Consider the following 144,179-nt stretch of genomic DNA (forward strand, 5'->3'; position numbering starts at 1 on the left):
AATGTTAGGCTACGGCCAGGTGGGCGGTAGACAAGGTGGGCATTTGGTATTTGAGACTACAATGGAGGAAATATGGGGTTCAAACAAGTTTCTCAGCAATAAGAATGTTTTAGATCGCTGAAAGCTAGATTTTTGGATTGGAGCAGTTTTATTTCCAAAATAAGTGGCGTCCCAGAAGAATGCAATTAGCATGTTCTAGATTCTAAGACACGATAGAAAGATAATGAGTATGATCACATTAGAGTAGGGATTTCTCTTGTGGCAGTACAGTGTAGCAGCATGTATCAATGAGATCCCATTTTTGAAATATTGCAAAGTAGGGTGCTAGGATCTATCGGAAATATTTATATTGTCTTACACATTTTAGATGTTTTGCCAGATACTTTAAAATATTGGGCCTCATTACAAGTTGGACGGTATTTCAGTGGTAAATCTTCCAGAAATACCATCAAATAGAGTGACCTTTATGGACACTTGGTCCAGCGGATTTACTGCAGGATTACAAGTGGTGGTAGACATTGTAAGTGCCCATTTTTTGGAGTCCAAAGGACTCCATGGGGATTTTGGAGAAATTACTGCTGTTGGTAACTCTGCCAATTTTGCCATTTTTTACTTACTTCCTAACTTGTAGTATGGTGACGCAGTAATGTGGCAGTAATGCAGTGGTAACAGAGTTACCTCTGCATTACCACCATGTTTTCTTGCACCACTGTACTCGTTAGAGGCCGTTGTGTTGTCTGAGAAAAGGGGACTATATTTCTGGTGTATAGGAAGTATAACTAGGGAAATGAAATGGCTGGTATGCATTTTGGACTACAATTACAAAGGAAAAATTAACAGCTTGTATGTTTAGTGCTTAAATTGTTTCTCACACCGATTTTAAAAGTCCTTTTGGTTTCAGTGGCACACAAGACAGAGATCTTTATTTTGAGGGCCCGTTGGGCAACTCTGCCCCCAAATTGACAGTCTGCCTGAACATGGGAAGGAAGGTCGAGGTGATACCCCATGTTGCTAGATATAATACGTCTGAGTCTAAACCAATTGCTTCACAAGAAATATGCGTTGGTTAAGGGGGAACATTGAAAAATGACTGACCTGCTCCTAACATTAAGGAGATATCATTTACTTGCTGGAATACTAGCGGACATAGGTCCTTCATTTCCCATCATCAGGGAATTGAGATCATTGAGTCGAGTGACATATTCTTACTACAAGAGACCTGGCTGATGGACAATCTCTTCATCGATGGGTACACTATTATTTCTGCTCATGCTGTAGGTGGAAAACAAGGGTGTCATTTGGGGTGGGATAAGTATTGGTGCAAAGATGTGGATCTGCATCCTTTCATGCTAGAGGTAGCCTCCAAATCAGTCTTAGCGGCCATTGTCGGCCTGAGGTCATCACATTTTTTAACATTGATTGTAAATGTATATTCTGCTTCAGCTACAGAGGGAGATATTGAGGACATTAATAGTGTGCAAAATGTACTTAATAACTGGTATGAAAAACATCTTGCTGGGAGGGTTATTGTAGCCAGTGATATGAATGCTCCCCGATTGATTGAGGAATGTGACCTTGTTAACGAGGAACAAGATGGCGATCCCCCGTCCACTGTCAAGGATAGGGGTGGTGCCTGGGCCAGATTATTCTTCGAAAATGATTTGTTCTGTCTTAATAGGACTATGCAGGGCGGTGGCACAAGACATCAAACCTGGACAAACAGCGCAAGTTGGTCTTGTCTTGACTATGTTTTTATTGACAGAGGGACACAAGTGGTATTTAAAAACTTCAAGATCACTACCACGACACTAACTGACCATTCGGTCATGACATGAACCACTACGCTGCCCAATCCATATAAGGTCAATAAAATAAATTGCCTGGTTAATGGAAATCTTACAGGAAATCACATTTCTTGGAATGACAAGAGCATTATTAAAGTCAACAATTTCATATATAATCATAAGGCATCCACAGTCAACTGGCTCAGTATTAATAACTGGGACCTGACACTATTTATGAACTGGCTCAATGCATAAATTCAGATATTTACAAAATTGTGTAAGTCTTTTTAACAACACGAACATGTCTTTGATCCTGAGATCCAAGCAGAAAAAAATAAACTCTGTGAGCTCCAAAGAGTGATTGATAAAAATAACAGCATCTCTGGGTTGGATAAAAAGCAGCTGAAGACTGTGATGAAAACGAAGCATAAAAATTGTGTGAAAAATCATAAAGCATCACTCAAATCGACCAACTGGCTTGCCCTCTACAAACTCATTAGAACGTGGGATGACAAAAAGTTTTGGGGAATGGCTCGAAGATTTTTAAACAACTCCACTATGATTCAACTATGCCCGATTGGCGAGTCAGTATGGCAAGTGACCGTTCGGAACATGTTCTATGATGCATCAGCCCAGGATAAGACCCATTTTGAGTATGTACCCTGCCTTAAATTCAATGAGGATTTTGGGTGGTAAAATATCTTATTATTAATTATTAAATCGTTAAAAAAACTCATGTGCGCCTGGTCTTGATTCACTGGCAAGCATTGTATATAAGTAAGACCTGCAATTCTCAGCTCATATCCTGGAACAATTGTTCAGTAAAATCTTAGATTAGGGCATAGTCTCCCAGCCATCGAAAGGGGCCATTTTAATACCAGTCTTTAAAAAGGGCTCTCGAGCTGACCCTTATAATTATAATCTCCTGGCTATGCATGATGCAAGACAGAAGATCTTTGCTAGTATTTTATTGAGGAAGGCGACCAAATGGTCCATTGAAGCAGGGTGCCTTTCTCCCTGTCAATCCGGATTTAGAAGAGGCTTTAAGACTTTGTATAACATTTGCAATCTTCAAAATCTCATTTCTGAGAGCAATAAAAAAAAGCGCAATGAAAAATGATATATATGTTTCATTGATTATTGTAGAGCATTCGACATGGTCCCTCGCCAGAAACGTTGGGATAAGTAAGACGGTTGGTTCATGAATGGTACTCTGCTGTTTTTATCTCTCTTTTGTTTTCCGAGAATAGCGTTGCAATTCGTCTGAACTATGAGCGGGTGACAACCACAGACATTCAAACGAATGTAGGTGTGAGAAAAGGTTTTGCACTTGCACCCTTTTGTACAATTTGTATGTGAGTGACATGGGAGAGGCATTCTCAACCGCGCAAAGCTTCCCACCTAAGCTTGGCCTCAGAAAGATACAATGGCTCAGCTACGCTGATGATGCAATTTTATTGAACAAAACGGCCATTGGTCTCTAACGCTCCATTTCTGCCATTGAAAAGTATTCACAGACAAACATCTTAAACATAAATGTCAGAAAAATTCAAATAATGACATAGGTAACCAATATAAATCAGTTAATTACAAATGGTGCCTGTATGGAACTCTCCTCAAAGTGGTGGATAAATATATTTATTTGGGTTTCCACTTATGTAAATCACCCTCTAGCGATTATTATTGTAATATTGTGACCTGTAAGGTGATGAAAAAATGCCTTGTCTATAAAAAGATCATGCACATAAAGGGCAGAAACAACCTTTTATAGTAAAAATATTATACCCGCTATACTTTATAGTATGGCCATTCTCCTGGAAAATATGATTGCATGGCTTGACAAACTTGAGGGTAAAATATTCTGATCAATTTTAGAAGTCCCCCAACCATTTCCGGTGCAAGCTCTCAGATGCGTCACCATCTGCCTAGCGGCAGAATCCTCAGATTCCCTTTATTATTACCTGGCCCGGTTAGATGGCATAGGTTGTAATAACACATTCCTACAAGGGCTGAGGCAATCTGCAATAGGACATATGGCACTGATGAACCTACCACCAGATGAAATGAGGGACCATCCTAATTGGTTAACAGTATTAAAAAAGAGAACCAAACGCCTAGCTGGCAGCATTCATTTGGATTCAATGGCAGCTAAATCAATGTATGTGGAATACTGTACACAAGCATTCAGGGGGCCCCATGCCAACAGCTACTTGGTTAAGTATTGCTCAATTCTGATTCGTAAATGTATTACTTACCTCCGATTTAATATATCACCCACGCTGGAACATACGAGAAGGTGGAAAAAGATCCCCCATAAAAATAAATTGTGTTGTATGTGTGGAAGTGAAATTGAGACTGCCTGTCATGTATTAACTCAGTGCACAAAGATGTCTAATTACTATGATAAGGGCTATGCCCAGTTTCTTGCAAACCAGGAACAGAGAGAAGGAGATCAATTATGGAGTACCATTATGGGTGGAGAATCTGTTGTAATCATGGCCGCTGTGTTTTATATTTGGAAATGTATTAATAACCATATCACTGACCTTTCCTGAGCCCTGTGTTCTTATGTAATCTTGGTATTCATAATAAATGACATTTTTAAAGATTTTAGTATGAATGTAGGCAAGTATTTAGCAATTAATTTTAACCAGAGCTTATTTCTTGTAATGATTTTGTATCTCGTATACTGTATCCTTCTTAACATATGCCTTTTAGATTGTTCTTAAAATGCCTATTAATAAATGTTTTTAAGGTTCATTTTAACCAATTATGCACAATAAAAAATAATTTAAAAAACACTGCACCCATCAAAAAACACATATAATTTGGAAGTCAATAAAAACAGAGACTTTTTAGGTTTCTTGGTACTTATTCTATTTGTAATATGTATCATTGCTATAGTTACACATCCACACATGTCCTTGTAAATAAGGTCCCAGCTGAAATAAAACATTAGATTAATATTGTAGTCTAATTTATGTTTTCCATTTTCAATTACATTTTAATGCTGGTTGTCCTGTTTTTTTTAATCTCTTCAAACCAATGTTATTTTTAAAGGAACCAACTCCCAGCTCTCATTGCTCAAAATCTCCGCCGCCTGCAGGTCACGCAATGCGTAAAGCTAACTAGGTCTCTAGTGATGGCACAATTGTACAATTTCAGTGTGATATACTCTGGCCTCCCAAAACACATGACAACCAACACAGAGTGCAAAATCCGGCAACCAAACTGGTCCTCGTCTTTCAAAAAGAGAACACTTCAACCCACTTTAAAATCTCTTCTCTGGCTTCTTGTGGCCTTGAGGATCAGCTTTGTTGTCCTAGAATCCACAATTTCAACCTCTAATATCCATACAAACCTTGTGTTGTACCTCATTAGCACCCACAAATGGGGAGGTGGTGGCCTCCCAGCCATTCAGGAAGCTTGGAATGGTGTCTTTACCTCATTGAAAAGACCCTGCTTTGAGCCTTCTTGGAAGCAGAAGCCCACCCTCTTCTCCACCAGGAATTAAGGTAACCATGCCCCTTGCCCTGTGCTCCTCATCTCCTCCTTCACCCCATCCCTGGACCCCAATTTCAACATCCCTCACCACGCCCACCCCACCCCACATACCTTGCACGCCCTTGCCCCTTGCTGTCACTAGGAACACTCAATGTTCCTAGCGCAACTCCATCACAGCAATGGCCGACGTGGAAAAGGATATGGGACTACATGTAGTTCCCTTCTTTCTAATCCATCATGGACATCTTTGTTTTTAGTTTTTTTAATTTGAGAAATGGCAATCGTGTGGTTTCTCCACTTAAAAAAACAAATATTTGCATCCCGGTTAGCATGCCAGAATGCTAATAGCAAGAAACTCCACCGGGCGGTGGGGGCTTTACTGGACAGGCCATTCATGCTCTAAGATTAAAGCCCTCATTTTGCTCAGGCTTCAAACTGGCCCGGGCATTACCTGGCCAGATAAAGGACCAGCCCATCTGGGTTGTTGCTCAATTAAGCCCTATTGGTGCCTTCCGTTTACCTATCTTATCTGTGTATGCTTCCAAACTTAGAATACAGCCTCTCACTAAGGCGATCATCCCAGTGCATAGAAAATACTCAAATCAATAAATATTTTGAACCAGTAAAATGTAATTCTATTGTTTTGTTGTCCTTGCTCCTACTTTGGCACTATAGGCACCCAGAGCCCACGAAAAATAACACACATATGAATCTGACAGCAATTTTAGTGCCAAGTGCAGGTCACCACTCTTGAGTTTACCAGACATTCACGAGGTATCGGTCGGACAGATTTAAGATTTATTTGTTCGCTCTTTGTTTACATATTTGGTTTCACACAACTACTGAGGATAGCACGATCTTTTATTATCAATGAAACATTTTTGGTGGTTTTGCAAAAGGGTATTTTATTCATTTTTATTCCATCTGATTACACAAAAGCTTCTGCCAGATCATCTTCCAGAGCTCGCAGGTGGCTTCTGGGTAATTCAGTTGGCCGATGATTCTTCATGAATAGCAAGTATATTATTGACCTCTTCTGTAAGCATGCCCTGTCTAATGAGGGATCATAGTCAAATCTGCAATTTGGGTTTCCACGGTTCTCCAGGGCACATTGGGGCAGGTGGTTCTGGAAGATCTGGCAGCGAATCACTGGGGAGAATCGGAAGGAGCCCTTCAACCGGTGTAGCTGCAGGGACAATGGGAATAACAGGAACTGGCCCTGGTCTGACTTGCCCGTCTGTAGAAGCTTCTACGGGGCGATGCACAGATGGCAAAACAGGCGGCTTGTTGCTGACAGCTTCCAACGTGGGTTTGGGTACAGGGAGCATTACAGCGGGCGTGGAATGAACAGGCGTTGGGGTCTGACGCTCGTGGGATTCTTCAGAAGAGTCCTGGTGGCCATCTTGCTTGCATTTCTTGTCCTTCCTCTTTGATTTTCCATGTTGGTGATCACATTTATCTCCATGTTTCGGACGGTGACCATGACCATGGCTGTGACCGTGACCATGACCGGGACCATGCCCACGTCCTTCACCATGCCGTTTTCCCTGTCCAGTAGAACCTCCATCTGTATGTTCAACTATGGAAAGGCTCCTAAAGGGGCTGAGCCCTGGAAAACTTAAAAGCTGAAAGAAAAAAAAAGAACACATTAGCACATTGATCTTACACACAAACTTCTCTGGCATATCTAATATCATAATTAGAGAATTATTAACATGAGGAACAATGTGCCTTCATGGCATTTTCTCAACAAAACCGCTTCCTTTTTAATGCGAGCATTAGAAATTTTAACCCTTTCCTTGAATACATATGCATACGACTCGGGAGCACTTGGCAGTGAACCCTGTGCCCCCCTGCACACAAATAAATGGGACCCCTGTGCAAAGTGTTCTTTTGTCCAGGCATTCTGGGACTCTGAGGGAGTAAGACACTCAAACATTTAAAGAAGTAGTCCCAAACATGAGGGATTTAAATAACAAACCACGTTGCTTCATGCTGAACTTGTATACTATATTTCACACCCTATCTAACAATTAGGACCTTATTACAAGTACGGTGGTGAGGGAAACAACAATGATTGTGCTGCCTTACTACAACTTTGGTCTTCAGTCGGAATAAAAACCTCCAGCAAAACCCATCAAAAATCAGCAAATCGGCAGAATTACTGCCAGTGGTAATTCTGCCAAAATCCCCATGGAGTCATGTGTACTCCGTAAATGGAGATTAACAACACCTACCATCACTTGTAATCCGGCGGTAATTCCTCCGCACCGAGCAGCAGTAACGGTAATTCTGTTTAGTGGTATTCTGACGGATTTACCACCGAGATACCTCCAAACTGGTAATGAGGCCCTTAGCGCCATATGTGCTGTGTCAAATGTACCACACTGCTGCTGCACGCCCAAAGAGTCAAGAAATTGGCTCATGAGTATTCGCTGAGTCAGTCTTTTGTCTATAGGCATGGGAGAGTTGCAGAACGAGAATGGTAGTGATCGACATTATGCCTCAGATCCCATAAAAATACTGAAGACCCCTTTAGGTTTTACCCATTAGTTTGAGCAGAAGTCCTTTCATCAGGACTTTCTATTTTGCTGACCTGAAATGCCAGTTCATTTTTCCTTTTGAAATGAGGAAATATGCTTGGCGAACCCAACATCTGAGTCGGGGAGAAACAGTGAAACATTTCAAAGGAACGATGGCCCTCATTACGATACCGGCGCTAAACCATGGCACTATTAGCACCATGGTTGGTGCTGGTATCGTAACGTGTCCGCCATGGTGAAATGGGGAAATACTACCCCATTCCAAGGTTGGCAGGGCGGTATTTCCCCATGGCCCTTCCACATTCACATTTTTGCCCCATAGGGCATAATGGGAATGGCGAAGGCGCTAAGTACGGTACCGCAAATTGCGGTACCATACTTACCGCAAAGGTCCCTTTGCGGGTCCCTACTTTAACGGCTGGTCAAGACCAGCCGTTAAGGTCGGGTCCCGCAAAGGGACCTCGTAATTAGGCGCTAATGGGTTAACGGCACTGCAGCCTTTTTCGGTGCCGTTAACCCATTAGCGCCAGGGTCGTAATGAGGCCCTATTTAATGAAAATCCTCTGTCATGTGACTTTGAAAAGATGTGTTATTTTAATATGATGGTATACTATGCCAAATCACCATCACAGTAGTGTTAGAGCAGCTGGGATTATCCTTGGAGTGGGGTGTGGTTCCCACCCCAGCTGTATGTGGACCTCAGTCTGCTGGAAGAAAGCAAGTGTGCGACTGGAAGAAAAGATGGTGAGCAAGTGAGAAATAGGTGCTGCGAAAATACTTATGAAGGGATGTGCTAGGGGGAGAATGCTTTGTGAATGGTGCATGTCAGTACTGTTAGGTGCACCTTGATTCTGCAAAAGGGAGGAGGGCGACATGTCCTAAAGTGTTGTGATATTTGACTTGTGTTTCCAAGGCCGATTTATTGAACAAAAGGTTGATACACAATGTTATGTTGGCTGCATAAGGGACTAGAGAGCATCTCAGGCAACCTTCAAACTTTGGTGGCTTATTGGCCCGGCATCAATATATGTTGTACTCACTGTCAAGCCTGAGCCAATTTTGGTCAAGTCAAGGATAGACTGTGGTTAAAGGTGAATGTTGTTGGTAACAGAAGGTAAGGGAATGGAGTGGTCAAACTGGTACAGGAAAACTAAAAAGGCCTTGCACCTTCATGTCAAAAGGGTACATCTTAAGAGTTTATCCCATGTCATATCCTTCTAGACTTCATTTTATTTCATGGTGAGACAAGATGGTGCCTTACTTGGAAGAAGGCTATCAAAGTGGAGTGATGTTTTGCCTTCTATAATGACAAAATGTAACTTGAGCTCCTTATGACATATGTGATCATAATAGTATGTGAAAGGCGGAGGTGGATGTGTGGCCAAACAGAGTAGACAAAGAGAGAACGGCCAGATGTCTGTCCTTCTGCATGCAGTGACAGACTGGCGCCCTTCTCACATTTGATGTTTATGCTTTGACTATGGCCGCAAGGCCATGATATGCATTGCACGGTGCGTATAGGCCTCAGTTAGGCCACGTCATAGGGCAGAGCAGCAGGGAGTTAAGCATTGAACTGAGTCAAAAGATCCCTTTACAGAAAACTCAGCTGCTTAAAGTGGTCCTCTTCTTGTCCCTTGAGCCATGCGTTGTGATGTTTTGTTTTGCTGTGTGACTTAATATATTTATTTAATTTTGTATTAAATTCAATTGAATTTATAAAGCATCTAAGCATTGAATAATAATTACAAAAGTGAAAACAATCAAATGCATGAATACGGTAAGAGCAATCAGCATGGTGCAAAAAAAGTAACGGTTCATAATGGAGAGAAGATATGTCGCTAAGAAAAGAAAAAAGAAGCTTGAATGAGGGCAGAACAAAGAGAGTAGGGAAGAGATTTCCAAACTGTAGGAGCAAGAGACAAAGAGCAAAAACAGGAGCGGACACAGCACAGAAAGGGGTGGTGGGGTGAGTGCCAGCTAATAAGAAAAGAGAAGATGACTGATTGGGCAAGTAGAGTGAAAGAAGAGAAGAAACATAAGGGAGAGCAAAACAACGAATATATTTAAAAACATTACAGGTAACGAATGTGCAGATGGAAAGGAGAAAGACCCAAACAAGAAAGGCTATGGAAGGTGAAATAATAAAAGGGCAGAAGCCGAAAGCAAATAGCAAATTTGTAAATTAATTTCAGAGAGAAAGAGTATATGTTGGAAGGCTAAGAAGGAACAATAGTCAAGTCGAGAAAAGATTGAGGTAAAGATAAGACACCTAGAAGCTTTGAAATAAAGAAAAGGACCAATCTTGCAGAGAGTGTAAGGTTGACAATGGCAGAAATGAGTAAGAGAAGTAATGGGAGAGCAGAAGCAGAGGGAGGGATCAAAAATGAGACCAAGATTAGGAGCAGCAGATGAGAAAGTAAGGCGGGCTCTACATAGAAGGAGGAGACGGACAGCCGTGTGTGGAAGGAGCAGGTAAGTAGAGGAGAACAGTATTAGATGATTTATGGTGGAGTGAATGGGCAAGCTTCTGGCACTTAATAGTGGAAAGACATTCAGAAATAGAAGTATGATGTTGGCTAGTAAAAGAAGAAAAGACAAAGATTTGACAATCCTCAACATGAGAGTGACAGTTTAAGTCAGAAAAAGTATAATTGAATAAAGAGGAAAAGAAAAGAGAGAAAATAAAAGCCTTCCAAGGAAAGGACTGAGCCTTGGGGAACACCAAAGACTAGAAGAAGAGTGTTGGAACAAACTCTTGCCTAGGACAGAGAGCGAAGGCAAACTTAAAGACCAGAGGACCACCCAGAGCAGGGGTCTGCAACCTTTGCTCTCCAGATGTTTTAGACTATGCCTCCCATCAGCCTTAGACAGCAAGGTCGATGGTGAGAAATCATGGCCGTCACATGCATGGTAGGAACTATAATCCACATAAATTGACAAGGACCATCACTGGGCCTGCCTAACAAGTGGCAGCAGAAGCTGGTAAGGAATAATCAGACATTTAGCAAAGCCCTTCATGGTGGTGCATGTGCACAGGTACAGGATGACAAGGACGTCCACAAGAAAGCTCCAGCGGTGTTAGTGGTGGCTCTAGGAGCAAGAAACAGACAGATGCGGGATGAAGGCAGTTCTAAACCAGATGAAAAGTCAGAGGGCACACCGGGCCATGCTCCTCTAAGCTATAATACAAGGGGGACAAAGTTAAATGGAAGAAAAGGGTACACACTGAGACTCCAGAAATCCAATGATGGCAACAGTGGCCTATGAGTAAAAAAAAACATGATGGAAAAAGATGCAGTGGTGAAAGGAAGCAACAAACGCAGACTAGGTCGCAAGAGGAAAAACGGGTCATAGATGACTATCACTGTCTGGGTTCCCAATATAGAATGCCAAGCCGGATACGCAACCGGTACCCCAGTCGTGTGAGGGTGCAGGTTGAAAATGAGGTGGGCAGAAGGCTACACTTCTGACAGAGACCTATAGCCCACTTCCTTCATGTGAACAATATACACTGCCGATGTGACTTCTTTCTATGTGTAGTAAATGTAGCCCTGGTGTGCTTCCCAAACTGCCAAATCAAATCCCTGTCCACATGGCGTGGTGGAAGTGGACAGACTACTAAAAACACAAAAGGTACACCGTGCCATGCTGTGCGCTGCTATGGGGAACCGGGTCATTGTAGGGCAGAAAGGGAGTAAACATGAGACTGCAGGAAATACCAGAAGGCCAGAGGAAGAGTCGGAAGAACTCATAGTACAATACCCGGCGGGTGCAGAGTCTGGCAATCGGATAGGATATGTAGGGTGGTGGAGTAGTGGGTGGCAAGGCACATGCAAGAGTCCAACTCATGCTCAAATGAACTGCTTCAGGAAGCCTCAGTGTCTTAGATCACAAATGTAGCAGCTCGCCATCATCAGCATCCAGATGGAGTACCTAATCATGCCAACTCCAGGTCACCAGGTAATGTCCAGCCGGGAATGGAATAGCGCATCCTCGGCACGCAGCAGCACACAATGTCAGCAGTGCAGAAGCGCAATTAGTTTAATCAATAGGGCACAGGTGGTACATGGGCACAAAGGTATGGGGGGGTCTGGCGGACACCACAAGGCAGCGAGATTAGAAGCAAGCCGCACTGAATTTCTGCATGCATTCATGTGAAATTAGGCATGTACACCCGTTGTCGCTCCTGTCTCCGCAACAACAAGTTTGAAGTACTTTCCTAATGTCTCTGGACAATCACCGGACGTGGATGTTGCAATGCTCATGTGTGAATAATCGAGTAATTCTATAGCCAAGTAAAGATTTCCTTTGATCAAACCTAGAATTTGGTAGCACTGATAAAAACCAAAGAATGACCAAGAAGTTAAGGGCAGAAACAGAGCTGAAGTAACTTGTAAGTCAACTTATACTATAAATGAGGACATTTCTAAAAAGGAATAGAACATAATGGAAATGTGAATGGTTATGTGTGGAGTATCCCTGAGATGAAACCGGACATTAGGATTGGAATGGGTATGGATTGGGCACATGCACCCTCCTAGATCCAATGTGTAGAAAAGGCAAAGACTGGCCGTCAATTGACAGTCAGTGTCAGAGTCTGTTGGGAAGGGGCTACCAAAGGACTTATGCTGAATGGTACCTGCATGTTTATTCTAAACAATAGTTGTGTATACCCGAAATATAATCTTGAGTGTGATATCGGATCCTGCCCTACTCCTATGACTAAACAGCATTTGCCATGTATGCACTTCCTTTGTAACCATAATGCCATCACACAGCATGAATGATTTCACCCACATAAAGATGGCATCGTCCCTACTGTCTGTGCATCTCTGAGAGGGTACACCACAAGACAAGGAGTGCATCAGTATAAATAACCAAAAACAAATGAATGGCAGACTTAGTATTAGCATGAGGAGCATGAGGAGCAAGCATCAAACCACCAATGACAGACGGTGTGCAGGACCACTGTGGGCACCTACAGAGGCAGGATTCTAGATAATCCACAGACCTCTGACCTGGCCTTCTCACAAGTAAACATGTCTCTTTAACTTCAGGGTCCATCAGAGGTTCAGTCAGGCTGTGCTGCAGAGCCTTTGCCCAGGGAGTAGCTTGTCTTGGATACATCCTCTTTATTTCCATATGCTCTTGAATCCTATTGAGGATGAGGACACTTATCATGCACCCTATGCAAGAGGAGAACTTGTTCAACAAATTCTTTCAACACCTAAAACGGGATCGGAAGCCTGCGGATCTCCATACGTTTTGGACTACGACTCTCCACCATTGCCTATGCTGGCTAAGGCTGATGGATGATGTATGTCTACTCATCTGGGGAGCCAAAGTGTGCAGACCCCTGACCCAGAATCTCTTCCTTTGAAAATGATCAGACCTGGACTCGCTCAGCAATAATACCTCTGCCCTTCGGGTCACACACTTCATGAATCTACATGGCCGACTAACTCTCGGCTGGATCAGTGGTTTATCTTCCTAGGAGAAAACCCTGTTACTGATAGTGTGCTGGGTGAAGTCGAGGTTATTTTAAGTCATTGGCGATACTCGGTTGATGGTGGCAAGCCCTGGAACTTGATAAACTTGAAGATCGGCTTACAAGAATGCTGCTTCTGAAAAGGCAATCCATCGAAGGAATAATCCAAATGGAAGCTATTTGGCATAACTTTTAGTACTATATCAGCATAGACCCTTCAGGTTTGCAGTGTTCTTTGGTGCTGGAAAAGACAAACAGGTGTTTCTGATGGACTACGAGCTATTTGCGTTTAATTGTGCTCGCTTACCTTTTTTGTTATAAGTCCCTTTGGTTTTCTGTTTATATTTGCCTTTCTTTGTTTTAGCCTTTGCACTCTTAAGCAATTATCTTCATTGCGTAGTGTTTTATATTCCATTTTGCCCCAAAAAAATGCTTTGGTGCGTAAATCTGCACTTCTGTCACAAATTGGAGCGATCTTCTAATGTAGGCAATTGAGTGCAATGGCGCTAAGCAGTGAAGGGGTAGTTAGCGTTCTAGTAGGCTGCAGAGCAAGGCATAGTGAAGGAAACGTTTCATAAAAATGAAGTTTGAAAGTTTAGGAAATGTGAGACTAAACAATGTTGTGCTCTCCAAACCTTTCTCATTTTCTTGATCCTGCTTTGATAAAGATAACACCAACCATTGGTTTTATCTTTGGCAAGGCAATAGTTTCTGAACGCACAACAAAGGATACACAGAATACAAAATGGTCACATTCTAATTGCAAATTACCAAAACAGAGGGACGGTATTTTTAGACCCAAACCACTGAAAACACCTGCCTATACTCCACCCAATCAGAATCCATCCAAAATGGTTCTGCTAATCTTGATTATTATATTCATCGATATTTCGTATGGAAATGAAAATGTTCCCCAATTGAAATGTGCACATTACCTGCATAAAAGGAAGAGTGCAGTTCACTTGTACAGGATCCACTTGATTTTCCCAGGATGCAATGCGAGTTGACGCGCTGCACCGTTTCCTCTCCTAAAAAAGGGAAAAAACATATTTTTACACACCTTCTTTTACATGAATGTAACATGCCTCCTTCACTCCTGAAGGATAGGAGGACACAAGAAATATGTCTATACTGGACAGAACTATAACACGGTTTGTGCAGCAATTTAAGAAATGTTTGTCAATGGTGATTCTGGTAAATGCTGCTAGGTGCTTAAGGTGTGTTTTGATAAACTGAGGTCAAGAGGGGGCAGTATTGTTGTACTCTGAGGACCGCAATCAAAACACAACAAATCAAAGGTAACTTATAATTTGCTATTTGGCTCGTTTTACGTAGGTCCACCACTTTCCCAAGTAGCTCTAACAAAAACCAAGATGGTGTTGGAAAAATTAGGTCATATCTTGAATAGTTGAACATCATTTATAAAAAGTTAAATAATTACAGAAATGAGTGAGAAAAACACCCACACAGTAAATTGCTGGAAAATTAAGGCTGGATTTTTGATCTGAATTACGTAAAAGAAAGATTTTTTTCCGGTTTGTTTCGGCACCTTTTTGCCCCCCCCACATTTATTTATTTATTTATTGGATATTTGTAAGGCGCCTATACAATGAATGGTGTTTCAAGGCACCATGTGTGACACTGCTCTTGTAATGTCTTGTGAATGAACTTCATGTTAAAATATCCGCACAGCTCTTTTTTAGCAAACATTTACCAGTTACCCTGAATCTAGCAATGCATGAAGACCACTCTTGGTGTCATTGCCACAAGCTACACACTGGGCCTCATTATAACGTTGGCGGTTACGGTATGAATGGTGCTGGTGGGCTGTGCGGCACCCGCGAGTAGAACTCGTGATTGCACCGGCACCGTTATCAACAGTGCCGGTGCATCCATGCTCCCCACCCCCATTCTGCGATATGCAGCAGAATGGGGTTCGGGAGCCCGGCAATACCGCCACCTGCGAATGGGCAATTAGTGGCCCATTCAACTTGTAATGGGCCGGTTATTGCCCAATCGTGGGTGGCGGTGCCAGTAGCGAGCATGGCGGTAGCTGTGCCTGCCATAAAGGCACGGCTAGCACCATGCTTGTAATGAGGCCAAATGTCTGATACTCTGTCTAAGGGTCATACAAGTGCCCCACATGCTGTCACGAGACGATTCGTACTATTTCCAGCCGAAGTTCATTTCACATTCAGTACATTGATAAGAATGTAGGGCCACGTGTTCTGTCTAATTAATATTGAAAACCATAAATGTAATAACAAGCTTTCTAGTAACTTGTAAAGTATTAACTTTAACAAGTAAGCAATAAGCAATACAGAGGTGATATGGAAGTCATCAGCGATGTGTAATTTTCAATAGTTTAGAGTCAGTATTCATTTGGAAAGTCCTGTCTGGTTAATCAGTGTTTTTTGGCTGTTCACTGGCAAACACTGCCCCCCTGAGCTTGACACGGATGTAATTCTTGATGATTTCTTGTATAGTCTCTTGCTGCCTGAGTGCTGGGATCACCGCATGGGTTGTGTTTTCCCCAGGCGAGTAACTCCACCTGGTTGGGTTGCACTTGGTGTTAGTTTCTATCATTATAAGGCAGTATACCATGGCTGTACCCCAGGGGTGCACCTACAGGACAACATTTGAAAACTCCAGTGGTGAGGAACCTGCGGCTGAGCACTGCTCTTCTGCACAGTGTGTATACGGAATGGTTAGCGCTATATATAGCCATAGATAAAGAGCCGGGATTTCCAGAGGCTATGAAATCAGAGACCACTTCTGGCCAATCTGGCTGGGATGCCAGTTAGTCTGAGTGAATTCACTTACTAGACGTGTCTTCAGTAAAAACCTGCAAGAACTGTATGTGGAAACCAGGAATGATTAGGTATGTTGGAACGGGTTCATTGAGGGTTTGAAAACCTTTTGCCAACCCCTGTTTTAGAGACACCTGCACTGTATCTCACCCTCCCAGACCAGCATGACCTCTTAGCATCTCAGAAGCACGGTAGTATGCTGCGCCAAATCCATGCTGGCACCGGCACCAAAAGCACCTGGATGCAATAGGATCCGGCAGGACCTGTGTAATGGAGACAAAATCACTACCCTATTAAGCTGAAGCTTTGCCAGCTGGGATTCAACTGTACCCAGAGAGTCTCTACCATGAGATAACAGCTTCTTTTTCACTACTTTTTGTCCATACTTATCATCTACCTTCAATGTTTTGCCATTGAGTCCCAGTTCTTCAGGCAAGGATGTAAACATTTGGGGCAGACACACACAGATCCATGTGGTAGTTGAAAAACAAGACTGCCTACCTGACAGTTCATGCCCATCTTAAAATTCTTAAAATGGGTCAGCATCAGAACCCTCTCGGCCCCTCCAATGAGCCTGTCATTGCCATAAACCCAGACACTCCTGCTAGCCTAGCACTTACACAATGGCCTATGAGCTTTCAGGGTTAATAGTTTAACATTTACGAGTCCTAATGAGAGCCTAGGACCACGGTGACCCCTGTGTGTAATCCTCCTCTTGGCTGAAAAGGTACTTTAGAAATCTAAATATCAAGTGACTTTGTGTTTCCAACAAACAACGCTAATTTTAAATGTACATTTTGTGAACTAATGATACCTTCCCTCTATAAACTATACTCCGACCTGAATAGAAATGCATTTAATGCGATTTTTATTCTGTATCTTCATCTGTCCAATTCCACTCCTGATAGGTTGGCCTAGATTTCCCGACCCCTCCTAGCAATAGGCGCATTTTACGGATCCTATTTGCCTAATTCAGGGACAGTGTCCAGCCTCTGCCTGGAGACAACTATTGGACAAATACATAACTTAATTGTATCTTGGAGCTGTGATGCACAATTGGTACATGTCTAAACCAGACTTTCATGACCGCCTGGAGCAGCCCAAAGTTATCGTCCCATTAAGCTCACATTTCTAATTTGGGTCTGGATTGCCCCAACATGTGTGACTGCACACAAAAACGTTGCGGATGTCAGTCAATCAGATTTGACTGATGTTGCTCACAGACCACGTTTTAGAGCTCAAACAACTTCACTGCCTAAGGACATTTTCAAAATTACACCTATAAGTCACTGGGGTCTGTTGGGCATGCAGCCCCCACCAAACTCTCCACCACTGATTATGCACAGAATGGTTTTAAGGTTGAGAGACCGTGGTCCTCATTATGAAACTGCCGGGCCAGAAATAAGGGTGCCATTAGTAACTGTGCTGATGCTTCCATCTCCCCACTCCCATGGTGTCCTATGGGGCTCATGGCAATGCGGAACAACATTTTCTGCCGCCTGATATTCCAGGCCCCCGGGACTTATAATGTCTTGGTGGCACTGCGATATCAGGCGGCGGAAAGAGTGTTTCAGTTCAGAGGCAACCCGCCGGTGCTACTAGCGGGTTACCGCCGGACTCATAATGAGGCCCAATGACAGGAGGATGACGGCCTATATTACACATTTCTTTTATCCCAGATTGCATCAGCTCTTATCACGAATGTGACTGTATAAACAACATATATTTGTTCAGTTAGGTCTAGTCATAAAAGTGACATGTCAGTGATATTTTTTAGTTTACAAGGGATCATTATAGGGTGGGGGGCTTTGAAGCCATAAAGGGGAAATGTCGGGATAATTGTATGAACAGAGAGATTGCTCAATCTACAGGCTGACTTTATCCAGTACAATGAAATGATCACGGAATCCTTCCTTGTTCTGTGGCTAAAGTTTCCACAGCCCAAAACAAAAGCAATGGGAGAGCCACAAGGTCGGATTTTTCAAATATAAAGTGTCAGATTGTGTTTGGTCATGTGGGCCCTCTAAAAAAAAATCATACCCCCCATCACTTGCAAAGGACACCTATTGGCTTTACCAGTGCTTACTATAATGGTGGCCATGATGGATTGGGCACATAGTAAAGGTTTATATATAAGGCACAATCCATCATGGCTGCATTTCTTATACATATGAACAGTGGCAGCCATAAACATCATCAATAATATTAATGATTAGAACAAAAAGAACACAATAACACACATAGTGGAACGTAGCAGAAAACACAATAATGTGCCAAGTAGCAAGGGAAAAAAACACACTCATTAAAATCAACATTCAACAACTCTCCCCCCATCTTAAAAAGTCCCACTTGCTTCTACAAAATGACTGACAAAATAAGAGAGCTTTCACTGTGATGGACTCATTCTTCATGACAGAGATGCTGATTGAAGCCAGTGCCTCTCTAATGTGTGTCTGTAAGAGGTCTGGTAGACACCTAATACTCTTCATAGAAATAGCTAAAAATAGAAGGCAATTCATATCCAAAACGTTTTATTTCAAGAAAGTGTCGGAAAGTCATGAAACTCTCCCCATTTGTACACATGCAGTAGTGTTACAACTTTGGTGTAACATCTGCTCAAAAATCCCTATTCCTATCAGTGGAGTAAATTTGTTTAAAATGTTGCGGGGGACATGACATCAGAAGGAAAGGGACCCCTGCTATATGAGGGGGACAAAATCGTGTGTCACGAAATGTTAGGGGGACAAACAGCCATGCCTCCCCTTAACATTTCGCCCAGGATTCCCTGATAGATCCTCGGCCTCCGATCAGAATGATCCCATATCGATAACTAACTATAAATATGCATGCATTTCCCAATGTTTCATGTTAGGTTTCCAAAAGCATTTAGCTTGCATTTAACATTTAATAAATACAAGTGCTCAGCTAATTTGTTTTTCTGATTACGTACAGAGTTTTTGTCTCCATGGCAGCCATCATGCAGGAGTTCATTGGTCTCTTTTGAGCAATTTGTTGACTTTATTGAGAAAACCACAGCATATTTCATCCCAGAAACCACCTGGAAAGTGAAAATAATATAATTTATGCAAAAATAGGTTATTGTTGAGAGAAGTTTATTCAGCTTTGCTGAATGAGTAATTCAAATACATATATAAAACATGTGCTGTGAAACTGAAAAAAAGGCATATCAGGATGTTGAAAGTAGATAGCTTACAATCTGTGTAAGATGAACTGTAACCATGGAATCGCAAACAGGCACGCCAAATTCACAGACAATGCAAAATTATTTTCACAGTTAAACATTTTAGGCCTCAAATACACAAGTTATTCGTTGTGTAGCTGAACAAGAGATTCATTGACATTCAATACCGTATGTCGGTTTTATTCCTGGGCTTCCAAAGCATAGGTAGGGCTGATATCAAGCATTAAAGTTAGTAGGTCAGGTGTTAAGGACTGTAAATGTCTTGAAGGATGACATTAACCAAGTGAGTGCTTTTAGCAAGGACAAACAAAAACGTTTTGGGAACCAGAAAATAATATTTGTAATTGTAAAGAGAACAATTGTGTGTTTTTTTAATGGAATTTGCCACAAGTTGGGTCATAGAAGCTTAGAGCTGATATCTTGTTATTTTATTGGGTTCTCTATTTATTGGGTGCCCTTTGGCACTCCGGCAGACCTGAAAGTGGGGGTGCTGGATTGGGCTAGTGTGGAATGAAGAACAATGCAAGATATATATATATATTCTGTTGCTGTGATGCAGGCAGTTTTTTTAATTGTATTTTTTTTATTGTGAACTGGTTTCAAAATTAAACCTTACATAACATTTCAAAAGTTACAAGGAAATGCATAGATGCAATAATAAATTCCACATAGAAAATATTGAACAGTTATACCAATACATTATATTTCTGAAAGTATTTCATTTATTTGGACAAATCCATAAAATGGTTTCAATTAATTTCTATCAAATTCAAAGAGTGCAATTCAAAATCTGTAAAGTGCTATTAAAAGTGCAATGCTACCTCCTTCCATCATAATCGACCAGAGTGACTCACTCGCCTGTGAAGTTTTAGGTCAATACAGAGTTAGGCGTTTTAGCATTTCAGGACAGTCAGTACTTGCACATAACCTACACGACCTGGAATTTTTGGACTGACACACTCAAGGGTCGGTGATAAATTGAGCTTAAATCTAATATAGATGGTACGGCCCATATTATAAGAAAACACATAATTGTACTTAGATAAACTGTCACTTGTCCTCGCAAATTTTGGATACTCAATTAGGACTTATAATTACTTAAAAGGGTGATTGTGGCCATCTAGTCAAAGGCATAAAGCTTTTTCTTTACCTTGCTCGGGATTTCAATTACAATCTTTCAGACTCAATCAAAAGTATTAATTAAGTCATACTTAAACTTAATTAATTAAGTGATGGAATAGTAAATGCCAAAAGAGCTGTTTTAAGATTAACAAACAGTGACGTCTGTGGGGGATCCAGAATCTTCAGGTAAATGCTCTATGTCTTCCACAGTACAACTGTGACAACAGAAATGTGGCCTACCTCATGTCTTATAGCACAACAACTTAAAATTCAACCTAGGCAAAACGGAAATCATTATTACATTCAAGAACCAAGCAAGCAACCAGTACATCCTATGGCCCTCAGAACTGGAACAGCACCCACAGCATCTAAAGTTGTCAAAAACCTTGGAATCCTAATGGACAATGAGCTAATTCTAGAACCACAAGTAAACGCGAAAATCAAGAAATGCTTCTTCCATCTACACACAATCAAAAACATTCTACCATTCCTCTCCTTCACACACAAAACTTTGCCCATCATATCCCTCATCATTTCCAGGATAGACTATGCCAACCGCTTATACCTGGAATTGCTGGATCATTTACTGAAGAAACTACAACGTAGACAGAACGTAGCTGACAGACTTCTCCTCAAACCCTCACCAAGGGACCACATCACTCCAGCGCTAAAGGTTCTACATTGGCTCCCAGTCAAAATATGTATCACTTTCAAAACAATGTGCATAACACACAGAGCAATTCACAGCCTAGGAGCGGAATTCATACAAAAGAAAATCACCATCTACCAGCCGATTAGAACACTCATAGCCAGTGACGAAATCCACCTAGAACCCCAACCATACATGAGGAAAAAGCTTGGTAGATCAGCATTCCCTTGCCTAGCAGTAAAACTTTAGAACTACCTCCCCAGAGAAATACGAGCCTTGAAGGGCCATCGAAAATTCAGAAAACAATCTAAAAACCTGGCTCTTCTACTCAGAATGGAATGAAAACTAATAAACAACACCCATGTCCCATGAAATAAACGAACACCTGAAAAGGACTGGGGAGTAGACCAGACCAGAGTGAAGTGTATGGAAGTAGAGAGGCCTCTCAATGGGAGGGAGACCCAGGAGTACCCGTTTCTCACAGAGGGTCAAACCAGGAAAAGTCGACTGAATTGGAACTGAGTAAAAAGGGAAGAGAGAGGTGTCCCAAACTGGGAACTGGTGTACCACTGGGAAAAGGGAGCACAGGGTCGCGTGGAGCACATTTGGCCGCGGGGGTGGTGGTTGCTGCACAACGGGGTGTGCTAGGGGGAAGGAATGTGGGCGGCAATTGGTCTGAACACTGGGGGTGAGGAGGGTGCTGCTACTGAGGGCCCACAGCTCTGCACACAACATAGGTGTGGTAATTGTAGCACACCAGAACTTATGACAGGGGAAGAGATGTGTGCCACAGGCAGTCAAAAGGGAGAGGGTAGGTTAGGGTACTGCCACTAACTAACCCTATTAAAAAAACTCATCCTTCTGCATGCACCTCTCAAACTCAGAACTGAACACAACCATACCCTTACAGCACAAAAAACCGCACACACTTCACTACACCACAACAACAAAACAAATCACACATAGCCTCGCACAACAGCACATGGAGGCTACCAACCGAAAAACGCACCTACGCTCAGGGAACGGTGTAAACCGAACTGAGGCTGCCAGCAGCACATCACAGCTCTCTTGCTCTTTTCTCCCACTCAGTCTTACTAACCTATCCCCACCGCCTGCTTTACAGATCCGCCAGAGCACAAAGAAACAACGCAAGTGGCAACATTGCGTAGTACAGGAACCTTTATCATAACATAACAATCCAACAAAGAAAGGGGTAGTCCCAAAACTCTCTTCCAGATTATGCCGTCAATGGAATTGAGATACACACCCAAACCTGTCAAAAAGATCTCAAACCATAAGTGATTGTCAAAACGATTATGGCCATATAGAACTTCAAGATAGGGATTAGAGATCATATACAGTCTTTTGCAGACCCGACTAAATTGAGCATTGAGACGCTGTAGCCTGCCTCTCACATCCTGTTTAGTCCTGCATGTAGAATTGTTACAAGAGATATTAAAACCAAGGTTACAAATGTTATGAACTCTCCAGGTTGGCACATCCAACCCTCCAGTTCATTAGTTTTGGTTTCCACTTTGTTGAGAAAACAATAATTTGGAATTTATTGCCATTTATAGCCAAATTATTATTCACTACATAGTTTGTAGATTTGGATAATGTCCTCTGTAAACCCAGAGGTGTGAGATCAAAGAAAATCAAATTGTCAGCAAAGACTAACCAATGTAGCCTCACATTTCCCAGTCTCACTGGATGAGCGTCCAAAGACTCCCATAAGTCACCCACATCTGCAATGTATACCTTAAAAGGAAGGGAGCAAGGACACAGCCTTGCCTCAGCCCTATGAACGTCTCAATTGGTCTAGAAAATACACCATCCTCTGTATGCCTAATCTTAACGTACGTGTTTTGGTGCAAGAAAGATAGACAATTTACCAAAACATCAGGAAGCCCTTTGCTCAATAATTAGTGGCACAATCTCTGACGATTAGCCTGATGGAAGCACAGGACATGTCCGTAGACACCATATGCACAGATCCCTCAGAACCCTTGCGAATGGAAGCCTGAATATGGCCCAATATTGACCCATTTAAAGTTGTTCCCAGCGACTTACGAAATCCTACTTGGCACTTGCACAGCATATTTAATGTATCTACCCATTCTTCAAGTTCTTTCAAAAGCAAAGAAGTAAAAACTTTACTCATGGCATCTAGTATAGCTATCGGGTGATAATTAGCTAGTATAGAGTGATCAGATGCGCATTATGATAGCCAAGTTCCAAGGCGGGGGAGGGGGGCAACACATTGGTTCTAATAATTTCACCAAATAGATGTATTTAATTTATTTATTGGATATGTATATGGCACTTATGCAGCAAGACAGTGTTTTAAAGACCCACAAGGCAAAAGGGGAGGGACCAAGGGACCAAATAAACATTGAAAATGTACAATTAATAAATAGAAACAGAAAGTGGCCCTACTAGGCCTTGTGACATGCATAACGTGCAAGTGCAGTGAAAAGAAAAAGGGGGGGTGGGGTAAGTGCTACTAGGATCCCCCATGGGGGGGAGTGCCAGAGGTGCCTGTTGGGGAGGCAACAGGTAAGTGCATGAGCAGAGACGTTCCAAGCGAAGGGGAGAGGTCTACCACCCAACAGGTAAGTGCAGGGCAGAGGCAAACTATCTCACAGGTGGGTGTGGGCCCAGAGGGCAGTGTAGGAGGAGGGATGCTGGTGCTGATTGGGAAGAAGGCCAGGATCCTATTGGACTTTTGAGGGACCAGGCCGCCAATCTCAGCGACAGAGGGAATGGTTAGCTCGGGAGGGGGAGAGGGAAGGAGGAGGAGAAGTCAAAGGTCTTGAGTTGTTTGTGAAACTTGAGGTGGTATGGTTCAAGACAGAGAGAGAGAGGGAGAATGTTCCTTAGGAGGGAGCTAGCTGAGGAGGATCTGCCTCCAGCTCTCTGCTTGAAGAAAACTTTGACCAGCAGAGAGTTGGAGCAAGAAGATCGGAGGGATCTTGAATTTGATCCTTACAGCAACAGGGAGCCAGTGGAGGGGTTTTAGAACTAGAGAGATATGGTCCCTGGGCTTGAGGCCAAGGATAAGACTTGCAGCCCTATTCTGGATTAGTTGAAGAAGACAGAGTTAGGGAAGAGGCAGGTTGAGGTAGAGGCTGTTACAGTAATCCAGCCTGGGGAGGACCAGAGCTCTAGAGACATTGAGTTTCTGGGGGAAGGTGAGGAAAGAGGGAGAATGCCTCTAAGGAGGCAAAGTTGAAAGTGGGCCTTCATGACAAGGTCCACGATGTAAGGAATAATGGAGAGAAAGGAGACAGAGAAAACCCCAAGTTTTCTAGCTTCTGTGGTAGGAGAGGGAGGAGAGCCCATAGAGGGCGGCCAGAGTGCAGCAGGGAAACAGGGAACAGGTGTCCCGATATGAAGAATCTCTGGCATTAAGACAGAGATCATTGGAGGTGCACCAAGACCGAATAGCAGACAGACAGTCAGGAATGATAGAGGAGGTAGAAGAGGAGGAAGAGGGGTTCTTGAAGAATAGTTGTGTGTCATCTGTATAACAATGGAAATGAGGAGTGAGGGCAGATATCAGGTGTGCAATAGATGTAAGGTAAATGTTGAAAAGCCAAGGTGAGAGGATGGAGCCTTGGGGAACACATGTGGAGAGAGTTGTCGTGGAGGAGAAGGAGCCAATGAGCACCTGGGAAGAATGATCATTAAGGAGGTCAAACAATCCAGTGCCCGGTCTGAGATACCGAGGGTGTCATGAGGCCGCTTTGTGAGAAAAGAATGGTTGACCGTGTCAAAGGCCAAAGAGAGGTCAAGGAGAACGAGAACAGCAGGAGAGTTAGTATAAAGAGATGCATGCAGTTCTTCACAGGTGTTCAGGAGAGCAGTTTCCGTGCCTCTAGATGTTCGGAATCCAGATTGATGGTCATGTAAACAACCAGCGAGATAAGTGTGTTGGGTCAGTGTGTGGAAGACCAACTTCTCCAGGATTTTCCAAATGGAAGGGTGTAGTACATATAGGAGATACTTGGCTAGACATCTTGAATATGTTAGAGAGACGATATTGCCTCTGGAGTAGGCGACAGGCCAGTTTGTCAGAGGATGAGCCCAAGGTCTGCCACTTCTGTTCAGCACTTCGAAGTTGAGTTTCAGAGAGGCTAGATTAGAGTCATACCAGTTGTTACGCTTGGAGGTAGGTTTCAGGTGGATCCTCATGACAGGGGAAAGAATGTGAAGAATTTTAGTGATAGCAAGATGAATATTGGCAAGGGCAGAGCGAGTGAGAGAGTCAAGAGGGAGGAAAGGAGGAAGGATGAAGCTGGATGCAAACACAGCAGCTGACACTTGTTTCATCAGTCGGATGACTGCGAAGGAGGCTGGCAGTGCTGCTGGTGATCAGCAGGGATGAAGGCATCAAGCTCCTCGAGCGCCTAGCCTACTCTCAACTCTCAGCTTTTGTCTCCTCTCACTCCCTCCTCCCCATCTCTCAGTCTGGTTTCCGCCCTAAACACTCACTGAGACTTCTCTCACTTATGTACTCAATTCTCTCCTCACTGCTCACTATGCTAAGCAATCCTCAATTCTCATCCTCCTTGACCTCTCTGCAGCCTTTGATACCCTAGATCACCCCTTACTTCTTAGCACTCTGTCCTCCTTCGGCTTCAAAGGCTCTGTCCTCTCCTTGCTCTCCTCTAATCTCTCCAACTGATCCTTTACTGTCTCCTAGGGTGGCCGCACCTCCTCCAACTTCCCCCTGAACTATGGTATTCCCCAGGGATCTGTACTTGGACCTTTTCTTTTCTCTCTCTATACCTCCCTTCTCGCCTCTGTCATCTCTTCTGTTGGCATCTCCCACCACTTCTACGCTGATGACACCCAACTCTTTCTCTCCTTCTCTGCCTTCATGCCTGACCTCCACCACACTCTCTCTTCCTGCCTAACGGACATAAAAAACTGGATGTCATTCCATTTTCTTTTCCTCAATACTGACAAGACTGAAGTGCTTTTCTTCCCTCCTAAAACTCTCTCCCCTTGCCCCCCTCCTTTCATCCACTTTCCCCCTTCCAATCTCCTCATCTTCACCCATGCCCGCAATCTTGGCCTCCATATTGACTCCTCTCTCTCCTTCTCCAACCACATCTCTCTAACCTCTCATGCCTGTCGGCACCACCTCTTCAACATCCGCAATATCCGCTCCTCTCTCACCCTCCACGCTTCTAAACTCCTAATCTCCTCCCTTATTTTCTCCTGCCTCTTCTATTGCTCCTCTCTTCTCTTTGGGCTCCCTGTCTCTCACCTGACTCCCCTAAAATCCATCTACCACTCCTCTATCCGTGCTCTATGTCTTCTTGGCCCTCACAACTCTATTTCTACCTCACTCTCTGAACTCGGCTGGCTTCCCTTCTTCTCACAATTGAAATTTCAATTCCTCTGTCTTGTCTACAAATCTCTCGATGACCTCGCCCCCCCCTATCTTTCCTCCCTCCTCTCATTCTACTCTCCCTCTCGCTCTCTCCACTCAGCTGATCTCTACCTTCTCACTGTACCCCCAGCCCCTTGTGCCTCCTCACGCTTCTGCTCCTTCCAACTCTTGGCCCCCTTCCACTGGAACCCCCTACCTCTCTCTAGCCGCTCCACCCCTACATACTCATCCTTCCACTCCTCCCTGAAAGCCCTTCTTCTCCACTGCCCCCCTGACTCTCCTTCCCTACCTCTTTCCCCTTCAAACCCCCTGCCCCCCTTCCCTTCCCCCTCCCTCCTTCTCCCTCCTCCCGCTGACCTCAAATTGGATACTGAAACAACCACGGGTGTAGGAGGTCACCTGGGGGCCCCCCGCCTCCCCTTCCCCTCACTCCTTCACCCTTCCTCCCACTCAGCAGACCTCAAATCAGACATTGAAACCCCCTTCACCTACCTCCTCTGCCCTCCCCAACCCCCCTCTTCCCCTCCTTTTGAGTAAATTGTTTCATGTTTGTAAATATGGTTCTTTCTTTATTGTACCTTGTTGTTACACTGTAAAGCACTTTGGAGTAAAGCGCTATATAAACTCAATAAACATAAACATCAAGAGTGTGTCTGGCAGAATGGGTAGGGCCGGAAGGGAAAATAGTGAAGGAGAGAAAGGTACAGAGATCACAGAAGAGTTTAGAGACAGGAGTAGTGGAGTCATGGTGGATGTTGAAGTCACCAAGGAGGAGGAGTTTGGCAGTAGCAGTCATAAGAGAGGAGGTAAAGTCAGCCCATTCAGAGAGGAAGACAGACACAAGGCCAGGGGGTCTGTAGATAGTGGCAAGGGTGAGAGAGAGAGAGAGTCAGAGAGAAACCAAGTTTGCAGACAAGACTTTCAAAGGAAGAATAGGTCTGGGTGAGTATGAGCGAGGTAGGGACCCACTTAGGGAAGATCAGGGCTACTCCACCACTAGATTGATTGGGCTGAGGCTTGGAGAGGATCTTGTAGCCGTCAGTGAGGAAGAAGAGAAAAGCAGTGACACAGCTGGCACTTAACCACGTCTCAATGAGAGCAAGGACGTTGAGATCAAAGTCTTCAAGAAGGAGGCAGATATCAGAAGAATGTTTGACAGCAGATCGAGCATTCAGAGTGGCTAAGTGTAGCAGATCACCACCTTTAAAGATTTTCTGACGAGGGTTACAGGGGGGTGGTACACCAATCGGAGGTGGTGAAGGAGGTGCAGAGAGAGATGAAGGAGGAGTAGCAGAAGAAGGTAGGAAGTTGATGAGGGCTGGCAGGCACCAGCGGAAGAGAAAAAGTTTGGGTTGAGGACCCTGGGCCATGACAGTGACATTGTAATGGACGTTAATGATGCACCTAGAGGATGAAAAGTGTGCCAAGAGTATTTCCCATCTAGTGCTGCCATTAATGAGTGAAGAGGAAAAAGGGGAGAGAGTAGAGATCAGATGAGAGGTCCATAGGTCTGTAGAAGGGACTGAGAAGAGGATACCAGTTAGAGTCTGTCTGGAAGTAGCACTAGCATAGGTCTACCTATTGCTGACACCTATGTTAGGGCTACTACAGGAAAGAAGCCAAGACATTTTAAACTGGTTTCCTCCTGACTTTGTGAGAGAGGATGGATAGAAGATAGAAAAATAGTTAGTATAGATGGGGGAGATGGAGAGTGCCATTGAGGTGGATCAAAGAGGGACATATGGAGAGGCTTCACAATGCACAAGCAAATTCACCAGGCGGCCTAGCAGTCAGTTGAGGCAGGAGGCTGCACAGATGTAATGCACACCTAAATTCAAATTATTCGAAAAGCACAACAATGCAGCACAGAATGGAGGATTTACAGATGTAAAGCACACCTACATTCGAATTATTCCAAAAGCACAACAATGCAGCACAAAATGGAGGATGTACAGATGCAAAGCACACTTAAATTTAAATGTTAACAAGGCATTAAGAAACAGAAAAGCATCCAGAAAAGAAACATATTTCAGATGTCACAGAAATTAAAATTGACAGTTAAGCTAGAGGGGAATAGGAGGCATGAAACAACCAAGCAGTCATTGGTAGAGGGTCTAAGGGAGGTGTGGGGGCCAGACCAAAGTGATCCAGGTTGCTTATGGGTGCATTGCTAAAGCAGACATTTTCATGGTTGGAGCATGTAGAGTTCATTGACAGTTTAATGTTCTTTTATAGGAGCATTGCCTGGAGGCAGCATGATGTAGTAGCGGCTTGGAGAGGGGTGCCATCCAGCACGGACATGGCCAGACAGGAGCCTTAGTGTGGGCCTTGGAGGGGGCTGATGTTCGCTTTCCACCCCCCGTGATTGGGCAATGATGAATGGCAGCGGCCATCTTTGTTGATCAGAGCCCGCCCCAAAACAAATGGGCCAATTTTGTTTTGTGGGTGTAACACGGCCAGCGAGTCGATTTTGCTTTATGGCGCTGACACTTTTAATATTAGGCAGAACAGGCAATTTGCAATAGTGAAGAGTGCTTGCCGCACAGAATCAGTACAGAAGCGCTTGCAGGCACACAATGCCCATCAGGCATTACCTTGTCAATGCAGATAAGAGCGTGCTGATGAGCAGAGCCACTGTTGTTTCCTAACGCTGACGACAAGCTGAATGGAGAGAGAGGCGGGCCAGGGGTCTAGTGTGGGCCTTGAAGGGGGCCGGCGTTCGCCTGCCAGCTCCCATGATTGGGCAATGATGAATAGAATGATGGGCAATTGATGTGGCTGATGGGGAGGTAGGGCAGGCACTCCTATGCTTACCTCAGGCAGCAGCCATGTTTGTTGATCAGAGCTCACCCAAACACAAATGGCCCAACTGAGTTTTGCGGGTATAACATGACCAGTGAGTAGATTTCGGCAATGTGGCACTGCCGCTTTTCATACTGGGCAGACCAGGCAATTTGCAATAGTGAAGAGCACTCGCCACACAGAATCAATGCGGAAGCACTTGCAGGTACACAATGCCCACCAAGGGCTTATCTCGCGAATGCAGATAAGAGCGCTGCTCCTGCATCCTCGTGCTGATGAGGAGACTTGCTGTTGTTTCCTAATGGCTGGCGGCAAGCGGAATGGAGAGAGAGGCGGGCCATGGACCTAGTGTGGGCCTTGGAGGGGGCCGGCGTTTGCCTGACAGCTCCATTGATTGGGCAATGATGAATGGAATGATGGCCAATCAATGAGGTCGATGAGGAGGTAGGGCAGGCACTCCTGTGCTTGCCTCAGGTGGCAGCCATTTTTGTTGATCCAAGCTCACCCAAAAACAAATGGCTCAACTGAGTTTTGCAGGTATAAGGAGGAGAGCCACTGTTGTTTCCTAATTGCTACCGGCAAGCGGAATGGGATTTTAGAACACACGATGACAAAGGATTTTAGACCACAATTCAGGGGCAGTCTTTAATGGTATAGGTGTCAACAAATCCAGACCTGCAGCCCTGGATGGCTTAATATCACAAATGATGTCCTTAATAGCCTGGACATCCAGAGTATTGTATAGAAGTAATTCAGAGGCAACATTTGGTATTGCAGTAACAGTTGAATTGGATTATTTTGCATACATCTCCTCATAGTAGGTCATCCATTTATTCTCATCTATAACAGAGGCATCCACTGGGAATCTTTCTCTAAAATTGAATTAGTCCATTTCCAAAATCTAGTGCAGTTTAAACTCCCAAGATAACATAAGGTGTTTTGACTGCCATTGGTAATTAACTTTCTTTGCAATGATAAAAGATGCTGGGGCAAGACATTCACCAACCAAATGCCTAATTTGGGCACGCTTCTCTCTTTTGACTTTGGCTATCCTTATGTCAAATGTATGAGAGTAAATTCTAGCAGCATAAAAGATGTTTTTGCCAGATAACTGTTGCAAACACCTGGTAACCGTTTCATTGACAGATTCTACCCCAAATAATCCCAAAAAATTATCAAAACAATTTACATTATTTAAATCATTCAATAGTTGGGTAAATGATTTCAAAAGACGTTGGTTCCAGTTGACACTGCAGCCCCTCTTATTAGTTTCATTTAGTGCCAAAGGATAAGAAACCTCCAGTAACTCAACCTGCATGTTGACATCAAATGCTATCATGAACATGGCCACTAAAACTCCCATTGTCAATAGATATGTGTGAACAGGTTCCCAATAAATTTCCCAAAATGAAAATAGGGTCTATCCAGAAAAAATCAATCCCTGTAGTCCAGGTAAAAACATTATCATTTGATTCAAGACCAATCGAAAACTAAAATGGACAAGTTCTCCCAACCTACCCTTGTCTAATCCATGAGAAAATCTGGAACTAGAAAATTCATCACTCGTTAACAGATTATCCGCACAAGTGGAATTGAAGTTGCCACATACAATAATGTTATGAGGAGGCCCATCTCCCAACCAAGAACCCATTAAAGCATCAATTGTATCATGGATGTCATGGATGTCATCACTTTTTTATTTCTGAGGGTTCCAGTATAGATCTACAGGTCTATTAGCAACACGTCTTCGGGACTACACTCAAATTCCAGCACTAGGGCTAATAATCCTTCATTGTATGTTTGAATTAAGTAGGGCTGTGCTTTTATATTAATAGCCACGGCTATGGCCAGACCACCTGAGGGACAACCATAAACACCTCTTTTAGCATCTATTGTAAACATATGATAACATATGATAACGTCCAGGATAAGTGGAGTTAACACCATGGTCTCCTGGAATAGCAATATATCAAATGCTAAAAAATAGACTCTTGTTTTGTTGCATTAACAATGTTCGTGAAACCACAGTTATTCCATGACAAAAATCTCAACTATTTTTTACTAAAGATAGCTCTTGGGTCCTCTAAGGATGGTATGTTTGCTAATTTCTTCTGCTAACCAGGACCAACCTTGCTGTAAATTAGCCATGCCACCTGGAAAATTACAAATATTAGAAGCTTCATTTCTCAACTCAGTTCATCGAGTACCAATCTGCTGAAGATTTCGGGTTTGGTGCTTATCGTTTGAAAGAAAAGACGAGTTATGGACTGGATCTCTCAGCCTGTGCAGACCGAAACCCATTGACTTATGAGCATCAATTTGATCCCAAACTACACATGCTACGAGGTGTGAGTAAAAGTGGTCCACCAATCTATCGTCACCGTAATCTGGTATTTCAATGATGTAAATGTCTCCAGAATGAAGAAGACCAAGAGCTGGATTTTGAAAATATATGAAGCAATTTAGATTGATGGAAGTAAACAGTTCCATTTATCTCCAAAATGTTCTCAAAACCTATGAGACTTTCATTGTAATGTAGTTGGTCTTGCACTTCACATGATGATGCGGGAATAGAGTGTAAAGGTATGACCCTCTCCCCTAAAACCGATTTAGCCAAGTTTTCTGAGCCAACGGACTGGGTAGCTGTTAATATATCACAATGTTCGTCAGGTCGAGACCTAACAATATTGTCCCATGGTTCTACTCCATAGTCCTTAAGAGCAACCAAGTCATTGTTCTCCTGAGGAATTAGACATTTGGTCATCATCCATTTAGCAGTTTTTGTATTGGACTTTTTTTCTTTTTTTTTTAGAGGCTTCGTTGTGGCAGTGGATTCCCCTACCATGTCTTCCACCTCTTTATTCATTTGTGTGTTGAGATCTATTATTGCTTTGTCAACAGGCAGTGAACAAAGACATTTTGTCAAAGATTTCCTTTTATTTCAATTTCCATTTGTTTTTATGTCTTTTTTGTTAGCTGTTTATTTTTCCCTTTATTCTGTTTTCTCTGACCAGCAGATATTATATCAGAGTCAGAGGAAAGTAAGATCTTTTTGTTGACTTCATTACAAGGAAAGTTCTTGGAGCCTCTAGAACAACAAAACAAATTTGGAGAAGCACTTTATCTTGGATTGGATGAATAAATAGGTAATAATGCACTCAGATAGTCGTCCAAAGGAGCAACCGGGATTGTTGTATCGAACGTCAAGCCCTCCATCACAGGATCTTTGGCCGACCTTTGGCAATTGCTTCTCTTCACAGAAATTAATGTATCCATGATAGTCATGAGTAAAGAAGTATTTTGATGACCTGAGTCTTTAATATTTTCATATACTCTAATGATTGATTCAAGGACCGAATTCAAGGACCAGATGGAAGTAGGACCTAAAGTTTCACTATGGCCCTCATTACGAGTCTGCCAGTCACCCGCTGGTGCTACCGGCGGGTGACCGGCAGACTCGCCTTACCGTTTCTGCTGCCTGAGATCCCAGTGCTAGCAGGATATTACAGACGGTGGAGGAACAGTAAGTTCCCATTCCCGTGGAGTCCCTTAGGACTCCACGGGAATGGGAATCCTGAAGCAGCGACACCGTTAGTAACGGTGCTGGTGCTTCAGTGAAAAATCTGCTGGTAGGGTCCAGATCATAGTCTATGTTTGGATGCAAAAATCTTATATGCAAAACAAATTTTAGATGTGTGTTTGTATGTTTGTCCGGCTATACAAATCCACACTGTTGAACCCACTGCTACCAAATTTTGCATGGATTCCTCATTTGTCTGGCGCAAGATTGTAGTCTATGTTTGGATGCAAAAAATTCATTCCATAGGCACCCTTATTTACTGATGCTCACCCCAATTCACTACAGTAGGTACTAGAAGGAAGCAACATTTGGAAAAGTGTCTGAAGCAAAATGTTCAATGTGTTGGTTATTCCTTTGAAATGTATTACTACTGTATACAGTTCAAAAGTGCTTATTAAAGCATTTCTAAAGGGAATAAAAAAAAGAAATTTTACATTTTCTTTATCACACAACTCCAAGGATGGGAAATGGCAAGGTTACAGTGTACTGAAGTTCATTCACGAGAAGAGAGCACAATCAATCAATCTTTCTTGGACATTTTCTCAAATGTGCTGAAGCCATTGAGTGACTGAAAGATGCAGCACAAAAAACAAACATCACTTGGAAAAGCTCCATCTGATGCATAGCAAAAATCAACATCAAGAGCTTTGGAAACACAACAACAAACCGCAGCACGACTTGCTGACCAGAGGACAAGAGCAACATCCTCCACGTCACACAAGACACCACTTGATAAGGACACCTGCAACGCCTGGTACCCCAGCTAGTTGAAACATACATCTGAGTTTAGCCAAGAAAACACAATCCACCATTACAAAGAGACATAGATTGCCATGGGGACAGTAGTCAATGAACTTCACACTGCAGTCTTGACAGTTCTGCTATGTTAGCTGTGGCTGCTTGCAGAAGTCCGGGAGAAGAGTGAACTACCAAACAACAGCAAGGCGTCATCACAAGACTATGTCACTGTCCAATGAAGTGCTTCAAGATATCATCTATTTCAATGCTCAGTTGCATATTCACACTCACTGCCTGCTCCACATGAGTGGATATTCTTGGATGAAGAAAGTAAAATGTCTGTGTTTGTGCAGGTAATTACATTGAGGTTAAATGTTCACTGTGTCACATGCCGGTCTTGTGCTCTTTGCATATACCAATACTTTCCTTATTGCATACATTCTTAAATCGACAAGACAAGTCCAGGAATGGTGTGCCGCCAACGACCTCTGCCTTAATGCCAGTAAGACTGAGATTCTACTTATCGGCACACCCAATCCCTCCTTCCCTCCAGCTCTCTGGCCGGCCTCCCTTGGCCCTCTTCCTGCGCCTACCTGCAAGGCAAAAAACCTTGGGGTCATCTTCGACTCCACACTCTCTTTCTCTCCTCACATATCTGACGTCTCTAAGAAGTCACACTACCAGTTACACCTCCTCAGAGGTATCCTTCCTTTCCTCTCCTTCCCCCAGAAGCTCACTGTCTCCAGAGCCCTGGTTCTCTCGAAGCTGGATTACTGTAACAGCCTCTATCTAAATCTTCCTGCCTCTACTCTCCGCCCTTTGCAACTCATCCAGAACAGCACTGCAAGACTTGTCCTTGGCCTCAAGCCCAGGGACCGTATCTCTCCAGGACTGAAATTACTACACTGGCTCCCAGTGGCTGCGAGGATTAAGTTCAAAACCCTCTGCATTGTCCACAAGGCCTTCTGGGCCCTTAGGCCAAAATACCTTCAACTCTCTCTTCCGAAATATCTTCCTTCTCGAGCTCTTCGCTCATCCACCTCCAACTACCTCAGGGTCAGCCGCTTCTCCAAGCAACGAGCTGGGGGTAGATCTCTCTCCGCAGCAGGGGCCTCCCTCTGGAACAGCCTTCTTGCCTCCCTGAAACTTGAGGATAACCATCTCCAGTTCCAGAAGCACCTCAAAACCTTCCTCTTTGCCTCTGCTTTGTCTCCCTCTCTCCCCTGCTAAAATCACTGAACCTGCACTAAATCTGCTACTGGGCCACTCACCGATCTCGGTCCTTGGCCCAGCCACTCTTCCCTGCACTGCCTACCTGCACTACGGGACTGTCTCTGTATCCTACAGCCCCTTCTCCCGGCACTTACCTGCACTTGCCACCAGCTGGCCCTATTATTTATCTTGTATTCTACTAACCATGTACTGCACTTTCCTTGCACTTGCCACCAGCTGGCCCTATTATTTATCTTGTATTCTACTAACCATGTACAGCACTTTTCCCCCTCTCCCCTTCCCCTTGCACTTTTCCCAGTCCCCTCTACTTTTGCACTTGCGCGATCTGAATGACACCTGGCCTAGTAGGATTGTTGTCTGTCTCCCCTTGTTCCCCCCCCCGCCTCGTCACGCCTTGAAACACTTGTGTATAGGCGCGTTACAAATGCCAATGCCAATGCCATATCATACAGTCCACAAACCCAGAGCAAAACAGAATGCAAGAAGATAACACAAACCTGCTGTGTGGCTTCTTCGATGTCGTCCACCTTATAAAGGAAAGGATGGTTGCTCTCTGAGTTGAACTTGTTTATTGCATGAAGCAGAAGGTGCGTTACTTCTTGGCTCTTGGCATCGATAGGCATTGGACAACCAAGGCACGGTAAAACTGGAGGAGGCACAGTTGGTGGTACTGAAAGAGAACCAAAAAATAAACTAATTCATGCAGCTAAGACTTGAAGCTGTGCACTAAATTAGGCCCTGAACAAGGCCTGCAGGCTTTGGATGTGGTCTGTGTTCTATGCTTCTTTGCTATGCTACGTTACACTATGTCAGGTTTTGAGCTGTAGAAACATGTTGTGTAATGTCTTGTTCTGCTGGGATCAATGTGTTGTTTTCTCAAAGCTAAGTATACGTTAACTAGATTCTATCTTAATGCTAATGTATGTACACATTCACTCCTTTCAGGAGAAGAGGGGAGAGTGTGATGTTGGTTTTCTTTTATACTAGCTGATCAGGTCATGTTATATTATGTTGAGGTTTCATTATAATGTTTTGATTTAAATCACTAATTTTCAAGCCCCTTCAAAGCCGTCATAAAATGCAAGATAGCAACCCCCTAAATATGCCAAAAGAAAAACTAGAAGGGTAGACTTGGACATCTAATCTGGTAATTAGACCATACACCCCTGTTTTGACCTAACATTTGCATGATACCGTCTATTAATAGGACACAGTAACTACAGCCCAGGGTGAGAGGGCTAGTCAAAGGCAGGATTATTTAAATTAGCTTTCATAAGTGCCCATCCTCAGCCTAAGAGGATGCCTGCCTCACACACTAATATAATCATCACCTTGCAGGACTCAGGAGCCTACAGGAAGGATGGACTGGGTCTTCTGCTCCAAAGGAAGCCCCGGTTGAAATCCCACCCTCTGTTAAATGTGTTCATGTTTCCTTCCAGCTTTCCCATCTATAGAACCTGGTTGATTGTGGCCATTCGGGGGCTTGGGAGTGTAAGTAGAAGGGCTTTGCTCACTTTGTTTTCTTGGACATGGTTTCTACATGCCTTGGCTCACCATGACACTGTGGAAGGCTCAAAGGTCTGACCACGGCTAAGTCTTCGACCTTAAGCACTGCCTGGGGTTAGGTAAAAATGACAGGAGGAAACAGTAAAATTTGAGTTTCTTTGAATCGCTTTTCAGGGAGCTTTTGTAAACTTGGAAACTTCGGATTTCTAGCATACAACTCCTCCCACATGTTGGGAGCCCAGGGAAGTAATTAGGAGTGCTTGTCATCTGCATTTTCTTGGCCATGGCTTCAACATGCCCATGCTCACCATACAGTTAGTACATTCCAAAGATTCCCCTTGGCGCAGCGAACACCTCTTCTCCAGTCTTCTTTCCTTTTGGTGCTCTGCCCCATGGAATACAGTTGAGTCCCACAATAAATATGGTCCATTTGTGCACATAGCTCCTCAAACTTTGCCTTCTCATGCCTTCCTGAATATCTTATGTAACCAGTTTCCAAAATACACCAATGTGTCCTCTTGAGCAGTACCCACAATGCCCCAAAATCATACACAACCATCAATCATAACATAGCACAAGCGCCCATCCCATCGTCTGCATATTGTCAGTTACTTAGTGCAGCTCTTAACCAATCATTGCCATAGTTCTTCCTTTGATCAGGTCCTCGGTGTCCATACGCTTGCCTTTTGGGCCTCAGTGGCCTTCCTCTGTCAGTTCCGGAATGCCTGACTTTAAAGTGCCCAATGCCCACATCATCTGGTCTCTATTTCCCACTTTCCCGTCCTTAGTCCCACAGTGTCCACATCCCAATCAAATCACCAGTGGCTGTGCTTGGCTAAATATCTCACCCAACAAACGCCCCCCCCTTTGATTAAATCACCAGTCCCCATCCTCACCAAGAAACCAGATTCTCCCAACACCAATGCCCATATGGTCTTTGGTGCCCACACTTCCAGATGAGGGGTCCCCAGGGCTTGGCTTCACTAGCCAGCCCCCTTTATCCATCTTAATCCATAACGGCACACATACAACTCCAGTTATGTCCAGAGGGACCACCATCTACTCTTAGGTTGCCCACTGACTACCGTCATCTAGGCTTAGGTTGCCCACTGACTACTACTGTCTACTCTTAGGCTGACTACCACCTTCTACTCTTAGATTGCCCACTGACTACCACCTTCTACTCTTAGGTTGCCCCTATCACCTTCTCTTAGGCTGACTACCACCATCTACTCTTAGGCTGCCCACTGACTACCACCTCCTACTCTTAGGTTTCCCACTGACTACCACCATCTCCTCTTAGGTTGCCCACTGATTACCACCTTCTACTCTTAGGCTGCCCACTGACTATTTTCACACATCAGATGCCAGGTTTCCACATCAATTTGATCTCTATTAGCTGCTACCCCTTATCCGTTCACCGTTTGCCCTCTTCCTTTAAGGCTTGCACTGCCCACGTACCTGCCTTCAAGTCCCCAGCACTCCCCATCATGTCAACAGTGTCTTCGCTGTCCCACACCATGTTGGTGCCCTATGATGAATTGTTATTGTTCTGGTGGAAAGCATTGTTGGCTGCAGCAGTGAAATCTTGGTGTTTGGAACAGAAAAATATAAGGGCACACGTTTATTTTGGAAAGAGGGGAGTCTTTAAAAGTGCCCTGGCAGGTGTTCTGAAATAACTCAATATAGACCTGGCTATACAGCTAACTGGCTTCCCACTGAATAAACATACCCTAAACCATTTGATATATAGCAGGAGAGCAAAGATATTATTGCAGCCAATAGTGAACAATAGGGCAATATATGGAATCAAGTGCCCATGCAATTTACTGTATATTGGAAAAACAAAATGGGAAGTGAGACAACGGATATGTGAACACTGCTCATATCTCAAGAACAAAGTTACTGATAAACCCCTGGCAGCCCATTTTAACCAAAATCAACAAAAACCCACTGACCTGCTATGGTTCATTATCCAAATAATTGAACCTTCACTGAGAGGTGTAGATAGAGATGCACCACTCAGAAAAGCTGAGCAAAAATTGATTTTCAAGTTGGACACAGTCAATCATGGTTTGAATACCACCATTGAATGGGGTCTATTTATGCATACGAGATAGGAATTGCTATCAGCCACGGTATAGTCTGGGTCATGATATATGCATACTCATGACAGGTGTAAATCAACCCTATTTTTGAGTGCCGCTTTTTGAGTGTGAATGCAACCGAGCATCCATTCTTTATGATCTATTTATAAATAAACACCTTACAATGGTAATAGAATTTCGAAGTGCCCCCGGCAATTTCTTCCTTAAAAAAAGTTGTCCTACCTATTTGCCTCAATATGCATGCATTAAGTGAGTGATCTAGTTTTTGAACGTTTTTTAAAAATGTTTTTGACATCTCGGAAATCTGTTCCACAAATCCATGGCTCAGGCATATACAATCAGGCCCAATGTTATGACATAATGGGCTCTAGACACCCCGTATGCTGCTGTACTAGTCTCTATAGTAACACATGTAAACTGAAATCCAAAATGGCATCTGCCATCTGTTTCAAGCCTCGTCTCCATGACAAGGCCTGGCTACTGCATCTCCAATAACCACACTACCAAGATGATATGCCAGACCTTTATGTTAGTGGACCCTGATTGCCGTTACACTAATACACTAATAGATGAGTGTATATAAGATCTAGCACATCATCTTAATTTCTTACCCCGTTAGAACGCCATAGAAACATTGATAAACAAATGAGTTAAGATGGCCCCGGCCATAACTCCCTAACCTCGTTTTCATAATGAGGCTTGGTTGCCGTCTTCTTCACAACCAAACCAGGAAGATGCGATTCCATTTACTGCCGTGGACTGCTTCTGCTGCATCCCAGAAAACGAGACAAGTGTCTGTGCGCAGAGATTGAATACTGCATTAGGTAAGCGTGGGTATAGAAGTAACGCAGCCCTGGTTTTGATGGTGGACCCATCCCCTGTTGTGCGCTCATTAGGTACAAATAGATAAGGTTGAAAATGCCCCTTTTTGTCCATCCTGAATAGCTGAGGAAGACTATTATCCATCTGCTCTGACACAATCAGTTGTCCAACGAGGCCCCAGATATTGCGAGTCATTTATGCCAGACTTGCCTGAGAGAATATAGACTCTTCAGAAACCCTCACTTGAGTGATGCATCAAGCAAACCAAAAAAAAATGTTACCTTTCGAAGGACAATGCAAGAATGTGTGAATTGGTGTTGTTTCCATTATAGACCCAATCCTGTTAATGTGCTGTACCTAAGAACACATCTAAGTACTGCACACCTGACCTCCCAGGAAAACAAGCAAAGACTCTGGGTAGGCAAACGTATAACACACATGTGTATACTATGATTTTATATTTAGAATGTAGGAGAAACAACATACATTTAGTTTGGGTTTGTCCCTGTGTAGAGGGAAGCTATCAGTCCTGCAAGAAGAAATTGGGCTAATCAAGTATTCTGACTGGAAATCACAGCCCTATGAACTTCCCATGTTACCTACCTTAATGGAAGGTATTACACAATTTTTTATTTGCCATAATTGCAGAATAGACCATTAATAATATGTATAAGAGAGATGTCCAACCATGATGTAAAACCAATAGTACATTTTATATTGTAGGTCATGTGAACAGTGAGGTGGTCATCTGATTTGTCCTGTATTAGAAAGAGTTATATGTCCTGAAGATGGCTCCATAATATCTACATCGTGAACACGAGGGTACAGTGTATCATGCGAAAAAAAAACGAAACACATGTAGACGACTTGAGAAAGAAAGCTGAATATCAGGGTTTTCTTATTTTGTGCTCCTAAAGTGAATCTAGACACTGAATAATAGCACAGTATTTTACAACTGCACTTCCACAAACTCTATGGGCCTCATTGCGAGGCTTGCGCTCCCGTAATGAAGGGTGCCGGTACGGGACTGGCACCGTTCATTACGGGATGCGCAATTACGAGGTTCCCTTGCGGGACCCGGAACAGACGTCTGGTAAAACCAGACGTCCTTTCTGGGCCCTGCGAGGGGACCAAGGAGCTAATAACGGGCCTGTTATAAACGGGCCCGTTATTAGCTCCATCCCCATTGAGCCCTATGGGGGCTCAAATGGGAATGGGGATGGGTTTTTCCAATAAGGACTTTTCGGGTCCTCCTTGGTTGGAATAGCCCGGTAAATCCTCATTGGAGGAACCCTGTATGGAGGCAGCCATGCCCTTATTAAGGGCATGGCTGCCTCCATACTCGTAATGAGGCCCTATGTGTAGCAAGAGACATTTGATGTGAAATTAGGATCACAATTGTGCAATTGCTAGTGGTTGCCATTTTAGCGCTGTGCAATTGGTGTCTAGAATCATCATGTATATCACAGTATACTCACCCCCAGTCACACACCTTTGTGTAATTTGTTGTATGCAGTGAAGTGTAATAATTAATAGTTTTTTGAATGATTGTCCATTTGAAGTGTAATAATTAATTGTTTTGAATGATTGTCCATTTTACATGGTTCTGGTTTAGCCGATTCCTAAGGCGTTCTGTGTACATCGTAAATAAGCGACATGAGATCCTGTGGTCTTCACTCTCTATTGAGCTGTATGTATTAGTAATAGCAAACAGCGATAACATTTAGATGGTGTGAGTAATTCCTTTACTCTTTCAACTAAGGGAGGGGTAACCATTCTCCTATAGAAAAATATATGGGTCTGGTAGATTGCATGTGACTGAGATTGAGTGTCAGTTGATATGCACTATATGTGCTAAGGAGGGTCCTCTATATAGGTGGACCCCACTCCCACTACCCAGTTGAAGAAATGTTAACTAGAGCTGCTTAGTTCCTCTATACATTTATGAGAAGGATCGGTTTTACATGCTGAGGTCATCAGATGATGATAACTTCAGCAAGACTGAGACAAACAACTGACAAGGCATCAGTCAAGAGTTGCTCACAACTCCTCAAGCACATTTTCCCTGGGTATTAATAAATAATGAGATACTATTGATGAGTAAAAACACAGTAGTAAAACATGTTTATGTAAAAGAATAGCTTGTGAGACAAGGCTAGCTGTTGTTTCACAGATTTTAACTACTGATGGTCAGTGTTCCTTAGAATACACCCACGAATGCTGGTGTTGACACGTGTTATGTTTGTTTTAAGTTCACAGCATGTTCTTGACATTTCTCTTTGTGGCATGCAGAATTAAGTAATATGCCCCGAGTGGCGGGGGCATTACCGACTCAGGTAATGCCCCCTCCGCGAGGGGCATATAGCTATTAGTACCCCGGCCTGCAAAACTGCGTGACCAGGGCACTAAAAGATTTTTTTTTTCCCGAAACGCTGCGGAGTTTCGGGGAAAGAAAAAAGACGTCAAAGAAAATGGCCGCCATGGAAAGGGAAAACGGAGTGTTTCCAGTGCGTCTGCTCCCGAAAAAAAAGAAGGTAAGTGGGGTTGGGAGGGCGGAAGGGAGGGGAAAGGGAAAAAAAATATAAAAAACAATAAAACTTACCTGGGTCCCTGGCGGGGGACGATGGAAGTCTCCAGCCCTATGGAGGCTCGGAGCAGGGATGGCCCCACTCCGAGTCTTCACACGGCTGGAGGCTTTCATCGTCCCCCGCCGGGGACCAAGGCATAGAAGGTAAGTGGGGTGGGGAGGGCAGGGAGGTGGGAGGAGGGAGGGAAGGAAAAAAAAGCCTTACCTCTGTCCCTGGGGGGGCGAAGGTAGCCTCTCAGCCTTGGGGAGGCTCGGAGCGGGGAAGGCCCTGCTTCGAGCCTCCTCATTGGCTGAGGGGCTGCCATGCCCCCCGCCGGGGACAAAGGCCGTGGAATCCCAACGGAGGGATTCCCGGCCTGGTAACGACTTGGCGAGGGCCAATCAGAATGGCTCTTTTATTCTGATTGCGCCCTCGCCGGGTACTAATGAGAAATCTGGAATGCTCTCCTGAGTATTCAAGAATGAGTGGGATGAGCTAGCTGTTGGAAAGAAGGTGTGAAAGAAGGTGTGAAGCTTAATGGAAAGCCCTAGCTCTACAGTCTATTGTATACATTGAAGTCATTCTGCCTTCTGGGAGCGTCTGTGGTTCCAGTAAAATTTCTCCACATTTAACTGGTGACGATGTGGACATGAGAAGGACTGACCAGAACTTGGAAGGTATGCAAGAGGATTGCACAACAGGCTGTGATGTCTGCTATTGGTTTGGTGAGTCTAATGGAAGGGGTAAACACAATTGAAGTTAAAAAATTGAATGTATTGTCAAGATCAGCATGTGAGGGGGGCAGTACTGTCTTCAAGTTCTTCCCAGTATGTATCATTTTTTGTTTATTGTTTCTTTATTGTTTTAAAGATAGAGAAAGCAAAAAACACAACTAAAAACACGAAAAAGGGAACATAAAGCAAGGGAAAAAAAGAGGCAATTGATGGAGTGATAAAGAACCATGGTGAAGAATGTACAGAAAGAAGTCCAGGGTGGCCTATCGGGATCCAGACCACAACAGTCTGGGAGATAGCTGAAAAAAACAAGAATACCAGTCAGCCCAGTGAAACCCAATGTCATACTAAACAAAATTACCAAAAGAGGGGGAAGCAGAAGGCATCGTAAAATACTCCAGAAAGTAGCCAACTCAGCCAATTGATCCGCCATACCAGTGGACCTCCAGCACAACAGATGACTCAACATGGGGGGAGTGTCTAAGGCCGGGGTGTCACCTGAAGCCACAGTGGGGACTGCAGACAGTCAATGGAAAGGGGTAAGGAAGATCGAACACCAGACATAAGGACAACAGTTTACTCAAAGATAGATGGATATCAGGATGAAGAGTGACTCTCAAATGCTCAGTGACTGAATCGCTAATGACTGTGAACCGATAACAAGTTCAGTGGACAAATGTTACCTGGCAATTGTGTACATGTGGCCGGGTGTGTGTCTGACTCCTGGTCACATACTGGGACTGTGCTGAATGTATAAATATAGACAGGGATGCAGGGGTGGAAAGATATGGGGAACCCCAATTTTAAGAAAAGACTACAAAAATTGTATTATTGTTGTGATCTATTGAACCTACTTAAAATTAAGTAGGTGAATTGAGTCCTTACTCTATTTACGTTCCCAATGGCACGTTGGCAGGTTGTATTATACTTGAGAGTTGCTCAATAAACGTTCACTGTGTGGAAACAAAAACGTGCAATTAATGGTTAAGACTGACTAAGTGAGTGGATCCCTACCACACTCTTTTGTAGAATGAATATTGTTGCCTTCTACAGCAGCTCACTTAACGAGAATAAAGCTCCGGATTTCGCCGACTCCTAAAACATTTTTTTCGAAAAGTCAGATGAGCCTCAAGTCAAGTAGAATGAAAGTGTATAGAAATCTTTTTTAGGAAGAAAACCTTTCCAAACTATGGTGTATTTTTCTTCTTCTATTCATGTAGCGGACAGAACATATCTGATGCTTTTGAAGTGAGTTGAATTGGTGTGAGGGTGGGAAAAGGGGGGCTGGAGTCCTATTGGTTTCCTTCATTGGACCCTCATGATATTCAGAAATTTGTTTCAATAAAGTGTCACCAATGAATAAGACAGTCAGCTGGGAACAATCGTTTTTCTTAACAAATAAAAAATGCACTTTTTTGTATACATTTTCTGGTTGCACCAGATTTGGTTGCGCTTTATTTTATGGTGAAATTTGGCCAGGGGTGTTCAGCCTTTAGCAATCCAGATGTTTTGAACTGCAAAATATCTAGGGAGCGTGAACATACTATGCCCTAGTCCACAGGTGCAGCACATATATATGTAAGTACATTTGCATTTGACAATGGCACCCAGAAAAAGCCGCTCCATTCCATTGGTGCCCGGCTCCTGCTAATTGAGCATCCATGAATTCAAGCACTAGGATTCTGAAAAGATCTAGTTTAATTCCACTCAATGTTTTATGAAGCAACATTAAAAGTTCCAACTCTAGTCAAGTGCTGATTTGGTTGTATTTGGAGCACGTGCATCACCACATCCCTGAATACCTAAGCCTAGAGCGAACAGAAATACATTTCTAGAATTATCAATCTGATTCGCCAGTTTCAGTAGAAATGGATCATCAGAGAGACTCCTTCATTTGCACATCTGAGAGCGCATCTTACCTTGGAGCTGGCAGTCTTGCTTAATTTCCGCAATTTCGCCCTTCAGAGAAATGTGCACTTCAGCCTTGCAGGTACCTGAAAGCTGTTGACAAATACAACATGAATCTTACTATGAAATACACAAACATCAATATGCACAGCGAGCTTTAGGTTTGGCCATAAAGAAGGCAGACAGCAGAATCTGCAACACATCCACACAGCGTTGCTCCTGGTTGGAATACCCGCTTTCATATTTCATATTTACACATATAAAGGGTCAGGTTTAAAGATAAATGACCTACAAAGAACGTGCTCTTCCTTAGATTAATTGAATTGGACTATATTGAGTAAATTATAGTTATAGTCATGTATAGACGTTCAGAGTCCATGTGTACAACGTATTTATTATATAAAGGTTTCAGCCGACACGTGTTTTGACAATCAAGTCGTTATCAAGGCTGACATATGAAATAATAGTACATGTAGAAATAACGTTGTCACATAGAATTATCAAAAAGCCTATCAAGGGTCCTTTTCCCCCAGTGCATTAAACCAGGAGTAAAAACCAAGTGTAAAAGTAATGTACATGATTGTCAACCTGTTTTATCACTTCGGGTGAGTTTCATAATTCTTTGAGGTGGAGTAGGGGCACAGAACAACATTATTCCCACCTGTGAAAAATTGCATGAATTCAAGCAGGCCTGTGGTTTTCATGTTTGTAACTGATGGACTTCCTATAGGATTCATGTTCAATGCCTCCACCCATCTGTACTTGGCGGGAGACATGGGGCTCATTACGAGTATGGCGGTGCAGGAGAAAAGTGGAGCTAACGGAATTACCACCACTTTTCCTGCTCTGCCATACTACCAGTTTGACCCTGGGTGCGAGATTTACCTCCAGCCTCATGCTCGTAGTAAATCCTCCTACTTTCCACCAAAAATCGGCAAAATCAGTGGAATTACCACTAGCAGAATTACTGCTGTAGTAATTCCACCAAAATCCCCAATGGAGTCTTATGGACTCCAAATGAATGGGAACTAACGCCACCATTTGTATTCTGGCGGCAAATATGCCGGACCAAGTGGCAGTAATGGTAGATTTACTGTCAGAATTGACAGTTCCTTTCAGTGAAGGTTGCTATGGTGACACCTGGATTTATGTGTTACTTCTATATTCTTATCTGAAATTATATAAAATTGCATGGCGGGCCGTGCAGTGCACGTAAGCACGTACATTGGTGGACCCTTCTGTGCAATTCGGACCTTGAGGAGAAGGAGACCTGTGGTATTTTTATTTTTTCAAAAAAAATAGAAGCAACTCATTCCAACATGACGTAAAATGGAATTACCGCACCATGCTGCAATGCTTTTGGGCGGCACTTTGGGCAACATAACCTCCTAGAGACCCAATCCTTTGTCATTTCAGAATGAGTGAGGTTGCCTGGAAATTTCTAATAAATAGGTAAATAATTTCATAAAGGCTATAAAAAAGCTATCATTTAAGGATTGAGTTCAGGTGGAAATGTGATAAACCAATGATTAAAATGATAAGGGATTACATGCTTGTTATACTAAACGGGTGAGTCGAGTGAGAGGGGCTCACATGGGAGTGTCTCCTGGATTCCACTCACATATAAACACATCCACATGCTCGGATAACAAAGCCTGTGCATACAAACGACATGTGTGCAAGAGCGGCACATCCTGGCCACATTGATATGTCACATGAAGAGATGATGCTTCCCAGAGCCAACACATCTGCCCCTCCCTCTCCATGTTCTGTCTATCCTTAAATCTATCAATTGTATTAACTTTGAACCATATGATATGAGAATTTGACTTTTATGTCCTTGATATGTTTCACGTCACAAATTCATGCATGCACATTTTGATGCCGACTGCATTCATGCAATTTGCTGATTGTGCCTCCTAAAACCAAGGGTCATTTCAAAGACATGCAGGGGAGTTCAGTCCCGTTGGTTTCTATTTTCCCTGCAACATTTTATTATTTTACTCAAACCTCTGCAAAAGGGAAAGGGATGGGTTAAATCGCGGATGGCATTGAAAATTGCAAGATATTGTCTGGAGGTCGCGCCAGTATTCGGCCGCATACTGGATATGCTTTTTGGTACAACCCTCGTCTGGACACCCTGATCAGGAAGCGCAGGAATGCAGGGGCAATCCTGTTTTCCTGTACACGTGCATTTTGCATGGCCATATTGCATAATTGGGTGGGTGGCATTGCCATGCCCTCCAAAGCGCCTGTGTAGGCCCAAGCCAGAGCCAACTGTCCAAGCAGAAAAAACCCCATGTCATTTCATGAATCTTTGTGTGTGTGCTGGAAAAGCACGGCACATTTCAGTATCTGCATTTTGCTTCTAATCAAGCCTCATACTATCTGATTCGATACCAAGTAATACACTTACCTTTGCTTCAGGTTTTACAAAAAAAAGTGTATTAAAACAACCGACCAATATATTGACTGTCAAAGGCTGTGCAAGAGTGGTACAGGCATGCGTCCTGGCCTGTAGAATGTTCAGCATTCACCATATTATTTTTGGGAATTTGAAAGCGAAAAATTAAAAAGTATGTAGAATGTAACCTGTTGTGATTACTTTGTTGGTAGAATAACATTATAACTACAGTATAAACAATCAATGTAGAAACAACTTACTTGGTGCATTTTGCAATCTGGGTTTAACGCTGGAACTTTATCCTTGGCACAATCGGTTTCTCTGATCGTAAATTCAATGTTGTAGTTTTTTCCAGCCACCACCTGCAGGAATCAGGCACATGAATTGACCCTATTTTATTACATGCTCAATGCAAAAAAAGGGATAATAATGCTTTAAATATTTATGAAAATGGCCCTTAATTTGAAGTATTTGATGACGAGTAATGTGAGTTCACTGTTTTATAGAAATAAGCACAATGAGTGGGCGTCCCAGCCAGTCGGGTTGCTCAGAACACAGACATTGTTCACTGTTATAATGTATACATGGCGTCCAAACCTGGAGGGCCGTCGGAGTGTTTTCATGCTACTATTGTCAGCTCTCCCTCAACCCTTGATTGCCAGACCCCCCCCCAATTTTTTTTTTAAAGTCTTCCATCACTACCTCACTGCCAGACTCCTCTTCCTCCAAATGGCCATCATGTAAAGAGAGAAGGGGTCACTGCCTGACTGCGTTTTCCTTGTTTCCTTGGTGGCCTTCTTTGCTGGTGTTAAATTTCCTTTAATGGAGGAACGCTCACCCGCAAGCAAACTCTGATTAAAGGAAATGTCATTTAGTTTTTCTCAAACCATTTACATTCACGTTTCTTACTTGCGGGTGGCAACGACGATAATGGCCAGTGGCCCTGGCAGTACAGGCCGGTAAAGAATTACCTTTCATGGTTATAGCACTTGCTTCACTAGGGCATTACCCTGGGTTGGCGGGCAGTTACCAGCCTTTACGTCTAACCCCACTGCCCATTATCATTATATTCATGAATTGTCTATGAGCTTAAACCGGAAAGATCACTTTAAGAGCAATCAGGGAACGATGGTCATACGCTTATTTATATTTAAACTTGAATATTATTTTAATAAAGGTTTCATTTTCATTTGTTTCAAACAGACAAGAGATGTATCAGGATTGCCCAAATTGACAACTCACTATTTCATGGGATGCTGCAAGCTCCTGCGGGCATAACGTTGGCCACCATGCCCACCTATGCTTAAGCTTGGCATAGGAAATGCAGCAAGTCACTTGTTGGACAATGGTACTCAGAACATTTTTCACGGTGTTGGTCACATTTTCAGTATTGTCCTCCCAGAAGGCCAATAGCGAGGGGAAACCATTAGTCATGTTTTGGCCCTTTGGCTTTTGAAGACAGGTGGGAAAAGTATACTCCCATGTTGAGAGTGTTTGTCTCTACATCTGGATGAGGGGATGGGGATAAGGAAAAAACTGTGGGGCTTGGGCAGGAATGAGTCCAGCAACATAACATTGCATCAGAGAAGCAGATGGGACTGGGGATGTGTCAGTCAAATGTCAGTAAAGAGCCATAGAAAATGGTATAGAAAATAAACAGGTCTATCTGTTTTGATCTCTCGTTCCCTATGGGTGCAAAGAATGGGAATATGTATTTTTTTTTAATTAATTATCTTTATTTGTAAGGCACTTATTTCCTCCAAGGAGAAAAGCCGAACAGAGACTGTATCTGGATGCAGATGTTATTTGAAAAGAAGAGAACAAATAACCGCATGATTTACAATTATGGGAAAAGGTGGGTTTTAAGCTTCTTCCAAAATAAAGGAAAGGAATCAAGCTTCTGTAGGACAGGAAGGAGGGATTTCCAGGCACGAGGACCAAGCACAGAAAAGCATCCATCACCTCTATTACAAAAATGAGATGTAGGTATTACCAGCAGGTTGTGGAGAGACTAGTGAAGGAATTGTACTGGGTGATAAAGAGTGATTTTAGAAGCCATGTACGTGGGAACCAGACCATGATGACACTTAAAAACAAGACAGAGGACCTTAAAAGGGATCCTCTGTTGTACTGGTAGCCAGTGAAGTGATCTATGTTGGTAAGATCCAGAAGCGGTTTTAGGCAAGTTTAAAAGGAGTCTAACAGCTGCATATTGGGCAACCTGCAGGTGGTGGGTTTGGGTTGCCGGGATCCGAGCGAGAATGGCATTACAGTAATCAAGTTTTGTGTTAACCAATGCCCAATGACTAATGATCAATCTTTCTCAGCAATGAGAGGGAGAATAGGCCGCAGGACTCAGAGCTGTTAGTAAATGGACTTTAACATCTCAATGATCTGCAGATTGCAAGTCAGATTGGACTGCCATATGCAGCCAAGATTGTTTACTTTATGTGAGAAGGCAATAGGCAGATCAAATAGTGCAGGGTAGAGTGAAGATGTTGTCGATCCTCCAAAGGTGTTTGGGGCCAAACAGGATAACCTCTGTTTTGATGGGATTACGTTGCAGCCTGTTTGCCAACATCCAGTTTTTAATTTCTTGAGCACAGCCAGATGTCCTTTTGATTGAATCTGATAGATTATGGATTCTGGCGTAAATTTGTGTATCATCTGCTTAAGAAGGATAACATAGACCACATTTAAAAAAAATACTCAATAGTGGTTGAATATAGATATTGAATAGCAAAGGTGAAAGGGAGGAGCCCTGTGGAACACCACAGGGAACAGTGAGACAAGTAGAGTAATAGGTTCTATCCGATCAGATAGAAAAGATAGAAACCATTGGAAGGAGTCATCCAACACTTGGGCGACTTCAGACAGCCTAGATTTGAGTATGTCAAAGTCGACTGTATCGAATGCCATCGATAGGCCAAGGATGACCAGCAAACTGAGGTCACACTCGTCGGTTGATCTCATTATGTCGTCATACACAGCAAGAAGGGCTGTCACTGTACCATGGTGGGGCCTCAAGCCTGATTGAAATATATTAAGATGATGATCTTCCCGAAATCTCTGTAGTTGGAAGGTAGGAACCTTTTCAAGGATTTTGACCAGCCATATGAGACCTGTAATTGGGCAATAATTCATGAGTATATTGTGATCCAGTGAGGGTTTCTTTAATAGAGGAGTCAGAAAGGATCTTTTAAGCTCTCTTGGAACCATGCCTTGAGCAAAAGAAGAATTTACAAGACTTGCGATGAATTTGCTAAATTCAAGAGCATGGTGTTTGGTGAGACAGGCAGGAATGGGATCATAGTAATGATTCGTGAGTTTTAAATTTGTGAATTGAGTATTTCCCTATTATTGTCATTCGGGATAGTGACTCATGAAGCTCTGATGTCTGTTTAAACCATTTTTAAGCGTATTGAAAGTCTGGATACGTTTGTATTCATATGTTTTTTGTGCATTTTCTGTCCTACAGTTACCTTTCAGCACTGTCATTTTAAAATCATCCAGGGTGTGATTTGGTTCCAAAAAGTGCAGAATGATGGCTGTGTCCTTACTTCATTGCTTAAAGTTTTGTCTTTGTATATTCATCCGCTTATTTAGTTTCTGGCCCGTTTCCCCATAATAGTAGCCCTCCAACAGACATTTTGTACTCATAATCAGATACACAACATTGTGAGATTTTGTAATCCAGCCAGATGTGGGGTATTTTGATTGTATCTGAACTGTAGATATGTGGACAGGTCAGTCATTATTTGTCATTGCATAGTGTAGCTCAATTTTGGGTGCAATGTAGATGTAACTTGCTTCTTATAATTTCTTTGAGATTGGCTGGATCTGAAACCAGGGAGGGGCATTTCAGGGAAACCTCCCACAGTCATTCATCTTCTTCCAGGATGTTTTGCGGTTCTTGCACAATCTTGTGGTGGGATTCCAACTCTGTATTGCATGTGACAACCAGTGGCACCAGATTTTTTGCCTGTTTTTCTCTGTATTCCAGGAGGTTACTATGGAGGATCCTGGTTGACTCTGTGCGTGTCAAGCGCTTCTTTGAACAGCGAGCTGGTGGATGATCTCTTTCCTCGCCTGGCTCCCTCCTCTGGTACAGTCTCCCCCTTCCTCTCCTTCTTGAGCCGGATCTCCTCAAATTCCAGAAGCTCCTCAAGACTTCCCTCTTCACCTCCGCCTCCTTCTTCCTCTCCCTCCCTTGCTAAATCTCACAGTCTCTGAGATGGGGGAACAGGGCCCTTAAGTGTCCCTCTGGGTCCTGCCCCCCCAATAGCCTTCAGCCTATGCTCACCCCCAGCACTTGACATTTGGCTCCCACCGGCCTGTGCCTTTCCTCAGGCCTGCACTTATTATTTTCTGTTGACCATTCTTACCAATAGATATCTGCCAGGTATCTACAGCTGCTTGCAGCCCTTTCCCTGGCACTTTCTTTGTGGCACTCCTAGCACTTACTCCCCCCCTCCCAGTCCCCCTCACACGCCCTCTCTCTCTGCACTTGCCTGCTCTGAATGCTCATAAGGCCTCTCTCTTTATTCATTGTTATTATATTTGTCTTTCGTTCCCATGTCCCCTCCCCACAATTTACTTGATGTATAAGCGACTTACAAATGCACAATAAATAAATAAATTAATCTTCTGTGGAAGCTTACAGGGTCCTCTTGCTCACCAGTAGAAATAAGGAGGATTTCATCAACATTGATTGCTCAAGAACTGCAAACCATCCTGGAAAAAAACGACTGACTTTGTGAGGGTTTCCCTGAAATGCCCCTCCTTTCTTTCAGACCGGCAGCCAATCGCAAAGAAATGCTGATAAGAAGAAAGTTACATACACACCGCACACAAAATGGAACAAAGCCATGCAATGACAAAAGATGCCTGGCCTGGCCACACATCTGCAGTTCAGATACAATCAAGTTAGCCCACACGGGGCAGGATGACAAAACCACAGGAAGTTTCACATGGGGGCTACTTTGTTGGGGAACTGACCAGCAACTACATAAGCAGATGAATCAACACAGAAAAAACTTTAAGTGATGATGTTACAGCACACCTATCAATCTGCACTTTTTGGAACCAAATCATACCCTGGATGGCTTTAAAAATGCAGTGCCGAAAGGTAAATCTACGACAAAAAATGTGTGAAAAACATATGAATGCAATTGCATGCAGACTTTCAATACACTTGAAAATGGTTTAAATAGACACTGCAATTTCACGAGTCACTATCCCAATTGACATATTCCCATTCTTTGCACCCATAGACAAAAAGAGCCCAAAACGATAGACCTGTTTTTTCCTATAACATTTTCTATGCCTTTTTACTGACACTTGACTGATACATCCCCAGCCCCATCTGCTTCTCTGATGCAATGTTATGTTGCAGGACTCATTCCTGACCAAGCCCTACCAGCTCTTTAAAGGTCCTGTCCAATAAGCTTCCTAGAGGCTGGTTAGTGCTCCTGTTTCCTGCCAAACAGTTTTGTCCTTTTTCCCCTCCCCTCTGCAGATGTAGAGAAGAACACTCTCAACATGGCAGTATCCGTTTCACACCTGTCTTCACAAGCCAAAGGGCCAAAACATGATTAGTAGTTTCCCCTCGTTATTGGCCTTCTGGGAGGACAATACTGAAACTGTGACCAACAGCCTGAATAATTTTCTAAATACAATTGTCTAGCAATTGACTTGCTGCATTTCCTATCCCACGCTTAACCGTAAGTGGGCACTGTGGGCATTGTGGGGAACAGGCTCAGTGCAGATGGACACACAAATGACTATGTTTAATACATACCTGCCTGCAGTAGGTTTGCACATGCTAGGACTGAGACTACCCAATTGCTTCATACTTCTTTGAGAGAAGCCTGCACTGTATTATTCTTTTTGGGGGCAGGGGCTCTCTTGCCTGCTTTTATGTCATTTTCAGTGCCCTGTTAAAATGTTTGTGACTGGAATGTGTGGAGGGAACTTCTGAAGTGCAATGCTCCTTGTGAACGTGTGGAGGAAACCAATCAGAAGCAAACACAAACAGATAAGACATTTCAGAGGTGAATCCATGGGATGCCCTGCTATTCCAAAAGCCTCATTCTCGTCCTATGCCTGATGAAGTCATTTGTACATTATGAAAGCTTGCAAATAAATGGGCCTCATTACAACCCTGGCGGCAGCCGTGCCTGAAAAACAGGCACGGCTGCTGCCGGAGTTGAATTTTTACCGGCACCCGTCAATGAGGAATTACCGGGTAATTCTGACATTGCCGGACCCGGTAATTCCTGCATTGACGGGTGCCTGTCAGGCCATTCCCATTTGAGCCCCATAGGGCTCAATGGGAATGTGGACGTCGGATGCACGCATCTGACATGCTGTGCTCGCGGGTACTGCTCTGCCTGCCAGGCCAGACCTGGCGGGCTGTCAGGCACCCGCAAGCACAGCTCGTAGTATGGCAGTCCGGGAACTACGGTTCCGGCATGCTTACCGGTACCGTAGTACTCGGACCGCCATGCTTATAATGTGGCCCAATGACTTTGCCTATCTAAGGTTTCATCTTGTCTTTTTTAGAGCAACACTTGCTCAAAAAAAGAAAAAAAGACAAGATGGTGTGTGTGTGTGTGTGTATAGTCTGTATATATATATATATATATATATATATATATATATATATATATATATATATATATATATATATGAGCATGTTGAATGCTACATGCCAGTTTATGGAAAACAGATATGCATACTCACATAGGCTCTTTTCTTTGATGGACTATGTGATGCCACGATAGTTCTTCTTTAACCACAATGTGCCAACATCAGAGACAGACTTGATCAGTGTACATTGGGGTGATTCCATATTATCCATTGCAGTTGAAGACTGGTAGGACTCAGGAAGCTGAGGAGTTAGTCATATGCCAGACAAGCCAGTCTCTGACCCCAAAAAAGTAAGCAAATAAGCGCACGGTGCTCTGATGTCAGGGCTTACAAAGGTTTCTACATTGTTACTTCATTGTATTTGACTTTGATGCAGTTACTATTTTGTTTTTGTTTCCGTTAAAGTAGGGACCCGCAAAGGGACCTTGGTGCTGCGGCACCGTACTTGGCGCCTTCCCCCATTCCCATTGAGCCCTATGGGGCAAAAATGGGAATGGGGAAGGGCCATGGCGGCATGGGGAATTACCGCCCCGCCAACCTCGGAATGGGGTGGTAATGCCCCATTCCGCCATGGCGGACACCGGCATGGACCATGGTGCTAATAGCACCATGGTCCTCCGCCTGGGTCATAATGAGGCCCAGTGCCTTTTAATCTCTACGCTCCGAGACTACTTTTGTAAAAACACAATTTAAATTGCTTACTGTAATAACGAAACTTACATTTCAGAACACAATGAAAGAGACACAAAGTAACCATGTCATATACGGACCTGCTTGCTGGCTTTGTTTACGTATTCCACTTGAAAGTGGTTTTGTTGGTTGCTTTCGCTGTTAAATTTTTGAATGGCGTGTTTTAGGATTGGCTGCAGTTCTTCACTATTGCTGTTTACGGGTTCTGGACATCCGAAACACAAGGCTTTTAGAGAAAAGAGACAGCCTTCAGTTAAAATTGTCAGTTACAGAACCCCACACACACTTGCAGCTGTTAACACTTCTGATCTCCTCTCTTGCTTTGGAAGGCTTCTGTAGTGGCCCTGCACAGCTGTTCTGTGCTCAGAGGTGCAACAGACATTTTGACTCTTTGCAGTGGATAATTATCTGTGATCAAATCGTTGTAATTACTGAAAAAACTGTTTCCAAGAGCTACTGTTCATGAAAACCCTCTACTCCTCCAGAAGGTAATGCGTTATCTGGTTCTCCCCGAACAGCATGGAATTTTTTTGATGAAGTATGTTCAAGGAAGAGAAACCTCTCCTGCTTGTAAAGAATATCAAGTTCTCTTCAGAGGAGTTGCTCTCCTCGTCAACAGCACGCCCCAGTCCCTCAACATTAGTAGGTTACCCAAGGGATATAAGAGTTTTAGTACCTTCTCATGGCCAACTTTATGGCAATTGTCAATGCACCTTATCCCTGAGCTAATCCAACAAATGAAAGCCTCTATATTCCCTGCCACCAGCTGGTCACCTTTGGTGGTAGGGCCTTCTGGTGGGCCTGGTTTGTCGTCGTGCCATTGAATATAGTGTATAGCACTCTTGTATATTTCAAATAGAGGCCAAGCCCTAGATGTTTTACTAGCCATGTCCCATTAATGAACTGCTACATATACACTCCTTGTTATCGTCATTTGTAATGCCAGCCAACACGCGACATGTTCTTTGCAATGATATAAAACCCTGGGTCTCAGTGAGCCACTTACCACACATTTATTTCACTTTTACACACTGTGGATTGCTAGACACACACTCCACTGCCCATGAACATAATGTAGCTATACTGAACATGTTGTATTATCTGCTGTGCCACATTCCCTCAGTAACACCACCAGACGGCAGCGCGTGCAAGAATCCACCATCACCCTAATCCACCAGATCACAGAATTGACCCCTGGCAGTCTGAATCTCCCCATATTGTTCTACAACTAAAGGCCTGGCTCTCACATGATGGGGGTCACACGTGCCTGATTAACTGGCTAGTGCCTGAAACTTCATATGATGTGAGTCACGCGTGCCTGATTAACTGGGCTGGTGCCTGATGTTCTGTGTTTTTCTCTGACATATTTTCCAATCCAAAAAATTGAATTATTGTGCAAATATGGACTTAAGTATTTCTCTAATGAAATAAGACTAGTTTTATTAATATCTTATTTAGGCATATTTAGACAGCTACACATTTTGGTGTAACTCTTTACACTTGCATTTGACATTTTAGACATGCTCGCAGTAACTTTCAAGTAAAAATCTCAACAATGACTATATGCAAAACAAAGCAGCATTACTTTCCATAGTGGTTTGCCTCCGTTTTATTTTATTTTTATATTGTTCGAAGGCGTTGCTCATTATTTAACACTCTAAACCCTGGTTGTCAAAACAGGGGTAAAGGGAGACTGGGCATAAAATACAAAGGCAACAGTTCTGAAGCCATCCCAAAAAACTCCCACTTGCTTTTGCTAAAGTACTTTTTTAATGCGACAGTGGCAGGCAAACTCACTGCAAAAATGTGTAAACGATGTAAAAATGGCATGGTTTGAACTGACCATTATAGGAGAACTTTTAGCAGGTATGATTAAATCGAGCACCTCAACATCCCCACACCAAGGTAAATCTACTTAATACATCTATTATCTGATAAACACTCTAGATCAGCAGAATAAAGAGAAAGGGCAGGAGCCATAGGTTGTGTTTCTTTCACTGGAGAGACGTGTACGTTTACATGTAGATTTGGTTTGTCCAGACCAGCTTCTTACCTGCAGGTATGCAGCCCAACCGAAATTCACCAAAGGAACCATTCAGTAAGACATGTACATCAAGCTTGCATCTAGCAAAAATCTGTGAACAAAAAAACAAACCATCTCAGAGTGAAATGAACAAAGCACAAGCGTGCACAAGATCCTCAGATTTGCTCGTTATCAAGTCGACAGAAGTCGATTCAGCGACAGGTCCACACAACCATTTTCAGAACAGGACATACTAGCAGTATAAAAACCTTCAAAATGGCAGAAAAGATTGATCACATTGGGAGAATAGTCAAAATGTCTGTTCTTCTCTTTCAGGGAATAATGGTAGATCTAGTGGAAGAATTTAGTGTAAATGCCCCTTCATAAGGAACACTATTGTATCCAGGTAATATCTTACTCTACCAATGGGCAATAGCACCCAATAATGCCTCGATGCGTAACTAGGGCACAAAGCACACAAGAGGGGGTGATTAAACACTTGAACCATTTTCTAAGGAACGTTTTACCATCAGAATATTTTGCTGTTGGTGTTATTACTGTGGTACAACATCTCAGCCCCAAATGAAGATTATTAGTAACTGTAATACCGGATGAAATGGTCAACTATGTACAGCTAATAATGAACATGCTGAAATGCCATCACCAGAAACACGGAAAGACAGACAAAGGCACCAGCACTGATTTGTAAAATGTTGTGTAAAATGAAATTGTGCATATGCTGGTGTGGCACGCTTCCTCCAGAATGCTTAGCAACCAGATTGCTCAGCATCAGGATGTCATTTGGGGGTTGTCAGGGGTCGCAATTGCGACCCCTGAGGTCTCCCTTGCTACCCCTAAAAAATAAAAATAAAAAGTTTAATTCAGGCACATGGTGGTGAGTCACTGATTTAGTCTGTTCTTAAACACCTCAACTCAGCCTTTTATCCTTCTGAGGTCCACAAATGAGTACCAACACAGGTTGGGTGATATTGTATGCATTTTTGTTCTATATAAAGTGCTTATGCGTAAGTGCTATATAATAACACATGATTATCATTTGGTCTTGGAGCCTGCTTGCATTCAGAGTAATTTTGTAATATGGGCTATACACACTAATATTAACGATAGATATGATGATCCATTCTTGTATGAAATGTATATCACAGTATAGTGATATTGTAACCATATTATTTGTAGTGTACTTAGGAACAATGCTATGTGATGCCACTTTCTGTTTTGTCAAGGGGTGAAAGGTCATGTTCCATCACATCGGGGTGGGGTCAAATGACATCCCTTCCTGTGATTTCATCAGAGGTCAAGGTTCATGTGCTGTTACTTCCACTACCCCAGAAAGTTTGGTGAAATGACATCCCTGCTCAGCAGTGAGGTGCCTGCATGCTCTGGGTGTCATAGTTCTTCCAGGGTTCATTGGCACTGTCTTTGCATGAAAAGAGAAGACCTAAGCTAAGTGTGTTACATGTAATGCAAGCAATGCATCCAGTGTTTGTGTGTGTATACATGCATGTAAAGGGTGCATGTGATTGTCTTGTTCGGAGGGAAAGAGTGTCATGGTTTTATTACACAGCACACACCAACTAGAGAACTCCTTCCCCTCTCCAATGGATGTGGCGTACAATAAAGCACTTTTTATTTTGAATAACTAACGATTCTTTTTGAGTAGGCCTCCAACCCGTCTCGCACCCAACCTCCACAAACGTGTGTATCAATAAGATATGTTTTAATTTATTATTTAATGAAAAAGAAAATAATCGACAAACAGCAGTCACTAATATGTGGCAACACAAATACAACGATCTCTACAGAACAGTTAGGTTCAGATATCCTATCACAGTTCACATGGATCTTTAATGGCAAAACAGGCAACAATTTTTATGAAGTGATAGCACCAACGGTTTAGCACTCCCCCCTGCAACACTCGGCCCCAAACATCAGCTAAACTTGATTCCTTTGAATGGAAGGCAGTGGCAAGGAGTAGGGATAAAGAGAGAACATCAGTCTTGGGGTAAAGCCCACAACCCCAAAATGGGAAGCTACCAAAGAAAGTAAAAACCTGTTTTTGGAGAAAAATGGAAGAATGGGCTTCTGGCTATTTCTCACAACTGCTAGGGGACAGAATAAAAAGAAATTGGTATTGCTTACCCTTTAGTATTCTATACACTTCCCCTAACTCCTAATCAGCACACCAGAGCAAAGTAGAAATGAAGTGGTAAAATCGGTTTTGGGAGAAAGCAAATGCAAAAGGGAAAAATACAGTGGCAAATGGAAATCTGTTACACTGGGTTTACAATGACAGGCAGCTCAGGGAAGGGGAATAGGAAAATCGGTTTCAATGACAAAGACAGAGGCACATAAAAGGTAGACCTCTAGAAAAAAGGGATTGCTCACAATGGTTTTAATAGGACAGATGCAAATGGGAATCCGTTTAGTAATACACACAATACACAGACAAATTCGGTTTTCAGTTACAAGGAGACTAACTCTTTTGAGGCTACACTTTAATGACTATAATAATTAAATACAACACCAATGACAATATGGTTGATTTCGAATTTCAACAATCTTGAACTGTGAGTTTCAATGGGGAAATTAATTGATTTACTCAAGAAAAAATACTAAGGATTTACCCAGACAACTGAGAGGTTTTTTTTAAGGAGAGATGCTAACATACACAGGCTAATATCCCTGCCACTCAGATAGGACAGTTTACCATTCCTCTCTCCACCCCCTGGTATGATTGGTTCAGGAGAAGAGAGCACCAACTGTCTGTTTGCATTTATTACAATTCTTGTGTTCTCATTACCATTTTTTGGCAAAAACTAGTTATGTCTCCTAACTTCAGAATTATACTAGCCCCTGCCATATGAAATAGATATGTAGTTTTAGTGGGTCATAGGGAATTGGGTAAGCTGATCGCCAACTCCATACGACGTAGCATGGTCCGTTGGCACATTTTTGTCATTTTCATAAAATGTACAATCGTTATGAATCTACAAATGATCAAGCATGTTCCTAATTTCATTTTCCATCTTTTCACCAACTGTCCCAGTTGTTCCACGTTTAGATCAACCAGAAACTAGCCTTAACTGGCCATTTCAATACCCAAAGTCCTAGGTAAATGCAATGTATCTCTTTAAAACTGCCTGGAAATTATATGAAAAAATTGCATGAAACAAAATTAATTCTCAGTCTGACTGCTGTGAGAAATGCCTAAAATAAAATCAGTATTTTAATGTCAATTGGGAGTGTCGGTCCCCCTTGTGGGAGGCCCGCTTCCCCCCCCCCCCACAGCAATTTGTCTTCCTCTGGGCTCGGCTGGTGACCAGAGATTTTTATTAGTCCCTTTGAACTTTGCAGTTTGCTCTTTGAGGTGGGTGCAGGAAAGGTTCACACCTCCTGGTCAAGCTGTAGCCACACTTAGCCTCCTTTGAAAACTCTGGTCTCCTGCCTTCATGTCTGGCAGAGCAGGGAATTATGACACCCTCAGCAGAATCATACTTTATTTCAGGGTTGTTGACTGGTAAGTGTGACTTCCAGCTGGAAGCGGGGCTTTCAATTGTGAAGTTTCCTACCTTAGCCCAGACTGGTTTTTCCTGTAGTAAGTGTCACTTCAAAGGTGACTTGAGTTTTGGGGGTTGAAACATAATATGCATTCGCTTTGGTCAACCCCCACATGATATTTCCCTGACATTTTCTGCGTGAGCAGTGCTATCTTTCCACTGTGGCTTTTAAAGCAGTTTTTCTTTTCACACATGTCCTGGCTTTTTGCTTCTAATGTTTAAAATCATGTCTTGCAGGTCACAGGATTGTTTGATTTCTCCTTTTTGAGTAAGTTTGTATTTTCTGTTGGTCCTTGAGAATGAAAGGTAGGCCCCCTTCCACATTGTTCTTTAATTTGATGTGAACATAAGACAAAGCCAAGCCGTTTTTTGTTTGCTGTGTTTAAAGGGCTGCTGTTCAAGAGAAAGAGAAGCACAAGCTGTTTCTGGTTGTAGTGTTGAAATTCTTGCCCCTCATGTGAATTTAAAAGTAAAGCAAGGCCATTTTTGGATGCAGTGTACAACTTCTTGTCATTCAGGTGAAATAAAAGCAAAACCTGGCCATTTTTCCTTATAGTTTTCCAATGCTTACCACGCATGGTATGCTGCTGTTTAGGTGAGAGGGGCTTCTGTCTAGGGCCTTTAAATGCACCCCACAGATGCAATGCCAATTTCTGTACTCACACTGCAGTGTCTATTTCAGCCATTGATAGTTTGTAGACTCAGGGCCATGAAAGTGATTTACAGCAGCTATTACAGGCACTGATAGGTTGTGGCAGCAGCCTCATGCATTTTGACCATTACTGACAAAGAGAGATTGTGGCCAACACTTCATGAAAGTGACTTACAGTAACTTTTACCAGTGTATACATGTTGTGTCTTTTGCCTCAAACAAGGAATTTACATTGACCATTAGTGGCATAGAGGTTGGGAACACAGCCTCATACTAGGGATTTACAATTACCATCAATGGCATGGATAGGTTTTGGCTGCACCATCATGCAGGGATTTAAGTAGCTAATTAATTAATCTTTTATAACACGCTTAATACCAGAGACCAGTCTCCAATCAGGGGATGGAGATTTGAACCTGTGTTCCTCTGCGTTGTCTTGCTCCCAAGACAAGCGCTTTGCCACTGAGCTATCCTCTTGGATTTACATAGGCATAGGAAAAGTATGCTGTACTCTCATTACAATGGTGTAAAGTACACCTGTGTACTATACTGTTTGGTCTTTCCCCTTTCTGTAATCGCTTGGCAGGCTGAAGAAGAATGTTCTGAAAGATTGCCCGTAGGGAAAGGGGCTGTCCAGCAAGAACAGCTTGGTGACACCCCTTCTGCACAAGACCGCAAGTAACCCCAGACAGGGGCTGGGCTCCCCCTTTTGGGGTGGGGCCAAGCCTGATTTGCATGTGGTCTTTTCCCTTTCTGAAATGGCTTGGCAGGCAAAGAACGATGGTCTAGAGGGTCGCCAAGAGCAATGCCAGAGGTTCAGATTAATTCAAACCATTCAGCCATCACCACTTTTGTTTGTCTTAGTGTACTGTTGATGACATAGAATTTTCTGGGTTTTTCATGTGTTACCCTAGATGTTAATGTTAATGTTAATGTTAAAGGCTATTTGTACCGTGCACTATCACCACCGGAGTGGTTCCCTGGCGCTCTGCCAGCTCTGAAAAAGGGATGAGGGGGCGAGTTAGTGGGAATAAGCTGGAAGAGTGAAAGAGAGCAGTGATGTGCTGTTAGCAGCCTCAGCCCGGTGGGTCCATTGGCTGGGCTTGGGGTGTTTTACAGTCGGTAGTCATCGTGTGCTGTTGTGCAAGTCTATGTGTGGTTTGTTTTGTTGTTGCAGTGTAGTGAAGTTTATGTGGATTGCTGTGTTTTAGGCTTGTGGTTGTGTTTGGTTAGAGTTTGAGAGGTGGATGCAGAGGGATGAAGTTGTTAGTAGATTGGTTAATTGGCATAGCTGTTCTTGCAATTATATCTAGGTGAGATGCTTGCTCTCATTCACTATTCCATCTGAGTGCGGTACTTGCTAATTTTCAGTATTCTGTCTAGATGTGAGGCAGGCTAGTGATCACAATTCCATCCAAGTGTGGCACCTGCCATCATTCAGTTTCTTTTTAAGGGTGGCGCATGCTAACATTCATAATCCTGTCTAGATGTGACGCAAACTAAAGTTAAGAATTCCATCCAAGTGTGGCGCATGCTAAGATCCACAGTCCTGTCTAGATGTGACACAGGCTAAAGTCAATAATTCCATCTAAGTGTGGCACATGCTAACATCCACAATCCTGTCCAGATATGACACAGGCTAAGGTTAAGAATTCTATCTGGGTGTGGTGCATGCCAACATTCACATTTCCATCTAGATGCGACACAGGTTAAGGTTAAGAATTCCATCTAAGTGTGGCACATGCCAACATCCACACCTCCATCTAGATGTGATATAGGCCAAGGTCAAGAATTCCATCCCCATCTGAGTGTGGCACATGCCAACACCCACATTTCTATCTAGATGCGACGCAGGCTAAGGTTAAGAATTCCATCTAAGTTTGGCACATGCTAACATTCACAATTCTGTCTAGTTGTTACGCAGGCTAAGGTTAAGAATTTTATCTGGGTCTAACAAGTAGATAACACGTTGTATATACATTGTGTGGCTTTATTGTCAATTATTCTCAACAAAAGTGCTGCAAAATGCACCATTTCGACACATTATTAAACCTGCACCACCAGAAAAATAAGGGGTTAACAACCAAGCTGCAAATCATACAACAGCCCATTGGTCTCTAAGATGCAACTGTACAGTAACTATTTATTTCCGAACCACGTACCAAAGGTAGTTGAGAAATTGTCCAATAGTTCTCAACAAATGTATAATCAGCTGCATTTGTTTTTAAAAGAGTGGTAATCTCCCATCATGTACATTTCCCCAGATAGATCCCTGTTTCTAGAGAGATGTTGACTGCATCTGGCAATGGTGAAGAGCAATTGCCCAGCTTCCTACGCATCCTACAGAATGTGATGTAATCCAAGAGCATGACATTAATAAACATGGGCAAAGAGGACTGTTGCTGTAGATTGTCAGTGCATGCTGGGCAGGTCAGTTGACTGCACAGTAGAACAGGCAGTTACTGGCACCCTAAAACCGGTCTACGAAAGGCTGGATTCTATAGCAGCTCAATTGTGTAACTGTAGTTGCCACATAAGTCTTGCCCCAGGGGTGCAAACTGCACTAAACGGCCAGGTCAGGCATCTGGGCTTCTGGGGATGAATCTAGGAGTAAGTCGCTGCCACTAGATATAAATAATTAGGTACTGCACCTCCCATCAGCCCTAACAAAGATCAAAAACAAACCCTTCCAAAGGCAAATCCATAGTTGAGAATCTTAAACCAGCTCTTCTAATCAAGGGGGCTGTGCCATGCCTCGCACCCTCCACCTTGAGAGAGTAACTACTGCTGGGCCTTTAGTTTCACAAGTAAGTGACCCCTCTAATACTGAGGTAGCGAGCAGGCAATTATCACTATTCCCAAGTGGATTGGGATCGGGATCGGGTAAGCAAAAGGGAAGGTGGCATTGCAGTCATTCACAAGGCTGTTTCACAAATTTCACATTTGAACATTTTTGAATGGGGGGATGATTCCCGGGTGGGACACATAATGCTTAATCTCTCTACAAGATCAACTATTCATATAGTATTGGGATAGAGACTTCCCTGACCCTGCAGACAATTTCTGGAGAATCCTGACTCATTTTTAACAATATCAGGGGACAAATATAAAGAAATACTACTTATGGGAGACTGGAGCATCTGGAACATTCTTTTGAGTCTGACTCATCGAGGCTAGACTCAAAAGAACTCTAGGAACTCCTAGATAATCATGGACTATGTCCTTTAGGGATACAGTCATCTCATGTAAAAGGAATGGAAATTGCCCTCATAGACTGGCGAGTGGGAGACCATCTTCCCTCGTTCCGGACCGAAACCGGACTGGATGAAACCCTAAAAAGGGCCAGTGAGCAAGCCCAAGCAATGAGAGGGACCCCAGTTACTACTCCATACTTCAAGGAAAACCAAGGGCTAATATATAGGGTGACCAGAGGTTCTGATAATCAGGAGAGGGAGCAATTGCTGGTTCCCCAGTCATACCGGAAAACTCTGATCCAACTGGCCCATGATCACACAACAGGGGGGCACTTAGCAGAAAACATGATGGTGAAAAGGGTGTTGCAGAATTTCTACTGGCCTGGAGTGTATGCGGAAATAGCCAGATATTGTCAAGAGTGTGCCATATGTCAAAAAACTAGTCATCATATACCGGCTAGAGCACCTCTACAAAGAATGCCTCTGATTATGGAACCCTTCCAGAGAATAGGGATGGACATTGTAGGGCCATTGGAGCCCACCAGTAGAGGGTTCCGGTTTCTCTTAGTGATTGTGGACTATGCCACTCGCTATCCCGAAGCTTTCCCTTTAAGGGGAATCTCAGCAAGACAGGTATGCGATGTGCTTATGCCGTTCTTTGCTCGAGTGGGAATTCCCCTGGAGATAGTGACAGACCAGGGGAGTAACTTCATGTCAGTGGTTATGAAGGAGGTGTGTAAGACCTTAGGAATTCAACACTTGAAAACCTCAGTGTACCATCCCCAAATGGATGGGTTGGTGGAACGATATAACAAAACTATTAAACAGATGATAAGAAGAGCCACCAGCCCCACAGGGTTGGGATGGGATCGGGTTCTACCTTGGGTGTTGATGGTAGTAAGGGATACCCTGCAATCCTCAACCGGATACTCCCCTTTTGAATTGTTATTCGGAAGAGAGCCCAAGTCCATACTGGGTTTACTAAAAGACACCTGGGAACAACAGGGGGAAACCTCAATCACCGAATATGTTAATGACCTAAAAGAACATCTAGGTAAACTGAGAGACTTTGCCCAAGAAAACCTGGGGAGGGCCCAAGACAGACAAGAGAAGTATTATGATCAAGGGAGCCGACCTCGAACTTTGAAGGTAGGGGATAAGGTATTGGTTTTACTACCTACCCACACAAACAAAATGTTGGCTCAGTGGAAGGGCCGGTATCAGATAACAAAAACATTGGGACCTGTAAACTATGAGGTGGAACAACCCGAACGGAAAAATAAATTTCAGAATTATCACATTAACTTGCTCAAGCTATGGAAAGAAGGAACACCGGACATATTATGTGCAACACTCTCAGATATGTCAGTCTCAGAGCAAATGGTCCCTAATAGCCATAGTAGTCTTCAAGATGTGGAAATGAGGGAACAGTTGAGTGAATCCCAAAAGACCGAATTATTGGATACCTTGAAACAGGTGGCTGGGATTTTTTCAGGAGTACCAGGAAGAACACATATGGCTACCCACTCTATACCCACGGAAGAAGGGAAAATTGTAAGGCTCAGGCCTTACCGAATTCCGGAGTCAAAACGTGGGGAAATGGCCAAGGAAATTGATAACATGCTCGAATTGGGGACCATTGTGCCATCTAAAAGCGCATGGTGCTCACCAGTGGTCCTAGTACCCAAACCTGATGGTACTACTAGGTTCTGTATGGACTTTCGGCAGTTGAACGCAATATCCCACTATGAAGCCTACCCGATGCCCAGAATTGATGAACTGATAGAAAAACTGGGTTCAGCCTCATTCCTGAGCACCCTGGATTTACCCAAAGGGTATTGGCAGATACCCCTCAACCAAGCAGATCAGGAGAAAACTGCCTTTTCGACACCTCAAGGCTTATTTCAGTTCACTGTCCTACCCTTTGGTTTGCATGGGGCACCGGCCACATTCCAGGCATTAATGGATAAAATCTTGAGACCACACGAAGAATATGCTGCGGCTTACTTGGATGACATAGTGATCTTCAGCCATACGTGGAACGAACACCTGGCACATTTGACCCAAGTGATACAATCATTAAAAGAGGCTGGTCTGCACATTAACCCAAAAAAGACTAACCTGGCAGTACACACAACCAAATACTTGGGGTATGCAGTGGGGGGAGGGGTGATAACCCCCCTTTTGGACAAGATTCAAGCCCTACAGAAGCTCAGGCCTCCCGAAACTAGGAAAGAAATTCGAGCTTTCTTGGGGTTTGTGGGGTACTATAGGAGATTCTTGCCACACTTCTCTACCATAGCTGCACCGCTTACAGATGCGCTGAAAACCAACCGTCCCCTACAGATCACCTCGGAGTCAGTGCAAGCATTTCAGAAGCTGATCCGGATGATTTCCACAAAAACCTGTTCTCCATTGTCCTGACTTTTCAAAAGAATTCTATTTGCAGGCGGATGCCTCGGGATGTGGTTTAGGAGCAGTGCTGTCCCAGGGGACTGAGCAAAACCTTTGCCCAATAGTCTTCATCAGTAGGAAGTTGCTTCCACACGAGATTCCGTACTCAACGCTGGAGAAGGAATGCCTGGCCATAAAATGGGCTGTTGAGTCTCTTCGATATTACCTACTGGGTAGACGGTTTACCATTTTTACCGATCATGCACCACTAAAATGGTTGGCTACACAAAAAGACTCAAACCATAGAGTTCTGAGATGGGTTTTGACGCTACAGCCTTAACAGTTCGTGACTGTGCATAAACCAGGAAAATATCAGATGGTGGCTGATTACTTGTCACGTGCCATGGACCTGCCCGAACGGCATGGGTCCTTGGGGGGAGTATGTGAGGTGGAAGCAGTGGCAGCCGCCCTAGATACTGGGAGAAAGGAGGGGGTTGCGGAAGGAACCCGTCAAGTGCTGGCCATCAATGAAAAGAGACAAACTACAGATCCCAGAATGCCCCACGAAATACTGCATCAGGGGGGAGGCACACCGATGGGTAAAAAAAAGGAAAAAGAGGACAGGGAGAACCGGGTTTCCTTATGTTAAAACCGCCCGAACACAAACAAAGTACAGGGTTAGCCCACAGTGGACGGAGCAGGGAGGAGGTGGGGAATCTGAATCAGGTGTGTTAAAATCGTTGCTGAGAACACATGGGGCTGATTACGGGGGAAGGGCCGGACAAGGGTTAAATGCAACTCCAAGAGACTCAGGAGGCGTCTTATTTTTCAGGAGCAGCGAGTGGCAAGAGACGCCGCACCCGAGTGGAGTGAGACCAGCCAAGAATACGAGTGGGCTTACTAGTAGTAAGCGTAAAGCTCACAGATTGACGCCGTACCCGGTCCAAGGCTCAAGACCTTCCAGTGGAGAGAAATGGCCGCCTAAGAAGAAGGATTCGGAGTGGTGAAGTGTGTACTATTGACATTTTGTTAATTTTGTTTTCATGGCCGGCGGACAGGTTTGAAGGGTGAAAGCCTGTAATTGCCTGGCTGTTATCTTGGAACTAATTAAGGCCAGCAGCGGAAGTTGCAAGTAAAGTAAGGCACAACGCCAGAGACTGTCTACTCTTGACCATTTCCACCTCAGCTTGCATCTCAAAGGGAGACAGAAGATTTGCATTTTTTGGTCCAAAATTGTGGCACACTATTCCTAGACAAATCACGACCCTTGATTCACTCTACCAGTTTCGTAGAGCCCTTAACACCTTTTTGTTCAGATAAATGTTACTACCCCATCTTAACTGCTGAACTTGCTGATGCTCATGCGGTAGGCTCTTTTTCTGCTTCATTTCATCTCTGTTGTTCCAGGTTACAAATACCCAAATACAAATACAGGCCATCTTTCAAGGGTCGTTATATTAGAGACTCTAGAATTTCATTATTTACCATCTCCTCAAGGGTGTGACATTTTCAGAGATAGTTCCTTCAACAGGGGAGACTATAATCTCACCCTATTGGGGTTTAGACCATTTGAGGGCCTGAAGGAGAATAACTAGTTTCAAGTCCACAACAAAGATCATCAACAAATCAGATGCCAGCAAGACAGATTGAAGCCAGGTGCAGGAACATCTCTACTAGAGGCAAAGGATCACCACTGGAATCGTAGATGCATATAAATTGTGTGGAGCGTTTGTCAGTGTATTTCACTATAATATCACTGGTTGGAGATCAGATGAAGCTGTGGATGCAAAATGTATTTGCATTCTTGGTCATCAACCATCTAGGAGGTATCGTATTCAGACTTCTTGAGGAATTTGTGAAAAACCTCTGTCTCAAGATGAGTGTTGCAGTCATAAAAGAGTACATTCTGGGTCTGTACAACTTCCTGGCAGTCTAGAACTCCAGATACTTGAGGGATCTTAGTAATGGGTACCTGATTCTGAGGTTGTGTGATTCTTTTCTGTCAGTTCTGTTAATGTCCCATCTCATTTCTCACCTGGTACTATTCTTAATCTGTAGACTGGATCCATTTACCAATATAATGAACACGTTCATTCAATTTTAGAAATCGGAGACACAGTAAATATTTTCTCCATTTGATTTGACCACCAGCAGCCAGGCCCGTGTGCAAAGAAAGTATAACATTGGTGATGGTGAAAATATTTGGGACATTTCAAACATGGTTTCCAGAGCTTCTGGAACTTTCTACAGATTTTCACATTCTTCATCTGCAGGTGCGGAATCACCTGACAGATCCAACAGGTGTTGGTCAACCTCTCGTTCTCCAAGGCTCACTGAGGCTCATGGTTAGGTTGACTTTGGATGCTTTGTACAATCCGATTCCTTTCAGAATCAGCTCCAGGCCCGATATAAGATTCCAGACCCACTCTATGGCAATGAGTTCCAATTCAGCCTGGGCAGATTGAAAAACTAAATTGAGTTTTCTTTAATAAAAATACATTAAATAAAACGTGCACCAAGCACAGGGTGTATCAGGTGTTTAGTGATTCAGTCATACAACTCTCACAGACGTATTTGACAGATACACAGCTCTGTAGTCATTTTTATGGTCCGTAAATGCTTCTTAATATGCAAAGTAGTCAGAACCTCATAGGTTTTATTGATAACACTCCCCGTTATCAGTCTCATTGAGATCATGGCACCTTAACTCATATTTTCTTTATGGTGACCTGTTTTTTGGCATGTTTTAGTCTGAAATGCGATCCAACAATATCTTGCACAGGAAATACTACGAAAGAGGTAAAATCATTGGCTTTGCTTTGGCCATGAAGAAGGTATCTCTGTGGCAGCAGGACACATTGGCCAATAATTGAAGAAGCAGGAATTGTGATACATCTGCTCCCAACATTGATATGGTTTAAGGTAACTGACCAGAATTAGAAAAGCTTTGAATCAGTTTTCGGAGGAGGGAGCTGCCGTCGACATAGCAGGATCAAGGCACAATAGAGCGAGAGTGGACAAAGAGCGAGCACACTGTTTTTCATATAGGTTTGAGAGTCACTAGGGTTTCAGGCTCGTCCCTTCCAGTGCAGAATTGTTCTGGTCTAATCTCTGTAGTCATTGGCGAGATGAATAATGTTGTTTGGGCTTTATATGAGCAGCTCTACTTAGATGATTCCAGAACACATACAATATACACGTACAATAAACTATAGAATAATCCTCCTTTTCTACATTACTGTAAAACAGTATTTTCAATAATCTAGCTCTTCCCTTACAGCACTGCTATACTGAGCACTAACTCAAATCCTGCGTGCTCTCTGTCAACCTTTCTGCTTAATGATGTGCCCCTCAATGATGTATTAGTGTGGCTTGGATGGGCCTGAGGTACATAGTGACAAAGGCTTAATCTAATTAACTCTTTTGGGCACTCATTTTTTAGCATCTCAAATTGCAGTGCGTTGGCCCTGCGGATACAGAGAAGTGCATCCTGCCCCTTAAAACCCAGAGATCTGTCTGTGATCTTGCTAAACCTACAACCTTCTGTTTCTTTCCCTGTCAAAGCAGTGCACACTGACACAGAGCCTATAATCTTTCTCTCCAGTTTAGGCCCTTGACCATTAAGCGGTCATAAAATATCTTGTTTCTATGTGCTTGCCTTTTGTTGAGATATTGATCAGGGTACCTGTAAACATCTTCTAGGCAGCTTGCTGGTTCTCCCGATGTTTTGGCCTACAACGCCCCATCAGCCCATCCAGTATAGTCAATGGAGAGGATCTGGAGAGCTGCAAGTTGACTGCTGCTAATCCCTGTGAGCAGTGGTGGGCTCCTAAAGCAGCTCGCTCACAGCTTCTTTCAACAGCGTTGTTAGGTAAAGATTTAGGGTAGTACTCTTAGGGTGCACTACAGCAACCTTAGCCTCCTGGCAATAGGGACCCAACCATTGGTATAAGTCTGAACTACACAGGTTGGTAGTGTGGCCTAGCAGCCAGGCTTATCTCAAGAGGGGTCAATGTGAGCAGTAATGCAGTTACAGAGAGATTCACAGCGACAAGTATTCAAATTAACACTTATACTCAAGGTTCCTTGATAAAACAATTATTAATTTATTTACCAGTCATTTGAGTGAGCCTTCCTCAGAAGGAACAATATAAAAGCAACACTCAAATACAGTTCAAAAATCCACACTCTTATGTTTCTTAGATTCAGTAACTTCCCCTTGGGGATGACCCAAAGACAATTCCTACACCCTCAGCTGACATAAATAACTAGGAAACTTGTACTCATTAATATAGAACAGTACATCTAGAGTAGGCAGAGAGGGTGTAAAAAGTAAGGTTTAAATAGAATAAACAAAAGATCTCAAATATTTCTTTAAGCAGGTAAGCACCTTTGACCCTCCGAATGCAGAGTAAGTTAACCCCTTCCTGGAAGGATAAGTGCAACACAAAACAGAGGAGAGAAGAGTCATTCATGGAACCAGGCTATGCCAATGTCAATGGGCAAAAGTCAATGTAACTGAAGCACTTCTTGAAGGTGATTAAAAGTATTTGCACAATGTTTTTAGAAGTCTTTGATGAAAAAAGAAGAATCAAATGTAGGGCCACAAACCGGGAGACTTGTGAAGTAGAAGAGCAAGCAAATATACAGTGAGAGGTAAGTTCTCTCAGACTTTACAGTACCTTTGAGTTTGAAGAAAAGATGCAGCTGGTGACCTCTGTTCCTGTGCAGCTCTGCAGATCCTGTTGTTCCTGGGTCTCAGTCATGGGGACAAGAGGAAGGACTTCTGGGGACTCCTGCACCACAATGGGACGGTCACCGACCGCAACAGGCAAACTTTCAAACAAGTGGCACTTTAGTGTTTCAGCTTCTCGCGACTACCGCAAATAGCAACACCGTTGTTCCGGCTGTCGAGGTGGTCCTTCCTTGCTTCTGGGGTCCCGCACCCTGTTGAGGGGGCTCAGGCTCGGTCAGTCCTGCTTCCTGGGAGGCCAGAGTATCTTCCTGGAGCTCTTGGCCAACTTAAAAGCAACGCACACAAACTGGTGTTCCTCTCCCTGGCTACACGGTTTCCAGCAGCACTCTGTGGAAATTCAACCAGCTCTGAAATGGATGTCCAGGTGGCTTACTTTGGAGTTGATTGGTCCCACCAACTCAAGGAGAGAAGTCATCTTCGCAGCGCTTCTCTGTCGAGGGGAACTTGGAGCTTCAGCACAGTAGCAGGGCTTCACCCGGCAAAAACAACAGTCCAGGAATTGCAGCAGATGTCTTCTTCGAGTTCTTCTTCAGATTCCTTTGTCCAGTGGTCGACTCTGCCTTCCAGCCAAAAAGCTTCGCCTTTTATGCAGGTTTCTCCCATTCATTCCAGCCTAGCTGTCATTCACCCAGCAGGGTTGCTGTCCTTGCCGGACAGCCAGCCAGCCAATCATTACAGAGTGCATTCAAGTCTCTTAGGAGACTAAGCACAGGGAGTTTCGGGAACCTCCCTCTCTTCCTGCCCCCACTAGACACTCTGGAGCCAGAGGCGGGTTTAACTCGTGAAGCCCGCTAAAGACAAAACGAACAAAGGGACCAAACCTGGTTTGGCACGCAGAGTAAATCTCAAGAAGGACCAAAATAACAAGAAATGGCAACAAAAAGAAGACGAGGACCATTTTGACAAAAATGGCACCCATGGGTGCTTTATTATATCTGCGAACGCAGCACCCGGTAAAGACACGACACAGTAGTAAAAAGTAACCACTGCCACCAGCCATTAATTGTGTAAAGGGTAACATAAAAGATCTTACCTCAGAATCTAGACAAAGGGGCTACTAAGTAATCCCTCCAGCACCCTATTGTAAGATAGTGTGTGCTGGGTCTAGAAAGTTACACTGTACAGCAAAGTCAATTTCACTTTACTGCTCTTGAAACAGTAGTTAATCCAAGAGTAAGGTATTTAAACCTTGGGAAATCTAAACGACTTCCCTGTGTCACTGCAAAAAGATGCCTATGGAGTTTGTCAGACTCCAGAAACTAAAAGGAACATAGTCAGAATCACAAGAAAAATACATGAGAGAGTGGGAAAAAGGTCTCACTCTCTACAGGTTAGAAATTAAAAAGTCCTAAAGTCCAGCAAAAGTGCTGGGGGTCTCTAAGGTAGAGAGGAATTGGGACATTTCTGAGAATTCTCCCTAACACTTGTCCCACCACAGACTAAAGGACAGGAGGATTTAATCCACCCCTGGATGAAACGCCTTACTCCAGTCAGTCATACTTTCTGGAGAGACCATCAGCATTTTGGTGATTACACCCTGACCTGTGTTCTATGGCAGAATCAAACCCTGAAAGCTTATATACCATTTTAACAATTTAGGATTTTCCCTCTTCATCTGCATTAACCATCCCAAGGGTTGGTGGCCTGTTTGAATTACAAAAGTAGATCCATACAAGTATGGTCTAAACCTCTTCAAAGACCACACAATAGCAAAATATTCACGTTCTATGGTTGCCCACCTTGTTTCAGGGTCCTTCAGTTTCCTCCTGATGAAGCAGATTGGGTGTTCCCTGCCTCTCTCATCCAGCTGACTCAGAGCTGCATCTATACCTGTATTGGAAACATCTGTCTGTACAATAAAGGATTGGTTGTAGTCAGGAGCTCTCAAGACTGGAGCTTGACAATGGCTTTCTTAAGTCCTTCTAATGCCTTAGTGCACTTCTCATTCCACCTGACCTTCTTGGGGAATTTGGGTGAGGAGACCACATTTAAGGGTCAAGCTATGGCCCCATAGTTCTCAATGAAGTTCCTATAGTAACCTGTGAGACCTAAAAAGGTTCTCAAATGGGTTTCAGTATAGGGGTGGCCCACTCTTGTACAGCTTGTACTTTGCTAGGCAATAGCCTGATTGCACATCCTCCTACCTCATGTCCAAGGTAGACCACTTTACTCTGACCAATTTGACATTTACTTGCCTTTATGGTCAGATTGGCCTGCTCAAGAGCCTGCAAAACATATCCTAAGTGGTCAATATGGTCTTTCCAAGTAGGGCTGAACACTGCAATAGCATCCAAGTGTGCTATACAGAAGTCCTCCATCCCATTCAAAACATGATTCACTATCCTTTGGAATGTAGCAGGTGCATTCTTTAGTTCAAAAGGCATAACCTTACACTGGTAGAGGCCTCCATGGGTTGAAAATGCAGTTTTTCTCCTTGGCATGGTCTGTCAGAGCTATTTGCCAATAGCATGAGGTTAGGACACATGTACTGAGGAACTTGGCTGAACCAAGTTTATCCACCAGCTCTGTCCTTGGTAAAGGATGGGCATCAGTCGTGGTGACTGCATTTAGATCTCTATAGACCACACATAATCTCAACTCCTTGGATCCTACCTTTGGTACTAGTAAACTGGACTAGCCCATGGACTTGTAGATGACTCAATTACCCCAAGATCAAGCATCTTCTTGACCTATTCCTTTATGTGGGTTCTCACATGTTTTGACATTCTGTAACCCCTGCTTTTGACAGGCAGACAGTCACCAGTGAGAATATCATACTGGCCCAAATGGGTCAAGCCTGGTGTCTGAGAAAGCAGAGGGGCAAACTGATTTAACAAAGATTTGCACTTCTCTTGCTGTTCCAGTGTCAGATCAGAAGAGAGATTAACTCCTTCTATCTTTCCATCTAAAGGTTGTCCCCTGAGGAGGTCAGGTAGAGGTTCACTCTCCTCCTCCTCCTGAGCAGAGGCTAGAAGCAAAGCTCCCAGTTCTGGTCTAGAGACATAGGCCTTTAGGCGGTTGGTGTGAAAGACCCTGTGGGCCTCCTTAGGATTGCCTAAATCCACCAAATAATTGACCTCTCCAAGTTTGCCCAGAACCTTGAAGGGTCCAATCCATTTGTCCTGTAAGGCCCTCTGCCTTGTAGGTACCATAACTAGAATAAGCTAGTATTGAGTAAACTCAACCAAGCCTGTTGCCAATGCTTCACCAGAGCCTAACCTGCTTTGAAGTTATCAGACATTCTGTCATCATGTGTGTAATTCTCCTCCAGAGACCTAACACATAGTCAGTGACTCTCACTGGCTTGTGGGAAGGAGCACTCTCCAACCCCTCCTTGATTAGGGCAATGGACCTGTAACCAGATGACCATAGAGAAGCTCAAAGGAGCTGAAGCCAACCCCTTCTTGAGGGACTTCTCTATAAGCAAAGAGAAGGTATGGTAGTAGAAGTGGTTCCTCTAAAGCACCTATTATGCTCTTTATGGTTCTGTTAAACCTCTCCACCAACCCGTTGGTCTGGGGATGGTAGGCTGTGAGAATGTGTAGGTCACTCCATAGTTTGTTCACATGGTCTGCATGTAGTGGCACATAAAACTGGCCCCCCTGCCTGAGATAACCTCGTCAGGAAACGCAACCCTCCTAAAAATACCAAGGAGGGCCTTAGCCACTGCCTGAGCAGTAACAGTCCTCATAGGTATAGCTTCAGGATACCTGGTAGCATGGTCTACCACAATCAATATAAATCGATTGCCCGAAGATGTGGAAGGGTTTAAGGGACCAACAACATCAATCCCTGCCCTCTGAAAAGGGACTACCACAACTGGGAGATCCACCAAGAGTGCCACGTTCTTGGATCCACTCTTGCCAGAAGTCTGACAAGTGTGACAGCTTCTACAGTACTTATCTAAATCAGACCCCATTTTAGGCCAGTAGAAATAAAGAGCAATTTTCCCTGGTCTTCTTAAAACTTAAGTTACCAGCCAAAGGAATCTCATGGGCTAACTGTAGAAACTGGGGTCTTACCTCCTGAGGCACTACAAGTCTCCTGTAGGTTCCTGGGGTAGTCTCAATATGATCACTGTAAAGGAGGCCATCCTCCCAGTACAGCATGTGCTTCCCTGGCTCTTGCCCTTCCAGATGGGAAGCTGCCTGTTGGCAAAGTCCTTCAAGAGTAGGACACTGTCTTTGACTTCTGCTGAAGGCTGCCCTACTGGGGCCACCTTCTGCAAGCAAGGTCTGCAGCTCAGGATGGTCTTTAGGATCCAGATCTCCAACAGGGGAAGGACTTCTTCCAGCTCTGAGTCATCAGTAGCTGTTTCACCATCCTCTGGTTGACCCTCACACTCAGCCTCAGCAGGTGGACGGGTCACAGGTGAGACCTGGGACTGTCCTCTCAGGGATGTCCTGGTTTTGTGCACAGGAGTGCTACTTTTCTTGCTTCCTGAGACTTAAGGTTTCCCCTTTGTCTCTTTCTTCCTGGAATCAGAAGGTTGTTCTTCCTGTGGACTGGGAGTTAAAGGTGTCTCAGTAACTTCCCATTGAGAGTCAGTCAAAGTCTGCTCTCTGGTCTTCCTAGTCTGCTCCTGCGTCCTTTTGCTGGGCAGCCTGCGGTTGGTTGATACAACTGCAAGAGCTTTTAAGTCATAACCCAACAGGACTCTCCCAGGCACCTGATTTTGTGCACTGACAGGTATTCTTACAGTGATATTGTTGCACTGAATGAGAGCTGGTAGTATTGAAACCATCTGGATAGGGCCTCCAGCAAGCTTAGTGGGTCCTTTGGGTGCCTTAGCAACATCCTTAGGTTTGAAAAAGGTTTCATCCACCACTCTGATGCAGACCCCAGTGTCTCTAATGGCAGGGGTTTCCTGGCCAATGACAAGTACACTGTCCTTGTAATATTCTTTTGTGTTATCTTGAATAGAGTTATACACATCTACATTCTGCTGTTCCCACAGACCCAGGCACACTAAAGAAACACTGGCAGAGACTCCATGGGGTCTTCAGCCAATAAATGAAAATTTCCACTTGCCATATGAACTTCTCCCTCTGGGGTGAAGGCTAAGGAGGCAGTGTGGTCCCCTGAAGGTTTACCCATGCATCTGGGACCCCCTTTCACATGATCAGCTGACCCACAAGCATAACATTTTCCAAATATTTTGAAAAAAGGGGGCTTCTTCTGACCTCCCTCTGGTTTAGTACCAGAGTACCAGAGGTTTCACTATACTGAGCTGGTTTCCCAAATGGCTTACCCTTCTTATGTTTGTGGCCCTCTTTTGGAAGGGAGGTTTTAGAATTCTCTTTGTCATCTTTCTTGTGCTGCTTCCCCTTATCCTTTTTGTGAGTAGCCCCAGAATCCTTATGAGTGGCCCTGTTGGCAACCCACAAGTCAGCAGCCTTTGCTAACTTCTTGGGATCAATTTCTTTGGAGTCAGCTAAGTGCTGGCTCAGCTCAGGAGAGCAGGCATCAAAAATAGATTCTAACAAAAAGAGATTTCTCCTTCCTTCAAAAGTATGTACTCTGTAACCCTTAACCCAACCATCTAGGTTTTTCAAACAGTCACACACCCAGGTAGCCCAAGGGGTACCATCAGTCTTTTTGAGGGTCTTAAACCTCTTAAGGTACTGGGAAGGAGTTTTCCCAAACCTAGCTATAAAAGCTAGTTTCACATTCTCATACTCCAATCTTTCAAGTTCCCCTCCATTACAACATCAGTTGCAACCTGGGGGAACCTAGAGGACTTTGTGATAGAAATTTTTCAAGAGACAGTGGGCCTCATTACGACCCTGGAGGTAATGGTTTAATGGCGCAGTAAAGAGCGGCGGCGCCGTTAAACCATTAGCGCCTGATTACAAGGTCCCTTAGCGGGTTGGAGGCTTTAACGCCTGCTTCTTGCAGGCGTTAAAATCCAAGCCGCTAAGGGACCTTGGAGCTAATTACGGCAACCGTAATTTACGGTGCCGTAATTAGCGCCTTCCCCATCCCCATTATGCCCTATGGGGCGAAATGGTAATGGGGAAGGGCAAATGGTGAATGGGGAATTACCGCCCCCGCCAACCTTGTGATGGGGCGGTAATTCCGCCATCCACCATGCCGGAGACCGGCATGGACCATGGTGCTAATAGCACCATGGTCCAGCGCCTGGGTCGTAATGAGGCCCAGTTTCTTCATTTCAAGGGCATGCTGCATTTCTAAATCCCTGAGCTTGATGTCTTGATGTTTGGTTTCAGCTTGGACTTGCAATCTTTTGAACTCTAATTCAAGTCTCATTTTTTCAAGAGACACACATTCTGGACTCAGTGATGAACCTTGTGGGGTTCCAGTGGATACGGGTTGAGGCAAAAGGGCAGATCGGGGCACAGAGGGGCTCTCTTCCTGAGACTCCTCTCCCTCTTCTGACTCTTCTGAGACATTAGAGCTAGACTCTGAGTCCTCATCCTTTCCACTTTCGACATTTTCCTGGGTTAGTAGGTGTTACAGACCTACTACCCAAACTTTAATTTTCTAACAATCTTGTGATCAGTTCATTTGTATTTCCTTTAACAGGTAGATTCCTGACTTTACACATTCCTTTCAGTTGATCTACTCTTAAAATGATCAGGGCTTCCTTCTTGAAGTTATCCATATTTGGCATGTTACAATTGCTTTTCTAGCTGAGCTTAGCCTTGTGAACGTTTTTAGTTGAACAAAAATCAGAGCAATTTCTCAATGCAACAACTCGACAATAGATCCTCACCGCTTGCCACCAGTGTTAGGTAAAGATTTGGGGTAGTACCCATAGGGTGCACTACAACAACCTTACGTATAAGTCTGAAATACACAGGTTGCTAGTGTGGCTTAGCAGCCAGTCTCATCTCAAGAAGGGTCAATGTGAGCAGTAATGCAGTTACAGACAGATTCACAGTGACAAGTATTCAAATAAACACCTATACTCAAGGTTTCTTGATAAAACATTTATTTATTTACCAGTCATTTGAGTGAGCCTTCTTCAGAAGGAACAATATAAAAGCAACACTCAAATACACTTCAAAAATCCACACTCTTATGTTTCTTAGATTCAGTAACTTCCCCTTGGGGCGGACCCACAGACAATTCCTACACCATCAGGTGACATAAATAACTAGGAAATGTGTAGTCATTAATATAGAACTGTTGCATCCAGAGTAGGCAGAGAGTGTGTAAAAAGTAATGTTTAAACAGAATAAACAAGAGATCTCAAATATTTCTTTAGGCAGGCAAGTATTTTTGACCCCCCCCAATGCAGACTAATTTAACCCCTTCCTGGAAGGATAGGTGCAACACAAAACAGAGGAGAGAAGAGTAATTCAGGGAACCAGGCTAAGCCAATGTCAATGGGCAAAAGTCAATGTTACTAAAGAACTTCTTGAAGGTGAGTTAACGTCTTTGCACAATGTTTTAGAAGTCTTTGATGAAGAAAGAAGAATGAAATGTAGGGCCACAAGCTGGGAGACTTGTGAAGTAGAAGAGCAAGCAAACCTACGTTGAGATGTAAGTTCTCTCAGACTTTACAGTACCATTGAGTTTGAAGAAAAGGTGCAGCTGGTGACCTCTGTTCCTGTGCAGCTCTGCAGATCCTGTTGTTCCTGGACCTCAGTCATGGGGACGAGAGGGGAGAGTTCTGGGGACTCCTGCACCACAACGGGGCAGTCCCCGACCACAACTGTCAAACTTTCAAACAAGTGGCACTTCGGTTTTTCAGCTTCTCACAACTACCGCAAATAGCAACACAGCAGTTCCTGGCTGTTGAGATGGACCTTCCTTGCTTCTGGGGTCCCACACTCTGTTGAGGGGGCTCATGCTCGGTCAGTCCTGCTTCCTGGGAGTCCGCAGGATCTTCCTGGAGCTCTTGGCCAACTTAAAAGCAACTCACACAAACTGATGTTCCTCTCTCTAGTTATACGGTTTCCAGCAGCACTCTGGAAATTCAACCAGCTCCGAGATGGATGTCCAGGTTGCCTACTTTGTTGTTGATTGGTACCACCAACTCAATAGGAGAAGTCATCTTTGCAGAGCTTCTCTGTCGAGGCAAACTTGGAGCTTCAGCACAGCAAAAGGGCTTCACCGGGCAAACCAACGGTCCAGGAGTTGCAGCAGGCGTCTTCTTCCTGTTCTTATTCGGATTTCTTCGTCCAGTGGTCGACTCTGCCTTCCAGCCAAAAAGCCTTGCCTTTTATGCAGGTTTCTCCGATTCATTACAGCGTAGCTGTCAATCACCCAGCAGGGTGGCTGTTCTTGCCAGACAGCCAGCCAATCATCACAGAGTGCATTCAGGTCTCCTAGGAATCTAAGCACAGGGAGTTTCGGGCACCTCCCTCAATTCCTGCTCACACAAAACACTCTGGAGCCAGGGGCGGGTTTCACTCATGAAGCCCGCCAAAGACAAAATGAACAAAGGGACCACACCTGTTTTGGCATGCAGAGTAAATCTCAAGAAGGACCAAAAAAAGAAGAACAAGGCCATTTTGACAAAAATGGCACCCATGGGTGGATTACTGTAGCTGAGAACGCAGCCCGCGGTAAAGACACGACACGGTAGTAAAAAGTAAACATTGCCACCAGCCATTAATTGTGTAAAGGGTAACATAAAAAATGTTACCTGAGAATCTAGACAAAGGGGCTACCAAGGTAATCCCTCCAGCACCCTATTGTAAGATAGTGTGTGCTGGGTCTAGAAAGTTACACTGTACAGCAAAGTCAATTTCACTTTACTACTCTTGGAAACAGCAGTTAATCCAAGAGAATGGTATTTAAACCTTGGGAAATCTAAACAACGTCCCTGTGTCACTGCACTAAAGGTGCTGTGTGACACAATGAAAAAAGATGCCTATGGAGTTTGTCAGACGCCAGAAACCAAAAGAAACATAGATAGAATCACAAGAAAGATACATGAGAGAGTGGGAACAAGGTCCTACTCTCTCCAAGTTAGAAAAGAAAAAGTCCTTGTCCAGCAAAAGGGCTGGGGTCTCTAAGGTAGAGAGGAATTGGCACATTTCTGAGAATTCTCCCTAAAATGCGTTATTTGAAAAGACTCTTCCTAGGTTGCAGTGGATTCTAAGTGAATTTTTTCTGTAGCAGAGGTCTGCTTTTGCAGCCTTTGGCTCTCCAGATGTTTTGCACTGCAACGTCCATCTGCCCTAGCCAGTATAGTGTCTTTATAACTAATAATTGTATAACGAATGCACATAGAGCAAATATATTATAACGACAAATCATAACTGATTTTTTTTCTTATTTTTTTGGGGGGCATCCCGTCCTGTTTCCCACCCCTAAAAACCCACCCCAACCGTTTCCCCACACGATTTAACCCTTTACCCCACCCCAAGATACATTTTCATCATGTTTTTCGGTATAAATTGTTCATTATGTGTGCCTTCTAGATAAAATGTTCGTTATAAAGATTGCACATCGGTAGTTGCAGTCCAAACCTTCTGGAGAGCCGCATGCAGACCCCTGCTCTACAGCGAGGCTGCAACATCATCCCAGCGTCATTCACAGCTTTTGTTTGAAAATGAAATTAATTTAACATAAGGCACATTGGCCTTCAAACATGTCCAATACACCTCATGTCGTGGAACCACGCTAGCTAGACATCTAATCATGTAATTTGGCATTTGGGACTTTTGCAGTGATCAATGAAAGCAATAAGGACAATTCTCCTTGGTCTTGATTTCCTCCATGCAGAATTTCTTGAGAACCTTAATGTAGAAGTAACTCACGTCTTGGCCGGTGCAGTGTGGTCCCATCTCTGGATATTCCTTTCTGGAGCAATTTGTTTCTGTAATTGTATACATGATTGCATAGTTCACTCCAGCCACAATCTGCGTCAATGTAGGATAGAAAATATATCAAAATGATAATATGTTCTCCTACAAACAAGCCAAAAACACAGCCTACAATGCATGATCATTTCTTTTATTATTAACGCTTTTATTGAGGCAAAGGCGGAGCAATGTAAAAGCATGAAAGCAAAAAGCAGCATCAAAAAGTGAAACCCAACCAGGAAGCCAGAAAGCTGAAATATATGCTGCATAAACAGGGCAATCATATCTCAAGAGAACATGTGTGGCTGCAAGACACCTCGTCCAGTGAACACCATAAATTATTAGTACCTTCTTGGGTTGCTTTAGCTCAAAACACTGGCTTCGGCTCTTGGTTTAATCCTAGGTTCCAAGCTCGCTGGTGGCATGTCACATCTCTTATGACACTTCTCAGGTCCAAGGGTGTAACGCTCAACCACCCTTGCAGCCTCTCACTCCTGCATCTCTTTTGCTTCTTTGGAACCAGGGTTGGACTGGGAACCAAAAGAGGCCCTGGAAATAATGTTCACAGTGGCCCCAAATTACACATTTTCAGCAAGCCCTACCCTTTTCCTATGAGAAAATGTGGAAGTAAGATAGGTTACCAGACAAAAGAGGCCCAGGGTGCGGAGACCTACTGGGAAATCTCCAGAGTTCCTTTTAGGCCAGTCCATCCCTGTTTGCAACCCACCCTCAAACCCCATTATTTGAAGACATTCAAAGAAGTGATTTTCCTCCATGTTTCCCGCTGCTCAGCACTTCTTACTCTTTTTATCTAGATTCCTCCAAGGAAACCGAAAAGGGACTTGTTCTTTTCCAAACGAAGACCCTCTCTGTTTACCCAGCACTATCTTTTTGGAATTGGGTTGCTGCACCTAGCTGAAATCTATCAAGTGCTGGGAACACTTTGTCTTCTCCGTACCAATCTAGAGTTCAGAAAATAGATCCAGCACCAATGACAAATGCCAATGGAGGTGTAGGAACTGGTGACCTAAACTGTGACAGTCCCTCACCTAGAAGATGATAATTTGGCAACCATGGGCCAAATTCCCCTAGAAACACATGACTTCAAAGCACCTGCATAAAGGTTTAAAGATTGCCCATTAGAACTCAACAAAAACCAATGCGCTCAAGCCCAAGACACATTCCTCCACATGCTGCATTTTGTCCAGAGCTCGGCTTATTTTCCAGATTCGCTTTTTCTGGGCAGCTGATCCTCACAGTAGGATTGGGAGGAACTGGGCATTACATTCCAAAGGAATATGATATCCATAATGAAACCATGCACCTGATTCTAACTTTGCTCGGAATCCAGACCACCTCCCACTTGATCAATCAGCCATCATTTAGTTGAATCCTTAACTACTGAACTATCGCAGGATTGTGGTGGTCTAAGCATCTGTCCCTCGACATGTGGAAAAACCCTTTGATTATGTGTGACCCTTAAAGATTACCAGCAAGCATCTGAAATGTTGTGCCCTTGCATCTACCAATAAACTTAAAGTTTATTGACACTTGAAAAACTGCAATTAAAACCTGGGGCTTTTGCCATATGCCAATATCAACCTCTGTAAACATGCTCTCTGAGTGCTTTCAAAGTGTTCACCAAACTTAAAGCCTAGTTTTGTCTAGACATTTCTTTTATTCAGTGCGATGTCCTGAGAATACCCTATATCTTGAACAGCCTTACATATTGGACGCAGTGGCAGATCTCAGTCAACACCTATCGAAGTAGATAAATGCGCAGAAGGACTGTTAGTGTGTGAAGAATGTTAGAAATTGAAGTCACTGATGAAGACCCCTTCATTGCTGCAGAGTTAGATGAATGAGGGAGCAGAATTGAGTCGGAAAGCTGTAGTATGAGTACAAATTGAACAAAGCTATGCTCTTACGGAAATGTGTCAGTACCACATGGAGAATTGCATAGATTCACAAATGGAGGAGGCTGACGAACAAGCTGTTAGCCATGAAAAAGGTGAGCCCTCCACTGATTCACTTAACCCTTCACCGATATCCAACAGCCCTGCCAGGATGCTCCTGCATTCACATGTGACCAAATCAGATGTCTGTTCCTGGTAGTTCGACTAAACTAACCTCCTCACCATCCTCACCATGTCCCCATCCCTTTGGATTAGAGGGACATTCGCAGGGAAATTGGCTATGAACCCCCTGTGCAACTGTGAGAGCCTGAAGATCTCTATAATAAGAACCAAATTCGTAAAAAGGAAAAACAAATGATTCCCTTGAATTTGAATAAATTTAATTCACCCTCTGGTATTACCATTTACTTTGATATTGGTACAAACCATCCTCTGGTAGAGAGGAAGTCATTTCAAACTCTCAGAGTTGCTCTCAGAGTCCAGAATACCTGAGCTTGAAAAAATGTTGCAAACTATGCAGCTTTCCAATCACAAATTGTACCATGAGTGTATCCATTGTATCCCAGAAGTGAGTGTATCCATTATATCCCAGAAGAGATTTTCCTCTCTGAGTATAGAAGTTAGAAATCAATTCATTTAATATAACATTTCCTATACCTCATCTATCTTCTGGGGGAATTATAAACGTATCTAGACTTTTTCCAGGACTGTATTTCCTCACTGGTGAAAAAAGAGAACTATGCGCTGCCCATACAGCACCAGTAGATATCGGAAGTGCAGAGTGGAAAGCTAGAGGCCAAACACGTCAGATGAAACCCTAAACCCAAGGTGAGGCTAGGTGCACCCAGAAACAACAACCAGTCTCAACGCAAATGCCAGGCACAGGTGCAGACATGCACCCAAAGGCCAGATCTGGGGAAGGAGGGGGGGCACTGTAAAACCAAGAAATCTTAGGCAGTCAGAGTGGGTGTTTTACGATGGTCAGAATTGGGAGTGTGGACATTGGAATAGTGAAGAGGAGTGTGAGCTTGAGAGAGGGCTTTGGAGGCAAATGGTGTGTCTGGAGAGTGGCCAACCTCTATACGGAGATGTTCGAAAATGTGACCATTTATGCTGATACAAACCCCTTTAAGAACAAACTGCGACAATGGTCGCGTTATATTGATGATATTTTCATCATTTGGGAAGGGGACAGAGCTACGGCAGAAGAATTTGTGGCCTGGTTAAATCTACAAAACAGGTTTTTGAAATTTACACAAGAGATCAAAGACCTTGAAATCAATTTCCTCGACATCACCATTTTTCATCAAGCTGGTGCGCTGCGAGTTAAACCTTACAGCAAAGCGACGGACCGCAATGCTCTTTTACATTTTTCTAGTCATCATGCACAACACATCAGACGCAATTTACCTTTCGACCAGTTTTTGAGACTGAAACGTAATAGCACTTTGAAACAACATTATGTGGAAAGTGCTCACGTGCTCCATAACAAATTGGTAGCACGTGGATACCCTGTGAGCCTTGTGAAACAATCAGCCAAGAGGGCGTACAATAACAATCGTGAAGCCCTGTTGGAACAGACTCCAAAAGAAAACAAGAGAGAGAATAATTTGGTGTTTGTGAACACTTTTTCTAATTTATCATATAAGATCAAAAGTGTGTTCTATAAGAACTGGAAGAAAGTGTATGGAAAGGAAAATGGTTCTCCCCTGGTGGCTTTTAAAAGAAGTCAAAACTTGAGAAACATTCTTATTAGGAATGACATTAAGATCCAAAACAACCATTAGTCAAACAAACAACACTGTGGGGCCTCCCCCTGGTAGTGGGTAACTACCCTTGTGGAAACTGTGTCATGTGTAACTTCACGTCCTCCGTGAAGGAGGTAGACATAGGTATGGCCAGTAGATGGAACATTACTGATTTTTGTAACTGTAATAGTACAAATGTGGTCTATATGATAACTTGTCCATGCGGCTTGCATTACATAGGAAAGACAAACCGTAAATGTAAAACCCGCATGATAGAGCACAGGAGCTGTATTAAGGCAAGGACTTTGCAGGCACCTATGGTCAAACATTTTATTGCCAAAGGCCATACACATGAAGATTTGAGGTGGGTGATCTTGAAACGGGTCAATGGACCTAATAAGGAAGTCATAGATCAGAGACTAGTTACCCTATAACAAAAACTTATTTTTAAAACACGCAGCCATTTGATTGGATTAAATGAAGATGTCGAGTGGCATAATGTCAGGGGGATGTAATGACTTAGGTTTTTGTTTCCGTACACCCTAGTCCTTGAGATACAGTGTCCGGTTGTTCTCTATCATGCGAGTTATAATGTACATCAGTGTTTTCATTTATTGTTACTCTTCAGTGATACTCTAATGTTGTAGTGACTATGTTTCATGCATTTATATTTAGTTTGACTAATTATGTGTCCCTTTGCATACCCATGAGGTTTTGTTTGTTTTGCTTTCTCCCATTGGGTAGAAATGCTAGTGCATTTCGTTACTGCAGCACTGTTATTCTTGGGATTAATGCTATTTCTGGTTTGTGTGATGGATTTTTTCATTTTTTCACCTTTTACTCTACTCCACCCCCTCCGTATTTTTTGGATGAGTTGCAGTAATTTTACGTGATGTCCGGGTCCCGTTTGTTACTTTGGTGTTTATTTTCAGTTTTTCCATCTATTTTTTAGTGATTTTTGATTATTAAAGTATGTGAGTTTTGAGATTGTAATGCCGTAGCACAATGTTTTTCTCTTTCTCCAGTGGACACTTACTCACCTTTGGAGTAATGAGTCCCTTTTTAGTGTTGTTACCTTTGGGTCCCCTGCATTATGGGTAAAGTCTGCTTTTCTGCAGCGTTTCTGGCGTTTGCGTCATGTGTACACTGTTTGGGCATTTGGAGCCTCGTGTGTTTTATGAAATACGGGACTTGGCTTTAAAGTAAGAAAAAAGAAAGAGGAAGAATAAGAACACGTGTTTTTCTCGTCCGGGTAAGGTTACTATCATAGGTGTTTGCAGCCTGTTTTAGTGTGCCCCCTCCCCCTGTTTTCTGGTGGTTTAGGGATTTGGCCAGATGGTGCAACACACGGACGTTTTGTCTTGTGTGTTTAAAACGACCCATATTTGTACATTGTAGGCAGCATTACTTTAATATTCCTGTATAGGCGATATACAGATATATGTGGGCAATGTTAAACACAGAGATTGAATAGCATGGAGCACATTTTTTATGTGAGTGAAATGTTATACTGGGTATGCAATTACCTTGGATTTGAAAACGCGCCTTTGTAGGCTTAATATTACTGAGGCTCATTAATGTATAGCAGTTAACCATGGGATGAGACATTGTTTTATGACTAAGGATCTAACATTGTGCTAAGGGTTTTTTTTATGGTTGCACTCTTAAATAAAACTTTCTTGGTATGCTCCTTTTCTTCTCACCCCCCCCCCCCTTTTTTTAGACCAGGCATGAGGTTGTGGGGTTTAAAGAAATACTTCAGTAAGCTTTCATTGAGTCTACCAAAATTTTGGTATAAGTAGTGAGTGAGCAGTGATTACTGTGTTTACAATCCCTAGATGGTTTCTGAAGAGTAAGAACTTGACCTAGGGGCCATTTTCAAGCCAGAACCTGTTCCGCGTCGCACTACCTTTGGGCAACTCATTTGGATACCTTATCATTTAAGGTATGTTTGGCTTTTACTATTCAAGGTGACGGTTTCTCTTTTTACACGTCGGTAAGCTTTGAATGTGACACAGTGTTTGTGTCTTTTTCTTTTTTCTTTTTTCTTTTTCTTTTCCAGTGTGGTTCTACTCTAAATCCATTGAAAGGATTATCATTATAGGCAGCTGAAACACGGCTGATGTGACTGTACTCTTGACAGATTTGGATCCTTGGAATACGATTAATTGCAAGGTATATATTTATAGCAGATTTGTAGTGCTTTTTGTTTCCCCAAATTGGGAATGAGGTAGGGGTGGCCTTATTAATTCAGGCTCCTGAGCTTTTTAGCGTGATGTTGACATATGACATTAAAAAGGTATAAATTTGGGAAACTTTGGGTACACACACAATTTTTAATGTGATTGTATGTTTTTATAGATTGCCTTAAGGATCAAGTTTAGATCCATACCCACCATGATTGGAGGGGACGTTTTACTCCAGAATTTCAAGAAGAGCTACCCCTGATGAATGTCAGACATCTAAAAGTCAACAGACAGAAACATGTTGGGTTATTATTAGTATGCAACAGATGATTTATATACTAATGTTTGTATGTCAAACGTTGTTTTAATGTTGTATGTTTTTTTCATTTTATATTGATATTGTGTATGTAATTGTCCCGTTTATTGAGAACCTGGTTTTAGGGTTATTCTTCAATCTGTGTATGATTTAAGACAGTCTTTTAAATGATATTGATTTTTCTACAATAAAATAATGTTTTTTTACTGATTTAGTCCCTGTGTGTGACACCTTCTGTTTTCCCATTCAAATGTGATTTTGAACTGTTTTCTTCTATACTATATACTAGTGTCTGGAGAGTGTACAGGGGAGGCTGGGGCATCATTCCAGTAGGATATTGTGAAACCAGGCAAGGGAGAACTGGGGGTGGATAGAGGGGGATTGTACAATTACTGCACCGTTTTTGCTGCAAGCCCCCAATATGACACCCTTTTCATCCCAAATATATGTGGGAGGATGGGTATAGTATATCATTAATATAGGGTGAGCTGTGGGGGGGTCTCCCTCCACATATATATGGCGTCATAGGGGGGTCGAAATAAATAAAATGAAATTTTGGGGGTCTCAGCAAAAACAGTGCGGGCAATCACATCTATCCGACAGAGGCACAGGAGGCTGGGTATGGCCATGCCAGAAGGAAAGTGCCCTGCATGTAGATCTAGGTGAAGGAGTGGAACTAGGCAAGTGAAAACTGGAAGTGAATTTAGGCCATGGCGATGGGTTGAAGGCTTGCCAGGTCAGGCTCATCCTGACTAGACTCTTTGGAAGGATGAAGATCTATAGACTGGTGGCAACATGAAGCAAGATGGTGACCAGCATGATACGTGTGGTGCTTTTGAGGAAGAGGGGTGTGGGGGGAAGTAGCACCAAACGGGAGATTGATGAGAGCGAAGATCAGATGATTTACAGGGAGGGTGCTAAAATCCCACACTATGTTGATAAAGGGCATTCAGAGACAAGTGACCCTATGGAGTGGAATGGCAAGAAGGAGAAGAAAGACCTGGAACTGAGTAGTGAGGAGGTTTGGGGTACTGTTGAGGTGGATGTCAGTAGTGCGTAGAAGGTTATGAAATATAAGGAGGAGGTTGCTGACGGTGCAGAAGTTTGTAAAAATCTGAAAGAGCCATCAGGAGAGGCAGAGAAAGAGATTGATGGAGAACATTAGGAAGCGAATGATGGTAAGCTCAATGAGGTTGGTGAAAAGAGTAAGCAGAGGTTTGGAAGATAAAAGGAGGTTGGTGGAAGAGGCAGAAGGTTGCATATGGAAGAAGCAGGAGGAATGAGAAAATTGGGAGACTGCAGGTTGTCAGGGGATGATAGGAACATGGTAGCGTTTCCAGTTCTTGGCAAATGAGGTTTGAAGTGGAGGTTGGTGACAAGAAAGAGAAAGTGAGAGAGAGAGGGAGAAAATAAGAGACAGCCAGTCTGTGTGTGTCAGAGAGAGAGAGAGAGAGAGAGAGAGAGAGAGAGAGAGAGAGAGCGAGAGAGACAGTGGTGGTAATAAGATCGATGGAGAAAGAAAATAATCAGCTCAGGCAAATTCTGACACCTGGTTGGCCTTAGGCAGGTGATAGAGGCAGTCAGATAAACAAGTAACCAGCAGCCCTCAGAAAGTCTAAATGATCCTTCTTTGCGACCCATCCAGTTGCCAAAAGACCATGTCCTTGTGGAGGCTGTAATATTGACTCGGGGCCTGGACATCCCTCATGACAGAGCAATTCCAGCGCTACCACTTCCCCCTCGAGGTGTCAGGGCGAGGCCCTGAGGCCAGGGATGAACCTCCCTGAAGACAATAAAAGGGTGCAGGAAATCTTAAAACCCGTGACTGAGAATTGGCTTGTTTAGAAAACTTTTCTTAATGCCCCATATTCACCTAGTCTAAGGGAACCTGACAAATCTGCAACTGCCAGATGACCATGGGGACTAAGGGCCTCATTACACGCATGGCGGTAAGGATTTACCGGTACCGGTAAAATACCGGTACCGGTAAATTCTTACCGCCTTACCAGGAGGTCCCTTTGCGGGTTGGGGGATTTAACGCCTGCTTTTTCCAGGCGTTATAAACCAACCCGCAAAGGGACCCAGGGAGCTAATTACGGTACCGCAATTTGCGGTACCGTAATTAGCGCCTTCCCCATTCCCATTATGCCCTATGGGGCAAAAATGGGAATGGGGAAGGGCAATGGTGGAAGGGGGAATTACCGCCCCGCCAACCTTGGAATGGGGCGGTAATTCCCCTTTCCGCCAAGGCGGTGCCGGTATTTTACCGGCATGGACCATGGCGCTAATAGCGCCATGGTTCTCCGCCATCCGTGTAATGAGGCCCTAAGTGTTGCTTGGAATTTTCTTCTAGTGCAACATTTTCATAGTTGGGAAAGGAACCCCTGTACTGCCCACACTCCGAAAGATATTATGAACTTTGTGTTTGCTTATATTTCACTTAGGGCCTGATCACGAGTTGGGTGGTAGCCCTTAAATGCGGTGGTAACGCTGTTACCACTGCTTTTAAGTGTCAGCCCAATCTTGAGTCTGGCATGTTTACCCCCAACTCAGAGCTGGGGGTAAATACTCTGGAAAAATTCCCATTTTCACCGCAACTACCGCCGCCGGTAGTACCATACAGTAATTGCACTGAAAATTCCCCATAGGGACAATGGGGAATGGGGAGTAACGGTTAGCACCCAACCCGTGATCCGGCAGTAATGCCACCAGACGGGTGGGCGCTAACAAAAATAAAGTTGGGCGCTATCACAGCCAGGATACCACGAAACTCATGTTGAAACCCTTATTAGTGTTTACCAGAGTATCCTAACATCTTTTAGTTACACTTTATGTCTTTCGCAGTATGTCATTTTGGCCCAGCGCTTTAATTGTCCTAAATAAACCTTAAGTTGCGGAAGTCTGGTCTTTTCAAACCCATTACTTACGTGACAAGACACATAAATGTTTAGCAGAATGCTCAAAAAACCTGAGTTAGCTGAGCAGAAGTCCCGAATGGATCTGGAGCGGGGTCAGCGTGGGGTGGACTAGCATGACAGGCAGCAGAGCTGGTGTCAAATGTCAAGAATTAGGCTGGGATCATCATCTTCTTATTTGATGGAATATACTACAAACAAAAGAAGGGTATCGCCATGGGAGAAACTTACGCACCATCGATTGCCAATCTATTCATGAATAGATTTGAGCAAGTGCACGCATTTAGTGAGGATAAATACAACAGTTATATTCTTAAATAGTACTGCTTCATTGACGACATCCTACTCATTTGGACTGGCGTCAAGCCAACACTGGATGAATACAAGACATTTCTTAACGCCAGCAGCTTTGGGATAGAGCTGACAGGGACTGAAAACGAGCGTACCATTGACTTTCTAGACATCAGAATCTCTGCAACACCGACTGGCCAAGAAACCAGAACTTATAGGAAACCAACAGAGGTCAGCTTGGTCCTTTTCTCTACAAGTTGTCACAAGAAGAATGTCATCAAAAATATACCCAAAGGTGAAATCGTCAAGGCATGTTGGAACTGCAGTACAAAAAACACCTACAATGCAGAATGTGAACTATTACGCAGTAGATTCCTAAGAAGAGGATACAAACTGACCAACATTACGACAGCAATCAACCATGTTAACACTATCCCCAGGATTAAACTGCTCAAACCAAAGCACAGAGAAGAAAAAACATGGTCTGCCAATAGCATCCGGTTTGTGACAGAATACAACAGGGATAGCAGTAAACTCCAGAAAATACTAAACAAACATTGGCATATCCTTGGAGTAGACCCATATTTTCAAGAATGGTTAACAGAAAAAATCTAAAATATCCTATTGTCGGGTATTTACACTGAAGAGCATGCTTAGTCCCTTGTTTATGGAACCCCTGACAGCCACCACAAGCAATTGGCTAACCAAACAAAAGGTGTCAGGTTTCCATAAATGCAGAACATGCTCTATGTGCTCACACACACTGACCACCAATAGTGTTCAATTTGGCACCACATATGAAAAAAAAGATTGACCAATTCATCACTGGAGGACCAAATTTGTGATTTATGTCATTATATATGTGTGTGGCCTGAAGTACATAGGGATCATGATACGCGAGTTACGCACAAGAATCAGGGAGCATCTCAACTTCCTCAAAACTGCTGAAACAAGATATCCACTATCGACCCACTGGCAAGAGCAACACCAGATGGACAACCTGAAAGAGATCCGATTCGTCGTTGTGGAGATGATCAAATTGGACACACGAGGAGGAAACAGAGCCCTAAGATTGTGCCAAAATGAGGCCAGACTAATCACAACAGTTAGCTCAGTTTAAACACAAAACATGAGCTGAATGTTTTCTTGTGATTTTCCATCAAACTATATCAAAATGTGTGTCTTTAAAAACTATGCGTAAAAAATATGTGTCAGGACAATAACTCCCCGCCAGACAGAATCACGGTGAGCTCAATGTCTTGCTAGGATTCGCCAATTAAATAAGACCAGGATTTGGTTCTTGTACCTAGACATGTCCTGTGTCAGACTGCACTTCCTCATCAGATAACACCACAACAGGCACATGGATGACATTACCAATTATCTGGCTCTACCAAGACCCGTTACCATATTAACTCAACACCAGGAGCCCCATGGCCCTGACCATTTCCTAACAGCCTTAGCAATAGCCCACAATGAACCGCACCACAACTGACTTGTCCAACTAGGCCTTATGAAACAGTCACAATCTGTGACAAACATGACAGATCCGCCCCAACTTTCCATCCCCATCAGGCTTTTTCTCACCAATTGCCAAACACATGCCCAGCCAACAATGGTGTAATTAAACATGAGATTATGATTGCCAAAGTTCCCAAGATCCCAGGGCCTCCTGGCCTGCTGTCATACCCAATACCCTATCTGGCCAACCTGCCAACACGGACTCACTTTCCCATTCAGTCGCCCCCACCTATTGCCTTGTGAAGCTCCACTGGAGCGTACGAGCACCACAGACCTCTTTCGTCAAGGCGGATGGACCTTGCCCAACCAGCCAATCACGTTGGTTTTGACTTCATCCAATAGGATGACGTGTATTCGTGCCAATCCTTGGCTCTTTATCTTAAAGCAGGAACACTAGCTGGTCTGTGTACTCCGATACGATGGGATAGTGAACGCGACATACATCAGACAGCAGGTAAGCAACCCCACACTGCTAGTTTCTCCTGCCTCACCCATCCCATGGGCACAAAGCCACTCAGGCCCCATGGCCTCCCTTTCTTTACTAGGTTAACACCACCCTTGTATTTTTAGATGAACCAGACCCGTTCTCTAAATGCAAAGGCTCCCAGAGGGATCCCGGGGACCCAAGCCCTTCTTCCGACACACCAACTTAACTTACGGGCAACACAGCGTAAACCTGATCCGCGAACCCACTCCCAGCTTTATCAGACCAAGCCAACCCACACCAACCCACGTGGTCTGCCCATGAGGTGTTTCACTGAGCTCAATCTCTCGTCCACCAGGGTGACGCCCATACACTATTGCCCAAACCTACCCAGGCCGCACTCCGGCATGGCTACATGCCACCCGTTCAACTCCACATGACGATCCACGGACACCAGCACCCTGTTCCCCATCCAGCGCACGTTTATTTAGACGCTCCAGCATCAGAACCCCGGACCCAAGTTCCCAATGACCCGACCACAGTCAGCACCATTTAAGCACACAGGCACGCTGGCCACACCAGATCCCCACCCCGTTGTACAGAATACTCGCTCCAGACAACAGTCGTAACTTATATCTTCCTACACCCATGGCCCCAGAGCTTCATGCACTATTCTGCCGCAACACATACCCAGGTACCTACCTGTAATTACAGTCACCCGGGCCACACCTTATTACCCCTCCCCCACAACATTCTATTCACCACAGACCCTACACCTAACAAATTAATTGTTAGCACATGACTTCAGAACAGCATGTACTCATTCAGTCTCAACACACACCCAGGTACCAACCTGTGATGACCACCAGGATCCCTGGCTAACAACCTCCGCTCCCCATGCAACTCAGGACATCGTTTGGCACTAAGAGGTCTCTCTTTGCACCAACCCCAACCTAATTAAGAACATACACCAAACAGGTGAGCGCACCCCGATGCCATTCTATACGACACTATATTGATAAATCTCTTTATCTTTAAAACATACTAATACCTGTTCCCCATCCTTTCCTCCCTTTATGTCCTTTTCTCCATGACTTGATCTTATTATAAATGATAATCCATGAATGATTGTCATTATTTGAACTATCCCTCTATACTGGTACATATCTGATCAACACTGCTTCTTTTGTGCTTTATGTATTAACTGGACCAACTGATCTAATGCTTTATTCAACGTTTCCACTGTATCACTTCACTGAATATGAATCTTAACACTTCACTGTAAATCACACTCACTCTGCCCGTTCCACCATTTATGATAATGTATTGTGACATTTTATGGACCTTTTCAAACCTCGGTAGCCTTGATAAAGACCTTTACGGTCGAAACACGTGTCGGCAGCACATGTAAAACAATGTCAATACACCTTGACATTTAACTGTACGCAGGACAGATGAGCAATATATCAAGAATGATTTGAAAGCCAATAAAAATGAATAATAAAAAACAATGAATCTTGTGGACTCTACCTACCTACTCAGCTGAGTAAGGTAGCAACTGCCCTTCAGCTTTCATGTAGCGTTGAGCTAGCGCTGAGCGCAATTTATCCGAGCAACATTATTTTCCTGGTGGCAGAAAAGCACTGATACATTTCACTTGATGCCACCAACCAGTAATTCTATTTTTAGAAACAAATCATCTATTGCATGAAGCAATTGCAATCCGCTGTCTTCTTGTGTTTACCCCACAAGGCTAAGCAGTAATGAGTGTCGTGTTCTATCTAAGTGTGACCTCCATTTTTCTCTGCACATGTTCATCTTTTTAGGGACATTAATTGTAAATTGCAAATATATAGTGTACGGTATAATTGTGCATTATTAACACTGGTTTTCAATTCTTACAACGCCCAAAATGAAGTTAATTAAATTGAAATTCACTCATAATGCAGACAACTTTCTATGGGGCTCGAAGAATCACGGTACTGCGTTTAGAGTCTGGTCTCCGGTATTAAGCACTTTCTAAAAGACTAATTAATTAGTTCATTTATATGTCATCTCTCTCAGTTTATAATGAATACACAAAAATATAAAATAAAATGCCTCTTTCAATCTGTATACATATACATTTGAGGTGAGAATGAGAAGAATACTGTCTATGGGGCCAGAACCCCTTTACGGAAAATCTGATGACATACAGAAAACGTCCAAATAAATATAGGTCGAAAAGAGAATTGTAAATATTGTATTTAAGGGGGAGCCAGAGGCATGGGCATCGATTTTGACCTCTCTGGGTCTCACTAAGGGAGGGGTATGATTGAAAAATGGGAGACGGGCTTCCGTAAGCATCTTGGTACCCCCCCCCCCCCACGAATGGTTTCTTACTTAAAGCTATATTAAGCCAGGTATGGAATATGAAATATGATTCAATTTATCCGGCAACTATTGATCGCTCAGCAGCCTTTAATTGTGTCAATCAGGGGCTGCTGTGGGCAAAATTGCAGAGGTGGGGCATTGTAAATGGGTTTCTACATCTAATTGTGGGATTGTACTCTAACTGCAACATATGGATTCTTCTTAATCAGAATGGCACGCTTGTACCACAAGATTGAGACTTTTAGAGGGGTCAGACAGTGCTGTGTTCTCACGCCCTGCCCGTTTGATCTTTACATGAGTGACATCAGTGAATATTTAATTCCTGCTGCATTTGGTACGCAGAAAACTCAAAATCTGAAATCGGTACGGCTCGCCTATGCAGACGATTTCTTCTTATATGATGGCACACAGATCAGTTTGCAACCCTTGGTTGATGCCTTTTCAAATGTAGCCACAACCAAGAAGAATAAAACATCTTTTAATTGGTGAACTGGGCAGGACAGCATCGAAAAGGTCAAAAGATTAATCTACCTAGGTTTTCCCATGTGTTCCATTCAGTGTAAAGTGCATATTAAAGAATGGGTAAAGTCTAGAGGCTTGGCACTCAGGAATCAGTTGACTCGGGTTGACGCTAAATATGGCACATTTTCTCTCCTCCCCGGTGTGACATTCTTTGAGGGGAAAATAGTGCCAAAGATTCTTTATGGTTTTGAAATTCCTCCTCCCTGGGCTTTGGACTTCTTGAAGGGCTGATGTGGAGGAAAATATTGTGGGTTTAGAGTGGCATTCCCCTGGCAGCAGTGAGGTATGAACTTGGATTATACTTACTTAAATGTCGATCATCATGGAACATCTACCCCTCTATGATAAGATCTTATGTCCAGTAAATTACCTCTGCCTTTTTGCCGACTTAATTTCAATACTATGTGCAAGGGGGAGTACCTTAATGTGTGCCTATTCAGAGTTTTGTAACAGGATCCTTCCTGTTATTGGGCAATCAACTGATGATTTGGTTGAGAATCCGGACAAGGTCAAAAGGGCTTTTTTCGACTATGATTGGCCATCCACACTCAACTCCCTTCACTCATACGTATCATTAAAACATCTGAGGTACGACTACAAATGGGCGGGTGTACTTGCTCCATGCCTACCGATTTATCCAGATCGGACTGTCCTCCGAGACTTCGTAAGATTTGAGTGGAATTTGGCTCCCACTAGAGAGGTGTTGTCACGACAAGGCAAGCTACTTAATAATCAGGCTATATGTCGCTTCTGCAAAGCTGAAAACACGATGGAGACACTTGAGCACCTTGTAACTTTATGCCCAGCTCTTCAAGGGTAACTATGTTTTAGGCGTTGCAAAGAGGTTTTGGATTTGGGGGATCAAGGGACTCTGTGGAGCATTTGTTTTGCTGGTCGGACCACTTCTCTTGTTTTGGCAGTTACAGGCTTTTTAAATTCACTGCAATTGGGCAAATAAGACGAGAATGCATGAAAAATTGCAACATGGTTAATTTAAATATTTTAACTTGTCTCGTTTTCTTATTATTATGATGAATTGAAAAATGTTATGTGGTTGGGTTTTTGTAAATGAATTGATGAATTAAATGCAACTATGTATTAAGATTTGTATGTATGTATTATTGAAATGTTTGCTCCATTTTCTAAAATTATTTTGCTTCTTTGGTTAAAGATTATTGTATCACCATATAACTGTAATAAATACAAAAATGATCATTAATGATCCCAAAACTGACAGTACATTTAAATAAATGACATGTACTTAGCTAAGCACAATGCAATTGTCGGAAGTATACAGGCCCGTAGCAATAACTTTTTTAAAGCTCAAAAACAGATGACCCGTAGGTGACAAAAGAAGCAATAATGAAAATGGTATCTTAAATCAGGAGGAAGCTAAAGAACCTGGGGAATGCTGGAGATGAGGCTCTTATTTGGAACCCAGTATCTCATGCCATGTAGGATATGGCAGCCTAAGGGATGTATTAAGGGTGCCAGAGCGATGCAGTGTGCCTCACTTCTGTCCTGAAGTCAAATTATAGCGGCAAGACGATGCATCGATCAGCAGGAAAAAGGCCTTCCTGAAAATAGGATGTCATCACTGATCCAAAATCAGTTTAAAACATTGAAATAGAACAACGAGAATAAAGGGATGCATGATGATTACAAGCCTATCACAAAGTATCTGTATTTAAAATAAGCATTCAATGTTTTTAAATATGCATATAAGTCGACTTGAGTGGTTCTCGTTGTGTTCCCTTCATTAACCATATCTTTTTGTGGAGTCACAATCACAAAAGTGTCGTAATGATACTAAAGCTACCATCTACACACAGACAAATATGTGCCTGGATGTTCCTCAAGCCAAATTCAAGTAGTGCCATGTTTTGTCATTACTGGCTGTGGAGCAAGAAGGTGTGAGGTGTAATGCCACTCCCTTAAATGATCGAAGGATGTGATCATGCCTATAGCAGTGCATTTCCCTGTGCCTCTGTGATCTTAGCTGCCAAAATTCAGAGCAGTTAGAAACATTATCAGACTCAACAATTTAGGGGTGAGAGCTGGCACAGACACACTCGCATACAACACTTTTCATCCACACATTCACACATGATTCAGATAACTCCTCCTTGCCTGCTCACATTCATAAATACAAAAACGTACATACATTTAAACGTACATATATATATGTACACACATATATACACTTTTAGGAAACAAATTACACTTAGCTTACTTGCAACCTCGCAGCCACCACACGTGCCTGGGTCACCATGGAAGAGGGCCAGATGTCCCTCCTCTACGCAACACGAATGTGCTGATTGACAGGAAAGGAGTCCTCTCCCAACAGTCAGGGTGTCTATGCTGTCAGTGCAATAATGAGAGGTCTCAGGGTGCGACTTAGAACCCTGCACCGCTTCTCATAATCTTGCTATGTTTGTTGTGGAGCCCAAAAGGTGCTGCAACAAACAAATAAATGCTTTGCGAGGGACACTTGCCCCTGCTAGGAGACAGGCAGCCAAGGCCCCCAGGTAAATAATGAACACAGGGGCATTGTGCTGCCTGACACTCAGGGGCGTCAATGCAAGGCTCTCACAAGGGCTAGGCCTGGGGCAGTTTGCCCCTTCCCCCTCTTGTGACGGCCCTGAATGAGGAGCTAAGGCCCCAGAACTCCTTTTCATTTGTACTCTTCAGATCACTAGCCAGTACCTCGCACAATACCCTTTTCATGCCGTTCTTTCTACTACAACCACATGAACACTCATGAAATCAATCTCTGTAAGAAAGAACATACTCTTGTAAAGTGCTACTTAATGAGAGCTGAATACCCTTCTATTGCTTCCCAGCTAGGTTTGTGCTTTATAAATCCCACAGACACATAACCCAAACGGGAGTGGACAGAGCCAAACACCTACCTGCTTGTATGCTCTCGTTACTTGCCCCGCTTTATAATGGTATTGGAGATTGACTTCATCGTTGAACCTCTGAGTGGCTTTTTCTAGGATTGGATGTAGCTCTTCACTGTCACTCCATAAGGGAAATGGACATCCAGGGCATGATTCTTTTAAAGAAAATACAAAGCTTTTTATTAAATAACGAATATATTAAAACTATTGGTTACTGTCACGCTCATGCATTTTCAGCTATCAAACCAACACAACACTGAATAGCTCCCTTTGCGGGCTGTCCGGGCACACCTCAGCGCTGAGAACTTCTCGCTTGTGCCATGTTCAATTGGGTAATGTTGTGACTGTTTAAAGGAGGATACCCCAGCGTGAGGTGCACCTTTTCCTCTGTTGCGCGACCCAGCTTTCATGAGCAGCTATGCATGAGGGCCCTTCACTAATCTACAAAGAAAGGAAATGGGGCAGGGAAAATACTGCACAGTCCCTGAATAGGGGATTTCCTTGGTAAAGTCTCACTAGTGATGCTTGTACAAGAGAGCAGGTTCTCCACAGAGGAGCTGTTTCCTTGGTTACCCGAGCAACCTTGCTCCAAGGCAACAGAGAGCTACCCATGATCTAGAGCAGGGATCTGCAATCATTGGCTCTGCAGATGTTTTGCAGTCCAGCTCTCATCAGGCCCAGTCAGCATAGTTAATAGTGTGGGGTCATGGGGAGCCGTAGCACAAAACATCTGCGGGGTCCAGTTTGCCCTAAATCCTTTGCCTACAGGTCTTTCAGACATGTGTGCCAGACATGAAGTCCATAATCACACTAATTGCTGTTGTCTTTCTTTAACTGAATACTCTGAGCTAACTAATTCTCTGATGTGGTGGGTACTATTTGTGTTAAAATAAACACTCTATCATATACATACACTTGCAAACATCTTCATACTATGCCTTGATATTGATACCAGCAAACATCTATTGACTGCGTGCAAAGGCCCTCGGGCCTAGCCGCTCTTCTGGACCATTGGTCTCTCTTGGGTCTCATTTTCGGGACGTGCTTTTTGTATGCATGAAAAGAAGGTCTGCCAGGCATTTCTCCCAGCTTAATCAAGTTGGAGCACTTTAAGAGAACTTGAATTACATGAATCAGTGAGAATGTGTTTTCCCCCCTTAGAAAATCCTACGTGAAATGTCCTTGTCTGTATTCCAGAGCAGTGCTTAGCAGCATTTTAAGCATGCTTATGAATGGGCCCAAAATCTTCTCTAAGGTCCTAACATGAATTGCAGTGACAGAGGAGGCGTGTAAAGCTGAAGAGAATTCTCATGATTGCACCACCTCTGGTAACCTTCTAGGAAAAAGGGCTGCGGGGGCGTCATCTTTTTTTACTTTCCCTGTACTGGTCCACGGAGCCTGCTCTTGGCTCTCTTCCCGTGCCATGGGAATGAGGTCAGAGGACTCCCGTGCCACTATACTTCATTATTGTTTTTAGGCACGGGTCTCGTGGTTCTTTTTGACCAATATGCCATCAACATTGGGATCTGGACTAGTCTCTGAGCCCTGATGTGCCCTGTGACACTGGACCCAGAACTGTTATAGGAAAAGAGGAGCCTCTTCCTCTGATTCATCAGGGACAGCTGTCCTACTCTTGTGGCTGGATTCTAGATACTTCTACTGGATTGCTACCATTCGTGTAAAGAATACATACCTTTCCCCGGGGCAACAACCCCCAGCCCAAACTTATTGATGGAGAGGAAGCTGAGCAAGGTGGAAATATTGCCTGGGTTAAGCTGGTGATCTGGAACTGGATCCAAAATAGATGGCCATGTCCTGGCCACCTGGATGACAGATCCCCAGGGACTAGCGGGTGAGACACCTTCTGGTTTCTCAAACTACCAACAACCAACAAAGAAACAACTGCATAATAGATCTGACCACAAAAGAGATATAACTGGGATTCATAGAGGTAAATGCCTATTTTAGTGGAACAAATGTAGTCTTTAACCTTCTATCCATCCTACAGATGGCCAGATAAGAATAAACTCATAGGAGTTCTCAGTTGGTGGAAACACCTGCTACCAATACTTCAGTGTAGTCTGGGAAGCAGTGGTTTGAATCCCAATGGGGTCCAACCTGGTTTCGATTCTTTTGTCAATTATAAAATCAGTTCCATTGTATATTAGCAAGACGTCTCATTTGATGAAAGACCTTCATGAAAAATCATGATGTATTTCACAATTGTTACATACCAGGAGCAATGAGGCACTCGTGAGAAACAACGTTGGTCGCCTTCTCTGATTTATTGATATAAACTTCTGCTCTGCACGTGCCTGTTGCCTAAAAAAACACAGAATAACATGCACACCATTAAAGTGATTAACAAATCAGATGAGCAAAAATGGCATTTCAGAATGGCAAGTTTTGGGTACTAAGTACGAAAAATGGTTCTGTGTTATAATGCTGCTGTAAAAATACTGTCATCAATTAATGCTGCCAATAACATTCTACTAGCTCTTTTCTTTTTTGCAGGAGTGTACTCACTTCTACCTCTCTTACCCTCCCTCACCCCATCTAAACCCCTTCTCACTACTTCTCCATAGAGGGGTGAAATGGAGAGTATAAAAAATAGCTCCTTGCATTTTTCGTCTTTCTATTTTACTTCCTGTGGTAGGCCGAGCAATGATACACAAAGCACATGTATGGCGTTTCAAGCCCAAATGATCTTTATTAAAGATATTTCTAGGTAGGGCTTGGATAAATGCCTACAAGGTCTATGGGAAAAGCTTTAACTAATAATTATTAAAGTACAGCAAACAGTGCAAAGGTTGGATCATCCTAAAATGGGGTTTCCTACAGAAGTTAGGGGCTTCAGTATTTTCATTACCAAATGATAGAGTTTGTGTCCTATTCCTATAAGTGCTGTCTCCCGCTACGACACCCTAGTCTATAAAGAGAATGTTTTTCAAAAGGGTGGGCCACTTAAAGTTCAAAAGCCTAATCTTAATAGGTCCTTAGACCTGAGGAAACCCTATTCTAATCAAGAGAACAGTATCAAGGATCGACCCAACGTAAGCGTTCACAACCCGATGCTTCATAAGTCCAGTCCTAATCTAATATAATCAATGCATTGTCCTTATGGGTAGGTTCTTGAAGCAGTGACTCACTGGTCTTGCCTATCTGGCCCTTCTGCTTTCATATAGTAGTTTTGAGACCTCACCCATAGTTCTGACCTCACAGTCACTGCTTCCTCTAGCTCCTCCCATGGTTTATCTGTACTTCTGGGACTTCTATGGTCCCACAGATCTGTGAGCATTATCTCGGGTCCTTCCAAACACTTGAAATTTTGACCAGTACCAGTGCTGGTCTCTTGTATACTTTGTCTTGATTCAGGACTCTAACTAGGAATACAACTTTTTTCAGTTCAAAATTCTCAACAGGTCCTTCCTGAACACAGGTTCATTTCCAGGTTTCTCAAGAGGTTCCTGCTGGATCATGGTTCCACTCAGGATTCTCAACAGACCTCTCCTGGACCTTGGTTCTGCTCAGGATTCTCAACAGGCCCCTACTGGAACTTGGTTCTCCTCAGATTCACAAATGGCTCCTCCTGGATCATGGTTCTGTTCAGAATTCTTAAAAGTACCCTTCTGGACCTTTGTCCTGTTTAGAATGTGCAACAGGTCCACCCTGGACCTTGGGTTAGAACAGCTTCACAGTCACTTCAATGGGTATTTCTTCCCCCTCCCCATTATTATGGTCCTTGTCAGGAACCTGATGTTATTACAGCATCCGGTCACGGGTACAGTTATTCTCCCACTTGCCTTGGGGTTGCTGGTGGATGGCTTTGGTCTGTGGGTCTACCAATTTCTGCAAGGTGTGGGAAAACTGTTCTAATCACCCTAGAAACCTCTCCTTTGAGGGTCTAAAGGTATACACAGTCTGAGTGTTGCTGTCTTTGCCCAGTGGTTGCAATCTTGTTCCTGGTGGATATAACGTCTTCCTTCAGGATTCTCTTCTTACAGCAAGATACTGAGAGCAGGCATATATGCCACCTCTGATATTCTGTCCTCTTAGGTTTCCCAGCCCCTTTTAAATTTCTTCAACATGGGCTTGGCCTGGGTCCTTGATTCTAATAGGTTGTACCTCCAATTAGTTTGAACCCTTCATCCTCAATGGTTATTCCACAAGAGTTTCTTAATGCCTCTAATAAGGGCATCAACAGTGTGAACCTTGGATTGGCTAACCATTTGATGGCTCTGATAAGTACTTGTAGTAAGAGCTGACTGAGTGTTATAATGGTGTTCATCGCCATCTTGAAAAATCATTTTATGCGATGTGCAGTATTATGCATCTCAACTCCTCCCTTCAATTTGTGGCTGGTGGCGTCACACGGGGAACACTGCAGAGGGCTGCACAGGTGTCTCCACTTTACAAGTCCCCTTCAGATCTTCTGACTATTCTGAATTATGCGAGCTTGGAGATTTTCACAAGACTCCATCTGGTTGCTTATCTCTCGCATTGCAGGTGCCTGTTGTATATACCTTGGACCATAAAACATGAGTCATCCTCCTCCAAAGTGACCTCAGACGTGGGACAAGCACATTTCTAGGGAATTAGCAGGGCAATGGAATCCCACTGACAGCTAGTCTAGCCTGCATGTTAGGGTTGAGTGATATCTCAAGCCATGTGTGGTATTCCAAGCCATGTAGTCAGCAGGCAAGCTGTGCAAAGTGCACTGGCAATAAAGTATATTCAAACAATGAGCAGAATTAACAATTAAGAACAGAGAACAAACATTTAGTTTGGATGTCTGGCCAATGCCCAACCTTATTTTTGTTTTGAAAAACACACTCATATTGCATAAACAAAACCTCTGACAGTACTCCAACAGTCTGGGAAGTGTTCCAAATTTTTCTGATTGTTATAGTAAATAAAAATAAATGTTCTCGTAAACAATAACAATGTCTGAAGAAACTGCAATGAACATTTCCGGGCAAGGCTGGATATGGGAGAGAATGGGTGAAAATAGTCTAGAGGTTATTTAGCAACTAGCCATAGCGCGATAAGAATGCAGCTCATCACTTTAGGCTTCCTTCATTGGCCTTACTCACTATGCTAATAAAGCAGCATTTTATTACGAGGCAGCAGCCGCTAAGGCTGGATAAGGGACAATGTAGGCTACAGGTTTAGGAACCTTGCTGGCTGTGAAGGGATGGGGCAGTGGTTCACTCAAGGGACTCTGCTAGGAAGAGGAGGAGACGGCTTAAAGTAAACAAAGCTCCAATATTATAAAAGGCTAGCTACAGGGATGGCAACAGCATATAAGCTGTATGTGGGCCTGACCAAGCTGGAAGAATCAGGAAGCAGACGGAAGCTGGAGGGCTAACAAGGAGCAGAATGCAATCATTCTCTCCATGTAAACTCTATGGAGGGGGAGGGGGAAATCCCTCCTTTTTTCTGCCTGACTTTGTGAACCCACTTAATTTGATTTTTGCCTTTTGAGTCTCCAAAGGACTTTTGTTATCCACTTTTGAGAAGAACTACTACTTTTAATTAAGCTGAATGCTACCTATGGCAATCAGCTCACTACCTATACACAATTGACTGTTGCTGACACCATGGTCAATTCCAATTGACACTGATTCCTTTTAAAGCATTTTTCCTATTTTTGCTGCTTTTTGCTAAAAGGGAAGGGAACATTGTGATTTTTTATCAGTGTTTTTTTTTATATTTTGGGGATTGTTTACTGGATTGTGCAAAGCACAGGCCTCCAGACATCCAGCCTCCAGCTCCCATCTCCCTATATTATAGGATAGTAGTGAGTGTGAGAACCCATTTTGCCCATCTTTAATATTGCATTTGCATTATGCTGATTAACAGTATAAACACATAAGCTGTAGGACATGAGTTAGAGCCAATTACCCACTGCATGTATCACAATGTGCAGCTCCACTAATATGTTTGTGCGTGTATGTGTCGGTGTGTGTATGTGTTTTGACACACCTCTGGCACAGAGCCTGCTGTGCTTGCCCAGTAGGAACTGTAAAAGGGTTACTTTGAATGGGACACAGCCGCAGGACACTGTGCCCAGGGCATGACTATATGCTGGGCAAATGTAACCTTCTACCTGTGCTCACAGGGGTTGACATTTGGCTGCATCCAGTGGCAGTAACCCCAACTCTAGCAACTTCTGGTTATGTCTAGTAGGGACTGTGCCAGGAGCACAACCTTCAGACATGCCCAGGCAAAGATAACCCATGTGCAACCTTGTCCTATGCACAGTTAGCCTATCCAAGGTGCCTACCGGCTTAGACGTGTAGCCATGAACCGACCACCATGGCCATCTCTCCAGTGCCTGTAGCTAGGACCCGCAGGATCACAGAACCTAGTGGCAGCATCCACTTGGCATGGTCTATGGGCATGGCCGAGGCACAGTGACCCTACCAGCATGCTCTGTGAATCCACCTGCAGTGAAAGTTGGCCATGACCACACACTTTCTCTGGGATAGTTAAATCACCTGCATTGCCCTCATAACCTGCAGTGCTTTCTGATCATGAGCAGCTGCCACAGACCTTAGAACAAGGCCTTTGTCCATTTCCCGCTGCTTAATAACTGGTACCCCAGGGTGCCAGTGGTAAGTGATTTGTGCCCCCAGAGTTCAAAGATCCAAGCACGGGTTCACCAAACTGGTGCACCCAATATCGCCCTATCAAGTGTGATACAAGTATTTACAAAGCCCCACCCGTTCAGTGCATGCATGTGTATATAGAGATGGATAAGATAATGTAATGTAATGTCTTGAGTGTTTAGAAGGAAATGCTGTTTTGAGATGCCATGAGAGCATCACTGGGTGAGCAAATATCTGTTTCTCCATTCTTTTCCTCAATGTTTGACAGAATTTCATGAAAGACAGAAGGCTTATCTCTAAACCTGCCCACTTGCTTAGCTGCCGTTTGCTTGCTTGTTAGGGAAATGGCATACTGAAATGCCTACAAGGTAACATACATTTAGTTATACAAGGAGTAGATAAAAATACATTTTTAGGCCGAGCTTGCATGCACAGTACAGCCTGCGTTTATCCAGCAATGCACACACGTTTTTCAAGTAATACCTTTCCTTCAAGGAACTGGCAATCCTGCCATTCACGCCCATCCCTAGTATGACAAGAACTTTCTTTCATCTCAAATGTCACATGGTAATGTTGGCCCTGCAGAGAAAAAGACACAATTAAATGATATATGCATCTGCACAGATTAGTGACACTCCTACCCAGTTACTTGTAGTGACATGTTTCAGATGAGCCTTGCAACGCATATGCCTATCTGCTTCCGATATGATTGAGAAAATAAGACTGTGTCATGTATTGTGCCACACACACATACAACCATCCAGACACACACTCACAAAAATATACAAAAACACACACACTGACACATTCATTGACATAAACTCCCACACTTTCTCACACATACACATACACACAACCACACAGACACATACAAACACACATACACTCACACACTCATTCACACAAACACCCTTACTCTCTCTCACACACACACAACCACACAGACACACACGCTCACAGAAACGCACACAAAAACACACATACACTCACACACTCATTCACACAAACACCCTTACTCTCTCTCACACACACACAACCACACAGACACACACACTCGCAGAAACGTACACAAAAACACACATACACTCACACACTCATTCACACAAACACCCTTACTCTCTCTCACACACACACAACCACACAGACACACACGCTCACAGAAACGTACACAAAAACACAGATACACTCACAAACTCATTCACACAAACACCCACACTCTCTCATACAAAACCACACATTTCCAGTCTTTGTCCACAATAGAATGTTTCTTATGTTATCAAACATAGTTATGTGAAAGTGTGTGCAAAAGAATAAGTAGCCTGGATATTTGTTTTATTTTATTTATCGTTTCTAACGCACCAAAGCCAGCAGGCATCAGGGCACGGAGAGAGACCGTAAATAGCACATGATGGAATAATGGAAGTATCACTAAACTGAATTATAAACAAAGAATAGTTTCCAAGGTTTTTTTTAAGCCTATGGAAATGTCTTTCACATCGTAGGTCTAGGGGCAGTTTGTTCCAGATGGTAGCCGCTCTCACAGGGAACAAACTTTCCTTCCTATTGACTCTGCGAGATTTCGGGCACTGTAAACACATGGGGCCTCATTACGACTCAGGCGGTAAGGGTTTTACGGCGACGTAAACAGCGCCGACCCTTACCGGGTCCCTTAGCGCCATGGCGGACTTAACACCTGCTTTTAGCTTTTAGCAGGTGTTAAAATCCATGGCGCTAAGGGACCATGGAGTTAATTACGCCACCGTAATTTACGGTGGCGTAATTAACGCCTTCCCCACTCCCATTATGCCCTATGGGGCAAAAATGGGAATGGGGAAGGGTAAATGGGGATTGGGGACTTACCGCCCCGCCAAGGTCGGAATGGGGCGGTAAGTCCGCCAACCACCATGGCGTAAACGTAGTTTACGCCATGGTGGTAAAGTCACGGCCCAGGCGGTAACTTACCGCCTGGGTCGTAATGAGGCCCATGGTATCTTTATATCTAGTACTCCGAGTTGAAGTTTGGACCTTAATGCGTTTTATAAGATAGCCAGGTGCATTGCCAAACAGACACCTGTGTGTCAAAACGTTCATTTTGAATTCTATTCTTGTTTGTGCGGGGAGCCAATGAAGGTCTCTATTGTGCTGCAAAATATGTTCATGTTTTGGCACATTTTTTACTACTCTGACAGCATTGTTCTGTAGGATCTGTAACTTCTTGATACATCCTTTACTAGCTCCACCTAATAATGCATAACAATAATCCAGTCTTGATAGCGCCAATGCCCTGACCAGTGTGGGACAATTTTCAGCTAAAATAAAAGGTTTAAGTAGGCGTCTTAGCCTGAGATAATAGTGAATACTCTTAGTCACACTAGCAACCTCAGCATTAGCCTTAAGTGATGCTTCAATATTCACCCCTAATAATTGTAAGTTATCGACTATTACAATTTCGTGATGGTCAATATATAATTTTGTATATGCTGTTCCTGATTTTTCTCTTATTTTGTTGCAACCGAAAATCAGGGGTTCGGTCTTCTGACCATTTAAGCAAATTCCGTTGTTCATCATCCAGATACTAATACTTTCCTAGACGCATGTGATCATACTTGCACAGCTTTTTCGTAATTTCCACTTCACCTGAATACGAGCTGAGTATCGTCAGCGTAGTTCGTAAAGTAGAGCCCCATGGACTCCAAAAGGGCACAAAGGGATCTACAGAAAACATTGAACAAAGCAGGAGCCAAGCACGCTCCCTGCAGAACTCTGCATATAATCTGTTCTAGGCTTGAGGATGCATTTTGCCAAATGATTTTAGATTTCCTGTTGCTCAGAAAAGATTGGAACCATTTAACAGTGTCGGGAGAGCAGTTCCCATGTACCTGTACATATTTTAAGAGTTTAGCATGATCAACAAGATCGAACGCTGCCGAAAGATCTAAAAGCATCAATAGGCCAGCTTTACTGTCATCAACATCTCGAACATTTCAGATTGCAAGTTTACCATGGCGGTTTCAGTTCCGTGTGCAGTCCTAAAACTAGACTGTCAACGGTGTAAAATATTAGATTTCTCAATGTGTTGTTGCAACTGACTCGCAGTGATTTTATCAACAATCTTCAGTAAAAATTGTGAATTAGCAATAGGCCTGTAATAAGAGAGCTCTGTAGGATCAAGATTAGATTTTTTTTTAGCAGAGGTATTACAGTGCCATTTTTCAACAGATCTGGGACATCATTGTACAGAAAAGAAGCATTTATAAAAACAAGTTAGAAACGGCGCAAATATGTCCAGGTTTTCTAAAACAATCCTAGAAGGTAAAATATCCATTTGGCAAGAGGTTGGATGCATCTCTTTCAAAGTTTTAATCAAGGAGTCAGTGGTTATAGATTTAAAAGAAAAAGGGTGGTTGATAAAAGTCGTAGTTTGAGTAATAAAAGTCTCGTCATCACATGTATTCTGTATCTCCTTTGCTTAGGCAATGTAGGATTGTGCAGAAAGAATTTTGTCTGCAAGACTTTTTGTATTGCTTCGCAGTCTGCATTAGTAGGATTAAACTGTTGTTTTTGAGCTTGTGGTTTTTCTAAGGTTTTAAAAATCTCAAACAGTTTTTTAAAGTCATTCATGGAATTAGCAATTTGAGCATCATAAAAGTCTCTTTTAGCTTGAACAATTTGCAGTCGATACATTTTTTCTAAAATGTTCCATTTCTCTTTATCTACCTGCTCCTGAGTTTTTATCCATACCTGTTCTGCTTTTCTCTTTTCTTGTTTCAAAACAGTAAGTTGGGAGGTATACCATTTTTGGTTATTTGCCATTGATCTAATTTTCTTTTCTGTTAGTGCAGCCACTTGATCTATTAGTTTACTAATGTTGTTAGTGTATTCTGAAACGAGTATAGTAGGTGTATCTAGATCAGATGTAGAGATCATTAAATCCTGTATAAATCTCTGTAACTTCTCATGTGAGAGTTTGTTAAAATTCCAATTCTTCACTGATTGTGTTTTGTTTAGCATCTGAGTTTTCTTTACAGGAAGTGCAAGTTCAAAAGTTACTGTATGGTAATCTGACCAGATACACAGGGTTGTAGAGATATGTTGTGCTTTTAGGTTTTTGACTGCTATCCAGTCAAGCACATTTCCATGATTAAGGGTTGGTTCTCTATTCAGAATAGTAAAATCATGCCTATACAATAGTTGCTCTAGCGCTATGCCTTCGGAATCTTTAGGGTTGCCTAACCATTTACTAAAGTCACCTAGTATAACCGAGTGACTATTGGACGTATGAAGTTTAGATAGAATGGCTGATATTTCACCCAGGAACAGAGGTAACACATCCGGCGGACGATAAACCAGAATGAAGTTAATGCAGTCATTGGTTGAACTTTTCATTTTTAATAGCAAGATTTCACATCCAGCGCATGTTATAGGGGTTTCGAAGAAGTTTACATCTTGTTTGGCAATTATAGCCACCTCCCCCCTAGGCCCTTTTCTCTGTGCTGGGCATAGAAGCTGTAGTGTTCAGATGTAGCCAGGTCGATATTTGGGCCCCTTGATTCCCGGGGCCTTGTCTCTGTGATGCCCATTACATAAATATGTTCATCTCGAATATAGTCTGCTACATTAGTAGCATGCTTTTCCAGTGAGCGAGTATTTAGCAAACAAATATTAATATTTTGATTATCATTGAGCTGAGCTTCACATGTAGTGGCCAGGTCTGGCATTTTTGTGAAATTAACACACCCGTGATAGTGGAGTAACAATCAATAGATTCCCAACCCAGGCTAGTGCTGGTCAGAATTACATGCACAACAGGATAATAGGTCAATCTGAAAATACTGGCTAGAAGGATAACTCACTTTAAATGCACAGCAACCTGCGATACTGATTCTGATAAAGCTAACAGAAATATCATAGCACTTTGTGTGCAACTCCTTCCACCTCTAAGCGCTGTAAGATAAGTGCCCCAATTATCATTGGGCTCCAGCCCCTTACTGTTGGCTATTATGCATGCAAACAGGGCTGGCATACTCGGGTGGGCCATGTCACCATGAGTCCGGGACCTGGACAAGTTGACAAAAGACCCAAAAGGTGGACCCTTACTTGGTCCATAATTTGATCCATGTTGAGTTCGGTACCGGGAACCCAGAGTTTCCCTTTCATTTCATCTGAATTCATTATCGTGCCCTCATTGGCTGTCCATCTGGATGCCTCATTATTGCATATTTGCTTTCCAGCTGTTGGGGCCAACATGCTGAGCTATCCTGCCGAGACCCACTTCTCGCCTCCTTACCCTGTGACTGTGGGCCACCTTGCAACAGTGTACATCCTTATTTAATTATTTGTTTATTGTGCGATACAGATGAAAATAAACTTTCACACAAGCAAACAAATATAAACAACATACATAAACAACTTCATAAAACTTCTTTTAAAAACTCAATTACAGCAATAGTCAAAGAAAGCTCCCTGACATTTAAAATACGAAGCCAAAACCGATCTGAAGTCATATCCTCCACACCACATACAAATCTGATACATTTTCTCATAGGGATTTCCAGTAAGACCCAACAATCAATAATACATGCACGTTTGAAAGTTTCTACCGTCATATTGTAATAAGGACAGAATCGATGTTCCTTAGCAATACGAGATTTAGCTCCCATCACATCGCGGGTTAGAAACAGTTTTAGTTTAAATCTTAAAACACTGTTTCTAAAATCACGCAAGAGATGTTTGGCTAGGTAAGGTTCCAGTACACTATATGGTACAATAGCCTAAGTAAAATGATTATTAAAACAAATATCATTCATTAATATGTCTCTATTTAAAATCCAATCTGTTCTAAATAATATTTGATTAGTTATCCCCAGAGCAATGCACACTTCTTCAGCAGATGGGCCAATTTTTAACAAAAGCAAATCCCATTTTTCTCTCTATTTTTGCAACACTTCACTTGAGGCCTTAAATAACTCAACCTGGAGCGACATATATAAAGTCGCCTGTGGTGGTGATAAAATACACTCATACATGTGCAGTGCTTCCCAATTCACCCAAGCTTGAAGCAACATAATGCCAAGCTCGTGGCACATTGCAGCCATTAGCACAGAGCCTGGCAAAGAGGCACCTTCCTCCACAAAATGGCTTCTTATTTAAACCAAGCCACCTCTTGATCTGCTGTTTCCATGCCAAAAAGCAGTTTTGTCACCAATTTCTGGTGATAATACCTTAACCCCGGTATAATTGAAAAATGACCAAATTTAAAGTCAACGTGTCTTAACTGCCAAGCGGCCAATAAAAAAAATGCATTAGTTGTTTTGTAAATGGACTGTTTTCACTCTTAGAGTACATCTTACAAGCCAAATATTTAACTTTTAAGCACTGACTCCCAAAATGCCATTCAAACTTTTTTTCCTTTTGACTTTACAACGTTCAGGATCAAGATTTGGGATTTTACTATCTTTAAGTGTAAAACTAAATCTAGCAAATACAAGTTTAAAGTCTGCAATGACCTTTGAAGCCCAGTAGGGGTCAAATCACAGATAACCAATTCCCTAAGCTTGGTGGGTGTGACTGCACCTTCTGCAAACTTTGGCCCATATCACAAATATAGCAAATGTGTGCATTTGTCTGTTGAAAACCACAATGTAAAGTAGTCTGCTCTTTCACGTTTGGTGATATATTCAGGTTGTACATTGATTTCAGCATTGAATCAGCGTTTTCACTATCTTTTATTTGACACTTTAATATGGAGCACAAAACAATTGCATTTTTAATTCTCACAGCTTGAATGAATTGGTTTGTCATTATTTTGAAGATGTGTGCTATTTCCTTCTTCCAGAGTGCACCATACATATATTACCTAATATTGCTATAAAGATTTCCTCTGTATTGTATTGTTGATGTAACAAGTGGTTTTGTGCAGTGTGAGTCGGCTTTATTGAAAGCATTGAAGTAGTTTAGCTCTTGAAAGGCAACTATGCAGAAAGCATTGTCCGCTGGAGTAAATCTGAGGATGGACAGGACGAGATGGAGTCTACTGCATGAACTGCAAATTGTGGGATCAAGAAATCAGGGAGGAAATCCTTGCTTCCCCACTTCAACAAATGTTGTGATCCTTGGCCAATCACTTTACATAATTATAAGCCATACTCCTCCCACAGAAAGCTGAAATAAAGTATGTACTTCATTGATGAATTCACCAATGACAATTGTGTTATCTAATGTTAATCATTCAATGTGTATCTCTACTTTATGAAGGATCTGAACCTCTTGAAATAAATATATTTTTGATGTCTGATATCTGAAAGGGTGTAACACCATGTTCAGTGGGTGGAGCAGCCTCTCTGTGGTCTCGGTCTCCAGGAGACATTTTGGCCCCTTCATTAGGTTAAATGAGAAAACTAATGCCAATTTGAAAACAAATCTTCAGTTGAAGGATTATTATGTTGGAAGGACAAAACATTGAAACCACAGAAATTCACATGGTTTGATTCCCAAACCAACCCTTAGTCGGTCACTATCATGCAGTGCTCCTGGCATCACACACTGAGTGCACAGGCCCACCTCAGACCAACCTCTGGGTTCAGTCCCAGAGTCAGGTCTACAGACATGGCTCAGATCTGTCTTGGTGTCTTCTGGCTGAGGTTACTGCATGTGCATGGACACGGATTGCAAACTTTAAGCCGGTTGCATGGTTGTGGACACTTTCATCATAAAAATATCTCATTTTTATATTGCACTTCATGCCAGATTGCTCCTGCTTTAAGGATGCATGATAAAAAGGAGTAATTATTGACCAATTAATGTGTTCTCAACTTATCGACCATGGAAGGATGAAGAGCTGAGTCAGCCACTGCTGGGAGTCAAATTTGTAAAGTGAAGGCTGTCCTGATGAGTGAGGCGAGCTCATCACACAGGAGCTAACCTCCCTTCTCCTAACGAAGCTTAGCAAAATACAGGAATTGCAAGGCCACTGACCTATGAGACCACATATGAGGCCACACCACTTTCATGATGCTTTAATGCCTCCTCGTCTTTTTCATATCACTTTGAGCACCAGGAAGCAATGGTACAAAGGGGGTGGGGGGAGGACTGCCCGTGTCCTCACCCAGAGGGTTGCTGCCAGTTCAACCAACAGAGCATAGAGGCAGAACTGACTAATAACAGCTCAGAGCCCTTTTCTAAGGTCCAGTCTGTTATTCTGCAATGCATTTTAAAGTCCACACATAAATCATATAGTTCTGTATGAAATGTGCATAAGATAATGTAAATGACATAGGCCATATACATTATATATATATAGTGTGTAATGACGTTTTGCCTGTCCAGATATCACAAATATTTCTCTGTAGCCAGTAGATGGTGCTCCCACCTCCCGTTCCAGCCATTGGATGCTCCTCACCACTTCCAGTACTTGACTCCTTACTTTGGGGCAGTGTCAGTGCCTCTGTGCCCACCCCTCTCCAGTTGAAATCTCCTGCTACAGTGATTCGCTGTGGCAAGGGCCGCTCGCTGGGCACCCGCAGAACTACATTTACAGGTTACTCACCAGCCTCTGGTGGTCGTCCCCCTCCTCACTTGCCTCGACCGTGGAAGAAGGCAAGGCCACAAACGCATCCCCGACAGCAACGACTGTCCTGCTTGACTCCTGACATCCGCTGAACTTCAAGGCTTTTGTTGCTTTAAATCTGTACAACTTAATTGCACCTCAACTAAGGTTTTTTCAGTGCATTTCAAGGGTTTTGTTATACCATCTATTTTATGGGCCTCTAGTTATGGCCTTTGGCCAACTGCCTTGGGCTGTGTCCACTGTATATTTTCCCCCAATATGTTTCTTTTGAACCCACTAGGTGGCCATGGCCTTCAGCCTTGGCCACTATACCTGTCTTTATGGACCACTAGCCAGAGCCTCTGCCCATGACCATTGGCCCAACCACTTTACATGTTACCCCAATAGCTTTCTCTCGGCCCCACTAGCCAAGGCCTTCAGCCGTGGCCACTCTACATATTGCTCCAATAGGTTTCCGTGAATTACACAGCCAACGGTAGTGGCAGTGTGGTTATGGTTAAGTTGCTAAACCCATAGGAAGACCATTGTTTCGGTGGCTTATAACTTTGCTCCCCCTGGAGGAATCCTCACCATACTTTGCAAAAAATGTACATGTTCCCCTCTGAATTTTTTCAGAAAGTTTAGTGAGGTTTCGTGTAAGGGGAGGGGGAGTTACAGGGGGGTCCAAAATTTTTCTTTTTTCCATAGACTGAATGGGCAAAAACTTTCCGCACAGCTACAGCCCGAACGGCTGGATAGATTAGCATCAAATTTGCAGCAGGAGCGGGGGCTTGCTTCAGAGAGTGTGCTTTTGTGTGTTTGGGGAAAATCTGACTAGTACTTTTGTTGCAAATAACTGAAATGTACATCTCAAAAGATTAGTGATATCTGGCTCCGCTCTGCGGACCATTTCCCTATTTGCTCCGGGGACAGAAGTTTCATTGGCTTGTGGTACAGCGTTCTGTCAGAGAACTTTGATGCGGACGGTGGTTGGTTGGAAGGAAGCGTGCTGTGAATCAAAGTTTTTGGGAAACGCTGCCATGGTGTATCGGAGGACAGTGCAGCGGCAAAATGGACTGACAAACAGAATGTACAGCATGTGGTGGTAGAAAGCAGGGATGGAAAGGATGGGGGAGAGAGATTTGGGTCATGTGAGATGTGTTATTATTAGGTGGACGAAGACGGTGGTGTGCCTGCAGTATTCGTGCGTACTGTGCCAATTCGCCAGGCCCTGCACAAGCGACTAGCATGTGTGGTGAATGGAGGCAGCGTTCATTACGGAACGATAGCTCATGCCACAACCTCTTACTGTGCTGACTGCTGGAAGCAGAATAGCAGACGGGGAGTGCATAGCAAAACATATATTATGGCATTAGGTGGTGGGAGGAAGGGATGGAAAGGGTGGAGGAGTGGGAAGTGATTCATGTGAGATATGTCAATAGGTGGACGAAGACGTTGATGTGCAGCGTCAATTCAGGAGTCTCTGCACAACCACCTACCATGTGTGCTGAATGCAGACAGGGTTTGTTACGGCAGGATAGTTGGTGCAGAGACATCTTTCCGTGCTGAGTGGTGGGAGCTGAATTGCAGAAGGGGAGTGCATTGAACATGAGATGCACATTGTAAGATAGCGTGTACTGCGGTGTATTACATGTGTTAAGGCTGTAGCCCATTGGACTTACGGATGGAGGCATTGCTCCGACAACTATGTGCCGTGCTTGCAAGAAGGTTTCACATTGTTGGCATCTGCTTTTGGATCGTCAACATTGGCTACATTTGTTCATTCCAAGAGTGTGGAGCTTGTTAGCACATCCTACACTACTTACTCCATGACTGTAGCTAATGGAGTGAACTGGTCTGCAGTGTGTGCACTGAGTAGAGTGTTGGAATGCTGTCAGTACAGAAGAGGGTAGGGTTGAAGTACATATTTTATGTGCATGGATACTACAGTGTGTGAAGTGGGTGCAATACTTAAGTAGTGTGCACATAGAAGAGGATTAGGCCAAACTGCATAGTGCAGAGGCTTGCAAAGTGTCCATAGCACGGAGTGCTGACTACTGTACTGCACTACGAGCTACAAGCTATAGCTTTTGTGTACTGAATCGAGTGCTGGGAGCAGGGGAAGTGTTGCGAACTGTTTTTTGGTTTGATTGGCCGCAACACCATACTATGTGAATGACAGTGGGTATGGGTTGCCGGAGGCTGTGGTATGTTTGTAGATTGTGCTAACTGTTGCATGTTTCCATGCATAGCTGTATTATGGTGCAGAGGTTGGGTAGCAGTGGCAGTGGCTGTGATATGTGTGTGGACTGTGGTTCTTGGGCACATGTTGACATGTATGTTGCAGTGGGTGTGGGCGAGGCCTAGACTATTGGGTGCATGGCTGAAGGCCGTAGCAGCCTTCGGCAATGCACCCAATAGTCTAGGCCTTGCCCACACCCACTGCAGCAATGCTGTTTAGACTGCATCTGTCAGAGGGTGCACACCTTTACAGAATGGTTGTGGTGCAGATTTTAGACTTGCTACAGCGCTAGAGGTCAGCTGACATGCATATACTGTTGGTTTGTTCGGTTGGCAGTAACACCATTGTATGTGAATGAAAGTGGGAAGGGGTGCCAGAGGCTGTGTTACGTTTGTAGATTCTGCAAAACGGTGCATATTTCTATGCAAACCTCTGTAACAGTGTGGAGGGTGGGTAGGAGTGCCGGTGGCTGTGGTACGTGTGTGGATTGTGGTAGTTGGTGTCATATTTCCATGCATGGCTGGATTATGTTGCAGTGGGTGTGGCCAAGACGTAGACTATTGGGTGCGTGGCCAAAGGCCGTAGGCCATAGAGCATGCACCCAAAAGCCAAGGCCTTCACCACACCCACAGCAGCAATGCAGTTTTGACCGCATCTCTTAGAGGGTGGTCACCTTTACAGAATGGCTGAGGAGCACATTTTACTTTTCATAGAGCACCAGAAGTGCGCTCACATGCACATATTGTTGGTTCCATGTGTGTGATTATTTTGTGAACATACTACAGTATTTGGTGTATGGCTGGAAATTGTGCAGTGAAAAGTCTTGCAGTGTGCGCACTGGGTGCAGTGTTGGAAGACTGTCAGTATTGAACAGGGTAGGGTTGGAGTGATTCTTGTATGTGCTCGGATATTGTGCTTTGTGTAACTTCCAGGGAGTAGACCCAATGTAGTGAAGATTGTGTGGTTTAATTGCCAATGACATAACACTTTGTGAATTGAAGTGGGTATGGGTGTTGGAGGAAGTGGTATATACGTGGAATGTGCTGTTACATGTTTCCATGTATTGTTGTGTGATGGTGCTGAGGTTGGGTAGGAGTGCTGCTGCGTAACTTACGTTTGTGGATTGTGGTTTCTGGCCACATGTTCACATGCATGGCTACATTATGTTGTGCTGGGTGTGGGCAAGCAGTAGACTTTTGTGTGCATGGGTAAAGGTGTGATGGGTGCCGCTCTGGATGATCTTGGATGCTGCAATGGTAGATTTTTTTGTAGACCTTTGTACGGAAGGTGTTTTGGGAGCACAAGCAATGTGTACGCGGACTGTTGAACAGTAAATATGCAGTGCTGTACAGAAATGATAGTATTGGATGAAGAGTTATTGCCTGTGATTGCTGTATGCATGCATGAATATTTCACAGTACTGAATGAGGGACTGCTGGAAGAATAACAGCGCAAAGGGGAGAAGGAATGTGTGTGCTTTACTGGGGTGTAGCCCTCACTGTAGCTGGGAAAGTGCACACGCCACATCCTGCCGGTACTACTTTTTCCCTATACTCTCTGTGTAATGAGGTTGATAGAGATGGACAGACACACAGTGCTGATAGTGGGTGATACATTTGTGCAAGATCTGCACAGGTATGCCGTGCAAAGAGGCGTTGCTGCTACTTTCGGGTTGGAAGGAGTGGACGCATTGTGGGCCAGTCTCTATGCGTGCAGTTTCGGCAGGATGGTTGGCCTTTGTAGATATGTGACCTTCATTGTTACTGTTGAAGTTGTGCTGCTGCAATATGGAAGTTTACATTTGGGTTACATGTTGTGTGGACGTTTGCTCCGTCACCTGAAGAAGTTGATGAATGTAGTGATGCAGGTTTTGCCCACTGCCAAGTCGTTTTCTCAACCATTGCACCAAGAGCAGCATGGGACCATGCCAGTCTAATTTGTCCCCAGCCAGAGCTCGGAAGGTGTCTTATAAACAAAAGCATGCTTGATTCCCACAGCAGAGAAGTGTCACCAATATGGTGGTCGGAGTAGGAAAAAGCATTATCTCTTGGCCTCTGTCCTACAACCCACCACACTTTCACACCCTCCTACAGCTGCCACACCATTGTTTTGGTTTGGATGGGGAAAGACAGCGTGGGTGCCATGTTCGTTGCAAGTTCTCACTGCCAGGTAATCCATTAATAATTATTACAATAATTCGCATTTATATAGCGCAACAAACCCTCTTGCATATGACCGCTGCTTATTATTACCCACAGTGTGTGGTGCTCATTTATGGACCTCGGAAGGATAAAAGGCTGAACGTGGGATTCGAACTTGTGCATGCAGGCTCAAAGAAAGTGTTCAACTCGCTGTGCTACCGGACCTGCATTCAACTAAGCCTGTCGAAATCCTACATTACAGAAGAAATAAATGACAGCCCTGCAATAAAAGGGCACTCAAAGGAAGTAGGGGTTATGATTTCAGGAAAAATCTATCCACTCGTGACTAAAATGTTAACTGCATTCATGCTTAGATCAAATAAGCAGGGGTAACTAGCAAATGGCACATAATTCATCCTACAGTGTCTGCTCTGCTGGCACTAACAAGGACAGAAAAGATCACACTGAATGCACTCCTCCCTATACATAAGGAGCGCCTCATAAGACATCTTTTCTGCTTTATTTTGTTGGTGGCTGAGGCCCTTGTTACAAGTTGGGTGGCTAAGTGAAAAAAAGCAGTAACAAAATGACTGCCTTATTTTGGTCCACCTAATTATGAGTTAAGTTCTCAGAGGAGGAAATACCTGCGACACTTGCATGGGATGCGTCCTCCAGACAAATGGAGGAATTACTGCCTGCAGTAATTCCTCCAAACCCCAACGAATTTGTATGGGACTTGCAAATGGAAAGTAACCAACATTTCTATCATGGTGGATTTACCACTGTTACTCATACTATTAACTGAAAATCTCTTTGGTAGTATTAGCAGTGCTTACACCCCCAAACTCATTATGAAGGCAAGTCTTACAATGCAGGTTGATAATACATTCCATCTTTTTATAGTATTAGCACATGGAGATCGTTATTGACCGCCGCTCAGCCAATCAAAATGTTCTGAGTGCAGTCAATAACTACTGATATTGACTGAATTCTGAACAGTCTAACTTCAAAAGTAGACAGGAAAACCACTATGCAATTTCCAGACAAGGTTTCTTTCTACAAGACCCTTCCTTTCTGGGGCAGCAGGGCTTTCTTTTTGTGGCAATGCCCTGTTTAACGCACCGTAACAAAAGCTAAGACATGGGAATATGCTATGACTTCTTACAGAGGAGTCAGATGTCGACTTTCCTGGGGGGTGCCGGTGTGCAGGTTTTAGATATGTGTAACTGAAAGGATAGGAACATTTAGGCAGATTGCCTTTCCAGTGGGGTGCCCGGGCCCTGGAACACCCAGATACTCTGCGCAGGTGCTTTCTTATAGATGAACCATTTATTCGAACATGATGCCCAATACTTGGTAAAACCACTCCAGTTTAACTAAGTTTGCAATACGAATACTCAATTTGTGAAGACAACCTTGTTATTAAACACTACAAAATAAAACCCCATTTAATTTACTGAGAATCTCTATTTACTTTACTCACTATTAAAGTAACATTTTTACATAGCCACCAACACTACAAAACATGTATTACTACTACCACTATGTGCTAATAGCGTTGTAGATCTCGGTAGGTGTAATTACCGCTTGGGATGATGACGCACCACCAAGTTATGGCCCGACGCGAATGACACCTCCCTCGGTCTATAAGACTAAATTAGTGAAGTGTCGAGAAAAGTTCTGAAATGAAAACTCATTGTGGGGTGGACTCAGAGGAAGCGAACTCAATGGTCTTGTCTTTGTCTGCTTTAAAGGGAGTGTTTCCTTATGGTCCTAGGCTTGCCAGATAAAGGTTATATATACTGGCCAATTGTGCATGTGAGAACACTGTTTGCACAAGCAAAATTGTAATCGCTCTGGTGCAAATGCAGTGTGTGCGCATTTGCACTGCCACTTATGTAATTGTACTTGCACAAATAGCATTTGCGCTTGCAACCACACATGAATCCTGCCCACAGTGTTCCTTACCTCCTGAAGGAGAAGGCGCATCTAATTATGAACCACTTGCTGATGTGCAACCGGATGTGAGGCCAGACCAGCGGTAAGTGTGTTTGTATGTGGGTGTGTGTGTTCTGAGCCACATTTGGCATATTGTGCAATGAATGGGTTCCATTATGAGCCCTTTGAAGAGTGTTGAATCACAGTTCTGAGACCCCTTGCACTAATGGGCCGATTCTGGAACGTTTGCACGGGAGCAAATGAGGCGGTGCCCTGGAGCACCTCAGATTTGCACCGGTTGCCTTATACCTGGTTCTCAACGTCCAAAGCCTATGCACATCTAGAGGGGCTTGCGGCATCTTTGAGATGCCCTTGAGCACGTGACCCTGCCAAAGAGGCTCTAGGCATGTTTCCATTTCCACCAGCCCTAGGCTTTGAGAACCCATTGTGAGGTAGACATACCTCTGAGCATGGGCTCATTTGCTCAGGGGCAAATCTTTGAAAGTTAAGTGCTACAGTGTTTGCTTGTGTGACCTACACTATCACTGGGCTACCATGACTACTCCCTAGTTTACCATCTTTTAGCAATTAACATTGATTTCCTTTACTCCTAGTCAAGGCTCAGAATCCTTACGCTTAATGCAGCTTGAGAATGGTGCTGGAAATAATGTCCAAGTGAATGGTTTTCAGGTGCCATTACTAGGATTTAGGAACGCAGTAGTAGCTAGAAAGAAGCTTGCAATCAAATAGTACCGACCCATCCCATTTTCTGTGTGTCTACTTATCTATATGAGTAATAGCTGAGGTACTAACACACATGGCCACCTCCTCTGGCCATTCATCTGACACACAGTTCACTCTTGAGGCCTGATTTACAAAAATGTTTTAACATGGAAAGTCCCATTGAAAGCATGTTTGTCAGTCTCCAGCTTCGTCTTTTCACCAACACCACGATTAACACCCTGCATCTGTCATATGTTTCTGAATTATGCTACTGATTTTCCCACCACCACTTTCTGTGAATATCTGCATGGCCTCTGTGGCACTTAACTTTCCAGCACCACTCCACAGACAGCACAGCAATCTGTCTTCCTTCAGCAATGTGACCGACGCTAAAACAGATTAAAATATCCTTACTCTAGTGCCAGCTTCTGTGATCCTGTCCAACGCAAATAGGTTTCCCCCTTCTTTTTCTGCATTGAATGTCCTCAGTGTCACGTCCACGGCTTCGAATATTACGGGGTCATTGCAGCTGGCCTGTTGGATTGGGAGGGGGACAGCCCTACTGGAGAAGGCTTGGGCGCAGACGAGCAGCACAGCTAACCACTTCATTGCTGATGGCGGACCCTCCTTCCTGGGACACTGCCTAAGTAAACCTCTATTTATGCGTAGCTCTCCTGTCAAGGGTGCTCCGTGACCTCCCGGACTGTTTACTTTAGGCAAGTTCATGCAAACAAATGGTTAAAGCACAGTATTAAGAGTCAAAGGTTATCAAGCAGCCTTAGAAGAAAGAGGCGGGGCTGATCAACAGGTTGCCCGAATCAGCACATTTGCTGTTTCAACAGAGCCTTCTCTGACGGCTACAAGGGGGTGGCGGTACGAACATGGCTTTATCACACCAGCACTGCCTCCCGGGCAATCCCTGCACTTGGGGGCTGTTTCTGTATCCCTACATTCCCCATCAGCTCTTGACACTTGATGCCCACACTCACTCCTGCACTTGCCACTAGCTGGCCACACTTTTACCTATTGTTTTTATTTATTTTATTTATTCTTTACTGTTGATCCTATGTGTTGCACTGCCCCTACACCCCTCCCCCGCACTTACCCTTTCCCCCTTCCCCTGCACTTGCGCCATCTCAATGTCACCTGGTCTAGTAAAATCGTTGTCTTTGTCTTCCCTCTGTTCCCCCTCCCTTGCCTCATCGCGCCTTGAAACACTTGTGTATAGGCACGTTATAAATACCATATCATATCTCTGTCCAAGAGCCTCTATCTGCGGATTGGTTTACAGATATGACTGTATGTATGTGCCTTTACCATTGTGGTTATTTGTGTGTTGCTTGGGGGTATTGTTATAGTGCTGCCTCACCCTCATACCCAGCAATGTGCTGTACAAATCAAACTGAGAAACAGGCACAGTAAGTGTACCACAGGAAAGGCAAAATATAGCACATAAAGCAAGAGGGCAAGAGTGTGCTCACTGAGTGGGGAAACAAGTTGGGCATTACACTGTCATGTGCTTGATGTGAGCAGAGCCCCATGTCATTATACAGTGATGCGTGTGACATCACTGCGTGCAATGGAATACAAGGGCCGTGCCGCCATCCACGCGGCTCTTATCCTGAAATCCGTGAACCGCATAGCTCCTTGTGGCTCTTGCCCCCACCCCTGCCAACTGTAGCAAATGTTCGCAAAGCATGGCCTACATGCAGAGATTGAGCATGATCAAGTGCGAGTGTTTAAAGAGTACTCAAGTTCGACTAATATACACCATCATTGTATCACTCTGTGGTCAGAGCCAAAGAAGACGCTCAGGGCTTGATGCATGCATTAAATAAAGTACTTCGGATCTTGAAGGGGCAAGGTGCCTTCCTTGCCTGAGCACACCTACCAGTATCGCACAACCCCACACTCCGCTAAGGGAGCATTGCCGGTGGAAGCATGGGTGGGTTGATGCCTTCAGGAACCGTTCCGCCACATCCTAGCTGACGACATCAATAGCTACAAAATGAGGTACTGCGGGAAAGACAGCAATTGGTCAATGACAGAGAAATTAAAAGGAGACGGATGTAGCCTCAGGAATTACCAGGTATCAAATACTCATCAAAAATAGTAAATCCGCAAATATGCCAAGTCATCCTTTTGAGCCCCAACCGTGGATGGTCATGGATGTAAAAGGATCCATGGTAATGAGAAGATGTGTGGAGCCTGCAACGAGGAACTCAAGTCTCTTCAGAAAGATTCCTCAACCTGATCCGAATACAGGGAAAAAGTCACGTCAAGGTCTGGGCAGGTTACCTTAAAGTGACATTGAGGACATTCCTTTTATCCAGGCTCAAGGAGTGGTTTCCTGTTCGGAACCTCCATTCAGCCCATCATCCCTGTCAACACCAAGTCGAGATAATGAAGCTAGCACTGAATGTCGTTATAGCATGGACTAAATTGAACCAATACCTCGATACTCCCATGAGGCTGTCCCAGAAGCCGCCTACTTCAACTAGCAGACTTTGAAGTGTACAGTTAGGCAAATATTGTATTAAACCGTTTTGTCTGATGCTGTAATGCAATTTACTGTGACTCAGAACCACTATGTTGTTGTAATGGTTTACTCTTGAGCTTCTTTATGTTTATCATACAGCACAGCTTTGTGGCTGACGTGAAGCGGGACTCACATCATAGTGCAGTGATGCGTGTGGCATCACTCTGCTTAATAGAGTACTACAGCCGTTCTGCCATGGGCGGGGCAGTGATCCTGAGACCCGTGAACCACACAAGGTCTCCTTGTGGTTCTTGGTGAGCACATTCCCTGTGGCCATCATTGCATGTTGGTTATCCTTCCCCCAGCTCTGCCATTGTTATGTGGGAAGGACCTGGCCAAGGACATTTGACAGAACAGACAAATCCTTCTTGGCAGACCGGACTACGAGAGTCTTTTCTTCCACCACAGCAGCACAACCCATCCCTGTCACATGCAGAATACCACAAGTTTCATGTGTCTCCCCTACTCTCTATAATGTGTTTACCAAGCCGCTCTTTGACCTCCTCAACAAATTGGGCATCACATACACTAACTATGCTGGTGACACCCAACGAAACAGTTACTCTAGACATGAAGATTTGAACGAAGGCTGGCACAGGGCACATTCTTTTTATTATGATTGGTAGAAATTGTAGGCAGACAAGCCACGTCAATTAAGGGCTGAATCAGAGTTTTCCTAAAGGAGAGAAAGGAGGAGGGTTGGCAGTTCATGCTGGGTTCAGGAGACAGATGGACGGTGTTGTCTCAAAAAGGGTCGAGCGCTGACTGTGAATCTAATCAGTTGGTGCTCCCCACACACATACGGGGAAGTTTCGCACTGAGACTGGATTGTGAAACACAGCGAGGTCGTGCAGGGACTTCAAAGAATACTGGCCTTGGTAAGAAGTGTTAAGAGAGGAACAGAGTGTATGCTGTATGTGTGTGGCTAAGATTTATTGCAGTGTAGAGAGGTTAGAGATATTGGCCCTCATTACGACCCAAGCATTGGACCATGGTGCTAATAGCACCATGGTCCATGCCGGTAACTTACCGACTCCGCCATGGCGGAATGGGGAATTACCGCCCCATTCCGAGGTTGGCGGGGCGGTAATTCCCCATGCCGCCATGGCCCTTCCCCATTCCCATTTTTGCCCCATAGGGCTCAATGGGAATGGGGAAAGCGCTAAGTACGGTGCCGCAAATTGCGGCACGGTACTTAGCACCAAGGTCCCTTTGCGGGTTGATTTTTTAACACCTGCTAAAAGCAGGCGTTAAAGTGCCACCCGCAAAGGGACCTCGTAATCAGGCGTTAAGGGTTTAACGGCGCTGCCACCTTTTACAGCGCCGTTAACCCCTTAACGCCTGGGTTGTAATGAGGGCCATTATGTGTGTATTTTTCTCTATTTATTCAAAATGTGGGAACATTAATTCATGTTTGCAAAATACCTGCTTGTTCTGTTTTGTTCTTTTATATTGCAGATGATGCTGTAAATAACACACGGTAAGATTTGGTGACTTGTAAATGATATGTAATACAAAGCATATATAAAAACAACTGAGACTTTAGTGTCATTCATGCATCTGTGAATTATTTATCTAAGTAAAGTACAGAGGGAAGGTTTATATCAGTGCAGTAGTGCATTTACCAATTTACCACTGTAATTGAAATAGCAAACAAGAGAAAGTCAGTAGTAAATATCTACAAGGTAAAGTATGTGTGTGCAATGTATGAGTGTGTCCTTCCTTGCATGCTGATGGGAAGTGGTGCCTATGTGGCACATAGATTACTGGATGTACATAAACCAGTAATGCCTAATCTGGCACATAGATTACTGGATGTACATAAGCCAGTAATGCCAGCCACAAACTATAGGTGGCGCCTTGAATAAATTCATTGGGTTCTCAGGAGTGTTCTAAGTATGGGGCTCTCTACAGGCGACTAGAAGGCATTCTAATAGGGAGGAAAGGTTTGTTTTATGATGGGGATATAGTATAAAAAAAAACATGCTCACCACTATACCACAGGAATAAGATAATTCTGAAAATACTGCATAGTAAAATACCACTAAAATTACCGCCGATACAGGTTAACAAAATATGGTCATAAAATAGTGTGATACCAGACCCACTATAAATGTAAGACTAGTTTACCACAAAATTACCCCCAATATGTTTAGGGTAAGAAAATACCGCCAAATCCTGAATTTACCCCAATAAGACAAAATCTCTTACAGGGTTTACCATGTATCTACATGAGACTGGGGTATGTGCATTAATCATCATGTGACACCCCCTTTGTTGTTACTTGATAAACATACATTGGCATTGTACCATTGTTATATGTGGCACCTACTTCTTGCGGTCGTTTGTTATGCTGCATGGTTCTCAGATACACTCCTCTATATTTTGTGGATTGCCATGTCTTCGGAAGAAAGTTTGCCTGACACCTGTGTGCCACATCCACCCTGGCCTCGTCTGGCGCAAATGTCCCTGCACTTAATGCCCTTTCTCTGCAGCTGGCAAAACATGATCCTGAGCGAGGCCATTTTGGTCGCAGGTGAGTTAGATGGGATCATGACTTTTTGCATACATGGGTCTTGTGGATGATGAGGGGAAAAGAGAATTACTGTGGCACTGGGTTGGTCCTGGTGTGTGTGCTACCATTTTCGAGTTCCCGATGGATAAAATTGATGCTTTTGGTCATGCTGAAAGAATAATTTACTCCAAAGAAAACCAGAGATTAGGGAAAATACTTATTTTACTTGATGGTACAATACAAGGGTGGGACCTGGAACAGTCGTTAAATGCACCTGAACATGAGAATAAAACACTGCAACTTACATCTGTATTCTAGTGATGAAGTTCTGACATGCCAAGTAACAGCTGGGCAAGAGTGTTACTTCAAAAGCCCAGGACATTAGAGAACATAATAGTGAGGGTGCGTGCCACATCCGCAGCACACATGCACGTGGCGGCTATGACAGTTATGCAACTTCAAAACCTTAACCCAAACTAGTGCACAAGCTAAGTGAACATCCTAAGTTACCCAAATCTGGCAAGTGTTTTGGGCCTTTTTCTTTTCTTTTGCCAGGTATATAATTGTGTACGCAAGAGAACTTTAATACCAATGCTGAGACAAAGTGGGTTCTCACAGTTGAGACCCGCACTTTACCGTTGTTTCATGTTGCAAGACCGTATCATATCTTGGGTACTAGATCAGTACATAAAGAGGGCTTTGGGTCTAAGGAAAAGCCTTATGAAGCCCCCCCCCCTTGGGGCAGAATAAGATTACGTGGACTATTGGGCTTTTTATATTCATGTTACCACTGACCAGTTTTATTAACTTGATTATGTTTAATTGCAATTGAAATCGTGATTATTAACCCGTGCATCTGTTGTTTAATGCATTGAAGTCTTGTTGTAAGCTGTTATGTTCTAAGATTTTATTTCAGAAGTAAAGCATTTTACATTGTTTTGCATGCTGTATTTCACTATGTGTGTTTATAATTGTTGTAACTACAATCGAATAAACTTCAACTTGACTTGACATAAGTGTTTTCACTGTGGCCCTGAATATCCTCACAAAGGAAAATGGCCCTCAACAGGGAAGATGTGGATATGTATCTGTGTGGACACTGGCAGGCAGCATCCCAAGCATCTATCCCCAAGAATAGTACATGATAGATATACAGAAGAGTCCACTATGTTTTCTAAATTAGATTTTCACAATGGAAACAACCAACAAGAATTGCATTCAGGACGTAGGTACATTATAACTTGTGCTACAGATTTAGGTCTTTATAGGTACAAACAACTAAGCTTCAGAGAGTCTGCTGCTGCTGAAGTTTTTTAAGAGGATATCCGTGAATTAAAAATGTATTTTCATGACTGCATCAACTGTAGTCATAGTGTACTGCTATTTGGCAAAATGCAGGATACATTCAGCAGCAGAATGATAACTTTATCGGTGACCTTTGAAGATGCACAACTGAGTTTTAATCCTTAAAAGAGCCAAATTCAATAGGCTTACACTGATTCTTCCGAGGATTTATCATTTCAGAGATGGCATGTGTCCTGACCCAGAGAAAATAGATGTGCTGACTTTGGCCCCTGCTCCAAAGCATGCCAGAATTATGCACATTTTTCAGCGAGGCGAGCTATTTCGCCAAATATTTTCAATTCCTGGCAACAATCATTGCTACACTACAGCTTCTGACTTGTCAAGGACAGACATTCATTCCATCTCAATAGTGTCAACATGTCTTTCTGAATATTATCTCACATCGCCAGTGTGGACTGCATGGCATACTTTGATCCAGATTCATGCAATCAAATGGCAGTGGATGCAAGTGCGGTGGGCTTGAGAGGACTGCTGTCACAAAACAAGAACCAGGAACTGACACACCAGGGGGGAAAATACTTTCCAGTAGGGCTTCGACAGTTATTGAGAGAGCCTACTCAGTATTGAGAAGTAGAGGTTGGTGATTGGGTGGGCGTGTGAGCACCATCATCTCTTCTTGTATGGAAATAGGTTTATTATCATAACTGACCATCAAGTGCTTCTGACAATGTGAGAGAATCCAAGAGCAAAGATGTTCCCCCGATGGGATCCCTCTCTAAGACCACCACATCAAAATTGTACATAAAACTGGAAAGTATCATATCCCAGCTGACTTTTGGTCTCACAATCTACTCACTTACAAGTCCAGTAGTCCACTGACTGCAGTAGAATACATTAATTGCGTTGTTCAAAAATGAAGCCCCATTGATGTGTATTTGAGTGACAGCTCATCTGTCTCATATGGAATCCACATTATCTGGGGTTAGGCATTTCATACATTTTCAAAAATTACATCATATTGATGAATTTGAAGACAATGGAAGGAAATAACTTGTACAGTGTTAAGACGTTTCTGCTAATTTAGAATGAATGTCAATTTCAAGGAATGGACTCTTTCTTCATGGCAGCAGGATTATTGTACATACTGTTCCAAGTAGAAATATCGTTGATCTTGCCCCTGATGGCCACAAAGGAATTGTGCTCCAACAAACATCTCATGACTCAAACGTTTTTGTTACTAGATGTTGGTAAAATGGAAGAAGACAAATTGAAAAACATTAAAGCATGTCCAAGAAGTATCCACCAAAGCAATTAAGCAGGTCACTACTTGCAGAAAAAATACAGCATGAAGTAGCAATTGACATCTTTGGTCCATTGCACCGTGATCATTGCATCCTAGCTGTAATGGATGAATTCTCAAAATACCCTAACAAACAGGCCATTTCTTTGGCAGTTTTTGCATCAGTAATTCCCGCTGTGGATGAGATGTTCTCGCAAATTCTAATTCAAACCACTTCCAACACAAAGTTGTACTATTGCTCTGACAAAGTCTCCTGTCTAACTCTGTGGACATCCAGTGGGCTGACCAAGGGAGTTGGGTGTTTTTGGGCCCGTACAGGATCTGCGTAGGGGTTTTATGGGGAGGGTTCCCTGATCACCCACACTTAGTCCACACTCTAAATCAGGGGACCATAACATGGGGTCATTTAAAGAGACTATGGCCCTCATTACGACCCAGGCGGTAAGTTACCGCCTGGGCCGTGACTTTACCACCATGGCGTAAACTACGTTTACGCCGTGTTGTTTGGTGGACTTACCGCCCCTTTCCGACCTTGGCGGGGCGGTAAGTCCCCAATCCCCATTTACCCTTCCCCATTCCCATTTTTGCCCCATAGGGCATAATGGGAGTGGGGAAGGCGTTAATTACGCCACCGTAAATTACGGTGGCGTAATTAACTCCATGGTCCCTTAGCGCCATGGATTTTAACACCTGCTAAAAGCAGGTGTTAAGTCCGCCATGGCGCTAAGGGACCTCGTACTCAGGCGGTAAGGGTCGGCGCTGTTTACGGCGCCGTAAACCCCTTACCGCCTGAGTTGTAATGAGGGCCTATACCTTTAAGTTAGACACCTCCTAAACCTGGGGAGCCGTACCAAAATAAGATCAGTGATGACATACTCACCTCATTTGCAAAGAAAAGTGTTCTATGTATTCCTGAGACAGAGAACATTTTGAACATGGCCCCTTTAATGGAACTGAACTCAGCCAGCAAAGGCAACCATGTAGAGGACTCAGGTAGTCAACATACGTTACAACATCAAAGGCACAATCTACTTCCTTGTGGCACTTGCTCCACAAGGCCGCTCAAACGTCAGAGACTCCTCCTTTATGGCTGACTCTCCATGAGCTGCTTCAAACATCAGAGTACCATACTATTTTCTTACGGCACTCACTTCACAAGCCTACTCCGACATCAGAAGCACATCACATATTTTCTGAAAACACTCATGCAGGAAGCCCATCTGAACTTCAGAGTTATACCATATCTCTGTATAATAATGGCTTGGTGTGTCCACTTTAAAAACAGATGCTGTGAGTGTCCTCCTGATGCGCAAGCCCTGAGTACTTGTGCAGGTGAATGGCACTTCATTAAAAAGTGTTTTTACTTTCCTCATCATCAGTTAACTCAGTTGTAAGTAGAAAGCACAGGTGCGGGGTCATTAACAGAGAAAAGGAATCGTCTAGACACACTGGCACAGCATCATCCCCACCATTAGGGCACGTTAAATACCCCCTTTGGACTAGCAGTGGCAGAAGCCGAGGAGGGGTTAGGGGTGACCCCTGCCCTCCCTGGATCCCCCCTAGTGCACAGTGTGCCCCCTAGGCTACGGCTAGTGCCCTATTATCCACTCCCCCGGGACCTCTGCTACTGCGAACTAGTCTGTTGACTCAGGTGTCTCCAGAAAGTACTGGCGTCAGGACTTCTGCTGTTTTGTTGGGAGAGGTGTCGGAATGCCACTTGACCAGTACCAGGGCGTTGATGGTATCTCTGCCCCGCTCCTCAGGGCTTTGCAGTTCGCTTGGTATCATGGGAGGCCCTTGGACTTGGGTCTGACTTTTTCCTGAGCTTCCCTGCATGTTTATCTGCCTTCGAGACCGGATGCACCTTGTCTTCCAAGACATTGCCAAAGAGTATTGGTCCTTCAAATGGGATTATCATTGCTATAATTTTCCGCTGTGAATCCATTCTCCACTCCTTGATGTGTAGGTGCCTCTTTCCAGCCCCCCTTGAACACATGGACATTGCTGATTTCTTGACCCATCATAGACAAGGTGTGACATTAACTCCGCCTGAGTTTTGACTGTTTGAAGAATCAGGAGGGGGTAGGTGCCATACCCCTCTGCTTTTATTGCATCTTTCAGCACCCTGAGCACAGTCTCTACCGCATATAAAGAGTATATGGCAGCACTCGGTGCTAGATGGAACCCCCCGTAGGCCTTCCTTTGTACCCCACCCACTTTCCTCTCTGTCAGGTCCGTGATGGCTTCCTCAGATACCACAAAAGATCTCCCCACCAGGATGGGGAGGATGTCACCCCCCTTTAAGCATCAGAAGAGGATGAAGGAGAGGAGGGGGACTCATGCCTGTGTCTGCTCAGCCCATTCTTCCTTAATAGACCTTTTGAAGCTCTTCAGCAGGTGTTGCTCTGAGACTCTTTATCTCGTGTGACCTGACAGGAGAGGAAGAAGCAGAAGAGGGGCACCGTCCCCTAGATGCCATATTATTTACAGTGACCATTACTGGCATATATGAGACATCCCACCTAGGCCACTAATGGTCAATTTAAATTACATGCATGAAGGATGAAGTTTTTCATATCTCTGATTTAAAGTGACCCATGCTAGCATAGATATGACAACCTATGAATCCCAGTAATGGTTACTTTAAATCACATGCATTAAGCTGGTGCCACAACCAGTGGTGGCTGGTGAATGTTTTAATTGGAGGGGCATAAATATTTCCCACAAATATGCCACAGCGACCGAGTGCAGCCAGGGAGCACAAGCCAACCAAAGGGGCATTGGGGAGGGGTGTATTTTATTTTAATATTGGGTTAAAATGGTGCATTGTACAGCACACATTCAGAGAAAATTGAATAAAAAGAAAACCAGTTTGCAACTGGTTTGGTGGGGTAACTCCAATCGTAAACTGCAATAGATACAAGTCACCAACAGTGCACAGGTGCATTTTACAATGCATTTTTATGATACCTCCACCCACAAAATATGCCAGTATAAAAACATGTTTAAGCTGTGCCCATATACTACCATGCTGGATGCACCCGTATTGGGCAGAATTTCTATGTAAGAACATACAAACATGCATTATATTTTGCACATAATGCCAGTAATGCTACTATAATGTTATCTTTGCCAGTAATGGTCAATGTAAATCACATGCATGCCACAACCTATCTATGCCAGCAGTCTCTGCAAAGAGTTTACAGTGTCCAAACATACAAATGATTTGGTTGGTCAAGAAACTCACTTGTAGAGATGATGCAAAACACACACTCAAACGCATGCACATGCACACACGCAGACACAGGGGCACACACACGCACACCACATCACTCACTCGCTCAATCACTCACTGAGGTACTCACTCACTAACTCATTCACAGACACTCGCAGACCCACTCTGATCCAACATGCATACACACATAGCTACAGAGTCACTCAACTAGCCATTCATGCACACAGGACATGTTTAAGGTAGATTTCCTAATAAGGTTGAAGGTAGGTATGTAGTTCGCTGCAGTTTTCAGCAATGACTGTCTTGGGCTGATTAAGTTATGTATGAAGTAGCACTGCCCTGTAAGAAAAAAGCAATTTTCTGGAATAAAAGGCTTTCATTTGAGCTAATTTGCATACCCACAATGCCTTTCTGATATGGCTTTGAACTGGTGGTGAACGTCCAGCTATGGTTACCATGTGGAATTGTGACATGCATGACTTGGCTCAAATTGAAAATTGCACTTTGCCATTTCAGGTTAAAGGTTTTTTTTTCAAACGTTTTTAAACCCACCATATTTTTCCTGGTGTTTGTTCAACATGGACCAACATTCCAACCACAAGAATGTCAGATTACGCTATACTGATGATCCCCAATAAGGGTACAACCAGGTATGCAGTGGTCTGCAGTTTGGGGAAATATCTATCTTGGGTTGATTAAGCTATGTATACATTGGCAACTGTATCTTGCACACCCCATGCCTAGCTGCTGCCTGATTGCCACTGTTGTTACTTATCCAACTGTATCTTGCACACCCCATGCCTAGCTGCTGCTTGATTGCCACTGTTGTCACTTATCCAACTGTATCTTTCAAACCCATGCCTAGCTGATGTCTGATTGCCACTGTTGTCATTTTGCTAATTGCATCTTGCAGACCCTATGCCTAGCTGCTGTCTGAATGCCACTGTTTTCACTTAGCCAACTGTATCTTGCACACCCCATGGGCAGCTGCTGCCTGATTGCCACTGTTGTAACTTATCCAACTGTATCTTGCACACCCCATGCCTAGCTGCTGCCTGATTGCCACTGTTGTCACTTAGCCAACTGTATCTTGCACACCCCATGCCCAGCTGCTGCCTGATTGCTACTGTTGTAACTTATCCAACTGTATCTTGCACACCCCATGCCTAGGTGCTGTCTGATTGCCACTGCTGCCACAGTCAACTGTACTTGGCAGACCCTATGCTTACCTACTGACCAACTGCCACTACTTTCACTTGGCTATTAGTTCTGTGAAGGCCCAATGCTTAGCTATTGCCCGACTGGCACTCACACTTTACATGACCATTGATGCCCTGACCATTGATGCCCTCACTGGAGCCTATTATATACGGCATATGGCCACTTTTGTCTCGCTCTGCTTGCCACTGTCTCTCTAGGATGGGAGCAGCTACATACTGCTAAATAAGTACCGTTTACTAGCCTTACCCTGCCCTGTTCGTATCCAGATAGAACGTATCCAAGTGCTCTGTGCCAGGCTCGGCTCTAGATTCTATAACTACGTCTCTTCCCAGGCCAAACATATAGATGATTCAAGCATCCCATGGGGCACCAACAACCCTCTACCCAAAGTTAACTACAAAAAAACAAAAAAGGCCAATCTCAAGAAAGAATCCCCCACACTGCCCCACAATACCAGTACCTGTATCAAAGGTGCTCTAATAAACGCCAGATCTAAGGTCACTCGTGCCACAGACATTGCCGATCTAATCAAAAGCGGAGACCTAGATTTCTTAGATATATCAGAGACATGGTTACATACCGCGGCCAAACCGTCCTTGTTACTGGCTGTACCCGACACATACACTATTGTGAGAGCAGACAGAACAACTTCAAAATGGGGTGGCATCATCATTATAGCAAAGTCTAATTTAGGGCTTAGAGTAGCCACGGCCCCTATCGTAAAATCATGTGAATTACTTACGGTCAAAATAACCACCTCCAACTCAAGTACTCTAACAGTACACTTAATCTATAGACCTCCGGGTCCTATTGGATCCTTCGAGGAAGATATTATGACCATACTTGCTGATACCAAACGCACATCGCAAATTCTACTACTAAGCGATTTCGATCTGAGCTTCCTTGACCCCAACGACCAACATGCAAAGACCATGGCTGAGACCCTTACTGAACTAGGGCTCACGCAAAGAGTCAACCAGCATACCCATGAGAAAAGCAGAATATAAGATTGTGTAGCAGATCTAAATTACAAGGCGGCAATTTCGTCTGTTGATCCCCAGTCGTAGACTGACCAACACCTAGTCTCGTTCACACTCACCAAACGCCCAGCAACCAAGGCCATCCCGATAGCTCCACCGATGCTCACCAGAAATAAACAGAACATCACAGCTGATAAGCTTTTGCCTCTCTTACTCCCAACATTGAATTCGGCACCAGAGTCTTTAGACCCTGCCGCACTAGTAGACCTATACAACTCCTCTATTACCCAAGGTCTAGTCATCATCGCACCCCTTAAAATGCAAAAAGGCAAACCGAGAGCCCACCTTAACTCATGGTTCACACTATAGTTAAAAGCCCTTCGAGCAGGGAAGAGAAAATTAGAAGACATGTGGAAAAACATGCACTCTAAAGAAAATAAACAAAATCTGAAGGAATTGTCCTCCAAGTATAAAGCAGAAATATTACTAACTAAATGCGAAACATCAAATGAAAGGATAAACAAAGCTAGTTCCAGCACCAAGGAGCTCTTTGTGATCCTGAGGGAAATGGAATCCCATATTCCCCCAGAGGATTCATGCACAAAGGATAAAGTATGGTGTACCAACATACAAAACGCCCTATCTAACAAAATTGCCACCCTCCAAAATAAAATGTAAGCAAAAAAAACGTATCCTTACAAAACAAGTTAATCATGTCTACCCCCAAAAACAACAGCACAAATCTGGACAAGAATTCAAATTCTCACAGGTCACTATCCCAGAATTGGAAAAGATCATAGCCTCACTTAAACCTTCGAAATGCCAGGGAGACACATGCCCAGCACAAATCATCAAAGAGGCTGCTGGAGACCTGACACCATTCATCACAAAATTAATAAATGCCTCATTCCGTGCCTCCAATGTCCCCACCAATCTTAAGGATTCATGGGTACTACCACTGCTAAAGAAATCTTCACTGGACCCAACTATCCCAACCAACTTCAGGCCCATTACTACAGTCCCGTTTTTACTCAAAATAACAGATAAGGTTGCATATCTCCAGATCCAGAATTATCTAGAGTCTAATCACCTATTAGGACTAAGACAATCGAGTTTCAGACCTCTTCATAGTACTGAAACTGCCCTGATTGATTTGAAAATACAAATTGGCAACAGGCAATGCACCCTACTACTCCTATTGGATGTAAAGGCCGCATTTGACCTTGTCGATCATAAAATGCTTTGCAAACACTTATCCCTGGCTGGTAACTTTTCCCAAGAGGCCACTGACTGGATACAATTGTTTCTCAACAACAGGTCAATGAGAGTTTTCTCGCCCTCAGCCGCTGCTGGCCCCTCTCCAATCACATGCGATGTCCCGCAAGGTTTGTTCGTTTCACCGACCATTTATAATATATTTATGAAACCACTGTTTGATTATCTGGATCACCTCGGTATCATCTACACCAACTATGCTGATGACACCCAGATATTCTTACCCTCTCGGGTGACTATACCACAGACTTGGCTTTAGTTAATAGAATATACCTAATCATTCAGGCATGGATGGTAGCCCATGGCCTATGCCTGAATGGTGACAAAACTGAGATCTTGATCCTCGGAGCCCCGACCAACCGTATCAAACTGCGAAGCCAATACACCTCATTTAACATTGACAGCATTGACATCAAAGTCTAAAACCCTAGGTTTCTACCTAGACTCAACCTTGAACCTGGGCAAACAAGTCAACGCAACAGCCTCTGCAACGGCGTACATGTGTAAGCTGATACGGGCGTATAAACCCTTCCTATCTACTAATAGTTGCATTATACTAGCAAGAGCCCTAATCTTGTCTAAACGCGATTATTGTAACACCCTCTATGCAGGAGCTAACAAACAGATTCTCAACAAACTATACATTTTACAAACTAATGCCCTAAGAACAGCTCTAGACTTCCCCAAGAGACAACATATCTCAGAGGTTAGAAGAATGTACAATTGGCTCTCCATCAAGAACAGGATCCAATTCAAAATTGTCTCTATCACTCATAAATGCCTCAACAATGCTGCACGGCAGTATCTAAAAGATAAAATCAGGAAAAAAGTCTCATCTCGTCCCACCAGGACTGCAAACGCACATTGCATTGTAACTCCCAGGTTCAACCTAAATAAATCCGGGGGAACAAGCTTCCCTGTCCAAGCAGCCCATTTTTGGAATTCTCTTCCGATTCACTTACGATTGGACAAGACGTTCCAAATCTTCCAAAAAAAACACCAAAAAGTGGTTAACCTCAAATGACATTTGACTACCTCTTGCTCTTTACTTCCTGTGTCGATTGCCGAGCACTGATTCTGCCTGCACTCACTCTGTGTCGGCCTACCTTGAAAGTCGACGATTGTACTCTTAACTGATTTGCATTTACCACTATGTGGAACTGCAACATGTATATCTCTATGCAATACTGTATCTGAATTGTATTTTTCTTTATGCGGAACTGTAATACTTGTATTCCTATGCAATGCGCCTAGTTACCTATGGGTTTGGTGCACAATACAAATAAATAAACAAACAAACAAACAAACCCTGCAAGACAAAGGCAATTTTCTAGAGCAAAACGCTTGCATTTGAGCTAATTTGCATACCCACAATGCCTTGTTGATGTGGCTCTGAAGTGGAGGTGAACTTCTAGCGATGGTTACTCAGTGGCGTTGTGTCATGTGTGATGGGTTGATCTCTTTCCTTGATCCCGGGGGCAAAGTTTTTGCCAAGGCTATATTGAGAAATCTTGAGGACTGGGTTTGGAATCCTGGAGTTCTGAATCAACCGCAGGCAGGATTTCAAAGGGCACCAGTATGGTGAATCAGTGCCTGAGATTACGCCTGATTTGTGATAAATATGCCACCTTGAGAAAAACACCAATCTATGCCTTCTTCATAGAGCTAAAGACGGCATTTGATACTGTCCCAAGAGTGTGGTTATGGTCGATCCTGATGGAACTGGGCAGCCCTAAAGAGCTTCTAAGGGCTTTTGGGAAATTACATCTGGGTAATTGTGCAAGGATCCAATGATATGGTATTGGTGGGGCAATGTCAAGAAGGGTTAACATTGAGCTAGGGGCCAGGGTTGTATCCATCACCATTAGTACCCTGATCTACCCTGATCTAACGGGCCGCAGTACTAATGGTAAAAAGCTACTCGCCAGGGGGGCATTAATGCCTCAGGTAATGCCCCCGGGGTCTTCGTTAAGGCCCTCGCTAGGTGCAGGCATGTAACTATCACCTGATGCGGTAATGCCCCCGGCTCTGGGCGTATTGCCTAAATAACATAGCATAGTATAAAATAATATAACATCATTATGGTCTACGTTTTTTTATCTCAAAGGCATTCACACTCATTCAGAATGCAATTATGCAGAATTTAGGTGATTCCCTGGGCACAGTATTTTCGTAAATGCAGTCAGGAGTGTGTACAGAATACAATATTGCAGTATATAGCTTGAACGGTTCACCTGATTAACCTCATGCCCCCCTTTTTCTGTTTTATTTTCAATAATAAGAATCTTATCATCACCAGCAACGTGGACACCACGGACATAATCACTGTCAACGTCATGGGCATGGATTCCGCTGTTGTCATGACCACAGGCATGGTCATGAAGAAGAACGCAAACATTGTCACTATCTCAAGAAGGAACATCTGGAAAATACACATGGTTATGGTCCTCCCACCAGTGAACCTAAAACCCCCACATCCCAAAAAGCCCAAAACAGCTCATCAGAAGGGTAAGATGAAGGAAAGCCAATCCCTCCCCAGCCCAGATGAGCGCTTAGTTCTTAGCAGATCGTTCCTGGTCATTAAGGGAGATGTCCCTCCCACCCCAATCATCCCTGACCCCTCAGCTTCTCATCCCCTTTTGGATCCAGATCCTAATCCTTTTTGTTGAATTGAGCTTTAAAGTACAAACAGAGCCAGTTAATATGATTAATGCTCCTTTAACCAGCAAGCCAACAACCCTGCGCTTCTTCTGCCATCTACCATCAACTGTCACTTAACGAGCCATTCACTCATTCAATCACGTCACACACCAACATTCCATATCACATGCACTTAGCATTCTAACACAAAATTAACGCCAGAGTGGAGCTAAGATAATTAACAAAGGACACTACATCCCACGCCCCCCCCCCCATCCCTCCCAACCTAACAATGAGGAAAAACAAAGCTTTTAGGACAATAATAATGAACAAATCAATACAATTTGTAAATAATTCGTAAACCTATTGAGAGTCAATTCTTCACCATTTACTTCATGAAATAGGCCCTCATTACGACCCTGGCGGTAATCGAAAAACGATGGCGGAAATGCAATACCGCCATCGAATAGCGCTCGGTGCGATTATGACCCGTCACCGTAAAGTACGATGCCATTAGCGACACCGTAGTGAACGCCAACGCTAACTGCACCAAGTATGCGCACGCGCGCCATGCGAAACCGTAATTACCACCATGGCGCAACGGTACGCGAATTCTGACACTAGCAGACATTTACCTAACGCCATCAAGCATGGTGAAAGTACCATTCCGCCATGGTGAGAAGTACGGCAACGCGAACCAACCGTAAATGGCCCTACTGAGTGCCTGTACACCACTCCCTGGCCACATTGCACAACTCCTCGTAGGTGCAATGAAGTCACACAATGAAACCAGTGAAATGTAAAAGTCACCCATGCATGCCAACGAACAAATGAATGTAGGGGCTCCAAGTGCCTTGTGAGTGGCCATCCATATTTGCCATGTCACCATTGCCGTACTGATGCAGCACAGGCATGTGAAGGTTCAAGTACAGCAATATGAACTGAAATATGAGACAAAACAACAACAGGCCCCCATCGCTTGACACCAGTGTAAGGCAACATTCAAAGCAGTAACCTGAGGGAGACTGCACCAGCCCTGTACCCTTGCCAGTAAACAAACCAACCATCAGCATAAGCATGTACCACACAAGTTGGCAGAGTGACTGAGCAGCCAGGCCCATCTCAAGAGGGGCCAATGGGAGCTGCAGGGCACAGATGGCACGAATACAGAAGCTATTCCAATGGACATGACCTCAGTCTCCCTCCAAGAAACGCACGCAAACACAGGCACCTGTGACCAGCCATATTCTGATAATCACATCATTCCACCAATCCACCTGGCTGACCGGCATCTGTTACACAAAAGCCAATCCCCCGCCCCTGAGCATGACATCATTAAAACAGTCATAATGGCAGCCCCTATCCCTGACCTCACTGGGCTTCGTAGGCAAACGCGCCAAGTACAGTACCACGCAACTATACTCAGAAGCCGGAACCCAATGCAGATCTTCTCACAATACATCGCTCCACAAATAGGAATATGCTACATTACTTGCAAAGAATAACGCTACACGGTTAATATCATAATAGAAATTTAATGCACAACAAAATCAACAAGCCCATACAGCTATTAGGTCATGAACTCCAAAATATATTTCATTATTGTGGGCTGCATCCGCAATAAATGACCAGCTTCTTCTTGTGTGACGCCCTGTTCCTTCATGGTACACAGGGGCTACATTCACGTTCAAAAAGGCAACATGGAAGCGCCTAGAACCGCAGGGCCGTCCCATTAGGTAGGCACTAGTCCAGCTGAAAGGTCAATATGTTGCTCCTAGCCACTAGCACTGCGTAAGGGCATGTGGCCCATTGGCGATCGTCCCATAAGATCGTAATGGTGCTCCACTGATTAACACGAAGCAGCAGGTGTCGGGAGTAAAAGCCATCTGCAGGAGTGGCATACAGATGGCAGCGGCAAAAGGGGAGGAGATACCTGTCACCCAAATGAAATGAAAAAGAATGGTATGGGCATCAGAACTTAATTTGAATTACTCACTTCAATGATCACACTAAATCTACAGCCATATGCATGTTAGCCCACTCAAAAGGATTATTCCCACCCAAAAATCACTTGTGAATCATTACTATATAAATCGAGGTGAAAACACTATTACAAACGAGACTTTGTGTGCATGTGTCTGTTAAAACAGAATCCATTAGATGGGATTAGTAACGTGCATAGACACAAGTGTTTGAAGGCGCGTCGAGACAGGGAGGGTTCAACAAGGGCAGATAGACGATGGTCCCACTATGGCAGCTCTGCATCACATAGCGCAGGGGAAGGGGATAGATTCCAAAAAGCCATGTACATGGTAAACTCTCAATTAAATCATCTGTCCATGCATCCATACATCATTCCCTCATCCCGGTATGAAAACGCCTGATTATTTATTCACATAACATGTGAAATTTCCATTGAGTCTGTGCGTAATGCAGTCTGCAAAATCCACTGTGCCCCAGCCCGGAATTCTAGTGTTGTGAAGTAACATGTATTTGGGAACGTCCTGCCTTATCGTCCACTACGCTATTGCGCATACCATACTATTCATATCAATCATTGCATTCTCGCCATGGCCCCTGTCCGAAGGACATTAAACAATAGAACTTTATATCTGCAGTCAGACCTGTGGGCGTCTCCTCGCCGCTAGCTGAAAACCGAAAGCGCTGTCCTTCGAATTCCTCATTTACAACATCACGTCGAAAAGGCATCTGTGACCGCTTGAAATCACAAAATCATCCATGTAGTGCGGCAGTGTGTGCAAATGGCAACTGCCTTCACTCACAAATGGGACGCCCCGCATGTCGGTGAACCTCGGTACAGTGCTGCATGAGGGTCCACCGTTAATCGAGTACTACATTCCACTGACCCTTCACAAGTTTGTTCGCGACTGTAAAGATAGTATGTGAAACAATGGGACCATAGCAGAATGAACATATGAACCAATATTCCACTGCCATCGGGATTAAATACATGATTGTAATAGCAAGATGCCATGCGTCGAATTGCAGAGTTGTGTGCGGGACGTGCTCGCCCAAAGGGGATTGCAGCTTGCACAAGTGGAATGAATCACCACAGGTGGAGGCTATACTGCCTGAAAACACATAAATTGCACACCCAACCCCCTCCCACAACCACACCCACTCCACAATGCTACCGGCAGGACTAGCGATGTTGGCCCTGGGGGACCTGATAGCACTGCAAGTACTCCAACTTCAAGAAGAAGACGAACACCAACTACTACAACAACCGGCCGCACAGAGGAGACGCAGGAGGAGGAGGAGGGCAAGGCAGGGCCAGCAAGGCCCACCAGCACAGCCACTACCACCACGCAGGCAGCCCGCAATCCCACGCCTCTGAGCTCATCCGTTCAACCTCACTGATGAGCAGATCCACACCCTCTACCGTTTGGACCGGGACACCATAACCGCCATTGTGGACATGACACACGCTGACCTTGCCAGCATGATAGATAGCCCAACCGCCATCCCACCCCTACTGAAGGTGGTGTCTGTACTACACTTCCTGGCCACAGGCACCTACCAGCACACAGTCGGACAGTTGCATGGCATTTCACAGCCACTGTTGTCACGGACACTATCGCAAGTGCTCGATGCCCTCCTGAAGCACGCAGACGACTACATCTCTCTACCACGCTCGGAGCAGGAAATTACGAACACAAAAGTGGGATTCCATGCACTTGCCGGCATACCGGGTTGCATTGGTGCCATCGACTGCACCCATGTGGAATTGGTTGTCCCACATGCCATGGAGGCCCAGTACCGCAACCGGAAACAATATCATTCTCTTAATGTACAAATGGTGTGTGACTCCAACAGGATCATTACACATTGTTGTGCCCGTTTCCTGGATCAACCCATGATTCTATGGTCTTGAGGAACTCTACAATACCACGCTACATGGAGCGACACGCAGGGAACAGATCCTGGCCACTCGGTGAGTCTCATTTCATGCATGATAATGTGGGGTATGTGATGCGGCAACGACCTGGCAGGAAGGGGTGGGGGATGCGTATGTAGCAATGTCATTCCACAAACATCCTTTATTGTCCACATACAGGTGATGCCGGGTATCCACTGAAGAGATGGCTCCTTACACCACTCCGGAACCCACAGAACCAGCATGAGGAGGACTACAACCATGCCCACTCACGTACCCGTGTAGTCATAGAACAGGCATTCGGCCTACTGAAGGCTCGTTTCCGCTGCCTCAGCAGGTCTGGCGGGGCACTCCTGTACCGCCATGAGAAGGTTGCAAAGATGGTCATGGCATGTGTCATGCTACACAACATGTGCGTACGTAGAAATGTGCCCATGCCCCCTGACGCAGAACTGCAGGCACCTGAAGATGGTCATGATGAGGTTGGGGATGTGGCAGCACCTCAAGGAGTCCGCGAGGCACAGGAGGGCCGTGAAATTCGTCAGATTATCATAGATTCATGCTTCTAGCACTCACGCCTGGTGGCTGATACATGGACACGGGACTTGTGGCACTGTGTGTGACTGGAACATGCACAATATGGACTGTACGCCTATAAAGGCCTCGTACACAAAGATCAATGTCCACACATCTCATTGGATGATTGTGAAATGTTTATTGCATATGTGAAATTATGTTACACACCCCATCGACCCGCCACCCAAGAAAGCCCAACACACCCCCTCAATCCTCCTACCTCCCCCCCGAACACCAGTGTCCAAAGAGGCTCATTGTCAGTGGGCAGACGCTATTGCAAGCCCCCTCTCCGGGTATCAGGGGCACCCCTGCCTGTGGAGTGCAGGTTCCTCCCAGATCTACGTTGGGGGCTGCCCTGGATGGAACTTGCAACGGATGATGTCTCTGCCTGCTCACGTCCATGCATGTCCCTAAGGGTTTGTGAGAGCTCAGTGAGCACATGGCGCACAGCGGCAAGTTCAGCACATACGTCTTTGGACGTCGCATGCAGTTCCCCCCTCAGGCTCTTGGTGCTTCTCTCCATTTGTACCCTCAGGCTCTCGGTGCTTCTCTCCATTTGTGCCCTTAGTGTCTCTGTACTTCTCTCCATTTCTGACCTAAGTGTCTCAGTTGATGTTTCTATGGCTGCCTTAGTACCCCCACATTCATCAGCATGCTCCTTGAGGAGCGTGGCCAGTTGCTGCTGTTGCACGATCACCTGGTCGAGGGACTGTTGCCTCTGCTGGGCCATGCCCATTTGCGGTGGTGTCACAGAGGGGCTGATCACCTCATGTTGCCTTGCCACAGGGCTTGTGGGGGATGGCCAGTCGTCGTCTTGTGGGTGCCCCTCCGTGGTATCCTCATGGTGTACGGGATGAAACAAACAGGGGGATTGAGACAGGTCATGGATGGATCCTACATCGACAGCACCGTTTTCTGTGTCTGAGCATGCTGCCATTAATGCAGTGTCACCTATGGTGCTGCTGCCACCAGAAGCAGTGCCTTCTGTGGCATCCATTGGGGGACCTGTGGTGCTGCTGGTGTGGGCATGCTGGCTGCTGGGGTGCCTGTTGAAGTCCCCTCCTGTGTGCTGCCACTTGATTTGTGCTGCTGCCGTGTCTTGATCCGTGCAGCTGAGGTGGAGGGTCTTTGGCCGTTGGTCTTGGCCCTCTTTGCAGGTGTGCTGGTAAGGGTGTCCTGAAGCTCAGGGCTTGTGGGGGGATGGCCAGTCGTCGTCTTGTGGGTGCCCCTCCGTGGTATCCTCATGGTGTACGGGATGAAACAAACAGGGGGATTGAGACAGGTCATGGATGGATCCTACATCGACAGCACCGTTTTCTGTGTCTGAGCATGCTGCCATTAATGCAGTGTCACCTATGGTGCTGCTGCCACCAGAAGCAGTGCCTTCTGTGGCATCCATTGGGGGACCTGTGGTGCTGCTGGTGTGGGCATGCTGGCTGCTGGGGTGCCTGTTGAAGTCCCCTCCTGTGTGCTGCCACTTGATTTGTGCTGCTGCCGTGTCTTGATCCGTGCAGCTGAGGTGGAGGGTCTTTGGCCGTTGGTCTTGGCCCTCTTTGCAGGTGTGCTGGTAAGGGTGTCCTGAGCTCGTCGTTTGAATCGGACCCTGTGTTGGAGTAAAGGAGGGCGAGCGTTATTTATGGGTCTGTGGAAATTGGAATGGCAATGTATCACATGCATCGGGGTGGTACCTGAGGGTGATTTGGGTCAGGGCCTTGGAGGTGGTTTCATTTTTGTGTGGATTGAGGATGCAGTTTTTTTGCAGCCTGCAGTTAGGGTGTGCATGCTGCACGTGTAGAGGGTGTTTTTAGGATTTTTAATTATTTATGTATTTAATGTGACTTTTAAAGTGCGCTGTCAGGCCAATGTATGTGGATGTTCTCCTGGACATGTGTTTCTGTTGCACTATGTGGACACATGGTACTTCACATGATTGAACATTGTGGATTTAGCATTGTTTTATTTGGCCCACCTACCTGATTCTTCGGATGTCTGCACTCCTTTCTCCATCCCTCCGACTCCCTCTATACTCTCCATTCCAATGGTGGAGGCACAGATTTCTTCCCAGGGGGTCAACTTGATGGGTGATTCCGATCCTCCCCCGGTAGCTGTGGCAATGTTACGGTTGGCTGATAGTATGCTCCGTACGCGTATCCGCAAGTCGTCCCATCGCTTTCTGCATTGCTGTGGGTTGCGGGGTGCGGTCCCCACCGCACTTACCCGCTGTGCCACCAGGGCCCATATGGCCTTCTTGTTCGCAAGTGCCGTCCTGGTCATTTGCGTCGAGAAGACGACGGCAGCATTCTCCTGGAGGGTCTCTGTGAGCACGGTGAGTTCCTCATGGGAGAAGTGGACCTGCCGCTTGCGGTCGCACGCTTTTTTCGCAACTTTTCCCATTTTTATTGTTTTCACTAGGGTGGCTAACGGGTTGGGATGTGTCTTAGGGTAGGATTTTTGATGGTTGTGTTGGGATTCTGATTTTATAGGTGTACGGCGTGCTGTTTCCCGTTCCGGGACCATGTTTTTACTTCCGTTTCCGTATATTTACGGTCACCGTATTTTGCGATTACCGCTCATTACGGTGACCGCTATGATGGGTGGCGGAATTGCACCTAGGGCGCCGTACGATGGCGGTGAGGGGCATTTTGGGGACATTTCCGCCATCGCAGACTTTGCACTTCCGCCATGGCGTAGTGCCCGTGCCCGATGGGTCAGAATTAGCCGCACTTTACTCCGTCGTGCAATGGCGGAAACGCTA

General features: G+C 43.9%; 1 protein-coding gene across 1 annotated transcript; it reads right to left on the minus strand.

The window, feature by feature from the left end:
* Nucleotides 1–6,068: 6,068 nt before the first annotated feature.
* Nucleotides 6,069–120,567, minus strand: LOC138493245 (T-kininogen 2-like). The gene is made up of 13 exons (XM_069620379.1): nucleotides 120,355–120,567; nucleotides 104,835–104,930; nucleotides 99,975–100,062; nucleotides 97,750–97,895; nucleotides 80,581–80,682; nucleotides 56,300–56,381; nucleotides 54,327–54,472; nucleotides 47,166–47,267; nucleotides 44,513–44,594; nucleotides 35,354–35,526; nucleotides 19,080–19,187; nucleotides 14,255–14,347; nucleotides 6,069–6,913 (listed from the first exon to the last, which is right to left on the minus strand). The coding sequence occupies exons 1-13, from the start codon at nucleotides 120,547–120,549 to the stop codon at nucleotides 6,359–6,361; spliced, it is 1,968 nt and encodes a 655-aa protein (XP_069476480.1). The 5' UTR covers nucleotides 120,550–120,567; the 3' UTR covers nucleotides 6,069–6,358.
* Between the last annotated feature and the right edge of the window lie 23,612 nt (nucleotides 120,568–144,179).

The sequence above is a fragment of the Ambystoma mexicanum genome, chromosome 10 (genome assembly GCF_040938575.1).
Source record: "Ambystoma mexicanum isolate Mex_15411 chromosome 10, UKY_AmexF1_1, whole genome shotgun sequence".
Classification (NCBI taxonomy): Eukaryota; Metazoa; Chordata; class Amphibia; order Caudata; family Ambystomatidae; genus Ambystoma; species Ambystoma mexicanum.

What these genes read in the sequence shown, in the direction of transcription:
- LOC138493245 (XM_069620379.1), bottom strand. Translation starts at nt 120,549, where the DNA reads ATGAAGTGGTTAGCTGTGCTGCTCGTCTGCGCCCAAGCCTTCTCCAGT. An exon ending in CGAGTGCCTCATTGCTCCTG is followed by an intron (nt 97,896 to 99,974) that starts GTATGTAACAAT and finishes TTTCTTTAAAAG; the next exon opens with AATCATGCCCTGGATGTCCA. An exon ending in TAACGAGAGCATACAAGCAG is followed by an intron (nt 80,683 to 97,749) that starts GTAGGTGTTTGG and finishes ACATTGACGCAG; the next exon opens with ATTGTGGCTGGAGTGAACTA.